This window comes from Pelodiscus sinensis, chromosome 1 (genome assembly GCF_052426305.1).
Source record: "Pelodiscus sinensis isolate ZL-2025 chromosome 1, ASM5242630v1, whole genome shotgun sequence".
Classification (NCBI taxonomy): Eukaryota; Metazoa; Chordata; order Testudines; family Trionychidae; genus Pelodiscus; species Pelodiscus sinensis.
Window position 1 is genome coordinate 137,101,470 of NC_143052.1, and position 144,179 is coordinate 137,245,648.

Consider the following 144,179-nt stretch of genomic DNA (forward strand, 5'->3'; position numbering starts at 1 on the left):
TGAAACTCATTGGATACTCTCTCAAGCTTCTGCATATACTGGGATTCCAGTGTGTGATGTTTCTTTTGTATGCAGATAGTTTAATTCTAATGTTCTTGGATAATATTCATCCATGTTCCTGCAACTTTAACTTCACCTTAAAGTTCTTGTGTGAGAGTGACTATACTTTGGTTACCCTCAACACTTTCTAAAAGGATGTTGAAGACTAAGCAACTAAAACACTCTGGGTATGTCTACACTACAAAGTTAGTTCGAACTAACGTCCGTTAGTTCGAACTAACTTTAATAGGTGCTACACTAGCGCTCCGCTAGTTCGAATTTGAATCGAACTAGCGGAGCGCTTAGTTCGAACTAGGTAAACCTCATTTTACGAGGACTAACGCCTAGTTCGAACTAGCTAGTTCGAACTAAGGGCTGTGTAGCCCTTTAGTTCGAACTAGTGGGAGGCTAGCCCTCCCCAGGTTTCCCTGGTGGCCACTCTGGCCAACACCAGGGAAACTCTATGCCCCCCTCCCGGCCCCGGACCCCTTAAAGGGGCACGGGCTGGCTACGGTGCCCGTGCCAGGTGCAAGCCTGCCAGCACCCAGCTAGCAGACCCTGCACCTGGCACGGCACAGAGCCACCCACCCGATGCCCCCCAGCCCACCCCCTCTTGCCGGGACCAGGCTGGCGGCTCCCGGGAGCTTGCCCTGGACCGCAAGAGGCGGGCACCTTCCTGGGCTAGTGCGGACATCGTGGACCTCGTCCACGATCTCCGCACTAGGCACAGGAAAGTGGCCGTCTAGGGCAGGAGAGCTGCCAGCCTGGCCACCCAGGACCAGGTGTGCATGAAAATCAAGGTGGTCCACTGAGACCCCCGACACTGAGCCCTGAGCTTACAATGGCCGTACTGGGTCAGACCAAAGGTCCATCTAGCCCAGTAGCCTGTCTGCCAACAGCGGCCAACCCTAGGGACCCTGGAGGGGATGGACCGAAGACAATGACCAAGCCATTTGTCTCGTGCCATCCCTCTCCAGCCTTCCACAAACTTTGGGCAGGGACACCACTCCTACCCTCTGGCTAATAGGACTCCATGGACCCAACCTCCATGACTTGATCTCACTTCCCTTTAAACTCTGTTCTAGTTGTAGCCTTCACAGCCTCCTGCAGCAAGGAGTTCCACAGGTTAACTATTTGCTTTGTCAAGAAGAACAACTTTCTCTTACTAGTTTCAAGCCTGCTACCCATTCCTTTCCTTTGGTGTCCTCTAGTCCTTCTTTATGGGAACTCAGGAAGAACTTTTCTGAATGCACCCTCTCCACCCAACCCCTGCTTTTAGAGACCTCTATCCTGTCCCCCCTCCATCTCCTCTTTTCTAAGCTGAACAGTCCCAGTCTCTGTAGCCTTTCTTCATCTGGGACCTGTTCCCAACCCCTGATCATGTTAGTTGCCCTCCCCTCTCCCAGCCTTTCTCTTCCCCTCTCCCACCTCCTTTTCCCAGTCTCCCCCAGTTTTTTTTCAATAAAGACAGAGTCAATGTTGGAAGAAATGTTATCTTTATTTTGTACATCAATAAGAAGGGGGGCTAAGGAAGGGTAAGTGGAAGGAGGTGAGGGAGGAATGGGGTACGAGCCCCCGATGGGGAGGACTGGGCTGGCTCTGCGGGCTTCTGGGGGTGGAAGCTCTCCTGCAGCCCCCCAATTACTCCCTCTCCCCAGATGGCAGCCTGCGGCAAGTGCAGCCGGGCTGATGGCCGAGTGGTGTGATGTGCCCAGTGTGGGCACTCAGGGCACTCCAAGCCAGAACTTCTTTGCAAGCGGGGCACCCCTTAGAACTGTGTGTCCGGGGTGGGGGTCGGGACCCTTTAAGCGCAGCCCTCGGCTAGCCTGAGACAGCATCTCCATGCTCTAAGTCCTCCTTTTATGCCCTGCCGGCACTGCTTCCGGCCATCCTTAAGCCCTGTTCAGAGTCCACTCAATGTGGACTTGCTAGTTCGAACTAGCAAAACGCTAGTTCGAACTAGTTTTTAGTTCTAGATGCGTTAGTTCGAACTAGCTTAGTTCGAATTAACTAAATCGAACTAAGTTAGTTCGAACTAGCGCTGTAGTGTAGACGTACCCTCTCTTATTTTTATTGAAAAAGGCAAATGAAATGTTTTAATTCTCATATTTTGCTCTACAAATCTTTGTCTATCTTTATGGAATGTTAGAGAAACCACTTATAATTTGACTTATATCAGAAGAAGCCAATAAGAGACTGTTACAAAGTTATGAAGATACTACTAATGCTACTTATAATTGTAGGCTAGGCTTCCGGCACTTGAAAAATTCTGAGTCTTCTCCTTAAAATACTTTATGTAAATTTTGAGGTCCTCTAAAATCATGAATAGGAATGAAAGGAAAGGAAATTCAGAGAAAAACCAACAAAATACAGTACATCTATTATCTAATCAAACGTTGGTTGATGTAGCTAAAGTATTTAATTTTCCATCATGGTGCTATGGTTAAGGGGTGAAAGAATTGACAGATGAGGAAAGATTAAGGGCTTGATGTAGGAACTGCATAAAAACCCTAATTCTTGTAGAAGTAGTGTGTGCTTTAACAATAACTAAGGATCTGTCGTGGAGAAAAGAACCGAAATAATTCCCTAGATGTAGCATGATTGCTACTTAAACAACAATAGAGTCTCAGAGAATGTACATACTGTTAACTTTAAAAAGAACCAGAAGGATCAGAGGTAATGTTATTCAAGCCAAAGGAGTTAATTCAAAAATTGAAAATCTGACCTTACTGAAGACAATAAACAGGATCATAAATTACAGCCAGCAATAAGTAAAAAGAAAAATAGAAGAATCAAAATGCATTTGGGAAAACATGCAAGAGAGCCTTAAAGCCAGCAGAAATAGGAAATCTGTAAAAGAACCTGTGGGTCTGGAGTTATAAGGAGTGATTAACAATGAGAAGTTGCTGAGAAGTTAAATGATTTATTTACATTAGTCTTCACATCAGAGGTTTTTGGGGAGATTTCTATCCTGGCCTGCCATTTACTGGTAACAGAGAAGTGGTCACAGAGATTGAACTGTTGGAAGAAGACATGCTGGAGCCACCTAACTATTTAAAAATCAGTAAATCACCAGGGCCAGAGTTCTGAATGAGCTCAAGTATGTATTAGCTGAGCAGCTGCAAATTAAAATATGCCACCTGCCATTAAAAACAACAATCCAAGGGTAGTAAATATTATTCCTGAATTTGAAAAAGTCTTTTGCGGAATCCAGGAAAATATAGATCAGCAAGCCTTGTGGTAAAATGGTTGTAAAGATATTTAAAGCAATAGCAAAACACCTGGAAGATCATGATTTGATAGTAACCAGCACAAATTCTGCAAAGGAAATCATGTCTAATAAAAATTTTAGAATTCTTTAAACATGCCAGACTAGGTACCTTTGGAAAAATGTTGCCTCTAGTCCATTCCTTTAGCCAATATAATATTGTCTCTGTAATATGAGAGATAGGGTTAAATAAAATTAATATAAAGAAAGAAAATGAAAAAAATGAACTGTGAGGGCAAAAAAAATTAGTTAATAAGGAAGAAGAAAAGAGCAAATAGAGGAAACTAGACAAAATGTCAAGGTTTACAAACACAACAAAAACACAGAGACAAACAGGGAAATCTTAGAAAGAACCCAATATTATGGAAGAAAGAAATGCAGGAAAAGAAAATGCTATTTGAATGCTTTTTCTTTCTCTCTGCTGTAATTAGGTTACTTGAGCTACAGGGCAGGGAATTCTCTTTTTTTCTCTGGAATCTTTCCTGCGCATTGATGGTGTTATGTAAATAATAAATAGTGATTCATTAGCACTGATCTACACTTCTCATATTTTGACAATAAAACATTTTTCAAAATTAAATTATTTTTTAATTTTTTTCATATTTCCCCTCTTGTATTTCAATCATTTGTAAAGAATTTTTGTGCATAACAAAAAGCTTTTCACAAAACTATTTGTGTCCATCTAGTACCTATATCCTACAACATACAATGCATCGATGGATAGATACGCTTTCATGGAGCTCCAGTAAATGCAGCTGGGTTGTGCAAGGGCGCCTCAGTCAACCCATGCATTAGCCATTGCCATAGCATAGCTACAGAGTCCAATTCTGCAACATGCTAAGAACACTCAGCTCCCACTGGCTTCATCGCCGCCTCATATTTCCATGTGCTTTGTCCCAGGCTGCTTGATACTGTTTAGCCTCAGTCAATAAAGGGGGGAAACGTCAGATATTAAATGAATACGAGACAACAATTGCAAGTTTTATTAAACTCTGTCTAAGATTGTATTAAACTTATCCAAGGAGAAAAACTATAATGTGTACACGCACACCACACACACATAGACTTCTTCCATTATGTTCACTTCTATTCCTCTCCTGAATTACAAGATAGATAAGGGAGGCAATCTATAGGAGTTACCCAAGTAAAAAGGAAAGTAGACAGAGAAAAGCTGGCATTACCTCTGTTTGCGTTGTAGGGTTTGCAAGCCGAGCTTTAAATCTTGTACTTGCCTTGTCTTTGCCCGCTGGGAGAGAGATGGGCAGTGTGATATCACCATCCGCGTGTCCTGTTATAAGTGTAGCAGCACCAGCCAAGAGAGGGATAATTATTTGTTCTGCAATGTTCCAGATGAAACCGCACAGGAAGTGCTCATATTTCTGAATAAATGGTCTCTGCCCTTGTCCAAGAGCACTGAGAACAAAGGGACTTTCCTCTTCAGCTGACTGAGCCAGAACTGACAACACTTGTTGTTTTAACCTCAAGGGCTATTTGGTGTTACTTAAATTCTGAAGTTCAATAACTTTTAGGAAAAAATACTTTTAGGAAAGTCCACTTACATGCTACCCTGGCTTCCACTCTTGGGGGAATCTTTCATGGTCACTCTCCAGAGAAGATACATGTCAACAGAAGGATTCACACAGACTTCAGTGGTCTTTGGTTTGGGGTATAAAAAGGGGTCACCAATATTAACATCAGGACTCCTGGGGCTGCAGCATCTTCCCCCCTGCAAGCAGCTTCCTATTTGGCAGTCAAGCATGGAATGTGAGCAGATGCAGGCAACATTCATCTTGGCAGACTCTGCAGATTCTGGAATATGATGCCTATTGTAACATCAGATCAGGAATCCAGCCTTCTCCTTATCCCACCCTTCGAATGGGAAAGACAGAGGAAGAGCTTCGGAGGAAACCTTTCATTGATGGCATCATTGGGTCTGGAACAGTATGGACTGTGGCCTCTCCTACATCTCTCAGCTCTGAGCGTGTGCAAGAAAATGCAAAACAGCTATTCACATCTGAAAAGGGGCAAAGATAGATGATGATCATGTCAATTTAATAAGTGCTAGCAGGTCACAGCCCTGTACAAGACACAGACATAGAAGCAAACCCTTCCCTGAGGCTAACTCCACTCAGACATAGAGCACACAGGGAAGCTTAGGGGAAGCCATTATTCTGGAGGTTTGGAGATACTTTCTGTGGGGAAAAGGCATGAGCCAAATTCCACCCTCATTTATACTCATGCAAATGAGAATTATCACCACCCATGACAGTGATCTTTGGCTCAGTCCTCCAGGGAAGACCATACGAGCTGGCTAGCTCATTATGCAATGCACACAGCATAGTCATAGCCGCAAGAAAAAGTAGCAGATACAAACACAATGGAACTTGACATTTTAGGCTCTTCTCATTTATTTTCTGTTTGGCAAAGAATCTAAACTTTGGTTTATTAGAACATGCTAGAAAATGGAAGCTTGAACCTTGATGTTGGTAGCTGTTTTCATTGCATGTAGCTTTAACAATGAAACGGAAGCTACTAATCTCTACCCTATGCTTTGCAGAAAACCAACTGCTGTGGAAAACAGCAACCACAGCTCAGCTCAGCTACCTCAAGGTGTGAACTTCAACAATTAGCTGGACTATTTTAAGGCTGAAATATTAAGAAATAAAATCTTTAAAGTGAACATTTTGAACATGTCCAAGCACATTTGATACAACTAAATATGGATTCAATCCAACTCAAAGGGCCAAATCCATCTTTAGTGGAGGAGTCAAAAAAGGGTGAGACTTAGATTCCCAATTATTTTTTATTGCCTATATATATTTTATAAAGGGTATAAATCATCATGCTTCAGGGCAGAAGCCTGCATTACCTGACAGGGGTTAGGAAGTAATTTTCCCTATAGGCAGGTTTTTCTGGTAAGGAGCTCTTGTATTTATCTCTGAAGCATCTGGACCTGGTCACTGCCATAGACAAGACACTAAATTAGCTGAACAAATTTTGAACCAAGTTACAAAATAAGAAATACCTTGTCCTCCTACCCACTTCCTCTTTGTACTGTGAGCTGAGTCCTGCAGTGTGCATAATGCCCATGGTACTTGCTGAAAACGCATACAGCCCTGCCAGGAGAACACACGCAGCCCAAAGGAGAGCGAGTGGCGGGATGGTTCATTTGGATGTTGAGGGAGGGAAGCAACTTTAATTTCCAGAAGGGAAAGCTAGCCCCCAGCCAGCATCAGCCACTTTTCGGTCTGTCCTGGAGACCTGCTGGTGCCCTAGTATAGAGGAGGTTGCTGATTCTTTGCCCCACTGCAGTCTCTCCCCCATGGGTTTTCCCTTGATGGTGCTGTAGGTGCCCACATACTTTATCCTCTAGGATCTTGTAGTTGCAGTTTATGTGACACGCTTAACAGAAGAGTCCAGCAAATGCCTTTGATCAGGCACTACTAAAAGCTAATTATCAGTGGGTCCAATTGGGGCTCTGGGGGAGCCAGGGGAACAGATTTCAAGATATAACCAATCCAGTTATTGAAGTTAGGAAATCAGTAGTATCCATTCAAAATTTGGTATTTCTAGCTCTTATCATTTCGGAGATCTTCCGTTTTGGAGATCTTTCAGAATTATCAGTGGGCCCAATTGGGGTTCTGGGGGAACCAATTTTGAGATATAACCAATCCAGTTATTTAAATTAGGAAATCAGTAGTATCTGTGCAAAATTTGGTGTTTCTAGCTTTTACTGTTTCAGAGATCTTTAGGGACAAACAAACACCCTCTTCCCCTCCCCCACACACAAACAAATTTTCAAAAATATGAATAAGATAACCAAGTAAGGAAAGCAAAACCCAAGGCCCATGAGTGAGGGGGGCTGATAGCCCGAGTCCTGCCACTGAGTGGGCTCCAGCTCCTACAATGAGGGCTAACAGCAACAGCTCCATTCCCTACTGCAGATGTGACAGCTGACAGTTCCCGCCCCTGCCACAGCAACAGGGTCTGCAGCTGAAGAGGTCATGGATATTCATTAAAGTCACAGAATATGTGATCTCTCTGGCTACATCTACACTGCATGGCTATTTTAAAAAAAAGCTATTCCAGAGTAGTTATTCTGATATAGATTATTTCAAAATAGCACGTCTACGCTGCAGGGAAGTCTCAAAATTAGTCCGAGGCAGGCTTCCCTAATGTAGATGTGCTATCTCAATTTAGAGCCCCAGGAGGCACTGGGGAAGAATAACTTAGCATGACTGGTGAGGGGCTATTTTGAAATAGCAGCAGTGCAGCATCTTCACACGCCTTATTTTGAAATAGTTATTTTGGAATAGGCAGTATTCCTCATAGAATGAGGTTTACAGATTTTGGAATAAGCTGTCTAATATTTTGAAATTATTTTGAAATAACAGGATGGCTGTGTAGACACTCACATTGTTATTTTGAAATAACGCTAGTTATCTTGAAATAATGATGCAGTGTAGATGTGTCCATTGACTAAATTCTATCTTTAATAATCAAGAGAATAAATAATTACAAATAGGTATAAAAATGGATTGCTGTGTGTCTGAGTTAATTACAATTCAAGATTGTGAAATAGCAAGATCAGTTACAATTATATACTCAAAGATTATTAATTAGAATAATAGAATCATAGAATCCTAGGGCTGGAAGAGACCTCTGGAGGTCATCGAGTCCAGCCCCCTGCCCAAAGCAGGACCAACTCGAACTAAATCATCCCAGCCATGGCTCTGTCAAGCCAGGACTTAAAAACCTCTAGGGATGGATAGATTCCACCACCTCCCTAGGTAACACATTCCAGTGCTTCACCACCCTCCTAGGGAAATAGCTTTTCCTATTGTTTGCTAAAAAACAAACAAAAAACCTTTTTGCCAAAAGAAGCTTACATTATGGTATTATTTCTATAAATTCTCAGTTACCTGATTTATGTGTGAAGCCATAGTTATTTACAACTCATATGATTAACAAGATCATATATTTTAGTGGGCCTTTCTTCCCCTGTCATTTCTGTGACAATTAGTCCTCCTAGGTTTCCTAGGTTTTTATGTACAAAATGGACAGTTTTCCAGACTATCTAGATTCTAGATTTCTGTGGACATAGAGGCACTGAGAATTATTAAATAAATTCTAACACATAGAATTCCTGAATGGGGTTACTTAGTGATCAAGAACCAGTGATCTGAGCTTAAGAACTGAACAGACTCTTTGTTAACATTTGAAAGATCCTAAAAATAGTTAATATAAAAATAAATCAAATATATAAACAGTAAAGTATTACAGTAGTAGGTTAATATTAAACAGTTACTACAAACGAATAACTACAAATACATCTAGGCTGGAAATTTGGTTTCTAGCCATCAGAAATGTGAGGTTCTAGAACAGCCTTCCCATAGGAGCTGAAGGAGCAAAAAAGTTACCTGCTTTTAAGATACTTTTAAAAATAGAATTATATAAATGTGGAGAATGGGGTTGACATAGCAATAATGGAAAAATTATGAATCCTTGAGACTCCAAAACAGTTAAAACTAACTGAAATTTTGTGGTTGGTTTTATTTGAAGGCAGTGGTTTTTTTTGAGGGGGGGAGGGTTGACTGATCACTTTTTGTCATTATTTTCATAACTGACAATTCTTGTTGTACTTCAGGAAATTCCACAGTGACCTTCCCTCTTTCAGAATGGCTGCTGTCTCCTAGGGTACATCTAGACTACATCCCTCTTTCGACAGAGGAATGTAAATTAGACACTTTGAAATGGCAAATGAAGCTGGGATTTGAATTTCCTGCACTTCATTTGCATATTCACGTCATGGCGCTCTTTTGAAAAAGCTCTATTTCAAAAGTGAAACCGCAGTCTAGATGCGGTTCTTTCAAAAATATAATCCTTTTTTGAAAGATCCTATAAGCCTCAAACGCAAGAAACCCCTATGGGAAAAAGCACAGGTGCTCTGATGGCCATTCTGTGACTGGGCCATCAGAACTTTTTTGTGCAAGAGCGTCTATGGCAGTGTGGATGCTCTCTTGCACAAAAGCACAACTGCAAGGTCAAGGTTTGGTTGTTCCAGAAAATGGGAAATGCCAGGAATGGAACAGTTTTCCATAACATGCAAAGAGAGGGGCTACTGTTCTGAGGAACACAATATAAGAGTGGCCACTGAGGGCAGCGAATGCACATGGGAGAGCTATCCTGCAGAGAGACCACTCAGAGCAATCACACCAACAAGAGAGTGGTCAGCAGGGCTGGGGCTCCACCATTCTGCCAGCCACCAGACTGGGTAAGTAGTCCCCCTGCCCCAAAAATTCCCCCTATCCCAGCTCTTGGTCACAGCGCCAGAGGAGGGGAAAGAAAAGGCTCCCTGGTGGCCAGTATGGGAGCTTGGGGAAGACAAAAGGCCCCTTACAGCTGGGCAGACTGGGGCAGGTGTGGAGACAGAAAGCCCTTGGTGGCTAGGAGGTTGGAGGGGAGGGAGACAGCCCATGCTGGCAGATGGGGCTGTGGGGGGAAGAAAAGGCTTATGCCGGACGGGGGGCTGGAGAGGAAGAAAAGGCCCTGTTGGCCAGGTTGGGGAGAGAAAGCCCCACCGGATGGACCCCCCTGTCCTGAACGTCTCCTCACCTCCTAACCCTCACTCTCACCCCCAGCATCCTGCCCTGCCCCCCATATCCTCAAGGTAGTGCCCTGACTCCTGCACTCCCCACAACACCAATCTTCTGCCCTGAAGGACTCAGGCAATGCCAGATAAGTCTTCTAGTCCAACAGATATCTAGGAAGTTTAAGTCTCCCATAATCACACAATTCGCAGTAGTGTGTATTTGATTAAAAATATTAAAGAGGTCTCTCTTCATATCCCAATGACTTTGGGGGTCTGTAGCCCCAAGCTCTAGCCCAGAGGAGATTCTTATAACTTTCTTCCCTAAAGGTATTTTGTCCCAAACAGCCTCCGTCTAATCCATTCCATCACTTTTTGTTTCTTTACAGTCTACCACATGATTAATGTACAATGCTATTCCACCAGATTTACCTTTATATCTCTCTTTCCTGAACAGCACATACCATTCAATACCTATATTCCAGTCATGAATACTTTTCCACTGTGGTTCTGTTATGCCTATCTTACCTGGTTTCACTTCCTGCACTAACAGAGCTACTTCCTCTATTTATTTACTCAGATTCCCTGCACTGGTATATGCAAACATGTTAAGTTGTTTTTTCTTGGCTTCACCCATATTCCTCACCTGACTAAGTACAGTCATTCTACTGTGAGTATCACCTATCTGACTGATAGCTTCATTGTTACTAGCACGATATTTCCTCTAAATGTCATTCTTCTACCTACTGCTGTTTCTTTCTCTATTGCTGTATTATCTCTTTCTTGATTTTCCTCCAAGTCAATATTAGAATTGGATCTGGAGACTACCTGACCATCTCCCAACCATTTTCCCCAAATTTGTAGTTTCAACTTTTTTTAATCAGCTGTGCCAACTTCTGTCCCAGAAGTCTATTTCCCTCCCTTCTCAGGTAGAGTCCATCCCATTGGAACAATTCCCTTTCCATTAATGCCTTTCCTCCCAGTGGTCAAACATCCTAAAACTCTCTTCAAAATACCACTCCCTGAGCCATCTGTTAATCATCATAATCTTGTAATGCCTTTATTCTCCTCTAGGGACTGGTAGAATCCCACAGAAGAGCATCTGAGTCTCCATTTCGTTAAGCTTCTTTCCCAGCATAACATCTTCTCTTTTGGTACATCCCAGGTAGGCTCTAGCGGTATCATTTGTTCCCACATGATGAACAATCAGCAGATTCTCTCCTACTCCCATTAGGCTCTTCTTCAGACTCAGGTTCTCGTAGACAACACCCTTCTGTTCTCCAAATCAGCTGTAGTGACAGATTTGCCTGTTCTTCTTAGTAAGACATCACATAGGGTACGTCTACACTAGCCCCCTAGTTCGAACTAGGGAGGCTAATGAGGGTGACTGAAATTGCTAATGAAGTGCGGGATTTAAATATCCCGTGCTTGATTAGCATATTCCCGGCCGGTCACCATTTTGGAAACTGACTAGCCCGAAGTAACTGCCCACGTCTACGTGTGGAAGAAAAGCGGAATTCTAAGATAAACCCCTTAGTTCAAATTAATAGTTAAACCTCGTGGAATGAATTAGTTTGAATTAGTGCTGTAGTGTAGACATACCCTAAGGCTGTGTCTACACTGGACCCCTTTTCCGGAAAAGGGATGCAGATGAGACAAGTCGGAATTGCAAATGAAGCGGGGATTTAAATTTTCCCTGCTCCATTTGCATGAACATGGCTGCCGCTTTTTTCTGGCTCGGGGCTTTGCCGGAAAAAAGCACCAGTCTAGACGGGGATCTTTCAGAAACTAAAGCCTTTTCACAAAGGTCCCTTATTCCTGATTTTAAGAGGAATAAGGGACCTTTCGGAAAAGGCTTTATTTTCCGAAAGATCCCCGTCTAGACTGGCGCTTTTTTCTGGCAAAGCCCTGAGCCGGAAAAAAGCGACAGCCATGTTCATGCAAATGGAGCGGGGAAAATTTAAATCCCCGCTTCATTTGCAATTCCGACTTGTCTCATCTGCATCCCTTTTCTGGAAAAGGGGTCCAGTGTAGACACAGCCTAAGAGATTACAAACACACAGAGTACGTGTCCATCTTGCCCTGAGACTGTTGCCTCCAGAGGCGTGGCTAATAGGGGCCAGGGGTGTGGCTAATGGGGGTCAAAGAGTACATTTAAAAAAAATTCTTTGGGTGCACACCCTAATGAAATGGGCTGCGCACGCCTATGACGAGAAGCAGTGGAGCATGTAACAGCAGGGCTGGGTCCTAGAGAGCCGAATGCACTGCCTGCAGCACAGTCTGAGGGAAGGGGAGAGGGTAGGGGGTGGAAGAGCAAGTCAGGCATCGGGGCACCAGTTTAATAATCCCGCCTAGGGCACCATAATCCTAAGGACGGCCCTGATTATCCACAATGACTCCAAGCTCTCTCTCTTGAGTAGCTGTGGCCAAATTAATCCCCATCATATTACATGTATAGTTGGGATTATGTATTCCAATGGGCATTACTTTACATTTATCAACATTAAATTTCATTTGCCATTTTGTTACCCAATCACTTAGTTTGGTGAGATCTTTTTTGAAGCTCTTCACACTCTGCTTCAGTCTTAACTATCTTGAGAAGTTTAGTATCATCTGCAAATTTTGCCACCTCACTGTTTATCCCTTTCTCTAGATCATTTATAAATAAGTTGAGTAGGACTGGTCCCAGGATAGACCCATGGGGGACTGTACTAGTTATCGCTTTCCACTCAGAAAACTTACCGTTTATTCCTACCCTTTGTTTCCTGTCTTTTAACCAATTATCAATCCACGAAAGGACCTTTCCTCTTATCCCATAACAACTTACTTTACTTAAGAGCCTTTGGTGAGGGACCTTGTCAAGGGCTTTCTTGAAATCTAAGTACACTATATCCACTGAATCCCCCTTGTCCACATATAAGCTGGCCCCCTCAAAGAACTCTAGGGGTACGTCTAGACTACAGGCTTTTGTCGACAGAAGTTTTGTCGACGGATACTGTCGACAAAGCTTCTGTCGACAAAGAGCGTCTAGACTACATTCAGTTCTGTTGACAAAGCAGGCAGGGAAAAATGAGGAGTAACATTAGTTCGGACTAAGGACTTTAGTCCAAACTAACGCGTCCCGGCGCGCACTTCCTGTTTCGAATCAGCTGTGATTCAAACTAGCGCGCCAGCGAGATCATGTTAATGGAGTGTGTGATATTTAAATCCCCGCTTCATTAACTACTTCGGTTGTCTCCATTTGCATCTCTAGTTCGAACTAGGGATGCAGTGTAGACGTACCCCCCCAGCTTTCCCTGGTGGCCACTCTGGCCAACACCAGGGAAACTTGTCTGCCCCCCTCCTGGCCCCGGACCCCTTACAGGGGCACGGGCTGGCTACGGTGCCTGTGCCAGGTGCAAGCCTGCCAACACCCAGCCAGCAGACCCTGCACCTGGCACGGATCGAGCCACCCACCCGATGCCAGGCTGGCGGCTCCCGGGAGTTGCCCGGGACCGCAAGAGGCGGGCATCCGCATGGGCTAGTGCGGACATCGTGGACTTCGTCCATGACCTCCATACTAGGCACAGGAAAGTGGCCGTCTAGGGCAGGATAGCTGCCAGTCTGGCCACCCAGGAGCAGGTTTGCATGAAAATCAAGGTGGTCCACTGAGACCCCCGACCCTGATCCCTGAGCTTACAATGGCCGTACTGGGTCAGACCAAAGGTCCATCTAGCCCAGTAGCCTGTCTGCCGACAGCGGCCAACCCTAGGGACCCTGGAGGGGATGGACCGAAGACAGTGACCAAGCCATTTGTCTCGTGCCATCCCTCTCCAGCCTGCCACAAACCTTGGTCAGGGACACGACTCCTACCCCCTGGCTAATAGCACTCCATGGACCCAACCTCCATGACTTGATCTCACTTCCCTTTAAACTCTGTTCTAGTTGTAGCCTTCACAGCCTCCTGCAGCAAGGAGTTCCACAGGTTGACTCTTTGCTTTGTGAAGAAGAACTTTCTGTTACTAGTTTGAAGCCTGCTACCCATTCCTTTCCTTTGGTGTCCTCTAGTCCTTCTATTACGGAAACTAATGAAGAACTTTTCTGTATGCACCCTCTCCACCCAACTCCTGCTTTTAGAGACCTCTATCCTGTCCCCCCTCAGTCTCCTCTTTTCTAAGCTGAAAAGTCCCAGTCTCTTTAGCCTCTCTTCATATGGGACCTGTTCCCAACCCCTCATCATTGTAGTTGCCCTCCCCTCTCCCACCCTCTCTCTTCCCCTCTCCCACCTCCTTTTCCCAGTCTCCGCCAGTTTTGTTCAATAAAGACAGATTCCATTTTTGAACACAATTGTCCTTTATTTTGTACATCAAGAAGAGGGGCTAGGGAAGGGTAAGTGGAAGGAGGTGAGGGAGGAATGGGGTACGCGCCCTCGATGGGGAGGACTGGACTGGCTCTGTGGGCTTCTGGGGGTGGAAGCTCTCCTGCAGCCCCCCAATTGCCCCCTCTCCCCAGATGGCAGCCTGTGGCAAGTGCAGCTGGTCTGATGGCCGAGTGCTGTGATGTGCCCAGTGTGGGTACTCCAGGCACTCCAAGCCAGGACTGCTTTGCAAGTGGGGCACCCCTGAGAACTGTCTGTCTGGGGTGGGGGTCGGGTCCCTTTAAGCACAGCCCTCGGCTATCCTGAGACAGCATCTCCACACTCTAAGTCCTCCTCTTATGCCCTGCCGGCACTGCTTCCGGCCATCCTTAACCCCGGTTCAGGGTCCACTTAATGTGGACATGCTAGTTCGAATTAGCAAAACGCTAATTCGAACTAGTTTTTTAGTCTGGATCCGTTAGTTCGTATTAGCTTAGTTCGAATTAACTAATTCAAACTAAGTTAGTTCGAATTAACATTGCAGTGTAGACGTACCCTCTCTGATTAGCACTGTTCCTTTTGCTTTCCTTCTGACCCTGGTGTTCAGCTGCTCAAACTCCCTGGCCAGGCATTTTGCCTCAGCCCCCCACCTTGCCAGAAAAATCTCCCCCTTATTCTTGCACATGTTGTGGAGCACACAACAGGCCGCCACCACAAAATGGATGTTGCATTCACTAGGTCTAGGCGGGTCAGAAGATTCCTGAATCTCCCCCTTAAACATCCGAACACACATTCCACCACCATTCTGTGCCTGCTTAACCTGTTACTGAGTTTCTCCTTGCTGGGGTCTAGGCTGCCCGTGTAGGATTTCATGAGCCAGGGGAGCAAGGAGTAGGTTGGGTCACCCAGGGATGACGACAGGCATGTTTACTTTTCTGACTCTGATTGTGCTGTCTGGAAAAAAGTGCAGGCGTGCATCTTTCAGAGGAGCCAGGAATTCTGAAAGGTATGGACGTCATGCACCTGTCCTGACCAGCCCATGTTGATGTCTGTGCAGCTGCCCATGTGATCTACATGTGCCTGCAGCACATGGAGAAGTACTCCATGTACGAGCATGGTGGTTGGGTGCCCAGACGGGGAGTGTATTCCATCTATGGCACCCTTACAGTTAGGAAAGCCCATGACAGCAAAGCCCTCCACGCTGATGTCCACGTTCCCCAGAGTCACGACCCTCCATAGCAACACATGGTTGAAGGCTGTGATGTAGTGGGGGTGCTGTCTATGTTTGTAATCCTGTGTTCACTGTATTGTGTTGTGTGTAATTCCTGATGACTCCTTCCAGGTGTGTATTGGGCCCAGACACCAGAGGGCCAGACACAGGAGATCACAACCCCTGCTCCGGAAGGGAGATAGGATAGGTGGGGCTGCACCAGGGTGCGGGGGTAGGGCCAGTGAGAAGGGTCAGTCTCGTCTGGGCTACGAAGAGAGAGGAGGCTTCGAGCAGAAAGGGGGGTGGAAGACCTGGGGGCTTTTCCTCCCCAGAGGAATAATGCTGCCTGCTCTCAGGCCTGTGCTAGCATCAATCCTATACTATGCTGTGTCCCCATGAACCAATACAACTTTCTGTTCTACCTGCCGGCTGAGAATCACATCTGGCTGTGGATGTGAGTGCAGGGTTGGGGATCCCCTGACACTCCATGACAGTGGTAGCAGAGGATGGTTGGCCTGCACCCCATGGATGGAGCATCCAGCAGTAAGTGACTGGAGCTCAGTAGAAGGAAGGGGGCTTCCAAGAGCCAGGTGAGCTGGAGTCAGTGAGAAATGGTTCCAGGAAGTGGAGGGGCAGGCAGCTTAACCGAAGTGGGGCCTTGGAGGAGTGTTCCCCAGGATGGGGAGTGGTGCTCAAGGAGGTTGGCACACTGAAGGGTTCTTCCTGGGACTTGTGAGGAGCTGCAGCATCGGCCGGTGAGTGTGCACCCCAGGGAACAGCGGGAAGATGACCTACAACTCATTCCTTAAGGCAGGCATTGTGAAATTGTCCAAGGAGAGAAATTGTCCATGGGGAAATTCACCAAGGCCCAGCTAGTTGCCCGGCTGGAAGAGAATGATCGTTCCAGGGGGGAGGGGGATTCTGTCCCGGTTGGGAGCAGCCAGACACCCCTTGAGAGCATTTCAGGCTCTGAGTCAGGCGAGAGGGCTGGAGTCCTCTAGACAGAAACAGTGCCCACCAGGCCGCACTTGGCCAGCAGCAGGGGCAGGGTCCCCCTTGGCAGATCTGTGATGGCTGGAAATTGAGCGATGGGTAAAGGAATTGGAGGCACAAGATAAAGAGCAGCAGGACTGGGAGAAAGAGCGGCAGGAATGGGCGAAGGAGTGTGAGGGCCCTAGGAAACTGCGGCAGCATGAGCAGGCCATGGTGGAGCTGAGAAAGTGCAGGTCATTTTGAGAGGTTCATGTTGTTCCAGTGTAAGGACATGGGAGACCTGGATGGATTCCTTAATTCCTTTGAGCGAGCTGCATCAGGTCCTCCCCAGCTGACTGGCTCCAGCAGCTTACCACCTTCCTGGATAAGAAGGCTGCAGGGGTGCTCGGCCAGCTGGAGGGGCTGCAGCAGGGGACTACAAATGGGTCGAACAAGCCCTGCTGCACAAGTTCGGGCTGACCCCTGAAGTGTACAGGAAAAAGTTCCAGGGGGTGCAGAAGGGCCCTGAGGAGACCAACATAGCTCTGGCCTCCCACCTGCCTAATACAATGCTTCCACAAGTGGGTGTTCGGGGCTCAGGCCTGCCCTCAGAGGCCTGGTTAAGATGAGGTCCTGGAACGGTTCTATGACATGTGCTCAGCCAACCTGAGGCTGTGGCTGAAGGACAGGAAGCTGGAGGACCCACACAGTGCAGGGAAGCTGGCTGATGAGTTCACAGACAGCTAGTCCGGGTGTGAAAGGGAATCACGGAGAGACCAGTTCTTGGCTGTGTAACTGGGGGGAAGTGCTTACAGGGCGGGTCCAGAATGGGGGTGCCAGCAATCTTCCTCCCAGAGGACTAGGCAGTTCCTAGGCAGACCAGGTGGCCCGAGGGGATCCACGGGACCTGACCTGCCATTACTCTAGGTAAAAGGGCCACAAGCGGGCTCAATGCCCCAAAACTCCGGACAGCCTTCAAAACCTGAGACTTTCCAGCGTTAACTGGGTGGCGTTAACTGGGTGGGGCTGGAGGAGGAACAGGCTACCCCAGGAGCAGCGGCAGACTTCAGCTTAGGTGTGGGAGGCTGCTCAGGCCCCTTCCTCCAGGAGACCTGACTCTCCAGAGGCAGGTTCCTCCATGTACCAGGTAGTGGCAGGGCGGCCCCTTAGGCGCAAGTGCCTTATGGCCCTGGAGGTGGATGGCAGGAAGGTCATGGGCTCCTAGGACACTGGGGTGGAGGTGATGCTGGCTTGTGGCTCAGACCAATATGGTGCCCAGCGCCCAGCTGACCCTGAGGGGTCAGGAGAAGGAGGAGGGGGACCCCTGGGCTTGCTGAGAGAGTTATGGGAGGGAGAAGCCTCCCCAGATGGAGAGTCGGGGGTAGAGGACGTCCTGGCTTTCCGGAAAAGGCTCGCTGAGATCATGGGCCGGGCCAAGGGAAGTGGAAGGGCTGGTACGACCCCAGTGCACGGGCCCGTGACTGTGCCACTGGAGGCTGGGGATAGTTCTTGTCCCCGTGCAGAAGAACAAGCAGTGAGCAGCCAGGGATGCCCCCCTCAAAGTCGTCCAGCAGCTGAACAAAGTGGAGACTGCTCCTGCAGGACGCCACCATGGCAGGCCCAACCTAAGAGGAGCACCAATGTCGCAGCTGATGCTTTATCCTGGCAGTGGGGATCCCAGGCCACTGGAGAAGTGACCCTGCTCAGTTCGGTCTCGAAGAGAGGAGAGATGTGATGTAATGGGGGTGCTGCCTTCTTTTGTAATTCTGTGTTCGCTCTTTGAATCATAGAATCATAGGGTTGAAGAGACCTCAGGAGGTCATCAAGTCCAGCCCCCCTGTCCTAGGCAGGACCAATCCTAACTAAATCATCCCGGCCAGGGCTTTGTCAAGCTGGGACTTAAAAACCTCTAGGGATGGAGATTCCACCACCTCCCTAGTAACCCATTCCAGTGCTTCACCACTCTCCTAGGGAAATAGTTTCTCCTAATATCCAACCTAGACCTCCCCCACTGTAACTTGAGCCCATTGCTCCTTGTTCTGCCATCTGTAACTACAGTGAACAGTCTCTATCTTCTTTGGAACCTCCCTTCAGGAAGTTGAAGGCTGCTATCAAATCCCCCCTGACTCTTCGCTTCTGCAGACTAAACAGACCCAAATCCCTCAGTCTCTCCTCATAGGTCATATGCTCCAGCCCCCTAATCATTTTGGTTGCTCTCCACTGGACTCTCTGTTGTATTGTGTTGTGTGTAATTCCTTCTTACTCACTTCAGATGTGTATTGGACCCAGACACATGCAGGCCAGACACAAGAGATCAAAACCCCTGGTCTGGAAGGGAGACAGAATAGGTGGGGCTGCACCAGGCTGGGTGGTAGGGCTGATGAGAAAAGTCAGTCTCGGCTAGGCTAGGAAGAGAGAGGAGGCTTGGAGCAGAAAGGGGGGTGAAGGACATGGGGGCCCTTCCCTCCCGAGTGGAATAATGGTGCCTGCTCTTGGTCTCTGTGTCAACACTGATTCTATGCTATGCTGTGTCCCTGTGAACCAATAAAATCTTTTGTTCTACCTGCCAGCTGTGAGTCACATCTGACTGCGGATGGGGGTGCAGGGTCAGGGAACCCCTGACGTGCCGTGACAATGGCCTTGGCTACTTGCACAAGCACAGCCCCAACTGTGGATTTCCCCACCCCGAACTGGTTCCTGACAGAGCGGTAGCTGTCTGGAGTAGTGAGATGCCAGAGGGAAATGGCCATGCACTCCTGCACATTGAAAGCGGGTCTCATGCAGGTGTCCTGTTGCCTCCGGGCAAGAGAGAGCCATGTGCAGAGCTTCAGGAAGGTAGCTTTGTGCATGTGGAAGTTCTGAAGTCTCTGCTAATCATTCCATCTCTGCATGACGATGCGGTCTCACCAGTCCAAGCTTGTCTCCCTCCGCCAGGAGCAGCATTTCACTGTGTCCAGGGGACTGAGTGGTGGGCATAGTAGCATGAGCACCAGGACTTGCCTGAGCAGGGCCTGTGGGCCACGCTGAGATTCATCCTCCTCGTCCTCCTGCTCCAAGTCCTCTTCCTGGTGGAGCAACATGCAGGCACTCTCAAAGTTCTGTACCATGAGGTGCAGCACAAGAGCCATGAGCATGGCAATGCTTTGCAGCACCTCTGGCTCCATGGTGGTAATGCTGTGGCATCCGCACAAAAAGACATGTGCCAACTGAGGGTTCTTTTAGTTCACACAACAGCCGTGAGTATAGGGGAGCGCCTCAGGGACGCAGCTGACAGGAGCCCCTGTAAGCACCTGCTGTGGATTTTGGGACCCAGAAGACAGCAGAAGCATAGGCTAGATTGCCACGCTTCCCATGGTGCTGCCTTATTCTCTGCGTACAGGGTAGGCTCCGTAAATGTGGATGCGCTGCCTCAGACAACATTCGATTCATGCCGGTAATGGGGACACAGCCCCTCGCCTTCTCCACTTCAGGTGCCCAGAATTCACCCATAGTAGATTCAAGCTTATCTCGTGGAGTAGACATTCCCTGGCAGATAACCCCAGAGGTGCAGGAACCAAATCCCCAAGCAGATCAAATCTCCCAACCACTGAAAAGATCTGAGACCCATCCTTGCTTTCCCTCTTTCTTGCCAGCACGTCCCCGCTCCGTCTGCCCCCGCTTCCTTCTGTCCACTCCTGTCTCTCCCCAGGCTCCCACTGTGCAACTCATTGTCCTCCCCAACCAAGTGTCCCCTGCCATGCCCATCAACAGAATTTGAACAAGTAAAAAACAAACAAATTGCCCCAGCTCAGGCCACTGCTCACCTGTGGGAACGTTCAGAAGGGCTCTGGCCTCCCTTATGCCTCCCGCAAGGAGGTTTACAGGATCTGTCGAGAAAGGCTTTCTTTCTCGACAGTTCCCCCTCTAAACTGCCACTTTTTGCTGACAACGTGCTGAGTCGGCAAAACGCGGTGGCCATTTTTATGCAAATTAGGCACGGGATATTTAAATCCCTGCCTCATTTGCAATGTCGACCTGCCTAATCTGCATCTCTCTGCCGACAGAAGGATGCAGTCTAGACAGACCCATGGCGAACTGCTCAAATGCAGGGCTTCTTACAGCCCCTGACTGGAGACCTTTCCTAAATAGACCACAAACCAGTCACTCCGAGCGCTTCAGCCGTCAATCTGGCCAGCAGGAAATCTCATGAGCAAAACCCCTCCGACACCTCAGCTCTCCCTGTGCCACAATCAGCCCTGGGCCTAACACACAGGTGAGGGGTTATAGAAGCCAATCTCAACTCCCCACAATGGGTTCTCCTGGTTCCAAAAGACCAGCCATGGTTCCCAGTCAATTTACACTTTGGATCTTACCCACAAGATCACGCTGGGCCAATCCTTTAGAATCTAAAATCTAAAGGTTTATTAATAAAAGAAAGAAAAAGTGGAGTGTAAGATTATTAAGAAGAATACATTACATACACCAATCACCAAGTTCTTGATGCAGGCTCTCAGCAGAACGGTTAAAAACTGCTAGCTTAAAAGTCTCTGGTGTACATCCTATGTCAAGACAGATCAACCATCCTTTCCAGCTCTCTGTCCCTCGCAAAGCTGCATCTGGGATCAGTGGCAGAACTGAAGACCAAATGGAGTCTGCCTCATGGCACTTTATTTCCATTCCTGGTATCTTCCAAGCTGGAGCAGGTCACATGGCCAAGTGACCTATTCCTGTGTCCCATGCCAGCAGCCATTAGATACTGACTGGTTTGCAGAATTCCAGATGCATTCCTCAGGTGTGTATTGGTCACCTTGAGAGCCATTGTCTTTAGGGATGTGCTTGTTAGCATAATCATTCACAGGACATTCCTGGCCCATTGATCTGTTTCAGACAGAGAACCTTCCAGCATAAGTACAGAGTACATATTTATAACTCCACATACAGTACATGAGTAGCATATTCAGAATCAGTAGAACATAATCTTTTATTTGACACCTCACATGTCCCCCTTTGTATAGTCTTTGGGGCAAACGCCCCCCTTCAGTGCAATGGTGACCTGTCTGATCCCCTTAAAATCCAGTAACATGACAGCAGGTAAGTATTATTATTTTCCCTTTTTTGGATGGAGAAACTGAGGCACAGGATAATTAAGTTCCTTATCTGCTTTTTTTTTAACATCAGTGGAAAAACTCCCTTTGAGACCAAGCCTTAAATGATGGGTCCAATGTCACACTAGAAGTCTGTGACAGGAAGACCATTAAGAAAACCCCAGATCTTCACATTTCTAGCAATGGGGAGCACAGGCCACTGGCTGCATTGAGGAAGGGAGATCACCCTGAAACCACCAATCACCTAGTACAGGAACTCAGCAGTGAGGCTGCACCTGAGCCTGACATAGTGCAAGGGCTGGCCCTGCCCCTCTGTACCAGGTGTGGCTGGGCAGGCTCACCCCTGCATGAGTGCCTCAGGGATCAGTTTTGGGGCCAATTTTATTTCATCTTTTTATTGCTGACCTTGGCACCAAAAGTGGAAGTGTTCTGATAAAATGTGTGCATGACACGAAGTTGGGAGCTATTGCCAATTCAGAAAAGGATCGGGATATCATACAGGAAGATCTGGATGATCTTCTAAATTGGAGTGATAGCAATAGGATGAAATTTAATAGTGAGATTAAATTCACTATTAGGGATTAATAACAAGAATTTTAGTTATAAGCTGGGGACACATCAGTTGGAAGTAACGGAGGAGGAGAAGGACCTCGGAGTCCTGGTTGATTATAGGATGACTATGAGCCGCCATTGTGATATGGCCGTGAAAAAGGCTAATACGGTCTTGGGATGCATTAGGTGAGGTATTTCCAGTAGGGATAAGGAGGTGTTAGTGCCGTTATACAAGACATTGGTGAGACCCCATTTGGAATACTGTGTGCAGTTCTGGTCTCCCATGTTTAAGAAGGATGAATTCAAACTGGAACAGGTACAAAGAAGAGCCACTAGGATGATCCGAGGAATGGAAAACCTGTCTTATGAAAGGAGACTCAAGGAGCTTGGCTTGTTTAACTTAACCAAAAGAAGGCTGAGGGTGAACATGATTGCACTCTTTAAATATATTAGAGGGATAAATACCAGGGAGGGAGAGGAATTATTTAAACTTAATACCAATGTGGACACAAGAACAAATGGATATAAGCTGGCTAGTAGGAAGTTTAGACTTGAGATTAGACGAAGGTTTCTAACCATTAGAGGAGTGAGGTTCTGGAACGGCCTTCCAAGGGAAGTAGCAGGGGCAAAAGATTTATCTGGCTTCAAGATTAAACTAGATGGGTTTATGAAGGGGATGGTTTGAGATAACATGATCTTGGTAACTAATTGACCATTCATTATCAGTGGGAAATAGGTCAATGGAGGGATGATAGGAGTTACTATAGAGAACTTTCTGGGTGTCTGGCTGGTGAGTCTTGCTCACATGCTCAGGGTTTAGCTGATCGCCATATTTGGGGTCGGGAAGGAATTTTCCTCCAGTGTAGATTGGCAGAGGCCCTGGAGGTTTTTCGCCTTCCTCTGTAGCATGGGGTACAGATCACAGCTGGAGGATTCTCTGCATCTTGGGGTCTTCAAACTATTTGAAGGCTTCAATATCTGAGATACTGGTGAGAGGATTATTCTAGGAGGGGTGGGTGAGATTCTGTGGCCTGCACTGTGCAGGGGGTCAGATTAGATGATCATCACGATCCCTTCTGACCTTGGAGTCTATGAGCCAAGTGTGGAGGATTAGTGTGGGGGTATCCAAATTAGGGCAATCTGAGTGTGGGTGGCTCAATGGAGATCTGGATGCACAGGGGCCCATGGGTCTGGGGGGGGGGGTCCTAGGTATAGGGGCAATGGGACTCTAGTTGAGTGCAGTAGAGGAGTTGGAGGGAGGTGGGGCTTGGTGAGGGCTCCAAGTGTAGGGAAGCAGGGCTTGTCAGGGTGAGGGTTAGATGGGCCCACTTAACAGGGAGCTTCAGCTGCTGCTGAGGGGACACTGCCTGCTGGATTCCAGTTCCCCCTCTTCCTCTATCCCCTTTTCTTCTCCATTCCCTTCCTCTCATTCCCCATTCCTTCCCCACTGTCTCTTCCTTACACGTCCTCACCCCCCTTCGCTCATTTCCCCTACGCCCCCCCCCCCCACACACACACACTCAACTCCTGTGCCTGCACAGAACACAAGAAGCATGGGGGAAGAGGACAAGAAGTGGAGGGGACTGAGCAGCTATCTCTGCAGGGCTTAGTGGGCTAGCCAACACCCCCTCCCCATCACTACTCCACACACTGGCAACAGGGAGGGAGACTATGAGGAGTGTGTATGGGGAAAGGGCAAGGGGAGAGGAGACCCCAGCAGTGGGCCCAGTAGCAACTGGGCTGGGAAAGTGAAACCAAACCCACCCCCTCTCCACACACTAGCAAGAGAGTGGTGGGAGGATCGAACCAAGCAGGGAGAGTGCAAAGAAGAAGGGGGGCAGCCAGGAAGAAGCCCAGTTTGCCCACCTTGGGCCAAGCTGCAGGGAGGGGACTGGATAGGGTGAGGAACCAAGCAAGGAGGGGGCTGAGGAGGGGAAGAAACTGGCAAGCAGCAGCAATGCAGCAAGCTGGGGGGGGGTCTCAGCAGAGCAGGGCTGGCACTTCTCTTGGAGACATGCTGTAGTTCAAGCCTTGTGTCTGTGCCAGGCAGGTTTTGGGGCGGGCTGCTGAGGAGGCTCCCTGCTAACTCACCCTCCCAGCCACCCTGAACCGGCTAAACACTCCGCAGCAACCCTATGTGCAAGTAGGAGGCATGGAGAGGAGGGAGGGGCCAGCACAGCCCCAGTGTTGGGAGGGCACAGCCTCCCTTTGCCTTGCAGACCCGCTGCCCATGCCAGTATGGCCACTCTGGTGAATTAGTGGAACAAAATTCCTGTAACTATGGAGAATGAGGATGGATATGTGATGGGTCCTCCCCATTTGTCACCTGGAACCCTCCCCTCCCCTGAGCCAATGACCCACCAGCCTGGGCTTCCTCTCACACTGCATTGTTGTGACTAGCTGCAAAGCCCTCCAGCCTTTCCTTGCACCAGCATTCATACAGCTAGTGACACATCCAGATGCACCTACAAGCAGGCTCTCTGATTCACCCCCACATGGGAAAGCTACTCCCAGCTCCTCAGGCATTCAAACACCCCTAGCGTATAAACCCAAAATTATACTATCTTTCACTGCCCTGCAGAAACGCTGCGTACAGCATAAAATTCACCCCCTTTCTCAATGTGGAGAGGAATATGCAATCACCTTTTCTTCCTGAGCTGGGATTCCCATACAGCAATTGGTGCATCCAAGTAGTTTCCCAGTGTGCCCCTTTGCCTCTAGCCTCTGCACAGTGCTACCTTTCCCCAACCCCTGCCATTCCTGCCTGTGTCCCCAACCCCGCCCCTCCAATCTGTGCATCCAAAACTGCATTTTGCCCTATCCATCTTTAATCCCTGCACCCACTACCCTCCTGCACCCATACTGGGAAACTACTTGGATGCACCAAGGGCTGTGTGAGAATCACAACTCAGGAGGAAAAGGCTATTGCATATTCCTCTCCACATTGAGGAAGGGAGTGAATTTTAAATAAAAATAAAATAAAGATAAAGCAAAACCAAGTTTGTTAACATCTATCTTTTGTAGTTAAGCAGGGCCGGACTGAGGCATGGGCAAGCCGGGCAGCTGCCCACGGTGCCACCAATAGGGGGCATCTGATGGCAGCTGTAAGGTGTGCTGTGCCCGCAACACCAGCCAGCAGCGCCCTTCCCCTCACGGCCACGGGGCCCTGCACGTCCTGGTGCGCGCGCCAGCAGCAGTGGCTGGGCTGGGCATGCGCCGTGCGCCCCGGGGATGGGCCCATGCATGCGCCATGCGCCCGGGACTGGGCACCAAAAGGGCTCGGGCCAGCCCTGATGTTAAGTGATGATTACTGATAGCAAACAGATCAAAGCAGATTACCTATCAAATAAAATGCAAACTAAACTTGATATACAAAATGATGATGATGGAGACATTGATCAATGGATCTCATCCTCTGTCATGCCATTGGTAAGCAGCTAAGCCAGTCCTTGATCTGCAAATGCATAAAAATCTGACAACTACGGGTCACTCTTTTTAAACCTACGCTTTTTCTTGTATGTACTGACTCTTGAAGCATTTGTTCAATAGTTTCCCATCAGAACAATCGGTCTTGGTCTATCACTTCCAGATCACTGAAAAATGTGCCACATGACTTCAGATTGGCCTTTGAAATATCTTTATAACACTTACACAGACTGCCAACAGAATGTTTCCCACAAACCATCTTCAGAATCTGAGTCTCATCTGTGCTCATAACATAACCAACCCAGTGAAACTGCTTGTTCATAAGCATTTCTTCCATGCTTTATAATGCCACTCAGCTTACGGGCTGTGTTTGGAATTTTGTCCCATCAATTCATATGTGCAATCTTCCAGAGGCAGCATATGTGGAACTGATCAGATTTTGAAACTTGACATCAGAATAAGGCCCATAACTCCAAACCATACAGCAGGATAGTCAAGATAGCAGTTTACCAAGTGGTTATCTTCATATGACTGTAATCATTCCATATGCATTTGGCCAATCTTGCATCCTCAACTGAATAAGCCAATAACACAGAGTCATCAGAAAACAGGAGGTCACAAATAATTGTAGTGAACACTTTGGTGCAAGCTACTGGCAACTGCCAAGAACTGTTTGCAATGATATACTGATTTTGCTTTTTCCACTCCAAACTAAATACAAATAAATTCCATGCAATTGTCTTTTTTGTCAGTGTTTGTTGTTTATCAAATTTTCCATTCTGGCTGATAGTTTTTATCTTTTTAATTTTCCAAGATTTTCTTAATTTTAGCTGATCAAAGTCTCTGCTGCCCCTGGAATTTTCAGGCATCTTAAACACCTCTACCTCCCTTGCTATATTTTAGCCAAGTGAACTCATGCACTGGGCAACTTAAACTCTCTCTTGCAAAGGTATATGTGTCTATCCCAACAAAGTTCTGGTGGTGGTGACTGGTCTGCAGGGGTGCATCTACACTACACCTGTAGGTCGAAATACGATACACAATTTGAGCTATGCTAATTTTGAAATAAAGCGCTATTCTGACAAGTCCCTCGACCCTCATGGAACAAAAGTTACAGGCAGGGCTGGCCTTAGGTGGATTTGCCCAATTCCCCCGAAAGGGGCCTTGCGCCTAAAGGGTTCCCACGCCCTGAACCCAGAAGTGTGCCAGGCACCATGGGTGGCGAGTTAATATTCAGAACTGGGGGTCCTGCTCCAGCAATATTTGGAGCTCAGTCTCTCCCCTGGCTCTGCCTGGAGCAGTCCCTGACCCCCACCTGCCGGCCCCCCGCGAGTCCTCCCACCCCGGCCCGAGAGTGTTCCCCTTGGACCCATCCCTGCCATGCACGGCTCTCAGTGCAGTTCCCCCTCGCCAGCTGCTGCTGCCATGCACGGTGTTTGCAGGTGAGTGGAGAAGGATGCCCGGGCGTGACGTGACATTACGGCCCAGGACTTTACAACTACTCGGTGCTGCATGGTGCCCCTCAGCATAGCTCCGGGCTCGGAGTCCAGGGCCCCGCAAAGTGGAAGTCAGAAGGTAGGGGAAGGGGAAAACTGGGGGGAAGGGGAAGGAAAGGAAGGGGCTTGGGGAGAGGGGCGTGAGAGGAAGGGGCTTGGGGAGAAGGTGTGAGAGGAAGGGGTTTGTGTGGGGACAAGGGGGACAAGGAGGGGAGAGGAAGGGACTTGTGTGGAGGGGGGGATGGGCGGAAGAGGAAGGGGCTTGTGCAGGGAGAGGGGAGGGAGAAGAAAGGGGAAGGCACCAAGGCACAGCCTGGAGGAGAGACAAATGGCAGGAGGCCAAGTACAGACAATGAGGAAAAGGGCAGGAGGGGAGGTGTCAGTGGGAGGTGGGACAGGGTGATGCTGGGAGAGGAGAGGGTAAGGGCATTGGGGGCTAGAGGGGAAAGGGGGAGGTGCTGGGAGAAGGCTTGAAAGAAGGGGTGGGCATGAGAAAGATGGGCATGGAGAAAGTCATGTGTGAGGGGACAGGGGCATGAGGATGGTGAGGGGGTGGGCGTCAGGGAAAAAGAGGGCAAAGGGGGCAGGAGCAGTAAGGGAAGGGGGAGGCACCAGGAGGGTGCAGGGCTAAGGGAAGGTGCAGGTACCAGGGGATTCTGGGGTGAAGCAGAAGGGCAGACACCTGCAGGGGTGGGACCACCACCAGAGGAGAGAGGCAGGGCAGGTGTGTAGAGGGAGGTGCTAGAAGAGAGGATGAGGAGGGGTAGCTCACATGATCAGAGTGGGGCTATTGGAGGAGTGGGCACAGGGGGAAGAGAAGGGCTGGTGGAGGGGGCAGGTCGCAGGAGGGCTGAGGGCAGTGAGAAGGGCAGGAGTCAGAACAGCAGAGGAGGGTGAGGGGTTGGGGGGCAGCAGGCATCAGGAGAGCTGATGGAGAAAGGGGAGGAGACATGGCAGCAGAGAGAAAAGGTAAAGGTTTATAAAATATTTATTAATAACTTGGGTGCCAAAGTGGAACATCCAAACAAGCAACATGAACTCAGTATAGGTGCACAACACAAAATCCATTCTGCTCATGGGAGGAAACTCTTAGGCTATGTCTACACTGGCAGCATCTTGCACAAGAACATATTGCACAAGAACACATCCACACTGCTATGTGCAAGCTGTGCTTTTGCGCAAGAGCATCCATGGCAGTGTGGACACTCTTGCGCAAGAAAGCTCCGATGGCCATTTTAGCCATAGGGGTTTCTTGTGCAAGATATCCCTGCCGAGGATCCACACTGCCCTCTTGCGCAAGAGAGCTTACGACTGTTAGAAAAGCGCTCTTGCGCAAGACACCCTCTTACCACTCTGTACTGTAAATTTCCTTGCACAAGAGCAGGTGGGCAGTGTGGCTTCTCTGTGGGTTCTTGAGCAAGAACGGTTGTACTTGCGCAAAAAGCTGCAAGTGTAGACATAGCCTTAGAGGGAACACTTCCCCCAGTCTCCCTGCCCCTGAGTTAATGTCATACACATTGGGTTAATGCAATTGCAGGATAGTTGCATGGGGGGGGGGGGTTGGTGGGGGCCAAACTAATCCTTGTTGGTAGGAGGATGGTGAGAAAAGTCCTTCGAAAGGGGTGACATGACACCTTTTACTTCTGGTCATGTGTCCATCTTGCCCCGAGCATGTCACCTCCAGAGGCCTGGTTAATAGGGGTCAGGGAGTGTGGCTAATGGGGGTCGGGGTGTAGCTAACAGGGGTCAAGGGGTGTGGCTAATGGTGCACCACCAAAAATTATACAAATCTGCTGCCCCTGCTGGCCCCGGAGGAGTGTGTCAGCTGCCTCTGCCAAAAGCCGGCCCTGGTTATAGGGACACTGGAATAGCCCACCTGTAATTTCAAAATACATTTTGAAATAACGGACATGTTTAAAGACACAGAATAGCTATTTCTGGATACTACAGTAACCCAAAATAGCTCTGCTGTCTAGACGTAGCCCAGCTGTGCTATACTTCTTCCTGTGTGGTGTCCTCTAGTCCTTCTATTATGGGAACTAATGAAGAACTTTTCTTTATGCACCCTCTCCACCCCACTCATGCTTTTATAGATCTCTATCATATCCCCCCTCAGTCTCCTCTTTTCTAAGCTGAGAAGTCCCAGTCTCTTTAGCCTCTCTTCATATGGGACCTGTTCCAAACCTCTGATCATGTTAGTTGCCCTCCCCTCTCCCACCCTCTCTCTTCCCCTCTCTCACCTCCTTTTCCCAGTCTCCCCTAGTTTTGTTCAATAAAGAGAAATTCTATTTTTGGCCACACGTTGTCTTTATTTTGTACATCAGGAAGGGGGCTAGAGAGGGGTAAGTGGAAGGAGGTGAGGGAGGAATGGGGCACGAGCCCCCGATGGGGAGGACTGGGCTGGCTCTGTGGGTTTCTGGGGGTGGAAGCTCTCCTGCAGCCCCCCAATTGCCCTCTTTCCCCAGATGGCAGCCTGCGGCAAGTGCAGCCGGTCTGATGTCCGACTGCTGTGATGTGCCGAGTGTGGGCACTCAGGGCAATCCAAGTGAGGACTGCTTTGCAAGCGGGGCACCCTGAGAACTGTCTGTCCGGGGTGGGGGTCAGGTCCCTTTAAGCACAGCCCTCGGCTAGCCTGAGACAGCATCTTCACGCTCTAAGTCCTCCTGTGATGCCCTGCCGGCACTGCTTCCGGCCAGCCTTAACCCCGGTTCAGGGTCCACTTAATGTGGACATGCTAGTTCGAATTAGGAAAACACTAATTTGAACTAGTTTTTTAGTCTGGATGCGTTAGTTCGAATTAGCTTAGTTCGAATTAGCGCTGTAGTGTAGACATACCCTTAGAGTGAGAAATACAACCTGCACCACTCAAACACTGCTCTTGATTGGTTGCACTGAAGGGGACCAACCAAACAGAAGAAGGTAGTGCTCAGTTGGGTGGAGAGGGTGCATACAGAAAAGTTCTTCATTAGTTCCCATAAAGAAGGACTAGAGGACACCAAAGGAAAGGAATGGGTAGCAGGCTTCAAACTAGTAACAGAAAGTTGTTCTTCACAAAGCAAAGAGTCAACCTGTGGAACTCCTTGCTGCAGGAGGCTGTGAAGGCTACAACTAGAACAGAGTTTAAAGAGAAGTGAGATCAAGTCACGGAGGTTGGGTCCATGGAGTGGTATTATCCAGGGGGTAGAAGTGGTGTCCCTGCCCAAAGTTTGTGGAAGGCTGGAGAGGGATGGCACGAGACAAATGGCTTGGTCACTGTCTTCGGTCCATCCTCTCCAGGGCCCCTAGGGTTGGCCGCTGTCGGCAGACAGGCTACTGGGCTAGATGGACCTTTGGTCTGACCCAGGACGGCCATTGTAAGCTCAGGGCTCAGAGTCGGGGGTCTCAGTGAACCACCTTGATTTTCATGCACTCTTGCTCCCGGGTGGCCAGGCTGGCAGCTCTCCTGCCCTAGACGGCCACCTTCCTGTGCCTAGTGCGGAGATCGTGGATGAGGTCCACGATGTCCGCACTAGACCAGGCGGGTGCCCGCCTCTTGCGGTCCTGGGCAAGCTCCCGGGAGCTGCCAGCCTGGTCCCGGAAAGAGGGGGATGGTTAGGGGGCATCGGGTGGCTGGCTTGAGCCGTGCCAGGTGCAGGGTCTGCTGGCTGAGTGCTGGCAGGTTTGCACCTGGCACAGGCATCACAGCCCTTTAAGGGGTCCGGGGCCGGGAGGGGGGCAATAGAGTTTCCCTGGTGTTGGCCAGAGTGGCCACCAGGGAAAGCTGGGGAGGGCTAGCCTCCCACTACTTCGAATTAAGGGGCTACACACCCCTTAATTCAAACTAGTAAGTTCTAACTAGGCTTAGTCCTCGTAGAATGAGGATTACCTAGTTCGAAGTAAGCGCTCTGCTAGTTCAAATTAAGTTCGAACTAGCGGAGCACTAGTGTAGCGCCTATCAAAGTTAATTCGAAATAACGTCCGTTAGTTCGAATTAACTTTGTAGTGTAGACATACCCATGGGTATCCAGTAGGCTAGGCAGGGGAAGCTTTGCCTTCCTAAATCTCCAGGCATGGCCCAGCCCACACTCTTCCCCCAGAACACCTGCTCTGGGTGGGGAGACCAGAGCCGTGCACCCTTCTCCCTCCCCCGGTGCTCTAGGGCTGGGGCTGTGCCATGCAGCCTCCTCCCTCCCCTGGTGCTGGGAGGTTAGGCCTCGCCATGTGTCCTCTTCCCACTACAGGATCAGGGAGGCTGGGCTGAACATGTGCCCACCCACTCCCCTTCCCATGGCTGGAGGTGGGCATGTATGCAGCAGAAGGGGCAGGGCTGGAGGTGGAGCTGGGGGCTTGCCTCCTCCAGTCCTATCTTCACCAACTGCCCATGTTTATTCTGCAGTTTAAAAAGTGACGAGGAACCTCTCCCAATACACGCCCATTCTGAGCTCCAGAAGGGTCAGTCCATGGTATCTCCAAAGAGGGGCAAAGTTAGAGGTACAGTCCTTCCCAGTACTCAGAAGCATAATTCAGAGTATAGTGTAGTTCCTGGCAAGACTCCCCAAATCAACACCAGCTACATCAGCATAGAGTTCAGGCACTACCAGCTCAGGCACCTGGAGCACCACTTGGTCATTGCTGCTCTTGGCTGCTATTTGCAGGCGATGGAGCAATTCCGCAGGTGACGGCCGCTCTGTCGCACCCCACCGCCAGCAGGACTTCATGATACTATACCTGTAAGACAGGGGAGGGGTGAGACGCCAGAAATGAGGCACAAGATCCAAGTTATACTACAAAGGAATCCCCATCACACTCTGAAGACTCTGGAGACGGCACCTCGGGTTCACATATATACAGGCAGTCCCTGAGTTATGCGGATCCGACTTATGTCGGATCTGCAGTTACGAATGGGGCCTTCCCACTCCCTGGTCTACAGTAGACCAGGGAGAGGAAGCAAAGCGGCGGAACACGCGGGCAGCGGACAGCCCAGTCATGTCTGGGCTCTCCGCTGGCCGCGTGCTCCGCGGCTTTGCTCTGCTTTGCTCCCCGTGCCCCTGGGATGTCCGCTGCTCGCGTGTTCCGCCGCATTGCTCCCCGTCCCCCTGGTTTGCAGACCAGGGGGACGGGGAGCAAAGCAGAGCAAAGCTGCGGAGCACGCGGCCAGCGGACAGCCCAGACGCGTCTGGGCTGTCCGCTGCCCGCGTGTTCCGCCGCTTTGCTCCCCGTCCCCCTGGTCTGCAGACCAGGGAGACGGGGAGCAAAGGAGAGCAAAGCCGCGGAGCCCGAGGGCAGCAGGACAGCCACGGCGCGTCAGGACAACCCGGCAGCACCCCAGCTGCTCTGCCCCAGGCGTCCTGATTCAGCCACTACTGGTCAGTTTCAACAGCGGCTGAATCAGGACGCCTGGGGCAGAGCAGCTTGGGTGCTGCTGGGTTGGTCCAGTAGCGCCAAGGAGCGGCAGCGCTACTGGACCAACCCAGCAGCACCCCAGCTGCTCTGCCCCAGGCGTCCCCAAGTCAGCCGCTGCTGAAACTGACCAGTGGCTGACTACAGGAAGCCCCTGCCCCGGGCTTCCTGGAATCAGCCGCTGATCAGTTTCAGCAGCAGCTGACTTGGGGATGCCTGGGGTTCTTAAGCTGAATCTGTATGTAAGTCAGAACTGGCATCCAGATTCAGCCACTGTTGAAACTGATCAGTTTCAGTAGCGGCTGAATCTGGACGCCAGTTCCGACTTACATACTGATTCAACTTAAGAACAAACCTACAGTCCCTATCTTGTACGTAACCCGGGGACTGCCTGTACACAGCTAATGTAAGGGCTCTTTGAAAGTTGCACACTTGCTAGTGTAAGAATTCATCTTGGAGAATGGAATGGGATGGGGGAGGAGGGCTGGCCCTACCACGAGGCAAACTGAGGCAGCCACCTCAGGTGCCAGAATGTGGGGGGGCACCACTAGGACCCAGAGTGTAGAGAATTGTGTCTGCTGTTGGTGCATATGTAGGTAGCAGAGCAGTACTATGAGTGGAGTAGAACAGGAAGAAGGCAGAATTGAGACTTTGCAAAGTTTTGGCCTAAGCGAGAGGGCATAGAGGCATCGTTTCAGCTCCCCGCCTCAGGTGCCAAAATGTTGTGGGCCGGCCCTGTGGGGGAGGATAGGTCAAGATTTTTAAGCCATACCATGGCCTTCCTTACTGAGGCTACGGCTACACTGCGTTTTTTTTGCAGAAGAGGATATGCAAATCATGCTCGTATTTGCATATCTTCTTCCAATTCTTTTTGCAGAAGAGGTTTTGCAGATAAAAAGCCTTGTGTAGACGGGGCCATTTGTCGGGAAAAAAACCTCTTTCACACGATCCCTTATTCCTCAAAAATCGAGGGTTTCCAGGACTGAAGGGACAAGTTATTACCAAAGAGACTCCTGTACCATTTGAAAGACCTGATCACTGCTAGGATGTTTCCTCTAATTTCTGAGACTAAAAAAAGAAACAGGTTCAAATTGGGGTAGACAAATGAAATGACAACTCAGCACGACAGATGGAAGATGCAAGTGAAAAGAAATGATTGCAGGAGAAGGAAAGAGACTTTTGGGCAAAGTTTCATAAAGTAGAGTTCCAAAGAGATTAAAAGGTACTGTTAGAACACATCTTCTCTGTCCTGCCAGAACTCTATGGCCAATAAATGACTGCTGCCTTGTCAATTCTCCGTGCTTTTTTTCTGAGTCTTATTTTAAGTGTCCAAAGTAACTGGCTTCCTCAGTTTCCTTCCTTCCTACAGTCTGATAGGCCTTGGGCCTAATTTTAAAGATATTTAGGCCCCTACCTCCTATTGACTTTGTGGGAGTTAGGTGCCCACATAGCTTCTTTAAAAAATCTGTCCCGTTGTCCCTCAATGTTAAGTCCACCATATCTAGCCTCAATTTTCCTTTATAAACAACAAGAAGTCCCGTGGCACCTTTAAGACTAACAGATTTATTGGAGTATAAGCTTTCGTGGGCAAAGATTCACTTCATCAGATGCATGTGTAAGGGGACTTAGCCTCTTACTAAAACTCTGTGGGAGTTTTTGGTTCGCCAGCTCTCAGTATCAAAAGGGGAAGGGTCCATGAGAAATCAGGGCCCTGAGACTGACAGACCCCAGAGACAATGGAAAGCAGCCAACACTCCAGCTCGGCCTGATTGACAGGTTGGACAGGCCAGTGAGAAAAGTAAGAGGCCAGGTCCCGTCCTCTGTGTGAGCTGGGATTTTCTGGGTCTCTCTGAGCAAGGAGAGAGAGCTAAGAAGAGCAAGCTGTGCTAAGGGGCAGTCCTGCAGAAACAGAGCCAGGCACACACAGCCCAAGAAGCGCAGACCCTGTGTTGAGCAGCAGACTGGCAGTGACCAGAGAGCCAAAGGGGGCAGAGAACAACACAAGGAGCTGGAGGCTGGCAAAGCAGCACAGCCTGCAGCTGGGTATGGTGAGCAGCTGGGACCAGCAAAGTGGGAGGAGAGGCTCTGGGCAGGGAGACACCGCCAGCCAAGATGCCCTGCAGGCCAGACTGGGAGAGGGGTCCTGCCACCTAGTCTGGCCGCTCCGTGGTCAATATCAAAGGCATTTGTCGACCGCCCCGGTAAATCTCATCCCATGAGGCATAGTGGGGTGGTTGACAAATGCCTTTGATGTCGACCGTGGAGCGTCCAGACTAGCATGCTGAGCTGACAAACAGCTGATCGGCTCAGCTCAGCAGCCATTTTAATTTAAATGAAGCAGCGATTATTTAAATCGCTGCTTCATTTGGGTATGTCTAGTAAACTAATCTACATGGCTCTGGCGACAGAGCCATGTAGTCTACACATACTCCTAGAGCCTGAGGCCGTGTGGTCACTGCCAGAGCAAGCATGTCCAACCTGCAGCCCCCCTGCAGCACAGCCAGGGTTTGAGAGAGCCCTGGGACCTATAAGGAACAGACTGTGAACTGTCCTTACACTCTGCAGACTGCTGTTTGTGATGTCCCCGTGCTACAGAGAAGGACTGCGTGTTCTCATTTAACCTTTCTCATTTTTTCTTATTCTTTTCTCTTTAATCAGTTGATGTTTAATAAATTGTATTTGCTTTGAACTGTATGAAATGATCACTGGGCCAAGAAAGCATCCAGTGTGAAGAGAGCACCCCGGAGTGGGGACACCCTATCCCCTGCCCCAAGTGACTACAAGGTTGGGGATTAAGCCCCAGGAAACCTGGGCCCAGCTTTGTTGGGGTTTTGAGGACTCTGCTACTCAGGAGAGTGGAAGGGGAGCCCTCAGGATCAGAGAGGCCATTAGGTAAAGGAAGTGGGAGTGGGGACTCAGATCCTTTCGTTGGTCCATTTCACCGGGGTGGTATAGAAGCCAGGAAAGTTCCCCACAATAGTGGGACCATTCCCCTGCTTACACATGTAGTTGAAATTCCAGGGCTACGTCTAGACTGGCATGATTTTCCACAAATGCTTTTAACGGAATAGTTTTCTATTAAAAGCATATGCGGAAAAGAGTGTCTAGATTGGCACGGATGCTTTTCCGCAAAATCACTTTTTGCGGAAAAGCGTCCGTGCCAATATAGACATGCTTTTGCGCAAAAAAGCCCCGATCGCCATTTTCGCCATCGGGGCTTTTTTGCGCAAAACAAAAGACTTTTGCCCGAATGGGAGCAGCATAGCATTTCCGCAAGAAGCACTGATTTCTTACATGAGATCGTCAGTGTTCTTGAGGAAATTCAAGCAGCCAGTGTAGACAGCTGACAAGTTTTTCTGCAAAAGCAACTGCTTTTGCGGAAAAACTTGCCAGTCTAGACACAGCCCAGAGGTATAAATATACAGAGACATGAAAAGAGTACCAACCAAGAGTAAGGCTAGAGCTAACAAGGTCAATTCAGTCAGAGAGGATGAGGCCCACTTCTAGCAGCTGATGTGAAGGTGTGAACACCTAGTGCCACCCAAACTGCAATGCTTCCCCCAGTGTTCCCTGGAGAGTGCCACATACCACCTACCCCTCCCAAGCAGCTCTAAGAGCTGCTTGGACCATGTCACATGGCACCTCAGCCACCATGTAAAGGACTCAGGGCTCCAGACAATGCTGCTGCCACAGCAGTAGCAGCTGGAGCCTCATGCCCCTTTGAATCACTAAGCCCTGGAGCAGTTGCCCCTTTGTCCCCCATGTTAGGAAGCCTGTCTCTACCCATCCTGACTAATAGCTATGGATGGAACTGTCCTCCATGAACTTGTCTAATTGTTTAATCCAATTATATTTTTGACTTTCACAACATCCCCTGGCAATGAGCTCCACAGGTTGACTGTTAATTGTAAGAGGAAATACTTCACTGTGCTTGTTCTGCCTATTGATTTCATTGGGTGACCCCTGGTTCCTGTGTTTTATGAAGATGTAAATAACACTTCTTTATTGGCCTACTCCACACCACTCATGATTTTATACCTCTATGACATTCCTCCCAGCCATTGTTTTCCAAACTGAACTGTCCCAGGGTTTTTAATCTCTCCTCATATGGAAGCCGTCCCAGATCCCCAAGCATTTCTGTGGTCTTTTTCTGTACTTTTCCCAGTTCTAATAATACAGCTTTTCTGAGAAGTAGAGATGACCAGAATTGTACACAGAACATATGATGTGAACATACCAAGAATGTATATAGTAGAATTATATTTTCTGTTTTATATATACACCTTTCCTAATAGTTCACAAGCTCTCTATTTAAATCTTTCAGCTCCAGGCTATCAGCATCTTCTTGGTAGCAAAGTTCTCAGGGGTGTATACTAAATTACAGATATAGACTGAGACTGAAAAAAAAGAAGAAAACCCTCAGTAAGCAGTAGTGAGGAGAGTGAGAGATCTAAGAGTAGGTGTAAATGCTGGAAGAGTGGTGTACAAACTATGGGTGAGGAGGAGGGTATCACCCACTGAGAAGAAGAGGTTCTCTGGAAGGAGCACATAGAAACTAGCATCCCACAGAACATGCTGCCTTAATAGTGGGAGCAGAATGGGTATTGTGGAGTTGGCGCAGAATGAATAAAATAGTTCTCCCATGTCACAAACAACATGAATGCCCTGGCCAGCAGTTGCCACTCTCTAGCATCCAACTCTAAAAGCAGTACTGTCACCAATACCGGCACAGAAGTAAGGGATTACTTCAGATTATGTGTAATGGAGGTATGGAGGGGGGAGGCGTGGAGTGAGGCAACAAATTCCATATATGGTAAGTTTCTCTGTAAAGATCTGAGCTGGGAACAGAGTTGGGAACCACTAGAACAAGAGGAAGCCTCTTACATAGCTGGTTGGCAGGTTGAGGGCCTCTTCATGATCTTCCATTTCTGAAGGTGTTGTAGGATATCAGAAGGTGGCACCTCAGGAAATGGTGGAGCCCCTGGAAGAGAAAAATTAAACACAGCAAGTTAAAACTATCAGGGACAATGCTCTCCAGGTTCCAGAACCTACATGAGACCGACCAGAAAATGTACAAAGCCAACTTTCCTTTTCCCTCAGAGAAGTGCGAGGTGATAAGTCACGAAAGATTCACATCTGGTGGTTGGAGCAGGTAATAGTAACATCAGTAGCTAGATTAGGGTAGCCATTTGTCCAGAATCATTCTTTTAAGATCGCTATCCCAAACAAAATTATTTTTGGGGGAAGTCAGTGGATGTGCTATCCCTTGACTTTAGCTAGGCTTTTGATACGGTCTCCCACAATATTCTTGCCAGCAAGTTAAGGAAATGTGGATTGGATAAATGGACGATAAGATGGATAGAAAGCTGGCTGGAAGGTCGGGCCCAGTGGGTAGTGATCAACGGCTCGATGTCAGGATGGTGGTCGGTTTCTAGCGGAGTGCCCCAAGGTTCAGTTCTGGGACCGGTTTTGTTCAACATCTTTATTAATAACCTGGATGAGGGGATGGATTGCACCCTCAGCAAGTTTGCAGATGGCACTAAGCTAGGGGGAGAGGTAGATACGCTGGAGGGCAGGTATAGAGTCCAGAGTGACTTAGACAAATTGGAGGACTGGGCCACAAGAAATCTGATGAGGTTCAACAAGGACAAGGATAGAGTCCTGCACGTGGGAGAGAAGACTCCTAAGCATTATTACAGGCTGGGGACCACTGGCTAAGTAGCAGTTCTGTAAAAAAGGATCTGGGGATTACAGTGGATGAGAAGCTGGACATGAGTCAACAGTGTATCCTTGTAGTCAAGAATGCTAAGAGGAGCATTTCCAGCCGATCCAGAGATGTGATTATTCCTCTTTATTCGGCTCTGGTGAGGCCACATCGGGAGTATTGTGTCCAGTTCTGGGCCCCCAATTACAGGAAGGATGTGGATGCATTGGAGAAGGTCCAGCAGAGGGCAACCAAAATGATTAGGGGGCTGGAGCATATGACTGAGGAGAGGCTGAGGGAGTTGGGTCTATTTAATATGCAGAAGAGAAGCGTGAGGGGGGATTTGATAGCAGCCTTCAACTTCCTGAAGGGAGGTTCCAAAGAGGCTGGAGAAAGGCTGTTCACGGTAGTGACAGATGGCAGAACAAGGAAAAATGCTCTCAAGTTGTGGTGGGAGACGTCCAGGTTAAACTAGTTTCCGCTTGACAAAGCCCTGGCTGGGCTGATTTAATTGGGATTGGTTCTGCCTTGGGCAGGGGGCTGAACTTGATGGCCTTCTAAGGTCTCTTCCAGCTCTATGATTCTTTGTAACCACCCTAAGCCACAGCATGGCACTGTGCAGCATAAAAGGCCAGATGGAATGGGGGGAAAAGGTGAAGAATAAGGGTGACATACTGTGGTCATACACAAGAACTGCAACCTTTTAACACCACAAATTCTTTATTCTTTTTTGGCTTTTCTTATCTCACTAGCCAATTAGCCCGTCATAAGACGGGATTTTCAGGTCTCTCCTCCGTCGGTCTTCTCTCCTGAGCCTCCGGTCTCTCGCTCCGTCTCTCTCAGCTCTCCTCCTCCTACTGCCTCTCTCTCTCTGTCTCTCTTTTTCTCTTCTCCACCGCCTCCTGCCTCTTACTTGGGGGACCGCGGAGTCCAAACGGTCGCTTGCGCCATGTGCTCCCCCGTGGCGGCCTGGCTGAGCAGCGCAGAAGTCAGCAGAGCGCCACTGTGGAAGGTGAAAGGGGGCGGGGCAGTGACATACATGGCCAGGGGGCGGGGCTGTGTATGTCACTGACCCACCCCCCCTTTCCCTTCCGCCGCGGGGGAGTCCAAATGGCCCCTTGCGCTGCTAGCTCCCCCGGCAGCCCAGCTGAGTGACCCAGCAGGAGGGGAAGGGGGGGCGGTGACTTACATGGCCCCACCCCCTGGCTGTGTACGTCATCGCCCTGCCCCCTTCCCCTCCCTCTGTGGTGGCTCGGCTGAGTGTTGTGTGCTCAGCCGGGCCGTCATGGGGGAGGAGGGGTGGGGCTATGATGTACACGGCCAGGGGGCGTGGCTGTGTACGTCAGCATTACGGACTCACAGACACTGAGCTACTATATATATATGATATATCTACTCTACAGAGTTCCCCCCCCCCCAAAAAAAACCTTCAAATACATCCACATTGCAATCACGTTCTTTCAAAAGAAAATCAAAAGACCAGAGGGGTTTTTCCAGCATTGGCAATCCTAATTCCATGAGGAAGAAGCCTTTTTCCAAAAGAGCTCTTTCAAAAAAAGGCTTGTGTGGATGGGGAAGAAGGAGTTCTTTTGAAAAAAGAGGAAAGAGAAAAAAGCACAGGTGCCCTGGTAGCATCAGTGTGGATGCTATCTTTCAAAAAAGCAGATGGCTTTTTCAATGCGCTTTGGCAATGTGGATGCTCTCTTTCAGAAGTAGTTTTTTTGGAAGATCTCTTCTAGAAAAGCTTCTTCTGAAAGAAGCCTGCAGTCTACACATAGCCTCTTTCTTCCCATGTTTGTCAGGCCAGAAAAAGAGCCATGTTTTTTGATTTGCCATAAATTGCATCCTTATCTGGGGAATAAGAAGATAACTGTTTGAAAAGCCCTGCTAAAATGTGCTTATTATCAGAAATGGAAAATGTACGGATAGGATATCACAGAGTTAAAAGAACCTTTAATTTCTAGGACAATGTTTCTAGACTAAATAGTGGGGCTGGATTGCTCAGGAGTATTCAGGAATAGATACAGAGAGTAGCTGCAGAAAGATATTCTCATTTGAAGGCTATTCTGTTGTCTCTGTGAAGTGAGTTGTAGAGGTCTCAGAACAGTCCCTTAGCCAAGATAGGTGACCACATGACAATAAGACTTCATGGCCATTTCCCACACATGCTCGATGCTGACGTTGCATGTGATATCAACAGAATGTAGCCATACTACCAATGTAATTCAGGATCATAAGTCAAAATCTCCAACCTTGGGTACCTAAGGTCAGGCACCTGAATCCACATATATGTTCCTAAATAAGGGCATGTCTTCACTACAGGCTGGATCAAGGTGCAGTGATCGATCCAGCAGGGATTGATTTATCGTGTCTGGTATAGATGTGATAAATCAACCATCAAATGCTCTCCTGTCAACACCAAAACTAGACAAGTAAGTGCAGTTTACAGGAAACCCTAACCCTACGTCTCGGCTTGACATAGCCTGGCTGGGTTGTTTTAGATGGGATTGGTCCTGCCTAGAGCGGGGGGCTGGACTTGATGACCTTCTGGGGATTCTTCCAGTTCTATGATGAAGAGGTTACTCACCTTCGGTGCAGTAACGATGGTTCTTCGAGGTGTGTCCCCGTGGGTGCTCCACGTCTGGTGTTGGGCTGGTCCCGGCGCCGCGAATTGGAGCTTGCCATAGCTGTGATCGATCGGGTCACGCATGCGCGAGCAGTCTTCGCGCCGTTGAACAGCCACGCGCGACCCGGTCCCCGCCAGTTCCTCTCACCGCCATCTGAAAAAGATAATAGAACAAGATTCCGTAGCGGGGAGGAGGGCGGGTCGTGGAGCACCCACAGGGACACACCTCGAAGAACCATCGTTACTGCACCAAAGGTGAGTAACCTCTTCTTCTTCTTCGGGTAGTCCCCGTGGGTGCTCCACATCTGGTGACTCCGGAGCAGTAACCCACTAAACGTGGGCTACGGAATCACTAGTGTTGTGGTTTGGCAGCACTGCTGAGGCTAGTGCCGAATCAGAAGCCAAGCGCTGCACTATTGCGTAATGCTTTGAGAAAGTCGTGTTGGAAGACCATGTAGCAGCACGACATATGTCGCGTAATGGGACTCCTCTGACAAAGGCCGTTGACGTAGCCATTGCTCGCGTAGAATGGGCTCTAGGCTGTGATAAAAGCGGTTTCTTAGACCTGCTGTAGCAAGTAGTAATACAAGAGACGATGATCTTCGAGATACGTTGAGCAGATAGGGCTTGACCCTTCAAGTGTGGAAACAATCAGACGGTCCGTTTTCCTAAAACCACGGGTTCTATCTATGTAGAAAGCTAGTGCCCTACGGACTTCCAGCGTGTGCAAGAGAGCGTCCTGTCTTGACATGTGAGGTTTTGGGTAAAAGCATGGCAGAACTATCGGTTCATTGATGTGAAACTCAGTACAGACCTTCGGTAGAAAAGCTGGGTGTGATCTCAATGTTACAGCATCCTTAGAAAAAACTGTATATGGGGGTGATGACATCAGTGCTGCGAGCTCACTCACCCTACGTGCCGACGATATCGCAAGGAGAAAAAGTACTTTCATTGTGAGGTCTGGCAACAGAGCGGTTGCTAGAGGTTCAAACGGGGTTCTTGTTAGAACATCTAGGACCAAGTCAAGACTCCACGCAGGTGGCGGGGGCCTAACTGGTGGATTGAGGTTAATGAGGCCTTTAAAGAATCTTGCCACCATAGGGTGGGAAAAGACTGACTTCCCTTCGATGGGCCGATGGAAGGCCGCAATTGCCGCTGCATGAACTCTAAGCGATGATATGGATAGACCATTCGTCTGCAGCTGGAGAATATAATCCAGTATGACATTCAGTGGTGAAATAAAGGGGTCGAGGTCCTTAGGAGCGCACCAGCGGGTGAATCTCGACCATTTTGAGAGATAGGTCTTTCTAGTCGATTCTTTCCTGCTATAGAGCAAGATGCGCTTTACCTGGTCTGAGCAAAGCATCTCGGATGTGCTGAACCATCTATCATCCAGGCTGTCAGGTGAAGGGTGTCCAGCCTCGGATGGAGAAGGGAGCCGTTCTGTTGCGACAGTAGATCCGGTAGATGAGGGAATCGGTACAGTATCCGAGTCGAGAGCTGCAGGAGGGTCGAATACCACGGTTGTCTGGGCCAAGCTGGGGCTATGAGCAGTAGTCGTGCCTTGTCCATGACAACCTTCTCTAGTACCCTGGGAATGAGCACAACAGGAGGGAATGCATATAACCGTGATGTTCCCCAGTGAAGAAGAAACGCATCTCCCAGGGAGTGCGCGCCCACTCCCGCTCTGGAGCAGTAAGCTCTGCATTTCGCATTGGTCTTTGTGGCAAAGAGATCTATGTCCGGTTGACCCCAGCGGTGAAAAAGGGGCCGGAGGACATCCGTACGAATTACCCACTCGTGGTCCTGATAAAAATGTCTGCTTAGTGCATCCGCGATAGTGTTTTCTGCACCGGGTAAGTATGCAGCGACAAGAAAAATGTCGTTTCGAATGCACCAGTTCCACAGTCGAACTGCCTCTGCACAAAGGGATCTGGAGCGAGCACCGCCTTGTCTGTTCACATAATACATCGCTACGATGTTGTCTGTTAGAATCCTTGTCGTTGTGCCTTTTATGTGCCGCTTGAACCACCTGCATGCATGAAATACTGCCCGCAGCTCTAGGAGGTTGATGTGCAACAACATCTCTGCTGGGGACCAGCGGCCTTGAGCCTTTTCGGTACCCATGTGAGCGCCCCAGCCCATGAGAGACGCGTCCGTGGTTATCTCTCTTACGGGTTGCGGAGCGTGAAACGGAACCCCTAATAACATGTTGCTGGGGTTGACCCACCAGTGCAGGGACTGTTTGACCTGCATGGGGATCCCCACGGTTTTGCGAATGCTGTGTCTGAGGGGATTGTACATGGTGGCCAGCCAATGTTGTAGGCACCTTAAGTTTAATCTTGCGTGCCGCACGATGATCGTAGTAGCCGCCATATGACCCAGGAGCTGCAGGTATACGCGGACTGGTAGCATAGGGGACTGCAAAGTCGTTGTCACCAGGTCTTTTATGACCTGGAAACGCTCTACCGGCAAATGCACTCGCTCCTCGAGTGAGTTTAGCCAAGCTCCTATGAAGGTAAGGATCTGCGTCGGTTGCAGTCGGGATTTTTCTGTGTTTACAACGAGGCCGAGAGATTTGAATAGGACTAGAGTGACCGTCACCATGTGAGAGGTCTCCGCCTGAGTGCGACCCTTGAGCAGGCAATCGTCTAGGTAAGGAAAAATTGCGACTCCTATTCTGCGTAGGTGGGCCGCTACTACCGCTAGAGTCTTGGAGAACACCCTCGGTGCCGATATAAGGCCAAACGGAAGTACTTTGAATTGGAAGTGGTTGTTGCCTACCACAAAGCGGAGGAATCGTCTGTGTGCCACATGGATTGAGATGTGAAAATAAGCGTCCTGCAGATCTAGGACTGCGAACCAATCTCCTTTGTTTAGTGCCGGCATGATCTTGACCAGCGTGGTCATTTTGAAGCGCTGTTTGCGAATGAAGCAATTTAGACCTCTTAGGTCGAGGATTGGCCTCCAACCCCCTGACTTTTTGGGGACCAGGAAGTACCTGGAGTAGAACCCTTTTCCGCGAAACTCCTTCAGGACCTGTTCTATGGCACCTATGCTTAGAAGGTGAAGGATTTCTTCTCGAAGAACGGTCTCGTGGGATGGGTTCACGGTAAGAGCTAAGGTTGGGGGGGGAGTGGGGGGAACTGAAATGAATGGGATCGAGAGGCCTGATGTTATCAATTCTAGGACCCATCGGTCCGACGTGATGCTGGCCCGCTGATGTATGTATGGCTTCAGTCGATGGTTGAATGTGTTGGGAACACGCTTCTGTGTAATGACCACTGGAGGCATGTTCGAGTCCTTGGCATGGGAGTCAAACCTGCTGCCTAGGAGCAGGTCTGGGTGGTGGACGATTTTGTTGTTGTTGTTGGCATTTGCGTTGCGGGCGCTGTCGAAATTTAGGCTGTTCAGGTCCACGCTGCTGTTGCTTATATGAGGAATAGTCGTACCTCCTTTGAAATGGATAGTATCTCCTTTGTCTGAAGGGTGGCGTGTACATACCCAAAGTTCTGAGGGTAGTACGTGAGTCCTTCCCCGAGTGTAGAATTTCGTCGGTTGTGGAAGCGAACAGCTTTTGCTTATCGAAGGGCAAGTCCTCGACTTTGGTCTGTAACTCCCTAGGAGCTCCTGCCGACAACAACCATGAGGCTCTACGCATAGCGATGCCTGAAGCCATGGCTCGCGCTGCGGTGTCCGCTACGTCCGCGGCGATTTGAAGGGATGTTCTGCATGCCGCGAACCCTTCCTGAACTATCGCTTTCAGAAGAGGTTTCTTACTGTCTGGAAGGTGTTGCATGAGTTCAGGAAGCTTGGAATAGTTATCAAAATTATGGTTTGATAGGAGCGCAGCGTAATTAGCAATGCGGAGGAGTAAGGTTGAGGAAGAATAGACCTTACGTCCGAATGAATCCAACTTTTTAGAGTCCTTGTCCGGAAGGGAATTTCTAAATTGCGGAGTCTTTGCCTTATGGCGGACTGCATCGATGATCAACGAATTAGACTGGGGGTGATTAAAAAGAAAGTCCAGACCTTTTGATGGAACGAAATACTTTTTGTCCACTCTTTTGTTAGTAGGTGGCACTGATGTTGGCGTTTGCCAGATATCTTCGGCCACCTCCATAATGGCTTCATCTATCGGTAGGGCAATCCTCCGCTGTTGTTTCGGGTGCAAATTTTTGAACAGTTTATGCTGTTTTCCTTGGGTCTCAGTAATCTGCACCTCTTGGGATTGTGCTACCCGTCTAAAAAGATCTTGGAACTCTTTTAGATCATCAGGGGGTGACGTCTCGTCCGGAGTTATAGCTTTGACAGGCGAATATACTGAAGAATTAGCATTAGGAGACTTGTCTGGTTCTGACTCAGAAAGTTGTCCCTCCTCCAGGTCTGACTGCTGTGACCTGGGGGTCGGGGATCGTGGGGGTAATGCAGGCCTCCGCAAGGGCTGTTCCTGATGTCTAGAATGTGTGGAACATGGACTTATTGAACGACAGGAGCATGGTGACCTACAGCGAGATCGCGACCGACTACAGTGAGAAATTTCGTCATAATAACGGCTACGGTAATGCGAGGCATGACGAACAGAGTGTGAAGGTGACGAGTGTTTCGAGGATCTAGCGCTTCCGTGCCTGTCATAGTACGAATGCCGTGACGAGTATCTGGAAGGAGACCGAGACCTGGAGCGCCTATGGTGCGAACAACTACGTTCCCTATGGTAGTGATGATGAGAAGACGCACTGCGGTTATAATGCTTCCTATGACCCATATTGTGATCAGCATGAGTAGAGAGGTGAGGGGATGTCACCGGAGAGGGTGAGAGAGAGAACACCTGAACATCTGCCTTGAATGGTACCGTAGAAGCCTGAGGTGGTAGCTGATCCTGACAAGAGGTCTGCAGGGTTGCAGACTCAATGGAGTGTGATGAAGGAGGCATTTGATCCGTAGGCTGCACTCCCGGTGCGCACGGTGCTGAGGACAGCTCCCTGTGAGGAGAGCTGAGTGAGGAGGCTGGCGGGGTCGGCACCGGGAGCGTGGGTGCCGACAGAGCTGGCCCTTTAAGGGGCTCCTGCGGTGCCAGCTGTGGCCGCGGCTTTAACGTGCCGGGCGGCTTTTTTGCTGCCGGTGCGCGGGCTACCCTGGAACCAGAGGCACCCGGCTTTCCTCCTGCGCTGCCCCGCAGCTGCAGGGCTATTGGCAGGGACTTAGAAGGAGAGGCTCTCTTCCTCTTTGGGGAAGGTGCACTCGGGGAAGGAGCCCTCCGCTTTTGCAGAGTGGGGTCTGAGGCAGAGGATCCTGCCGAAGTAGAAGGCATCAATGCCTTGTCAAACAAAATTTCTTTTAGCCGCCTTTCCCGCTCCTTGCGGGCTCTAGAGGTAAGCTTGGCACAGTGCATGCACTTTTGGGGAATATGTGCCTCCCCAAGGCAGCGGACACATGCAGAGTGGCCATCCGAGAGCGGCATAGACTCTCTGCACACGGAGCATTTCTTGAAACCGGGGGAGCCCGGCATTTTAAAAGGCTGAGAGGGCTTGTCTTACGCCCCTCTCTGTGGCAGGTTGTTCTTCTGCTCCCGTTTCCTTATAGGTTTCAGTTTATTTTGTATTTCTATATTGTTTCAATTTATTATTTCTTCTTCTTTTTTTTTTTTTTTTTTTAAGTGAGCCAACGGGCTAAGGCTGCGACGAAAATGACCGGAGTCGCGGTCTAAACCGCCGGTTTAAGATTAATCATGCCCGGGTTATTTAATTTCTCGTTTCTTTAAAAAGCCAAGCAGTAATTACACTTTATTTTATATTCTTTCTTAGACTTCGCTGAGGTAAAGAGGAGATGAACAGAACTCCATCCGCGACCAGGGGCGGATGAGAGGAACTGGCGGGGACCGGGTCGCGCGCGGCTGTTCAAAGGCGCGAAGACTGCTCGCGCATGTGCGACCTGATCGATCACAGCTATGGCAAGCTCCGATTCGCGGCGCCGGGACCAGCCCGACACCAGACGTGGAGCACCCACGGGGACTACCCGAAGAAGAATCTATGATAAGGGGATGGTTGGATGAAATAACATGAACTTGGTAACTAATTGACCATTCATTATCAGTGGGAAATAGGTCAATGGAGGGATGATAGGAGTTACTATAGAGAACTTTCTACGTGTCTGGCTGGTGAGTCTTGCCCACATGCTCAGGGGTTAGCTGATAGTCATATTTGGGGTCGGGAAGGAATTTTCCTCCAGGGTAGACTGGCAGAGGCCCTGGAGGTTTTTCACCTTCCTCTGTAGCATGGGGCACAGATCACAGCTGGAGGATTCTCTGCATCTTGGGGCCTTCAAACTATTTGAAGGCTTCAATATCTGAGATATAGATGAGAGGATTATTCTAAGAGGGGTGGGTGAGATTCTGTGACCTGCATTGTGCAGGGGGTCAGACTAGATGATCATAATGGTCCCTTCTGACCTTAAAGTCTATGAGTCTATGAGTGAAGATACCTTGGTAAGCAGACATAAGTACACTGACTTCAGCTATGTTATTCACATAGTTAAATTTGTGTAACTTAAATCGACAGTCCACAGGTGTGTAGACAAGGACTGAGTGCAGAGGCGTAGTGAGGATATTCTGTGCCCAGGGACAAAGGCAAAATTTGCGTCCCATCCCGTCCTCCCCCCGATGCTGCTGCTGTCACTGCAGAGCGGGGTCCCAAACCTGGCGCATGGCTGAGCCCGACCGGGGAGCTTGTACTGTGTCTTCCCCTGCTCCCTCCAATTTGGGGCCAGGCCCCAACACACACAAACCCGCTGGCAGAGATGGAGGGTCAGACTGGGGGTGGAGAGGCACGGAAGAGGCTCCAGCCAGTGGTGGCATGCGGAGGAGGAGCAGGCGAACCAAAGAATGACAGGGGGTGGAGGAGGACTAAATTGGCGCACCCCTAACATAGCGCTGGGGGGCATCTGCCCCATCCCCTCTCGCTACACCACTGCCTGAGTGTCCTGATTTACCAAGGTAAATCCTAGTGAAAGAAAGTCCAAAAGGAGTAGTGAATGATGTACATCTTTGAAAAAAATCAAGCTGTTTATTTAAATGCCTACCTGTACACATTCACGTTTGAGGCTGTTAGCCTGAGCTATCCCTCAACATTCCCTCCTCTCCCTAGGATTGAGTTTTTTCTCCTTACCTAAGGTGATCATCTCATAGAGTAAGATTCCAAAGGACCATCTGCAAGAAAACATAATGTCAGTTTCACTGGCAGTTCTTATTCCCATTTTCAGCTTGAAAGCAATTGAAAAAAGCAAAATAGCAATTTGAACATATGATAAGCATGTGAGTGAGAACTGGGAAGTGAGCAAAGGGAGGAAAGGGTGAGCTACCAGGGGGGGCTCCATGCTGGAGGTGAAGGTGAGCCCTACAGTGGAGTTTGGATCTGGGGAACAGAACACAGTGTTCTCTGAGGAACAAAAAAGGGACAGGCATGGCTTGAAAGCCAGGTATTGTTTCACCCCAGAACAAACCGTACATGTCTCCCTTGATGCTGTGAGGTTTCATTCGTAGCCGCTCTGGTGCCTGCCACTTGAGTGGCACAGTCTTTGTGACACTGGTGCCATAGGTGTGGATTTCATAAGCTAGGCCCAGCCCACAGAGTTTGGCAGTGAAGTCAGACTGGATCAGGACATTTCTGGCTGCCACGTCACCATGTAACAGCTTCTTCTGCTGGAGAAAATCCTGACAAGTTGGAAAAAGAAGCAGCATTTCTGTAACTGAAATAAATTAACTGAATTTTTTGGTCCTTTGACCTCACCAATGATGTGTGTACCTCTGGCTATGTCTAGACAGCATTTCTGTTTCAGATATCAGAGGAAAAGCAAAATCCACATTTAAAAAAAAAAAGTCGAAAAAGCGGACACACTCTTTTACCATCCCTGTAAACCACATTTTATGAGAAATAAGGGATGTGTCAAAAGAGCACTTTTGACATTTGACGCCATGTAGACACACCAAATTTCGAAAAAGCCTCTTTCGAAAGTAAATTGGAAAAAGATACAAATTGTATACTACAAATTGCGTTTCTTTTTCCTATTTAACATTGCAGTGTAGACCTAGCCACAGTGATAGAATCATACAGTTGGAAGAGACCTCAGGAGTCATTGAATCCAACCATCTGCCAAAGCAGGACCAACCCCAACTAAATCATCCCAGCCAGGGCTTTACCAAGCCAGGACTTAAAAACCTCTAGGGATGGAGATTCTGCCACTTTCCTAGTTACCCATTCCAGTGCCTCACCACCCTCCTAGAGAAATAGTTTTTCCTAATGTCCAAACTAGGTCTCCCCCACTGTAACTTGAGACCATTGCTCCTTGTTCCGTTACTACTGAGAACAACCTCTATCCATCCTCTTTGGAACCCCCCTTCAGGAAGTTGAAGGCTGCTATCAAATTCCCCCTCACTCATCTCTTCTGCATAAATAAGCCCAAATCCCTCAGGGTATGTCTACACTACCCTCCTAATTCGAAATAGGAGGGTAATGTAGTCATACCGCAATTGCAAATGAAGCGCGGGATTTGAATTTCCCGGGCTTCATTTGCATAAAGCCGGCCGGCGCCATTTTTAAATGCCGGCAGTTCGAACCCTGTGCCGCGCGGCTACACGCGGCACGGAGTAGCTAGTTCGGATTAGGCTTCCTAATCCGAACTAGCTGTACTCCTCATTCCACGAGGAATGGTCCTGGTTAGCCTGATTGACAGGGCAGGCAGGCCAATGAGGGAGTGAGGAGGCTGGAGAGAGTACTGTCCTCTGTGTGAGCTGACCAATTTTCTTGGTCTCACTAAGTGGGGTCAAACTAAGAAGAGAGCATGTGCCTGAGCTGAGCTGGGAAGAGAGCCATGCTAGCCAGAGAGAGCTAGAGACACAGCTAGAGTAGATCCATACTGGGAGCAAAGCTGCAGTCAGAGCCAGAGCCACAGCACAGAGAGCAAATCCCAAGACACAGCTCAAAAGTAGATCCATGCTGGGAGGAGAGAGGGAGCCACAGAGCCAGAGGGCTCCAGAGAAGCAGCCCTGGAGCTGGAGGCAGCACAGCAGAGAGAAGAGCTGGGGCTGAATGGGGTGTGCAGCTGGGGAGATCGGGGAGACTCAGGGTACAAGGTCAATGGAGGGAGACTCCACCAGCCAAGAGGCCTTGCAGGCCACACTGGGGAGAAGGATCCTGCCATCCAGAGCAAGTGTCTGACCTGCAGCATCCCTCCAACATAATCAGGGCTTGGGACATACAAAAGACAGACTGAACTGTCCTGCCATTCCACGCCCATGTAGTGATCTGCTGGTTCTGTTTATCTTACTCTGTTGTATGTATCATTTGTGTGTGGAAAATTAGACACGTGGAGTGGGGAATACTTGGTGGCTACGTCTACACTGGCCCCTTTTCCGGAAGGGGCATGTAAATTTCACCAGTCGTAGTAGGGAAATGCGCGGGGGATTTAAATATCCCCCGCGGCATTTAAATAAAAATGTCCGCCGCTTTTTTCCGGCTTTTAAAAAAGCCGGAAAAGAGCGTCTACACTGGCCCCGATCCTCCGGAAAAAGCGCCCTTTTCCGGAGACTCTTATTCTAAGAGCCTCCGGAAAAGGGCGCTTTTTCCGGAGGATCGGGGCCAGTGTAGACGCTCTTTTCCGGCTTTTTTAAAAGCCGGAAAAAAGCGGCGGACATTTTTATTTAAATGCCGCGGGGGATATTTAAATCCCCCGCGCATTTCCCTACTACGACTCGTGAAATTTACATGCCCCTTCCGGAAAAGGGGCCAGTGTAGACGTAGCCCCCGAGTTTCAAATGTATGCATGGGAGACATGGAGGGTGTTACCTGCAACTTCTAGATGAGCCACTGTTAAACAATCTTTTGTCCTTAAGTCTGAGCAGTGGTAGGTAGGGAGTGGCCTCAACTCTTTAACAAAAGGAATAGGAAAAGAGAGGCCTGGGTCTTTTTGGCTGGGCTGCACCTGAAGGAAGGAACCAGGAACCCCAGGGGGGGAAGACAGCCCTGGTTTAGAGTGGCAGCTGGAAAAGAGGATTTAGGGTGAGTTTGATTAAGTTTGTACTGAGGTTTCAATGTAGAATTAGTCAAGCGGTTTTGTTTCTTTTGATTAGTAACCTACTAGGCTCTGCCTACTTTCACTTATTACTACTTAAATCCTACTGCTTCAACTTAATAAAACCATTTTTATTTTCTATCAAACCCAGTGTAAGCGATTATCAGAGGGGTAGCAGTGTTAGTCTGAATCTGAAAAAGTGGCGAGGAATCCTGTGGCACATTAGGGTATATCTACACTACAAAGTTAATTCGAACTAACGGATGTTAGTTCGAATTAACTTTCATAGGCGCTACACTAGCGCTCCGCTAGTTTGAACTTAATTCGAACTAGCGGAGCGCTTAGTTCGAACTAGGTAAACCTCATTTTACGAGGATTAAGCCTAGTTCGAACTAGCTAGTTCGAATTAAGGGGTGTGTAGCCCCTTAATTCGATCTAGTGGGAGGCTAGCTCTCCCCAGGTTTCCCTGGTGGCCACTCTAGCCAACACCAGGGAAACTCATCTGCCCCCCTCCCGGCCCCGGACCCCTTAAAGGGGCACGGGCTGGCTACGGTGCCCGTGCCAGGTGCAAGCCTGCCAGCACCCAGCCAGCAGACCCTGTACCTGGCACGGATCGAGCCACCCACCCGATGCCCCCCAGCCCTCCCCCTCTTCCCAGGACCAGGCTAGCGGCTCCCGGGAGCTTGCCCGGGAGCGCAAGAGGCGGGCACCCGCCTGGGCTAGTGCAGACATCGTGGACCTCGTCCGCAATCTCCGCACTAGGCACAGGAAAGCGGCCGGCTAGGGCAGGAGAGCTGCCAGCCTGGCCACCAAGGAGCAGGTGTGCAAGAGAATCAAGGAGGTCCACTGAGACCCCCGACCCTGAGCCCTGAGCTTACAATGGCCGTACTGGGTCAGACCAAAGGTGCATCTAGCCCAGTAGCCTGTCTGCCGACAGCGGCCGACCCTAGGGACCCTGGAGGGGATGGACCGAAGACAGTGACCAAGCCATTTGTCTCGTTCCATCTCTCTCCAGCCTTCCACAAACCTTGGGCAGGGACACCACTCCTACCCCCTGGCTAATACCACTCCATGGACCCAACCTCCATGACTTGATCTCACTTCTCTTTAAACTCTATTCTAGTTCTAGCCTTCACAGCCTCCTGCAGCAAGGAGTTCCACAGGTTGATTCTTTGCATTGTGAAGAAGAACTTTCTGTTACTAGTTTGAAGCCTGCTACCCATTCCTTTCCTTTGGTGTCCCCTAGTCCTTCTTTATGGGAACTAATGAAGAACTTTTCTGTATGCACCCTCTCCGCCCAACTCCTGCTTTTAGAGACCTCTATCCTGTCCCCCCTCCATCTCCTCTTTTCTAAGCTGAAAAGTACCAGTCTCTTTAGCCTCTCTTCATATGGGACCTGTTCCCAATCCCTGATCATTTTAGTTGCCCTCCCCTCTCCTAGCCTCTCTCTTCCCCTCTCTCACCTCCTTTTCCCAGTCTCCCCCAGTTTTGTTCAATAAAGACAGATTCCATTTTGGAAGACACGTTATCTTTATTTTGTACATCAAGAAGAGGGGCTAGGGAAGGGTAAGTGGAAGGAGGTGAGGGAGGAATGGGGCACAAGCCCCCGATAGGGAGGACTGGGCTGGCTCTGCGGGCTTCTGGGGGTGGAAGCTCTCCTGCAGCCCCCCAAGTGCCCCCTCTCCCCAGATGGCAGCCTGCGGCAAGTGCAGCCGGGCTGATGGCCAAGTGGTGTGATGTGCTCAGTGTGGGTAGTCCGGGCAATCCAAGCCAGGACTGCTTTGCAAGCGGGGCACCCCTGAGAACTGTCTGTCCTGGGTGGGGGTCGGGACCCTTTAAGCACAGCCCTCGGCTAGCCTGAGACAGCATCTTCACGCTCTAAGTCCTCCTGTGATGCCCTGCCGGCACTGCTTCCGGCCATCCTTAACCCCGGTTCAGGGTCCACTTAATGTGGACATGATAGTTCGAATTAGCAAAACGCTAATTCGAACTAGTTTTTTAGTCTGGATCCGTTAGTTCGAATTAGCTTAGTTCGAATTAACTAATTCGAACTAAGTCAGTTCGAATTAATGTTGTAGTGTAGACGTACCCTTATAGACTAACTGAAGTGTAGGAGCATAAGCTTTCGTGAGCAAAGACCCACTTCGTCAGATGCAGGTAAGCAATTGTTACCTGGGGGCAAGCAGCGTGCACATTCCCCCTTTCATTGCTAAAGAGGGTTTACCTAATTCCTCGGGGTTTGATCCCATATGGGGAGTGCTATACCCAGGAGGCTGGGCTCTAAACTGCACTCTCCTTAGACCTGAGGAGGTTCAGTGTCTGTGCTGCTTCTCAGTGGGGGCAGGGATCTTAGCTTGGGGCCTTGGCTGGAGGAGACCAGGGAGCTGGCCCAGCAGGACTGGGCGGTGAGGAGTCCCAGAGAGCAGGAAGGCGAGTGGCAGTGGCCAGGTCAGCACCCCGAGAGGCACCCCCAAGAGGTCATTTGTGACCTCACCCCGTCACAGTAATTGTTGTTTAATAAATTGTATTTGCTTTGAACGAGATGTAATCATCAGTGGATCGGGGGAGGGGGGATTCCATGTGAAGAGAGCACCCCAGAATGGGGACACCCAGCCCCTTCCTTACATGACCATAACAAGGTTAGGGATCAACCCTTCCAGAATCCTAGCCTCAACCTTGCTGGGTTTACAAGGACTCTGCCACAGAGGAGGGTGGAAGGGGAGCCCTCGGGATCAAGGAAGTCTCTGGGTAAAGGAAGTGGGAGCAGAGACTTAAATCCTTTCACTAGCACATTTTACCAGGGTAGTGTAGAAGCCAGAAAAGTTCCCCACAATAGCAGGACCATTCCCCCGCTTACATAATTGGTGTCACAAACAGGATCCTATCCACAGGGTCCATCCTGTTGTTTTACTGGTTGAGTTCCTGTAGCACTGTCCAGGCCTGGTCCAGAACCCTACCAAGGTTAGAAATGAAGGACTATGGACTCAGCTTGCTGATTTGCAGTGCAGATTATCAGTCCAAGCTGAGACATTGCAACAAGCTAGAGCTGAACAGAGAGAAGTCTTATCACTGGCCACGGCAGTGATAGACCAACAGGCAGCAGAAGCTAAGAAACCTCCTGCTATTTATGTCCCTCAGGAGCAGAAGATCACAGAGTTTGGTGGATTTCCGGTTAAGCCAGGAGACATTATGGTACATGAGTGGGTGAAGTCTGTGTGTGCTAAGAGTATGTGAAGAAGATCATGTAGACTTCAGAGAAGAGCACCTCAAGGGCCAAGCCAAGCCACAGTAACGTTCATGGCAACGACAGATAGGAAAGACATAGACAAGATATTTGAAGTCCTCCTACAAGTTTGTGGAGATTAGGTACCTATTGGAATCCAATGAAAGGAGTTCTTTGTGTGAAAGCAGGAGGCAGAGCAGGGGAAGCTCTGGACAGGCAATCTCCTAGGCTCAGAACCAAGGTTAGGAAGGCTGAAGAGAGGCAGTCAGGGTAGGCCCTCCTTACCAATGATAAGTGGCCACTGCAGACCAGGTGAAACTGTACAGGCAGATGGCTGTTCACCAGTGCAGCTCAGGCACATGCTCTCTCCTTAGCTCTGCCCCACTCAGCCAGGAAATTTCAGCTCATATGGAGGACAAGACTCTCCCCAGCTTCCTCACTCCTTCATTGGCCTGCCTTCCCTGTCAATCAGGCTAACTGGCTAAGCCAGCAACCTGCCTCGTGTGTGACCTACCTTTCCTACCTCCCTGTAGCATGACTGGTGAAACAAGGTACCAGGCAATTGAAGTCAGGACCTCTAGCCTGGATACCCCACCAGCCAGTGTGTGGAAAGGGGGGGGCAGCTCGGCTCTTCTTTAAAAAGAGAGTGGGGGAGTATTGGGATATGTAAAAATTAATAGCGGTCTGGGATGGCGGTAAGGGGTCCAGCCACAGCAGGCATTGCTCTTTAAGCATATTTCTCCCCTTTGACCTTGTAGCCTAGAAAAATAGTTACACAGAACACTGTCTTGTTTTGACTTATTACTTGCTCTGTAAAAACGTTTTCAGGGTCAGAGTTCTTTCCTCTTCCTGTAAGCTGGGGCGCATCTACACAGCAGGCCTTAACTGGAAATAAGCTACACAAATTGAGCTACGTCAACTGTGTAGCTTATTTCGAAATAGCTTATTTTGAAATTGGGAGCATCTACACAGCACTTATTTCGAAATAGAGGACTCTTCATCCAACTTCCCTTACTCCCTTGTTCAACGAGGGTTACAGGAGTCGGAGTAAGAAGCCCTCCAGCTTTACAGTATTTCAACATTATTTCAACATAACTGCCTGCTGTATAGACGCAGAATAAGTTATTTCAAAATAATGGTGCTGTGTAGACATACCCCAGCTGATTAAGACAGTATGTAATGCTGATTCAACTAAAAACCAGTAAACAACAAACAGGGGCCGATATCATTGTATTCATCACCTGACTGTTAATATTCACTGTATGGGAGTTAACATTACTAAATAAGGTTAGGGAAAGTCAAAATAACCATGTGAATTAACATACTAAAATGATTAAAAGGGTGTAAATGGTGCCAAATTGTTGCCACTCGGAATGTTGTGTTAATTATCTGAGATAAATGTTCATGAGCAATAAAGCAGTCCATTACTCCATTGGCCCCTGGGTCGCCTGTTTCTTCTCTAACAATAGCAGAAGACACCTCTGCTCAAAAGAACTTAGTGTAAATAAGAAAGTATGACAGTATTATCTGCATGTTATAGACACAGGACTGAGACATACCTAAGTGACTTGCCTAAATTGGTGACAAAGCTGACCATTAAACACTGATGTTTGAGTATTAGTCCAGTACCTTAACCACAATACCACCCTTCTTCCATTTTTATCTCTGCTATTTCTTGGGAACTCCTATTTTTAAATTACCATTTTTCTAATGAAAGGTCAGCTGGTGCTACTACAGCAGGTAAACAACAGAGATTCTTGAATGAATGTAATTCTTTGTCTGTTTCAAGGATTAATAGAACCAGCAGTAACAGTCTTATCAGATTTAGGAAAATCTAAAACCTTTTGCTTCCTGTTTAAATTTAGCACATGATTTTTAACGGATCTAAATTTAAAAGAATAAAGTTTCCCCAGATTGACCCCTGATGTTAGAAGGGGGTGGGGGTTCTCTTTCATGGTCTCTCCTACCAGGATAAATAAATAAAAATGAAAATATATAAATACAGCTATCAGACTTACCAAAGCAGCTGCAACCTGCTGTCCGATCTTGTATACCTGTCTCTCTGTGAGGTCATATGGGATATTATCCATGGTCATTACATCCTAGAGAAAAAAAAGTAGAAAGTACATCAAACAAATGCTACAGGAGAGGAAAAAAGGCAGAAAGCTGTTTCATATGAATGAAATTCTAGTTTTAGCAAATGGCACAATATACATCTAACCCTTCCATCCTACTACAAGCATCACTCTCCTTATGCACCCCACATGGCAAATCATCATTACTGGCCCCGCTTGAGATTGTTATTCTTCATAATCATTGATAATGCTCAAATGCAAACCTGGAAGAGGTAAAGAAGTGAGTAGTTAAGCAGTTGATGAGTAGATGCAGATATATCAGAGGTGCTGAGTCAGAGAAGTGGATGACTGGTAGGGTAGGTAAGTAATGTGGTGGGGATAGCAGAGGTAAGTGGGAAGGAGGGAAATGTGACAGGAAGGGAATGACTAGATTGAAATATACATACAAAAGCAAGAGTGATATTGGGAATTGACAGATAATTAGAGAAGCCTGGATTAGAGAAGCCTGAATTAAAAGAAACACAAATGATGTAGCTATCTTCTTAAATAGATGTATGTAAGAGACACGGGCAGAGGTGGAGGATAGACACGATAACTGGTCTAGCACTCACTTCCTCAGACTTACCTTGCGGCAGGTCCACAAGAAGTTCAGAAGGTCTCCTTGGGACACATCTTCCAGGATCATATAAAGGGGGAGCTGGGCTATACAACATCCCGTAAGTTCAATCACAGTATCATGATGGCCAAGGGACTGATGAAACTTTATCATTCCCAGGAAACCCTTCACCTCACTGGGCCCAGCATTGTCTGAAAGTACCAGAGAAAATTATAGTATACCAGGGAGCAAAGAAGAGCAAAGACCCTATTCAACTTTCTCAACATAGAATTACAGAACTAGAAGGGACCTTAAAAGGTTATCTACTCCAGTCCCCTGCACTCATGGCAAGACTAAGCTTTATTTAGAACATGTAGTGCAACCTCCTTTAACGTGCATATACTGCTTGCAACTAAACCCTGCTAAGAACAAATTTACCCATGGCTAGCTGACATGGCAATGAACACGTGCTTGTCTAGAGTGAATGCAAAATCATGGTCAAAATTTTGTCATCTCACATTTTTCCAGACATGCTCAAATGTGATCAAATTTTGAAGTGAAGACAAGACCTTAGAGAGAGACTGAGACATACAAACCTAGAGATAAATCACTGAGGGGACACATTCAAAAGAGAAGTGCAGCTCAGAGCAGAGAAAGGGGCAACCCCTTGTGCAACTGACAGGAAAGAAAACAGGGACTCAGCTAGAGAATGGGGAAGGAATGTCTAGTAGATACACACAAGTGGGTAACAGAAGTGTACATAAATGGGCACTCCTGCCTCCTGTGTTACCCTGTAAGGCTTTCAGAATGACTGTCTTAGTCTTCCCAGGGTTCCCAGTCTTCATTTCTGCTCTGTAGATGCCCCCAAAACTGCCATTGTGTATCAGCTCCAAAGACCCTGGTGTGAGTCTGTCCCGTGGTATCTCCAGCTCCTTCAGAGTCAAGGCTGCAGATCTTAGTAGACTTTCCACAGTTGTGTCACTAAGTTGGATGTAGGGGTTCCCTGATTCACTCAGTTCCTGCTGATTCTTGTCCTTTGCTGGCAGTGGGGCAACAGCTGCTTACAAAAATAAAAGTCACATATTTGCATGGGGGGGCGGGGTGTAAATTTTCCTCTTTTACATTTTGCCACTGGCCATGAACTGTTCTCTTTGCTCTATTTCAGTTTTCAGAATCATGTCTGGGAAATTTTATTTAGTGTCTGCTAAGCCAGTCTCCAAGGAAGCAAAGGACTTTGCTTTCCCAAGATTCCCAACCTCATGTGACAGAGCCAGGAGAAACAAGGCTTCAAATCTATGATGTACAGTATGTAACAACAAAACTTTAGTTTTCTGGCTACTGCATCTTTACATGTCTAAGAAGTTTGCTTTTGTGTAGATACATCAGCCATTTTGTTTTCAGAATTGCTGTAGATTGTTAGAGAGAAGGGACATTCACAGTGTCCTTACAGACTTTCCTTTTGTTCTTTCTTAATTCCCCTCAATATATACCAATTAATAAATACTGATTCAATTTAGACCAGAAGTACTTGGTCTGCTCTTGTTCTGAGGTTTTTGCTTCAGCCATTTTGCAATGCATCCCAAACCCTCCTGGGAATTGGCTATTATAAATCTGGGGATCAATTCTGTGAGATTCACAGTATGTATGTGACAACCAAGCCAGGCTCACAGTGTTCCTAGCTATAGGACACCATGACTGGGAACTGAACCTAGGTCCACTGCAGTGCAGAGCATTAACCTCCAGATGTCACTGTGCCCAGCCTACATTTGCCCTGCGGGAAGTGAGACTGCAGCTTGAAACCAGTACCATGCAGGTCAATATAAAGAGATAACTAATAGGCTCTGGTCCAGGGTTGCCAACTGTCTGTAAATTCATAGACAGGCCATAAAATGAGGAGCTAAAATTAGACCTGTCTGTAAAATCCATGAAAACATTTAGGCTACGTATAGACTACTTCCTTTTTTCGATAAAAGAATGTAAATTAGGGACGTTGATATTGCAAATGAAGCCAGGATTTGAATTTCCCGCACTTCATTTGCATAATGGCAGCTGCTGCTTTTTTTCTGAAATGGGGCTTTTTCGAAAAAAAATTAGCAGTTTAGACGAGACATTTTAGGCAGAAATGGCCCATTTTGAAAGATCCTTTACTCCTCAAAAAAGTCTCAGGGGGTAGCCATATTTGTAATTTTAAAAACAATGAGTAGTCCTTTGGCACCATAGAGACTAACAAAAATATATATAGTATATATGGTATCATGAGCTTTTGTGGGCAAAACCCACTTCTTCAGATTTGAAGTGAAGGATATAGTGTAGACAGGTCTCAAGTGATTTACCACTATGCCATCTAATTTTACTCAGAGCATGATTAGGTGACATGGTGGTCTAAGTACCTGAGTCCCCTCTATAACCTGCACCACTGATGGAACTATACCAGTGGTGAACTAGAGTTCCCAATTTTCCTAATGTAAACTAGGCCACTGAATACTAGACTCAGACTTTTCAATTCTTCTAATCTCTGACAGCTCTTGGGGTGGTATTAAGAGATTTGCAATTGAACCCAGCTCTCACCCCTTTGTTACCTTGGGATCTGGGCAGCTGTTGTTGCTTTGACCTCCAGCTTTGATAGCGAAGCCAAAGGATCACACCTAACAAGATAACAAAGACACCCACTAGGAAGACAGGGATGATGATCACTTCAGTCTGGTGTTCACGCACAACTGTCCATGGAAAGAGAAAATGGGAAACAAAGAGTAACTAATTGTTCAGTGAAATCACAGTGTGTACAACACTCCCATACTGAGCAGTCTGTACAGCACCATAGCAATAATCCATTCTAGTAACTTTCAACACAAAGGATCCATCTATCTATGCTGTGCTCACTGCAGTAGTCTCTAAGCACTTTATCAACTATCAGCCTGATTTTCAGAGGCACTGACTATTTAAGACTCCCACTGAAGTCAATAGGAATTCTTCACCTCTGAATATCAGGCTACTTCTTTAGGTGCCTTCTTTAGGTATCCTGGAGTCTCCCCACCCCATACCACAGTTTGGGTTTCTTGCTTCCTCTGACACCCCAATTCCTTCTGCTACTTGGGGCATACAAGAGTCTCTCTCAAAAACCAACAATATGCACATATGTACACCTTTCCCCCTCTCCAGGGGCAGGGAAGACCAAAATAAAAAAGGGAAATACAAGAAATTCAGTCTCATGGGCAGATCTTGGTCCCAGCTTGCCTGCAGGCACTTTAGTGTCATGATCAGGGTTAGAGTCCTTCCCTACATCACCCCTTCTTGCTTTTTTGGTAGACACCCACTCTGTACCTGGTACAGAGATAGTTGGGATAGCAGGGTCAATAAATGCCTTCCTCTTCACTATCCTTGTAATCTTAGTGCTGTCTTAGGCAAAATAATCTTCCCCAGTTACCAACCCTTGGACTAGAATTCCCTTCTAAAGCTTTCTCCTCCAGGCAGAGCAAATCTTGCTGATGTGTGGATGAGTTCAGAAGAGTTTATTATCATCTTCCTCACCAGAGTGAAGTCATGACCCCCTCCCACTACCACATATTGTATATGAAGACTGAAAGTGTAAGGCAGTGCCTACAATTGGGGATCATTTAGCTGCCTCAGAGGTGGACCCTGGCAGTCATTCTATGTCAAAAATGCTGCACAATAAGGTAATTAAGATGAATTGAATAATTTCTCCCATTAGCATACTAGGGGTGTCTATTATGGAGGAAGTGTAAATTAAATGGTTTGGAACTTAGCTAGATTGGGTCTTGGGTCACAACCCTATGGGATCCTGCCATTCTCATATAAGATGATAAGTACCTTCAACTCCAAATAAAATTAAGAGAGACTGATGAGGCTTGGCACATGTTAAGGCTGTTCCCCATTCTGACACTCCAAGTGCAGAGGCCCATGAGAGACCTTAAAATACCCTGCCTCTATTGGCTTCTGTTTTAAAAACTCCAAGGTCACAGATTCCCTGACCTTGGGAGATGACTTGGTGATAGCAGCCTTAAAAAAAAAAAAAAAAAGTCTTTCTTCTTGAATTCAGGAAGAAAGCACTTGGGAACTGCTTCCAGGGGGGTATCCCAAGCTCTTTTACTGCCAGAGAGCTTGAAAAAAAGAAAACAAATTGTGATCTTCAATAGCTGACCTCTCAGTCTTAGGCATGCACACACAGATCTCCTATTACATTCCAGAACAGAAGAATCAGATCATAGCCTTAAAAAGGTGATTTTATTAACAAAACAAAGAGATATACTTGGTAAACATTTGCTTGCTAGCTGTTATAGAGCAACTGAGAAAACAGATTAAAGCACAGAGAATTGTTTCCCTGGGATTCAGCTTAGTTACAATGTAAAGGGAGGCATATGGACTGAGCACAGAAAAGCTTAACCAAACAACAAAACAAAGAAAATAACCTGACTGTATCTAACTAAACATTTCCTATCTACTCGCATATTTGTACTTCAAGGTTCAGTTCATTTCTATGCCCGGATATTTCTTTTTTTAGATGTGGTATTTCTGCCTGGTTCAATTTATGTTTCCACTCCCAGATCCTTTTTTAAACTCACACAAAGGAAACCAGCAAGCAAGGTTAATTTCAATTCAAATCTCAACATCTGCTTCCATTGGCTCTCCTGGTCCCCTGCCAACACCTCAGAGCTACCTGAGTTTAATCCTTTAGTCACCAGATGCTGGGATGCCCAGAAAAGGACAACACTTCTATCTATCATAACACGTAACAATCTTGGTCCCTTTAGAAGTACCATAGGATCTTTAAAGACCACATGTGGTCTTGACCAAGAGATAATTTCCCCTAACCTCCTGCAAACGCATTGAGTTCAGTAGTATTCAGAAGGAAGAGACTCCCCTAATAAGTCACAAACAGCATTTCTTGCAGCATCTGGATTTCTGTTGGTAGTCTATGTCTGCCTATCTACCGTACCTCCAAAAAATCCTTCCCCATTTTTTCTAGGTACTGATCTACCTAACTGTTCCATCAAAGGCTGTCCTAAGCCCAACCCTGCTTAAAGCAGAACAGATAAGACTACAGCAGCAGGGGCATCAGAGTGAGAATGCTTGTGTGTTGCTTATTGCTAATACTCTAGTAGCACTGGTATGAGTATACTGATTTGGGCTGACTCAGAGCTCTGATGACAATAATTTCAGCCCCTATTGGAATTAACATACCAGTCTCTTAACCCTGATCAGAGTGTTTTATCGTTTTTCCTGTTTAACAGGAAATCTTAATCCATCTTTCTCCTATCCTTCCTACCTAGTCATATGCACCAGTGCTGGAAACACGTTCTTTGTTCTCGATACTGCATGACAATGCTAGGTGAAAAACCTAATACACTCAGCTAAAAAGGCAAAATAGATGGGGGCAGGCGTGAAGAAGTCATGCACTGGAACTTACTTCAGGGGAAGCCCAATCAAATCCCTCTGGAGCTGAGGGTTGACTCACAGTTAACTGAGCAGGTCCTGCTGCTCAGCGTATGAGACCTGAACACATACAAGTAACAGGGAAAAAAGACACTTGCCTTGAAACTTACCACATAACTTGTCACTGCTGTTGCATTCCAGTAACATGCGTCTGAGTCTCTTTATATCCCCTGCCATGATCAGCTCAGTGTCAGCATGTCCTTCCCCACTGGTATTTCCACTGCACAGACATGAAGAGCATTACCGTAAATACATTGGCAGGACTGGCTGGTTGCTGGCAGAGTGGATGAGAAGCTACACTATACACCCTCTTTGTCAATTGAGCTCTAAATCCAGTCTCAGATGAGTGGGAGGAAACAGCTCAGAAAAATCAGAAGTTTGGAGAACTATGGGCATGTGGAGGTTAATGGTCTAACACAGGAGAGTCAGAATTCATTTCTGGTGATGATATCTCAGCCCAGGAGCAGAGGGAGGTTTGTTCTGTAGTACTGTATGGGAGATTTTGGTATCTCATTTTTTGGACAGGCACATGTACACAAACAAAAAGACATTTGTTTATGTATATTTTAAATTATCTGTGTAAATCACACTTTAGATGGCAGAATAACTCAAGTCTTAACTTCAGAGCTATAAAACATCAGGCACGTATGTATAAGACACTGGCTGTGTCTAGACTGCATCCCCTTTCCGTAAAAGGGATGCAAATTAGACATATCGCAATTGCAAATGAAGTGGGGATTTAAATCTCCCCCGCTTCATTAGCATAAAAATGGCTGCCGCTTTTTTCTGGCTCGGAGCTCTGCCGGAAAAAAGCGCCAGTCTAGACGCGGATCTTTCGGAAAATAAAGCCTTTAAAAGGAGGGATAAGGGATGATACCAAGCTTGGAGGGGTTGCAACTGCTTTGGAGGATAGGATCATAATTCAAAATGATCTGGACAAATTGGAGAAATGGTCTGAGGTAAACAGGATGAAGTTTAATAAGGACAAATGCAAAGTGCTCCACTTAGGAAGGAACAATCAGTTTCACACTTAGGGTGCGTCTAGACTACATGGCTCCATCGACGGAGCCATGTAAAGTAGTTTACTAGACATAGTCAAAAAGTGGGGATTTAAATAATCCCCACTTCATTAAATTAAAAATGGCCGCTGTGCTGTGCCAACAATCAGCTAATCCAGCACAGCATGGCAGTCTAGACGCGACGCGGTCGACAAGAGAAGCCTTTGTCGACTACTCCGGTATGCCCAGTTGCTGTCACCTCCAATGAATTTTCAAAAATCTACAATCTATCCTGGAAAATGACCTCTCACTCTCAGAGGCCTTGGGGGGAAAGGCCAATTCTCACTTACAGACAACCCCCTAACCTGAAACAAATTTTTTCCAGTAACCACGCAGCACAGCTACATCATAAGCATCCAGGAACCCACCCCTGCAATCAGGTCAGGTGCCAACTCTGCCCATGCATCTACTCAAGTGTTTTCATCACTGGACCCAACCACATCAGCCACCAAATCAGAGACTCATTTAACTGCACATCCGCTAATGTGATCTATGTCATCAAATGCCAGCAATGCCCCAACTGCAATGTACAGTAATCCCTCATTTAACACGTGCCTGCTTAACACATTTTCGTGATAGCATGATTTTTCTGAGGGTACGTTTTTTGAATTACACGACAGAGGGTTCGCCGCTCGCCATGCTGTTCCCGGCAACCTCCCCTCGCTGGATGCAGTCCGGGTCCTGGCAGACCTGTCACAGGAGCATACTCCCAACCCAATTCCCTTCCCCTCTCCTGCCCTTCCCTTCCTCAGAGCCAAACACCTCCCCTCCCTGCTGTAACCCAGTCTCCTTTCTCCCCCAACCTTATGTCCCAGTTCCAACAGACACCACCGCTTGAAACGCAACCCCGACCTTTTCCATTATTTTCAAAGGGAAAATTGACCCCGCATAACACGTTTTCACTTAACATGATCATTTTCTGAAACATATCTATAGTGTTAAATGAGGAATTACTGTATATCAGCCAAACTGGACAGTCTCTATGGGAAAGAATTAATGGACACAAATCAGATATCTGAAAAGGCACAAAAACCTGTTGGAGAACTCTTTAATCTTCCTGGACACTCATTAATGGATCTCCAAGTCGCTGTTTTGTTTTAGACCAACTCCACAAGCCAATTACACAGAGAAGGATTGGAGCTTCACAAGTTTAATTCTTATATTAATGGTTTGAATCATGATATCGGATGTTTTGCACATTATCAACCAACCAAATAATGAAGGTGCTAATGGTTCTTGAAGTCTGTGTAGTATCTGGTGTTGGTCATCTTCCTTTCCAAGTGCTAACTATGGTTTTTATCAGCCTCTTGTAACTATTTAGTCTTTGAGTTGGTACTGGACTAATTGTTGTTTTTTAAGCTTTTCCTGTTACAGACTCACTCAACTATCCCTCTAAAGCTTCTCTACTCACTGTCCTTTTTTTCTTCCTCCCCTTCCATTTTTTTTCCCTTCTCCGCCTCCCCTTTTTTATTCTTGGATCTGGACTTCCAACACTCCAGTCATCTGAAGAAGTGGGTTGTGCCACGAAAGCTCATGATTCCATCTATGGCTACGTCTAACTGGCCCCTTCTCCGGAAGAGGCATGCTAATTTCTAACTTTGGAATAGGGAAATCCACGGGGGATTTAAATATCCCCCGCGGGATTTAAATAAACATGTCCGCCGCTTTTTTTCCGGCTTGGGGAAAAGCCGGAAAAAAGCGTCTAGACTGGCGCTATCCTCCGGAATAAAGCCCTTTTCCGGAGGATCTCTTATTCCTACTTTAATTCCAATGGCTTTGCCATTGACTCCGGGACCCAGGGTGCCCTGTAAGGTGTGCACCTGCATAGGTACACAACAAAAATTTCATTCCCACCCACACCCTCACCAGAGTCACACGGCTGCAGTCCCAGCTGCTTCAGGGGTTGCGGCCGCGGGGTGGGTCATTGACCACCCCAGGAGCAGCTGGGCACCCACCATGCAGCCTGTGTGGTGGCACCTGGAACCTGAACCACGGTACTAAAAATAGCACCATAAACTGGCTCCAGTCCTGGAACATGGTGCAGCCACCTGCTGCATGGCCCAGTCCCTGGGAGCAGCTGGGGCCACAACTACATGGTGGCTGTTGGGGTCAGGACTGCAGTATTAAACATAGCACCTGGCTCGAGTCCCAGCAGAGGGACTGAAGAGGAGTTGAAAGGAAGGGTAGACATTAGGAAGGCAGGGGCTGGAGCAAGTCATATGTTAGGGCACAAAGGGGTGTGAGGAGAACTGGGGCAGAGGGTGGTGAGGGCGTGGGCACCAGGGAGAAAGAGGGCAAGGGAGGCAGGTGTTGGGAGAGCAGAGGCCATGAGGGAAGGGGAGGCACCAGGAGGGTGCAGGGAGTAAGGGAAGGAGCAGGTGCCAGGGGAATTGTGGGGGTGCAGCAGAAGGGCAGACATGGGGAGGGAAGTGGAGAGGAGGGACAGGCACCAGAGAGCAGAGGAGAGAGAGAAAGACAGGGCAAGTGGGTAGAGGGAGGTGTTAGAAGAGAGGTGTGGGGAGGGGAGCTAGAAGAGCAGTGGGCACAGCAGACAAAGGAGGGCAGGTGCAGGGGTCAGAGAGGAAGGAGAGAGGGGCAGGTCCTACGAGGGCTGAGGGGAGTGAGAAGGGCAGGAGCCAGGACAGGAGAGGAGCGTGAAGGGTGTGTGAGGCATGGAAGTGGGAAGCAAAAAGGGGAGGTTTATAACTTCGGTGTGTTACCTATCAGCCCAGTGCTCTTGGGAAGCCAGGGAGTGACATTCATGGAAAACCATCTCCCCCTTCCTCTAGGCCTCTGCTAGAATCAGACAAAGCAGGGAAAAGGCCAGGGCAGACACACCTAAACTAATTAAGGAAATACCCCAGCCTCATCTGCATGGAAGTTAGAACAGAGGGACATCTCATTAGCATACAGAATGGAGATCAGCTCTTCCAAAGCAGGAACCGCACTGAACTATGGGATACTGAAAGCAGAGAAGCACTGCCTGATGGGAAATCTCTGCTCCAGATACCAATGAACCCAGGCCTGCTCACACCCAAATTAGTCATTATCAGACCAATTCTAGTAAGGGAGCCTATTGACATCCAAAATACTGAAACTGCCTAGTTGCAGTGTGAGCTTGTTCAAAGAACATCACCCATAACCAGGCGTGATCAGTCTCTATTGTGTCGCCTCTTTCTCTTTGAACTATTGTCCTATCCCTATAAAAACTCCTACCTTTGCCCAAGAAAAATTGTTCTGATACCTGGATTTAAGCTGCATCAGTTCCATTGAGACTTCTTCATCTCCTGTCTGATCGTGCTGGGGGCTCTGCTCTGCTTGTCTCCTGCCTTCCGGACTCCCAGCTCCCATCACCATCTGGGAACCCCGATCAGCACAAGCTCCACGGAGTGGTGAGGTCTCTCTTCCCCCCCCCCCTCCCGCTACCTCTCTCTAAGCCTAGCCTCCTGACTCTGCCCTATGTAAACTGTTATATGGTTAGCTAGCCCTAACATTTGCAATCAGTTTAATTTAGATTTAATATTGTAACTGTTATGTGTGTTTGGCTTCCTGTCACTACTCAGAAATAAATAACTTTCATTGTTAAGCTGGTTGCTTCTCTCTTTCTTTCTCTTTCGCTCACTCTTCCTTAAGGGGTGTTGTTTTGGCTTCCCCATTCGCTCTGCAACAACGCTTCTTGTACCCAAGCTAAAGATCCCTGTATTGCCCAAAATCCAGTGGGGTTTGCTCATCGTGTGGTTTACCAGTGAATGATTGTGATGTGAAAGCAGGGATTAGGAGGTGCTGAATCTGTGGGTTTATGAGGATGGCAGCTTAAAGTGCTGTTTAATCCAGCCCACTGAGTCCAAAGGTTCATGAGGGTGCAGCGTGGCATTGCTGTTAAACCCAGACTGCTGAATCCAGGGACATATGAGGGGGTCAGCTTGTGAGTGCTGATTACCCAGTCATTTCAGGAGTGCTCTGGTAGTGGGTGTGAGTGTCTGTGTGTGTTGCTAAGGTGGGAAGAACCCCATCCTGCAGAATCTAGTTCCTGTAAGAGAGCTCCGGTGGGAGGGGGAAATTGGCAGCAGGGAAAATCCAGCTCCATATGAGAGCACAAGTAAGCACAAGCAACACAGTGATAGAATTGTTAACTTCCCCCGTCCTATAAGAGAAACTCTAATAAATGAGCATACCCCAGAGTATTGGGAAAATCTGGTAATAGGTGCCAAAGTGGCACATATCAAACAAGCACACATGACCTCAATATTGGTGCACAAGACAAAACTCATTCCGCTCATGGATGGAAGATCTTAAAAGCAACACTGCCAGCAACCCAGCTAGGCTATTCTGGTAGCCAGGACCACGGGCGAAGACCCAAACTACTGAGCAACATGATATTGAGCCCAACCACAGGGCCATAGAATACTCAGCCTCCACCCCAAGAAAGTTATATCAACTCCTCAACAACTGGTGGTGAATGTAGATATTGATCAGAACCTCAGAGAAAGCTTTTGAAATGGCTATTAGCCAACCAGCAGCAGGAAGCTGCACAACAGCAACAGCAGCAGGCACAGCTGCTCCAACAACTGGCCCCACAGCAACAACAGCAAGCAGCACAGCAACGGGAGCAGCATCAACAGTCACTGTGCAAGCTGGCCACCCAGCAACAGTCCCAACAGGAATGACTGGTCCAGCAGATGGCATTGCTGTGGAGACTTGCTCTGTCCCCTTGCCCTAGGCCGGTCAGAGATGAGGCCGGGGATAATCTAGTGGGGTTACCAGTAGGCCTTACAAAGAAGGGAACCAGTGACAACCCGAAGGCCAACCTTGTTACCTTTGAACGGTTTGCCACTTCTGCCAGGTGACCATCAAAATACTGGGCCACACTCCTGGCCCCTGAATTGGTGGATCCAGGGTAGAGAGTGCACTAGAACGTCGTCTCATGGGAAGTTGCTGGAATATCCAAAGGTCAAAGTGGCCATCCTGGATCAAGTGGGTATCAATTCTGCGATATGTCATCAGCAACTCTACTGAGACTAGTATCTGCCAGGAGCCAAGCCCAAGGTGATGGCCCAGCGAGTCTGGGATTATTGTTAGTGATAGCTGAAGCAGAACACCAGAATGGAGTCCAACCATGCAAAGCAGTAGCTTTGGAACAATTTCTCCAGATCCTACCGGCTGGGAGGAAGGAGTGGGTGCAATGGCACCACCTAGTATCCCTCATAGAGGCGGTTTCACTGACTGAAGACTACATGAGGGGTTGGAGAGACCATACCATAAACTAGAGAGCCCAGGTGATCAAAACCAGCTATCTAGCTGGGGCTATGTCTAGACTGCAGGCTTCCTTCGGAAGAAGCTTTTCCAGAAGAGATCTTCCAAAAAAACTTCTTCCAAAGAGAGCGTCCACACTGCCAAAGTGCTTCAAAAAAAGCGATCTGCTTTTTTGACAGGTAACGAGCACAGTGCATGTAAGCTGTGATTGCTATGAGTGGAATGGCCACCAGGGCACCTATGCTTTTTCCTCTTTTCTCTTATTGCGAAAGAACTCCCTCTGCCCTCTCCACACACGCCTTTTTCTGAAAGAGCTCTTTTGGAAAAAGGTTTCTTCCTTGTAGAAAGAGGTTTACCAATGTCAGAAAAACTCCTCTGTTCTTTCAATTTTTTTGAAAGAAGGTGATTGCAGTGTGAATGTAATTTAAGTTTTTCAGAAAAACGGCCATTTTTCCATAAAACCTCTGTGGTGTAGACATACTCTGGGGTCCCCATAAACCTCAACAGGGAAATCCCCACAATTGTACCTGGCTTCCCGTCCCACAAGGGTAGCCTGTGCAAAGGCCCTAACCAGAGCCACCTCTGTCCTGGAGAGAGAAGGAAAACAATGTGGACAGGAAATACGCCGCCTACAGGACCAGTCAGGACTGCTTCTTCAACTGCAGCCAAGAGGGGCATTTCTGGAGAGAGTGCCCTTTTATGGACTGAGGGCACTTCTATCCAGAGGTCATTGTTCATCCATCCCACATCAGATGACCCTGAGGAGGAACCCCCAGATGACTTTGGGACACCAGAGCCAGCTCGCTTCCTGCAGAAGCCCCGATTGGGCCAGAAGAAGGATGGCTGGATGTCAACAAGGACTTCCTCAGAGACAAAGTGAAGACCCAAACCTCAGCCAGGCCTGGAAGTAGATGGCATGATCTACCCCAACAGAAAGCCTCCCCTAGTGTTTACCCCAAGAACCGCAGTTTGAGATTTGAAAGGACCTCCTCTGTCTGTGGGTCCTTAGACTATTTATAAAGGTAGGCCTACACGAACTGCTAATCCCATGGTAGTTTTGCGAAGATTTGCTCCACTTGGCCCATGTGGTGCCCTGAGCTGGGCACCTGATGAAGGAGAAGATGCTACAGAGGGAAGCCCAGCAATTTTTCTGGCTAGGGATACACCAAGAAGCATGGGACTAATATGCTTGTTGCTCTGAATGCCAGAGAGTCAGCCCAAAGGGGATCCTGCAAGCCTACTGATGCCCTTACCCCTTGTTGGGACTCCCTTCAAGGTTACAAGGCAGGTAGGAATCATTTATTATGAGATACTGCTGTCTGGATGTCAGAGGGACACACTGATCTATCATGTGAATCTCCTTAAGGCTTAGAAGGAATGGGAGGCCCTCATGATTGCCCCGTATACCTCAAAGCCTGAACTGGGGCTACTGGCCAATGAACCCTCTGAGTCAGGGCCAGTGGCATTTGGCCAAGAACTTGACCCCAAACAGCAAGACAAGCTATAACAGCTGGTATCGGTCTTCCCCCATGTCTTGTCTGCCAAGACGGGAAGAACAAGTGTGATAAATCATCACATTGCTCCCATTCCCAGCTAGACAGTGAGGGTGTGTCTAGACTAAAGGGTTTTGTCGACAAAAGTGGACTTTTGTCGACAAAACTATACCAGCGTCTACATTACTGCCGAGTTGTGTCGACAGTAAATCGACAGAATGCGGCAGTTTTGTCAACAGTGGTAAACCTCATTCTACGAGGAATAACGCCTTTTGTCAACAGAGTTCTGTCGCCAAAAGGTGCTATTGCATCCACATTGTGCTTTTTCAAAAGAGAGCATCTAGACTGTCGAAAAAGTGGCTTGCTTTGTCGACAGAACTGGCTGTAGTCTAGACGCTCTTCGTCGACAGAGGCCTGTAGTCTAGATGTACCCTGAGAGACCACCAAGAAAATGTGGGATGTCATGCAGAAGGAACTAAATATGATGTTCACCTGGAAGTCCATGAGTCCAAAACCGAATGGCAGAGCCCTACAATACTAGCCCCCAACCTGAAGCCAGGCAGGGCTGTCAGGTTCTGCAATGACTCTAGAAAAAGGAATGCCATCTCACAGCTTGAAGCCTGCACCATGCCCAGGGTGGATTACCTACTCAAGCACCTGGGCCATGCAGAATCTATCTCCATCTTAGACATAGTACTGGCAGAGCCCTTTGATTCTAGCCTCAAGGGAGAAGACAGCACCCTTGGCCTCTAACATTTCACAATGATGTCTTTTGGTTTGCATGGAGTCAGAGCCACCTTTCAATAGCTCATAAACCACATATTGAGTCCATAGTGCATATGCAGCCACATATATTGACAATATCATCTATAGTGCCAGCTGAGTAGAACATCTTCAACACCTCACGAGCATGCTACAGGCGTGAGGAGATGCAGGTCTCAGCCCAAACCCAGCCAAGTATTACTTAGATCAGCTGGAGGTGACTCACCTAGGTTATACCATGGACAATGTGCAGGCCATTCGGAACTACCCCACCTCTCTGATAAAGGGGTAAGTATGGAAATTCAAGGGACTGCCAAATATTATCTCTGGTTTGTACCCAATGTTCATAGAATCATAGAACTATAGAATCCTAGAGCCGGAAGGGACCTCAGGAGGTCATTGATTCCAGCCCCCTGCCCAAGGCAGGACCAACCTCAACCCCAACCCCAACCAAATCATCCCAGTAAGGGCTTTGTCAAGCCAGGACTTAAAAACCTCTAGGGATGGAGATTCCACCACCTGCCTAGGGAACCCATTCCAGTACTTCACCGCCCTCCTAGGGAAATAGTTTTTCCTAATATCAAACCTAGACCTCCCCCACTGTCACCTGAGACCACTGTCCCTTGCTCTGCCATCTGTCACTATTGTGAAAAGCCTCTCTCCATCCTCTTTAGAAACCCCGTCAGGAAGTTGAAGGCTGCTATCAAATCACCCCTCACTCTTCTCTTCTGCAGACTAAATAAGCCCGAATCCCTCAGGGTACGTCTACGCTACAGCGCTAATTCGAACTAACTTAGTTCGAATTAGTTAATTCGAACTAAGCTAATTCGAACTAACGCATCTAGAACTAAAAACTAGTTCGAATTAGCATTTTGCTAATTCGAACTAGCGCGTCCACACTGATTGGACGCAGGGGTGCATTTAAGGGCGGCTGAAACCGGTTCTGGCAGGGCATCAGGTCAGTAGTTGCTTTGTATGGCTGCTGTCTGAGGCTATCTGAGGCTCGTGCTTAAAGGGACCCCCCCGGACAGCCGGTTCTCAGCTTTTCCTGCTTGCTTGCCTACCTCGCCGAGGGACAGCAAAGCGTTGGTCTCTGCGCCCGTGTGTGTCGGTGCTTCCCTTCTGGGACGCCGCCGCAGGTGGTAACATGGAGCCAGAGCTTGCCCTGCACCTTCTGGTGCACTTTCTGGACTTGCTGCTGCAAGCCTGCCAGCAATGGCTCGAGGCTGCCTTGCACCTCCTGGTGCACGTCAGCCCCTTGCCTCTCCACCTGGCCCCCCTGGGGGCCGTGGAGGAGCCGCGGCGGCGCCCCGGCACTGGCATGCCCCGCCGCATCTGGCGTCTGGACACCAGCAGCGACTGGTGGGACCACATCATCCTGGAGCGCTGGGAAGACCGACAGTGGACCCAGAACTTCAGGATGAGGAGGGACACCTTCCTGGAACTCTGCGAGTGGCTCGCCCCTGCTCTGCGCAGAAGGGACACTCTCATGAGGCCCGCCATCCCCCTCCAGAAGCAGGTGGCCATTGCCCTCTGGAAGCTCTCCACGCCGGACAGCTACCGATCCATCGGGAACCAGTTCGGCGTGGGGAGATCCACCGTCGGAGCGGTGCTCATGCAGGTATGGCACTCGTCGGCCACTGCGCCAGAGGAGGAGGGGGGCTGCAAGGAGGGGATGGGCTGCCCCAGGGACAAAGGTGGGGCGGGAGGAAGCGAAAGCGCCCCGCACCGGAGGGGTCGGTCTGTCCCAGCTGTACTACATGCCGCCAGGAGGGTTGCTTCCGGGAGTGGGGCGCAGGGCACTGCCAGGGCACGAATGCTCCCAGCCACTCGGGCGCCCCACTGATTGGTGCTTTGCTGTGTCTCTCTCCGCAGGTGGTCAAGGCCATCAACCGGGTGCTGCTCCGCAGGGTGGTCCGCCTCGCCAACCTGCACGCCGTCATCCGGGGATTCGGCGCCCTCGGCTTCCCCAACTGCGGGGGGGCCATCGACGGGACGCACATCCCCATCCGTGCCCCGGAACACCACGCGTCCTGTTACGTGAACCGCAAGGGGTACTTCTCCATGATCCTGCAGGCTGTGTGTGACCACCAGGGACAGTTCACGGGCTGGTCTGGCAAAGCACATGACACCCGGGTGTACCGCAACTCCTCCATGTGCCAGCGGCTGCAGGACGGGACCTTTTTCCCTGACCGTCACATCAGGGTCGGGGACGTGGACATGCCCGTGTGCCTGGTGGGGGATGCCGCCTACCCACTGCAGCCGTGGCTGATGAAGCCCTACACGGGGCACCTCAATCCCTCCCGCCAGGCTTTCAATGCCAGGCTGACCAGGGCCTGCATTGTGGTGGAGGGGGCCTTCAGGCGACTGAAAGCCCGCTTTCGATGCCTCCTCACCCGTCTGGACCTGGCCGAGCACAACCCGTGGTGGCAGCATGTTGTGTGCTCCACAATTTATGTGAGAGAAAGGGGGAGGCTTTCCTGCCAGCCTGGATGGCTGAGGCTGACCGCATGGCTGGCCACTACGGTCAGCCCCGCACCGCCGCCATCCGGGAAGCCCAGCAGGGGGCCGTCCGGATCCGGGAAGCCCTGCGGGAGAGCTTCCTGGTGGAGGAGAAGGACTGACCTCTCCTTGCATGCCCCACTGGGGCCTTCTTCCACCCTACCCCCTTCCGCTTTCCCCTCCCTACCTACTGTCAAATAAAGACACCTGTTTTTCAAACAAAAACATCTTTTTATTTAACGTAACTGGGGTGGGGGGAGGGAGGAAGGAGGGTGGGAGAGGGGAGGGGGAAACCTGGGACAAAGGAGCTGGAAGGGGAGGGAAGGGAGGAAGGAAAAGGAAAGCTCAGGAGTGGGGGTCCGACTGCCTCTCCTGTCTCGCAACACTGCGGGTCTGGGGGTGTCGGTGGGGAATGGTTGTGGAGGGTGGAGCAGGAGGGACGGGGGGTGTGGAGGAAGCAGGAGCGGGAGCAGGGGGAGCAGGGGGAGCGGGAGGGGGAGCAGGAGCAGGGGGAGCAGGAGTAATTGGGAAGCGGTCGAGCAGGCTCTAGAGGTGGCCTCACAGGGCACAGCCCTGCTCCTCCAGTGCCTCCAAGCTCCTCCGGTGCAGCCTCAGGTCCTCCTGGACCCAGTGCTCCTGGATGTGGAGCTGTTGCTCCAGGAACCGGAGGTGCCGCCTCTGGTACTCCTCCTGGTTCCTGGCTCTCCTGCTGGCCTGGGCGCGGGTGGCTGCTGCAGGCGGGATGGTGCGCCCTACAGTCCCAGGTGCTGCGGCTGTGGTGAAACAAGAACAGCGGTCAATTACCCCAGGGGCCCAGGTGTGTGAAACCCAGCTCCCCTCTGCAAGGCTAGGGCCCCTGCAGGATCCCCAGCTGCTGCTCCATGGTGGGCAAGGCCCAGGTGCATGGTCCCTGGGCTCCCTCTCGCCCCAGCCCCCCGTACACATAAGGGGAGCACGATGGTACTCACATGTGGACGCCTCCCCGGCCTCGGATGACACAGGCGAGCGGCTCTGTGGGGTGCCTCGGAGGTCCTGGGTCTTGGGCAGGCTGCCGGCAGGCTCCTGGCTCTCGGAGCCCTCCTCCTCCTCCGTCTCTGGGAGCGGTCCCTCTGCCCCGGGATCTATCACATCCCGGGAGGCAGGGACGGCATGAGCCCCCAGGAGGCGGTCCAGAGCCTGGAAGTGGGGGCACGCCTCCGGGTCGGCCCCTGGCAGGCAGGCCTGGGAGTAGGACTGCCACAGGTCCTTGATTTTCCAGCGCACCTGCTCCTGGCTGCGCTGGTGGCCCCTGGCGGCCAGGCTGGCAGCCATGCGGCTGTAGACTGCCGCGTTCCTGTGGCTAGTGCGGATATCGTGGATATTGGAGGCTTTCCCCCAAACCTCGATGAGGTCCACGATGAGGTCGCACTAGACCACGCGGGCGCCCACCTCTTGCAGCCCCGGGCAGGGTCCTGGGAGCCACCAGGCTGGTTCCGGGAAGAGGGAGAGGGCTGGGTGTCATCGGGTGGCTAGCTCATGGGGTGTCAGCTGCTGGGTGTGCTGGCACGGGTGCTGGCAGGCTTGCAACTGGCACAAACTGTGTAGCCAGCCCGTGGCCCTTTAAGGGCTCCGGGGCCGGGAGGGGGGCAGTAGAGTTTCCCTGGTGCTGGCCAGAGTGGCCACCAGGGCAAGCTGGGAAGGGCTAGCCTCCCACTAGTTCGAATTAAGGGTCTACACAGCCCTTAATTCGAACTAGTAAATTCGAACTAGGCTTAATCCTCGTGGAATGAGGATTACCTAGTTCAAACTAAGCACTCCATTAGTTCGAATTAAATTCGAACTAATTGAGTGCTAGTGTAGCGCCTATGAAATTTAGTTCAAACTAATGTCCGTTAGTTCAAACTAACTTTGTAGTGTAGACATACCCTCAGCCTTTCCTCATAGGTCATGTGCTCCAGCTCCCTAATCATTTTGGTCGCCCTCTGCTGGACCCTCCCTAATGCATCCACATCCTTTCTATAGTGTGGGGCCTAGAACTGGACACAATACTCCAGATGTGGCCTCTCCAGTGCCGAACAAAGGGGAATAATCATTTCTGTAGATCTGCTGGCAATGCCCTTCCTAATGTACCCTAATATGCCATTAGCCCTCTTGGCTACAAGGGCACACTGTTGACTCATATCCAACTTCTCATTCACTGTAATCCCCAGGTCCTTTTCTGCTGAACTGCGACTTTGCCATGTTTTCCACCCCACTGGCAGATCTAATGAAAAACAACAAGCCATGGAAGGTCAAATTGTCAAAGGACAGTAAAAGGGCTTTCCAGACTCTCCAGGGAATAGCTGACCCAAGAGCATGTACTGTCCCAACCATATTTCACAAAACCCTTCACCTTCCAGACAGACACCCTGAAGGTAGGACTGAGAGGAATGTGGTCCTAAGAACTCAGAAGAAAGGAACTTCCCATCCTGTACCTAAGCCATAAGATGTTCCTCTCGGAGACCAGCTATTCCACCTTAGAATGGGAGGCCTTTGCAGTGAAATGGGTTGTTGACATGCTAAGGTATTATCATAAAATCATAAACTCACATGACTGGAAGAGACCTCAGGAGGTCAAGTCCAGCCCCCGGCCCAAAGCAGGACCAACCCCAACTATATCATCCCAGCCAGGGATTTGTCAAGCCAGGACTTAAAAACCTCTAGGGATGGAGATTCCACCACCTCTCTAGGGTTATGTCTATACTGCAGTGTTTCCCAATTGGTGCTCCGGGGAACCCTGGAGTTCCACGAAGCAAAACAAGGGGTTCCGTGAGGAGCTGGCACTCCCCCGCCCCCTCAGAGAGAGAGAGCCGGTTAGCCAGCAGAGGCATGGACGGCGAGTTGTATGGGTTCGTGGTGCCCATGCTCCACCAATATCTGGAACTGGAGTGGGCCTCAGCTCCCCCTGCGCATCCTCCCACCCCGGCCCCAGAGTGTCTCTCCCCTGTCCCCATCCCCGTCCTGTCCCTGCTGTGCGCAACCTTCACTGAGCTCCCCCTTGCTGGCTGCTGCTGCCCTGCGCGGTGTGCTCAAACCGGTGAGTGGGGAGATGCCCAGGTATGACCTAACGTCACAGCCCGGGATTTTAAAACTGCTGGATGCTGTGTTGCTCTGCGTGGCTGAGTTGTGGGTTCAGAGTCCGGGGATGGAGGGCAGACTCCAGCCCCACAAAGTAGAAGGCAGAGGGTAGGGGAAGGGGAAGGGCTGGGAGAGGAAGGAGCTTGTGTGGAGGGGGAGAGGAGAGGAGGGAAGGCACCAAAAGGACAGGGTAGCAGAGAGACAAATGCCAGGGGGCCAAGTGCAGACAATGAGGAAAAGGGAAGGAGGGGAGGTGTCAGTGGGAGAGGGACAGGGTGATGCTGGGAGGGGAGAGGGTAATGGCATTGCGGGCTAGAGGGTGCAGGAAAATTGAGCTCAGCTCAATTGCAGAGTGGGGCGGTCCAGGGAGCTGGGCTGTGGGGTGAGGGTATGTATGTGGAGCTCAGAGCTCGGTTTGGCTGCAGGAGGAGGGAGGTGCTGGGAACTGGGACTAGACTCAAGGGGAGGGCAGGGAATTGGCACTTGGCTCAGCAGTTTTGTGGGGCTTGGGGGAGGTGCAGGGAAACGGGGCTCAGCAGTCCTGTGGGGGAGGCATGCAGGGAACCAGTGCAGGGCTCAGCTGGGCTGAGGTGGATGGGGGAGGGCATATGGAACAGAAGGACAGCTCAGCTTGGCTGTGAGGGGCTGCAGGGAACTGGTGCTGCTCTCCCTTGGATAATGGGGGATGGTTTTGGGGGAGGTGCAGGGAACCAGCAGGGGTGGGCAGCTCAGTTGGGTTGCAGGGGATAGAGGTGCAAAGAAGCCTAGTTGGGGGGAGGGGAACCAGGAGCCCTGAAATGACCTCCCCTGGTCCAAAAATCCCTCATCTGGGACCAGTTAGGTCCAGCGGGTGCCAGATCAGGGAGGTCCAACTCCTACCCAAGTCTTCTCCTTGCACTCTTCCTTGTAGCCCAGACACCCTACCCCCAATCTGCTCCTGCTCCCTCCCCCGGCCAGACACCCTACATCCAGCCTGCTTCTGCACCCTACCTACCACCCAGACCTTGCCCCCTTTGGCCCCCCCACCTCCCTCCCAGATCCTGCACCCCATCCCTATCCCGCTCCTTGGCAGCCCTGCCATCCACCCTAGCACTTAGCACCACCCTGTCACTGGCCCCAGAACCCTGCCTCACACCCCATGACTCAGCACCACCCTGGCCCTGGCCCCAGCATCCTGCCATCCATGCTAACACCCAGCAGCACCTTGTTCCTTGTCCCAGCACCCTGCCAGTCACCCTAGTGCCCAGCAGGACCATGTCTCTGACCCCAGCATCCCACCACCTGCCTGCCCCAGCACCCTGCCACCTGAGCCAGCATACTTCCACCCAGCCGCAGTGGGTCAGTGACCCTTAACTCAAAACAGGTTCCTCACCCCTCTCATATATAAAGACAATGCTAAAACCTTTTGGCTGTGTCTACACTGGGCCACTTATTCCGGAAAATCAGCCGCTTTTCTGGAATAAGCTGCTAGCTGTCTACACTGGCCCCTTGAATTTCCGGAAAAGCAACGACGCTGAACTGTACAAAATCAGCTGCTTTTCCGGAAAAGCTACGCTGCTCCCGCTTGGGCAAAAGTCCTTTTTCCGGAACACTGTTCCGGAAAAGGGCCAGTGTAGACAGCCCAGTAGTCTTTTCTGGAAAAAAGCCCCGATCGCTAAAATGACGATCGGGGCTTTTTTCCGGAAAAGCGTGTCTACATTGGCCACAGACGCTTTTCTGGAAAAAGGGCTTTTCAGGAAAAGCAGCCTGCCAGTGTAGACGTTCTTTTTCCGGAAATGCTTATAAAGGAAAACTGTTCCGTTTTAAGCATTTCCGGAAATTCATGCCAGTGTAGACGTAGCCTTTGAGTTTGACATAATATTTTATTTAAAAATGAAGCCTGGCCAACAAGCCCCCAATTGGGGCCAAATCCCCATCTCACTGCAGCATCGTAACACGCATGCACCACCTGACCCCAAATCTGAGCCTATCATACACTGGAACCCCCTGTCCTGAGCCTCTTACATCCCCGAACTCCTGCATCCCCACATCCTCAGTCTTCTGCCACAACACTCCTGCACCACCCACACATCACAAATCTGTGTCCTGAGCCCATCGTATTCATAACCGTCTTTTCCTGAGTCCCTCACATATCCAGCCCAAACTCCTGCACCCTCACATCCACAAGCCCTGGCTTGCTTAGCACCCCAACCTTCCACCTGACCCCAACGCTCCCGAGCCTGGAGCCCCTTCCCTGAGCCAACATCCCCTTCTTCTGCATCCAAATTCCCTCCCAGAGCTTGTACTTCTCACCCCTTCCCACACCCAAGTCCCTCATTCCCACCCCACACCTCCTGTCTCAACCTAATGAGAGTGTATAAGGGCTGGGGATAGCAAGTGATGGAGAGGAGGGGAACAGAGCAGATAAGGCCTCAAGGAAGGGAGGTGGGGGAGAGGGATCTTGGGAAAGGAATGTGATTTTCATGCATTGGTGGAGATTTTCATGAATTGGTGGGTCCCTCTCCCCACCCCTTTTTTTCTTTTTCTGCTTGACAAACCTAGGGGTTCCTTGAAATTCTGAAAAGCTGAAAAGGGTTCCTTGACCAAATAAAATTGGGAAACACTGCTATACTGCGCATGTGCTGTGGCAAAGGGGGGGCCCCGCGGCATTATGCTGCCCAGGGCCCCGCAAAACGGTCATCTGCTCCTGCTTACTGACATCAGGCCAGAGTCCCAGAGAACAGATTTAGGTCCCTTCTGCTTTTCACACCTTTATAAGCAGAATCTCATTCACTTTCCTCTTTGGTGAACACTTTAAAGCAGGGGAAGAAGCAAGGTCTGTTTACTGTCTGCTTCATCCTTCGTTCTACACCAGCCTAGTAAACAAACTCCATTCAACAGGCATGTCCAAAGTCCGGCCCGCGGGCCAATTGTGGCCCGTGTTCCGGTTTAATACGGCCCCACAGGTAATTTGGCAATATCTATCTTTTATGGCCCCCAACGAATCCATATGTATTGAGATGAATACATTATAAAATCTCAGTTAATGTCAGTTGGTCTAAATCAGTTATAAATATATTTGGACACAACATATATACTTGGTGTTATGTTCCTGTTCATATTTTTTGAACTTAAAAGTTGACAGACAACCTTTATTACCAATAATATGTAATGTACTTTACAATGTTCCTGACATATATTTCAGCTTCCTGGATTTTTTTTTCCCATCTGGCCTTCAGATTTGAAAGGCAGAGTGATTTAACACCTGTTTAGATTTGTCATCCATGTGACGAAATGAAAAGTATGCCGTTTGCCATAAATTTTGCATAAAATAGTTAATTTGCATTTAATTTTAATGGTTCAAAGAATGTCAGGCAAAATGGTCGGCCCTCACGCATGTTCACTTCATCAAATCTGGCCCTCTTTGAGAAAAGTTTGGACACCCCGCTGTACAATATGCAAGACTGCAGTTTCATGCCAATAATTCTATTATCATAGTTGTTTGCACATTTCACACTTTTCATAAACTACTTTATAAATTTGAACCATCAAACATATGACAGCATACCTATAACTTTTCAGTATCATCACCCAAAATAGCTATCCCGCATCTTTTGAACGTGCTTGCTATTTTGAGACAGGTCAGATGTGCTATTTCAGCATCCCTGTAACCCTTGTTCCATAAGATTGTTCTCATTAGTAAACTAAAGAAGTGTCAAACAAAGTTCTACAGGAAACTTTGCAAAGTCAGGTTAGCAAAGATAAAGAACTGTTAGCAAGCATATTTTATATTGCGTATAAAGCAGAAAATATATCAAGGTTATAAACTTTTTTCAGGAGATTACATTTTTTATACTTTATGATTAGGTGTGCTTTGCAAAAACATGTTTGTGTTTAACTGATTATAAATTAAACAAAAAATGTTTTATAGGAACAAAGTACATCTCACAGGTGCATAGGAAATATTAGTTTATAAAGGTGACAATGTTTAATTTAAAACTCATTTTAAACCTATGCCAAACTGCACAGAGAAAAAGCTACACTTTTGTGATACTTTGTTATGTTGGAAATGTAGAACAGAAAATATAATGTAGTATATTAGACATTGGCAACAAGACTGATCTTTGTCAATGATTAAACGGTATCAGTTGTGTTACTTGCCACAAACTGTAATATAGGATGAAAATCCTGTCTATAAAAGTCCACTGAAACTGCTGTAATCTATGTCAGTGTGGATGGGCAGGCCTGATACTCTAGAACTGATAAGCTAACCTTTTCTGTTTGTGACATTTGATTTTAGCTGTCTAGTTTTTTTATTAGTAAAACATATTTGGATTTGACCAGTTGATGTCCCTATCAATAAATAATCAAAAGGACCCATTATTTACAATAGAATCATCTTTCATTTTCACCCCACTCTATGTGTAGGAATTACAGACATTCTCTTGCAAGGTTCATAACATCTTATGTCAACTGACTCATACCTGTATGTTTCATGGTTTTTCTAATAAGCTGATACATACCTGAAAATATTTACTAAAATTGCACTGCAGCTGTTTCAAGTTTGCCAGTAAGAATTACTGCCACAGTAAATAGTCATCTGCCTCTATTTCACAAATGCCTGTCATTGGAATTCAGATGAGACAATTTAAAGACAGAACATGAGAACAACCTTATGAAGATTCTGTTCAATTCTAATGTAAGTTCAATTTGACCATGTTTGTGTCATATTCATTCTTATTTGTTTACCAATAACACTTGTGCAAGCATTTGTTGTACCATTGTTCAGGGTTAACTCATGACCATTAAAATGTTTTTACAGGAATATATGTGTTTTCCTGCACGCTCATGGGAGAATGCATATGTGCATTGGAAGGCCTCTTGTGTCCTGTTGCCATCCTAAATTTTCTTTCTTTGAGACTAAAGCTAGAAGGAGGCAGAAGAGAGAGAAAGTAGATCTAGACAATGATTGTAATGAATTAAAAAAAATTGAGACGGGTAATTTAATTACAGGTTGATACTTAAATAGGAAAACAAATGGGAAGAGACAAAGGGGGATACAACTATAGCCTACAATGCGCTGGAATTGTGACTAGACTATCACAATGATCCCTTCTTCCCCAGAGTATATAAGCAGCAGTTTGGAAATCCCAAACCAGAGCTGTATTTCACTTTTTATTCTCTTTCTATTCAGTACCACAACACATTCACCTGTTTTCAGGGAGTGGCTCTCAAGTGAGCAAATCACTGAAACTAGAATCAACCAGAAGGACAATTGTTACTGAAAAGTCAATAAGATCAACCCAAACCTTTCAGCCCTACCTTGTAAGCAATCAGACTAAGTAAACCTCACTCAGAAATAACATACACACAATGACATGGACAAATACATGGACACAATCACTAACAGACACATTTTTAGGTACTTGAAATCCCAGTTACACACAAGCACTCACACAAATACGTGCATTTGGTTTCCCATTCAGACATACACGTAGATTCATGCAGAAAACTGCACAGTCACACTTGCACACATACATGCACTGCAAGACATTCAGATGTGCTTGTCTGATAACAACGCTACTCCACATCAAACAAATGCACACAAGTATGCTGTAGAGCAGGGACAAACAGTAATTTTTGATGGGAGGTCATTTCAAGATTGTGGTAAGTGGTCAAGGCCTGCACTTTTCTATCGGGGGGGGGGGTACGGTGTTTGGGACAAAGGCTGGGTGCAGGAGAGTGTGGGGTCTGAGAGGGAGTTTGGGTGAAGGAGGGGGTTGTGACCTGGGGCAGGAGTTTGGGGACAGGGCCGAGGAGAGGGTATAGGTGTCCCAGATCACAACCCCCTCCTGCAACCAACCTTCATCCCTGACACCGCACCCCCTCCATAGAAAAGTGCAGCCCTTGACCACTTGCCACAATCTTGAAGTGGCCCCACACCAAAAATGATTATCCACCCCTGCTCCGCATCAACCCTTTGTCTTGAAAATTCCTGGTGTTGCCAACTCTGGTGCATGCCGTCAGTGATACTGTGGTGGTAGCATTAATACAGGAAGCTGTAGTATTAATTGCTATGTTGTCAACCCATGATCTGGCCAGGTCTACGCAAGCTGGTGATAAAATAGCCTGCAGCAAACTGTGCTTTATTTGTACTGGCACTCCCACTGTTGTTTCTTTTCTTGGAACTGAACTGCTGTTAGCAATGGAAGGAATTTTTTTTAGTAAAAACTAGTTGAGACAAGTCTATTCACACCTGTCCAGCAAAACTGAACAAAGGGGACAGGGGTGTCCAAAATCCAGGACACCGTTCCATTTAAAACAAAATTATAATAATATATAAAATACCTTTCAGCATTATTCTCAATGTTAAGCACAAATATACTCAAGTAACACCTGGCATTTTATATGGGCCACTTCTGACCTTGCAATATAGCAATTCCTGTTTGCAATGATCCCAGCTTTGAAGCTCAGTATGAATATTAAGTGATTGATCACAAAGCCCATTGTGTGGTAGATAAGTATTATTATCCCATTAGCATCAATGAGAACAGAGAAGGTTATATGGAATTTAACATTTCACAATTCCCAGTCCCATTCTCAATAAACTCTTTGCTAATTAATTGTGTAATGAGGTGTAGTAAGATTAGGGTCTGAAACATAAGCCCACATATCACAGATTGGGTATGAGGCCTAGACAGCAATGGTCAAGACTTTGCTAATACAGGCAGTCCCCGGGTTACGTACAAGATAGGGACTGTAGGTTTGTTCTTAAGTTGAATCTGTATGTAAGTCGGAACTGGCGTCCAGATTCAGCCGCTGCTGAAACTGATCAGTTTCAACAGTGGCTGAATCTGGACACCAGTTCTAACTTACATACAGATTCAACTTAAGAACCCCAGGCAGCTGCTGCTGAAACTGATCAGCGGCTGATTCCAGGAAGCCCGGGGCAGGGGCTTTCTGTAGTCAGCCACTGGTCATTTTCAGCAGCTGCTGACTTGGGGACACCTGGGGCAGAGCAGCTGGGGTGCTGCTGGGTTGGTCCAGGGGCGCCCAGAGCGGCGCTATGGGACCAACCGGCAGCACCCCAGCTGCTGTACCACAGGCGTCCGGAGCAAAGCCGCGGAGCACGGGGGCAGCGGGACAGCCCAGACGCGCCGTGGCTATCCTGCTGCCCTCGGGCTCCGTGGTTTTGCTCCCCGTCCCCCTGGTCTGCAGACCAGGGGGACGGGGAGCAAAGCGGCGGAACACGCGGGCAGCGGGACAGTCCAGACACGCCGTGGCTATCCTGCTGCCCTCGGGCTCCGCGGCTTTGCTCTGCTCTGCTCCCCCTCCCCCTGGTCTGCAGACCAGGGGGAGGGGGAGCAGAGCAGAGCAGAGCGGCAGAACGCGCGGCCAGCTGACAGCCCAGACGTGTCTGGGCTGTCAGCTGGCCGCGCGTTCCGCCGCTTTGCTTCCTCTCCCTGATCTGCTGGAGACCAGGGAGAGGAAGGGCCCCGTTCGTAACTGCGGATCCGACGTAAGTTGGGGACTGCCTGTAATGACTGAAAGTTGTCACTATCAAGTAGTTTTGGGGTGGTTTGTCTTGAAATAAATTGGTAGGTCTCAGTTCAGTTCCTGTTATTTTACAACACAAACAAATCTGTCTCTTGCTGACAGTCTCAGCAGTGAGACCAAACAAGGAACAGATCCATATGTTTGCAGACCTGCAGGTGTGTGCATCTTAGGACTAACCTACCCTCCACCTTAAAAATGGTCCCTCCATGGTCAGGGTTAAGGCACATTAATGGAAGCAGAACAAGGAATTTCATATTGCCACTGCCTATGCAATATCTTCTCTGACTAAACACAGCACTTGCCAGGAACAAGCACCATAGTCTCACAAATGTTTTAAAAGACAAATTAAATAAGACACACCTCTCTAATAATAATAGAGGGGTACTTCTTGAACTATAATTTTATTCCAGATAGTATGTATAGATATATAAATGTGAATGTATATAGAGAGTTACATATACATATGAGAAAAAATCAGTTTGTGATTACCCGTAAAAACATTCTTAATTCCATGGAAACACCAAGATTCACAGGTTATTGGTGCTACTAAATACAGGCTGACCCTCTCTAGTCCAGGAACATCCATGGTCCAGCATCCTCAGGGCTGTGTCTACACTGGGCCACTTATTCTGGAAAATCAGCCGCTTTTCCGGAATAAGCTGCGAGCTGTCTACACTGGCCCTTGAATTTCCGGAAAAGCAACGAAGCTGTACTGTACAAAATCAGCCGCTATTCCAGAAAAACTATTCTGCTCCCGCTCGGGCATAAGTCCTTATTCTGGATCACTGTTCCGGAAAAGGGCCAGTGTAGACAGCCCAGTAGTCTTTTCCGGAAAAAAGCCCCAATCGCGGAAATGACGATCGGGGCTCTTTTCCGGAAAAGCGCGTCTACATTGGCCATGGACACTTTTCCGGAAAAGCAGCCTGCCAATGTAGACGCTCCTTTTCCGGAAAAACTGAAAATGGAATAGTATTCCGTTTTAAGCATTTCCGGAAATTCATGCCAGTGTAGACACAGCCCAGGGTTTGAGCACTCAGGGGAGAAAACCATGGCAGCAGAACCATAGATATTGCCGGCCAGAGAGCTGCAGTAGCAAGGAGCCTGGAGCCCAGTGGCAGGGTACCCAAGGGCCAGGCGCAGAGATAGACTAGCAGCAGGGGGGCCAGTTGGTGGCTGGAAGCAAAGCCAGGCCAGAAGCCAGGAGCCCACCTGGGACAGAGAGCAGAGCCTGGATGGGGCAGACAGCCAAGATGGGAGTCCAGGGGCTGGGAGCCAGTAGCTCTCCAGGAGTGAAGTCCTGAAGCCAACAGCAAAGGGGCCTTCATTGACCTCATCTGGTCTGGCAGACTCCATAGTTAGGGAATGGTCAGGTCCCAAGGGTGCTGGACTAGGGAGGTCCAACCTGTAGACCTTTCCTCCAAAACAGAGACTAGAATGACTTCATTTTATTTGTTGTTTTTTAAGTTTTTCCTCTTACCAACTGGCTCGGCTATCCCTTTGAAACTTATCTACCCAATGTCCTCTTCCCCTCGCTCCAATTTTTTTCCTGCCCCCACCCCTTTCCCTTATTTATTCTTGGTTCTGGACTTCCAACACTCCAGTCATCTGAAGAAGTGGGCTGTACCCATGAAACCTCACGATGCCATCTATATGTTTGTTAGTCTTTAAAGTGCTACCCGACTATTTTGTTATTATTTATTATCTATATTTGTTATTTTTTAAGTTTTTCCTGTAACAAACTAACTTGGCTACCCCTCAAACGTCATTTCTCTTGTTCAGTAAGAAAGATGACTGCAGACACTTATAAAAAGCAGCTATTAAGCCCCTGTGTCGGCAAAGGATTTTCTGGCACTATCTGAGAACAATGATAGATACAAGCCAACAATTGAAGGGTTCTCTCAATCTATTTATTATTTGCAAACAAGCGTTCAATATCAAACCTGTTTAGCAAATTTACACAAGCATAGGTAACAGGTAATGCAGTGTTTCTCACTGAGCTTTTCCCATCAGAGTATGTACTCCACCTTATCACAGAATCATAGAGCTGGAAGAGACCTCAAGAGGTCATCAAGTCCGACCCCTACCCAAAGCAGGACCAATCCCAACTAAATCAACCCAGCCAGGGCTTTGTCAAGCTAGGATTTAAAAACCTCTAGGGATGGAGATTCCACCACCTCCATAGGGAACTCCTTCCAGTGCTTCCCCACCCTCCTAGGGAAATAGTTTTTCCTAATATCAAACCTAGACCTCCCCCACCGTAACTTGAGGCCGCTGCTTCTTCTTCTGCCATCCATCATTACTGTGAATAGTCTTTGTCCATCCTCTTTGGAACCTCCCTTCAGGTAGTTGAAGGCTGCTCTCAAATCTCCCCTCACTTTTCTCTTCTGCAGACTAAATAAGCCCAAATCCTTCAGCCTCTCCTCATAGGTCATGTGCTCTAGCCCCCTAAACATTTTGGTTACCCTCTGCTGGACCCTCTACAATGTATCCACATTCTTTCTGGACACAGAATTAGATGCTCCAAATGTGGCCTCACCAGAGACGAATAAAGGGGAAATCGCTTCTCTAGAGCTCCTGCCAATGCTCCTCCTAATGCACCCTAATATGCCATTGGCCCTCTTAGCTACAAGGGCGCACTCTTGACTCATATCCAGGTTTCTCATCTACTGAAATCCCCAGGTCCTTTTCTGCCGATCTACTACTTAGCCATTTGGTCCCGAGCCTGTAAGAGTACTTGGGATTCTTCCGTCCTGTGACAGACCGGGCCGTGTCTGGGCACAGCTTAGGGCGTCCGCTCAGGGCAAATTGCTCAAATCCGGGGCTCTTTACAGTCCCCCTGACTGGCGACCTCTCCACACAGGCCACAAACCAGTCTCACAGAGCGCTTCAGCTGCCTGCCTGAAGCCTCCCGAGCAAAACCCCTCCGACGCCCCAGCAATATCCGTGCCCCAGATGGCCCCGGGCCTATACACAGGTGGGGGGTCCTAGCACCCAATCCCACCTACCCCGAACAAGTTCTGTCCGGTTCCAAGAAACCAGCCACAGATCCCTGGTCAATTTACCCTCTGGACCTTACCCACAAATCACGCTGGGCCAATCCTTTAGAATCTATATCTAAAGGTTTATTATTACAAGAAAGAAAAGCATGAGAGTAAGGTTATTAAAGTACAGTACGTTACATGCACCGAATCTCCCAGTTCTCGATGCAGGCTCTAGCAGAGATGTTGCAGCTGCTGGTTTAAAAGTTCTTATTGCACATCCTACGATCAGGATGGGTTCACAGGTCTTCCGGGCTCTTCAGTCCCTGCAGTGCTGCCTCTGGGATGAAGTGCTGAGCTGAAAACAAAATGGCATCGACCGCATGGCCTCTTTATACTCCTTCCTGGCCTCTTCTTGTATGCAGCAAGTCACCTGGTCAGAGGCCAATCTCTATGTTTCCTGCTGGCTGCCCTCAGGTGACAAATCCCATTCTTAGGCTATGGACACACCCAATTGAGAGTCATTGTTCCACAGGGCTTTGCTACTCAGCCTGTCCATAGCCATGCTTAACCACATTCACAGAAATATTCAGCTTCCGCACAGATTACAGATTCCTACCTACACACACATTATACACTCACATAAATAGAGTACATAAGATCAACAAACAATAATCTCCCATTCAATACCCCACATGGCTCCCCCCACACCAATTTCTGGGGCCAACACCCCCACCTAGGGGTGCAGCAGCGATCTGGCTGCTTCCCTCCAATTCAGCAACGTGACACGTCCCAAGTGCAGGACTCTACACTTGTCCTTGTAGAGCCTCATCTGGCGGGACAGTTGCTATGTTGGTGGCAGAAGCCAGGAGTTCCATTTGTAATATTGTTCTGTGATTTAAGTGTTGCACTGGCAAAAAGTGCAGTGGGTAAATTGTTGGGCCAGCTGTTCTGTCATCTCTTCTTGAATCTTTTAGTACACAATAAAAACTGCACTTTGGAGCTGTCTATCCTCTAGTCTCATTTTCCTCTATTTTCAGAAGCAAGCCTGCTTCAGTTCCTTGCCCTCCTGCCTGCACCTATCCTGTGTGTCATAGGTGACTCTTGTTCTCTTCAACCTGGAATATTTGTTTTGAGTCTCTAATCATGTGTCTATATACTGTAAAATCTCGAGTATAATGCGCACTTTTTTCCCATTTTTGTTAGCATCAAAGTCGGGGTGTGCAATATCTATAGGAGGTTTTTTTAAAAGTTTTAAACTCACCCTCGGCAGGCACAAGCTGGGCAGGGGTGGGCGAGTAGGCACGAGCTGGGCGGAGAGGGAGGCCCCCCCCAGCAGGTGCCAGCTTGACACGCAGGCAGCTGGGAGGGGGGCAGGTTTCCTTCCCGTTCCTTCCCTCCCGTTCTTCGTATAATGGATGCGCATTAGACATAGGAGTTCGGGTTTTTCATGATTTTAAGAGTCTAAACTCAGTGTGCGCGCTATACATAGGTGTGCATTATACTCGAGATTTTACAGTATATCCATTAATAGGCCTTTCTGTTTTTCATATCCCAAAAACTGAGGTTTCTCATTCATTCCACCCTTGTGAATTCCATTCACTTCCCAGAGCAGGTGTGTGGGTATCTCCAAAGCCCAATAATAGGTAGCATAATAGAAAATAAGAAATTTAGTTACTAACCAGAGCATTCTTCCATCAGAATGCCAAATGTAATAGGGATAGAGATGCAGCCGTGTTAGTCTGGTCTACCCATGGCCAAGAAACACTGCATGAATTCCACAGAGACTTTAACAACCTACACCCCACCATCAATCTCAGCCTGGACCATTCTACACGAGAGATCCATTTCCTGGACACCACAGTACAAATCACCCATGGTAAATTAGACACCACTCTCTACAGAAAACCCACTGACTACAGTTACCTACATGCCTCCAGCTCCTATCCAGGACACACCATACGATCCATCGTCTATAGCCAAACCCTTAGGTACAATCGCATCTGCTCTAATCCCAGTGACAGAGACCAGAAACTTCAGGATCTCTACCAAGCATTTATAAACCTCAATTACCCACCCAGAGAAATAAAAAAAACAAATTGAAAGAGCCAGGTGATTACCCAGAAACGATCTACTTCAAGATAGACCCAAGAAAACCAACAATAGAACACCACTCGTCAAGTAGGAATAAGGGATCTTGCAGAAAAGGGTTTATTTTCCGCAAGATACTGTCTAGACTGGCGCTTTTCTCCAGCAAAACCCCGAGCCGGAAAAAAGCAGCAGCCATGTTCATGCAAATGCCACGGGGAAAATTTAAATCCCCGCGGAATTTGCAATTCCGAAGTGTCTCATTAGCATCCCTTTTCCGGAAAAGGGTGCCAATGTAGACACAGCCAATAGGGTGTGACTCACTGCCACAGCGCCTTCTGCAAGTCACTTGGGAATTAGCTCAGTTCAGTGTGGAAGCATCTCCTTTTGTCCAGTGTCTTGCCTACTGTGACATGTTATTCTCCACCATCTAGTGTTAGGGCCTATGTCCCTCCCAGACCACCCTTATCTCCAGGTACTACCGCACACACAGCAGTGCTCCCATACTCACTGGTCTTCCCCCTCAGAGATCCCCCAACCCCCTATATCCACCTTGCCTCAGTGATCCTACTGCTGTTCATCATCTTGCCCCTTACCTCAGGAGCAAACTGCAGTCTGACAGGGCCACTCATCATGGGCCAGTGGGTGTGCACCTGCTGCCTTTGCCTGCCCTGGCTTCTTCCATGTATCCTAATAATATCGTCTTGATAGCAAGGCCTCAGCTTGGGAGTTTAACTGCCCTGCCCTACCCCAGTAAATCTCTAGCTTCCCTAGCAACTAGGTCCATCCTGCTTCTCAGCCGGAGCAAGAATGAATGTGTCTACTCTTGTCAGAAGCCCTTATTTATACAGCCCTCAGCTGGGCCCTAATTGGCTGCTATCTGCTGCAGCTGCTTGCTCCACAGCCCCTGCCCTCTCCCAGGGTTGGATTTAACCCTTCTTAGGCCAGTGCAGGGCAGATGCCCCATCACATCAAGAAATGAAATAAAAGTGGTACTTCAGTTTCAAATGTCACTGCTTACTTACAAATCACTTTCTCACTGAACTAGCAGTGGTAAGAATAAAAAATTAGGATTCATACCTAACATTCCTCATAATAAATTAATAGATGGCGGTAGCTTATTGTGAAAGTAATTAGGGAAGGGAAGAGGAGTTGTGGAGTCACCGGATTTTTAAAAGATTACATTTAGATTTTTTAAAAGATAACTACAAAATAGGAAGGAAACAGAGCTCTCAGGCTATGCCTACACTATGGATTTTGCCAGAACAGCAAATGAAGAGCTGATTAGCATTTTCTCACACTTCATTTGCATAATCTCTTCCTATCCGTTTTTGCAAAAGAGGTTTTTGTGCAAAAACATGCAGTGTGGATATTTCCTTTTTGCGCAAAAGCCCCCTTTTGCGCAAGATCCTTATGCCTCAAAAAAGAAGGTATAAGGCTCTTGCACAAAAAGGTTTTTTTGCACAAAAAGGAAATGTCCACACTGCATGTTTTTGCACAAAAACCTCTTGCGCAAAAACAGATCAGAAGAGATTATGCAAATGAAGTGCAAGAAAATGCTAATCAGCACTTTATTTGCATTGCCTCTTCCAACAAAACCTGTAGTATAGACGTAGCTTCAGAAAAACTCTGTGCTGGGGGCCCAAGAGAAAAATAGAAGTGTTCTAGTGAAAGAGGGGAAATGCAGCTAGGCCTGCACCAGAGATATTCGTACAGATGACACTGGAGAAAAAAGTCTGAATGAAGAGGCTGTTGGAGGTTCTGTGATGGTACAAAGAGATATGTATGCATTGTCCCTAAATTTCACAGTCATGCTTAATCATTTATTTTCTGAACAACTTGTTATGCCATCAAGATGTTCTTTAATAATCATAGATCTGGCTAACACTGATTTTTGTGCTAAGCACTTTTTCCTTCAGCCGAAATGGAAGGAACCATTAATCACCTTTTATGCAGTGACAACAATAGAAGCCACCATCCAAAGGGACTGGGCCTCATGTAGAAGGAGAATTAGACTATATATACACACTACTACTGTACTGTGTTGGTATAATTTATGTCTTTCAGAAGTGTGGAAAAAATGTCTACTGAGGACAAGTCTCAGAGAGGTAACCTGATTAGTCTGTATCTGAATAAAGAATGAGGAGTCCTGGTGCACCTTAAAGAGTAACACATTTATTTGGGCATAAGCTTTTGTGAGTAAAAACCACTTATCAGATGCATGGAGCGCATGGCCCCTTGCTGATTCTATGTATCTGACAAAGTGGTTTCCAACCACAACGTTTAAGCCCAAGTAAATCAGTTAAGGCATGTCTACACAACAGCATTATTTTGAATTAACAAAATGTGCATCCACACAACAAGCCATTATTTTGAAATAATGTCAGGCTGTAGGACTTCATACTTCGACTCCTGTTACCTCAGGCTGTGTCTAGACTGGCAAGTTTTTCCACAAAAGCAGCCGCTTTTGCGGAAAAACTTGCCAGCTGTCTACACTGGCTGCTTGAATTTCCGGAAGAACACTGATGATCTCATATAAGATTGTCAGTGTTCTTGCGGAAATACTATGCTGCTCCCGTTCGGGCAAAAGCCCTCTTGTGCAAATGCTTTTGCTCAAAAGGGCCAGTGTAGACAACACGGTATTGTTTTGCGCAAAAAAGCCCCGATCGCAAAAATGGCGATCGGGGCTTTCTTGCGCAAAACCGCGTCTAGATTGGCACGGAAAACTTTTCCATTAAAAGCATTTGTGGAAAATCATACCAGTCTAAACATAGCCTCACTGTACAAGGAGCAGAGGAAGTCAGAGGAACAGTGTTCTCCCTTCCACTTCCTGCTGTGTAGATTGCACCAAAAGCCGAGTTAAGCTATTTTGACCTCAGCTACACAATTGACGTAGCTGAAGCTGTGTACCTTAATTTGACTTTTGCCCTACAATGTAGACGTGCCCTTAGTCTTTAGGTGCCATCATTGTTTCTACTGAGGATGTAAGTTACACTAAATGCTGGTATAGAGAGCTTCTCCAATTAACATAGCTGGGAGTGGTTTAATTACATCAAATGAGCTCTCTCCCATTAGCATAGAGCAGCTACACAAGAAATCTTACAGTGACACAGTTACATCAGTACAAGCTCTCTAATGCAGACATAGCCTAGAGGATTTCTGTTGGGGCTGGTTGCAAATAGAGGGACAAAATTATTGTTTTGCAAGAAACAGTGTGCATGAGAGTCAGGCAGCCAGCAAAGCCAGAGAAGCAATCATGAGCCAGTAGCCCTGAAAGCCTAGGAAAAGCCTACACTAGGGAGATATTTCAAATAATAAGTGGAGCAACAACACTACTAAGCCCATTATTTCAAAATAAGGGGCTGGTTATTGTGATCTCTGTACTCCTGCTTTTCAGGGTGAATAATGCTTATTTTGAAATTGTTATTTTGAAATAGTGTTAGTGTGGAAGTTCAGCTGCTGCTAATTCAAAATAACTGGCCTCCAGAGGCCTCTCACAACTGCACTTGGGATGTTCTGGCCACCTTGCCATCTTCACTGGTCCCCTTCTCCTGTGGAGCCTTTAAAGCAACAGGCTACAGGAAAAGGGCTTGCGGCACACTGCAGCAGCACAGGAGCCATGGCCAAGCCCAGCGCTCCCTCTGAGCCCCCCATGGCTGCCAGCACTCCCACAGCAGCCAGGGACACAGGAGACTACCAGCCTGGACTGATGCAGAGATCCTGGATCTCATCGAGGTTTATGGTGAGAAGAACTCCAGGATCTCTGCACCAGAGGGTGCCACACGGATGTCTATGGTAGGATGGCCACCAGCCTGGCCAAGAAGGGACACACGTGGACCCTCAACCAGATCTGCATGAAAATTAAGGAGCTCAGGCAGGCCCAAGAAGCAGAGTGGACACTCTGGGGAGGCAAACAGTACTACAAACAGTACTACAAACAGCTCAATGCCATCCTGAGAAGGGGGCCAGTCACCTGCTCCCCCATTAACTCTGGCCAGGACACTCCTGGCGTCAGCCTCCACAAAGGGAGGATTGTGGAGGAGGAGGAGGAGGAGCAGGCCAGGTAGTTGACCATGTCCTCTTCATTCCTATTATTGCAAATTGCTTCCGTTCTAGTATGCAGTTCCTCAAGCTGCACTGAAGGGTGAGGTCTGAGGATTCAGTCCAGCTTGTCATAAAATGGACATGCTTTCTACCCTGAACCAGAATGTTATGTAAAGCTATTGTAAATTAGATCAGACTCAGATCCATAAGTATGTATCACACATACGTAACACAGAACTTATATACAAGATGTACAGCACTAGAGTTTAATTCCCTTGTTTCCGATGGACAGATTTTAATTTTGTGCAAAAATCTTCCTCTTCACCCAAAAAGTCCCCTAGAAGTCATTTTTATTAAAAAGAACTGAGATGTGTGTCCTCTGCACAGTTCCTTTCTTCTCTCCCTCTTCCCCCATACCCCGCTGCCCCAACATCACCATTAGCTCTGGAATTTACAAAGACAAGTATTCTCTGCACAAACATCTGAACAACAAAGAGCCATATCAGAGTTTCAGTAGATGACACAAGTAAAGTTTTTTTCAAAGATTTAAACATACATCTATAATCTTCCAGCAGTGTTTTCTCTTGCCTACCTGAATTACACCCTTTCTATTGACACTGTAGCCTTTTCCTAAAGCTCCAATCTTCTGCTTCCTTCGTAGATTTCTCACAACAGGCTGATGGCTATGTTGTTTCCCAGGACTAATTCTTCCTGATGTATTTTCATACCCTGAACCTGCCCACCTTCTCTTCTTTATTCCTCAAAGTCTTCTCAACTGTCTCCCTGGGGAGATCATGTGATTGTATTTCTAACATTGGTACACACACACACACTTGTAAAACGGGTCTGCCTGGCTCTTCCACATACCCCCTGCAGCTTTCATAGCAAAGGCCAGAGAGACTGAAGGGACAGGAACCTCAGAACAGAGAGCAAAAAAAAAAAAAAAAAAAAAAAAAAGAGAAAGAAAGGCAGACACAGATAAACAGATGCACAAAAAGAAAGAGAACAAAACTAGGAAACAAGAGAATACCAAAGTTGCATACTTCTGTATTTTTGTGATTTGATGCATACAATAAATAAACTGTACAAAACCCCCCAAAAACAAAAGGCTCCATTAACACCAAAGAACCTCTCTTAGGCAGAACAGATCCTGAGAGACAATATGCAGACATTTTTTTCAAATATTTATTCTACTTTTTTCCTCCCTAGTGGGTGAATCAGAGAGGGAGACAAAGACTGAGAGCAGTGAGCAGGCTAGCCATACAGACAGAGGCAGTGCAAGCTTTCATCACATATAACCAGAGGTAAAAGTAAAGGGGTGCACCCTGGTGCACAGCTCTGGCAAGAGCTGGCTGAGCTGTGGCAAAAGCCATCAGGGAGCTATTTAAAGAGCTGGCAGGGACCCAGGTTACAATAGGACAGTACTTGTAAGACATTTTAAGTTACTTTCACTGTGGCATTTAGCCCTGCCAGATCACCTCAGTTCTACCATGCAGCCACTCTGCTATTGCAAGCCCCTGGCTCACACACACCTCTGTCAATGCCTCTCACCCCAACCTACCACAACTCTTCATCTTGATCCAGCTTTTTCAGTATTTCACAAAGTTCTGCCAATGTGTCTCATTCCTGATTCCTGACTAGCAGCACCGCCTGCTATTCGAGTCCTATGTCACACACCCAGCTCAGTCAGTGCACCCAAATCCTGATCTGTAGCACCCACTGCAATTCCTGTCCCAGAAGTCACCTCAGCTGTCACTGTAAACCATTTCATTAGAGTTTCATATTACTGCTATCAAGTTATGTCAGTGGGTACAGGATTATTTGCTCAGCTATTTAATAAAAGTGGGTGGTGGTTATATTATAGCAGGAAATTACATCTCACCTGATGTTGAGACAGAATCCATTTACCAGGAAATGACATGCTGCAGGTGGCTCTGGAGATGTGTGCATGCTGATATGATCACAACCAACCATTTGGGGTAGAAAAAACCTTTCTTTTGGGTAGATTTCAGTGGCGATAAAAGATGGTGGTTTGACCATGCTGGAGAATGAAGGGGTTGCTTTGCCCACAGAACAGAAATAGCACAGATGGTAACAGTGCTCCCTGCACTCTCCCCCATCCCCACCCCCGATCATTGTGCTCCAGCACTTCAGAGCCGGTCTTAGGGGCGGGCAAACCAGGTGGTTGCCCAAAGCTGCCATTTTCAGGGGGCCACCAACAGAGCCAGCCTTAGGGGTGGGCTGCGACCACATTTCAGCCTGACCTCCCGAATCCTCCCCCCAGGTTTCCCTGGTTACTCCCCAACTCTTTTGTTTGGTTGGTTGGTGTTTTTGCTTGACACATTTTTGTTCGGTATTTTTTTTTAAACCATCTGGCAACCCTATAGGCGAGCCAGGCGGTCGCCAGGGGCCACCAGTTGGTTAGGACTGGCCCTGCAGCACTTCACTGTGCTATCTGCCGGTGAGAAGTAGAAAAGACAGTTTTATTTCTCTGGTACATCATTGCTTAATTTTTCTGGTGAGACTGGCAACAAGAGCAAATTATCTGAAGTGAAAGGGTTGAGGTTTTTTTTTCCTCTGGGGCCTTTTTCTCTCTGGCCTTATCTGCACTGAAGATTTGTTCAAGTTACAGAGACTGATATAAATGTACCAGTGCAAATAACAGACATTATTTCTTATTTTCATTGGTGCAAGAGCTGAATAATTAAAAATCTGAGGGCTGTCTCTTCTCTGAAAACAGTAGCAACAGCATCGTACACTCTAGGCACGTCTAAATTAAGGAGTTATTTCAGAATAACTCCCCATTCATCAGGGCAAGAGATCACACCCCTTCGTACACTTCCGGGGTGCTTTGGATCAGGGGAAAATTAGCCCAGTGTGAATGGACCAGGCTTGTAGTCAGGCCGAGCAACAGGAGGAAGTCTGTTTGCTTGGTGCCCTCAGTCAGGACAGGACAGCAATCAATTAGGGGCTCTGGCCTACAGGCAGAGCTGTAGTAATCTAGGGGAGCTCAGCTCTCCGAGAGGGGGTGTGGGAGCAGAGACAGGACAAGCATTTGGCATCCAAATTCATGCAGGTGCCAGACTCATAGGGTATGTCCACACTGCAAAGTCTGGAATAACAGCCAATATTCTGAAATACCTACCTACACAGAAGTGGCGTTATTTCAAAATAATTTCAAAGTAACAGGCGGCTTATTTTGGCGTTGGTAAACGTCACTGTACAAGTAATAACGCCTCTTCCAAAACAGCTATTTTGAAATAGGGCCTGTGTAGGGCAGCTGCAATTATTTCGAAATGAGGGGCCTCCAGCCCTTCCCAAGGTGCCCTGCTGGCTGCTCTGTCCACACACAGCCAAACTCTGTAGTCCCCACTTCCCCTGGAGCCCCTAAAGCTGCAGCCTCAGGAAAAAGGGCTTGTGGCAGGCACAAGGCCTTGACAGCCCTGAGCCACCTGTAGCTGCCACTGCCTCAATTTTTACAAAAATGAGCCAGTCTGCTGCTTTCAGACAGCCCTCCACTGCTCCCAGGGTATAGTCAAGCAGCTCCCAGGAGCCTGCCCAGGCCCGAAAGAGGTGTGCACCTTCCTGGCCTGGTGCAGAGATCCTGGACTTCACTGAGGTCTGGGGTAAGGAGGCAAATCTCCAGGATCTCCACACCAGATGCAGGCATGCTGATATCTATGGCCACATGGCCAAGAGCCTGGCCACCAAAGAATACACCCACACCCAGAAGCAGGTGCAGATGAAAGTGAAGTTGCTCTGCCAGGTATACACCAGGGCCCAAGAGCACAACTCCTGCAAGAGCACAACTCCTCCTCCAGGGCAGAAACCCACATCTGTCCCTATTATATGGACCTGGATCACATCCTGCAGAGATGGGGCAGTCTCCCCGCAGTGGTAGACTCAGGGTTCGAGAATCCTGTTGTTGCCCTTCCAGGAGACAGAGATGAAAAGGAGGAGGAAGAAGGGGAAACAGACTAGGCAAGCTCTGTCACCCTCCTGACCCTGGAGCTGGTACCTGTCCCACTGGAAGTGTCCCAGGCATCGTCTGAGGCCGGGGAATCCACATCAGGTGAGTGCCATTGTGTTCTGTACACACATAGAGTGCAGGGGGTGGAAGGCAAGGGGTATGGGGCATGCTCCTAACTTGGCCTTTGTGGCCTGGGGATCGAGCAGCAGCCTGTGCATGTGGGAGCACATGCAGCAACAGTCCAGGGCACCCAGGTCCAGTAGGCTGCACCAGAGAACCTTAGTGCTATTGGCGGCAGGGTGTCTGGAGAGTCCTGCCATACTCATGACACCAGGTACACCCTCCCTCTACCAACCACCAATGGAAGGAGGCTGGGGCCACGGACGGAAGGAGGGACACACACACACACACACACACTCTCTCTCTCTCTCTCTCAGCAGTCCTGCACACGGCACATGGGCATGCCTGCACTCTTAGGGCAGCATCCATTCCCAAGGAAAGCGTGGCAAGGTGCAGGAGGATCAGCTGCTCACACACACCTACCCCTACACCCTGTCCCCCTCTCTTCCAGTGGGCAGGAATACAAGTCCTCTCCCTGAGGGGTGCCACCACTGCTGGACCCAGCAGACACATGGCATGGAGGATCTCTTCCCCACCTTTTTTTCCTTCAACAGAATTTTCCCAGGGTTTTTTTTTTTGGGGGGGGGGGGTCAGTATTTTTGTTTCAACCATCTGGCAACCCACCTTCTCGCCTGGAAGTGTTTTGGGGGGTGCTGGGCTCTCGCCCGTCAGAGCCAGCTCGGTAGCAATTCAATAGCAATTAAGCCTTTAGTTTAATTAACGTGGCGCAGAGCATCAAGCCAGCGCAAACCTTCGTGCCCTGCCCTGCGCCTCAACACGGAGGAGCCCAGCGCCCCAGTAGCTGCCCTCCCGCTGCTGTTTTTCATTCCCTCTAATCCGAGAAACGGGCATTTTATTGTGCGACGAGCCCGTGAGGCGGCCAAGGAGACCGGCGTAGGCTGGGAAGGGGGCATCAGGTTTTGGTTTCCAGCTCCGCGCGCTGGTTTTATTTCCCCACAGTTCGAGAGGCAGCAGACACGTGCGACCACGGGAAGCGCGCGGGGCGGAGACAGTTGGTTTGGGCGGGAAAGCGGGCGGCTGAGGCGCTGGCCGCGAGGGGCCTGGCGGGAGCCTCGTTTCCGGGTTCACTGGCTCGCGAGAGGCGCGTGGGCCGGGTCTGGCTCGGGGCGGGGCCAGTTTCCGTTCGCTGGGTGCGGGAGTCGGGGGCTCGCGGGCGCTCCGGAGCGGCAGGGGCCGAGCAGAGTCTGCGCGCGCTGCTCGGGCGCCTGCCCCTGCCGGCTGGGGGTGACGCCCGACGCCCGCCTCTGCCTCTGCGCGGGGGGACGCTGCGAACAGGCGCCGGCGGCCTGTGGCGGGAGGGCGTGTTCTGGTGAAACGCGCAGGTGCCGCCCGGCCTCACACTTCCTTGAAGGACCCTGGGGAAGGTGCGTTTGCGCCGCCCTGCTAGGAGCCCGCGTGACGGGCCTGGCGCCCTTGAGCATCAGAGGCTTTCGGCTGGAAATCTTAACTTCCTTAAAACACCTTTACCTCTAGTCAGAAAATCAACATCCCTACGGACAATATTCATTCAAAATAAGAGCTGGAGAAAGGTGCCCGCCAAGTGTACTGAGAAATTACCAGACAAAAAACACCAACAAAACGAACAAGGCAGAATCAGAGCAACTACATTAATTTAGTATTTAGTCCCCCTAGAACTTTCCCCCAAAGTCCCAGGGTCTTAATGGGCCAGTACCAGCATTCCGAAAGGTGATTGCCCGAAATTAGCACCTACAGAAGAGGGCTGATTTTCAGGTATTGAGCTCCTGCTATTTCTGCTGAAGTTAGTGAATTGTGGAGGTTCCGCATCTCTACAAATCAAGTATTTATGTGGGTGCCCAGATATGGTACATAAGTGCCTAACTTTTGACGCTCAACTTTGTCTTTCGTGTATTGGGGAGATCTCACAAGCGTCAGGTATTGGCAACTGCCAGAGCAGGCAGATGAAGAATCCAATCGAGGAAAGTAGAAGGTTAGAAAGGATCTGCTAATGTCCTGGTCTATTACAGTGACTTATAAAGTTCACAAAGAACACAGGCTTGATGCTGCAGGCAACTGACCTTTGTGTCCAAAACTAGATTTCAGAGTGAATTTAAAGTGCTAGGCAACACACAAGAGCCTCATAGCATTGTCCAAAAGCTAACTAGTCTCAGAGGAGTAGCCATGTTAGTCTGTAAAACCATAAGTAATCCTGTGGCACGTTAGAGACTAACAAAAATACATATAGTATCATGAGTTTTCGTGGGCAAAACCCACTTCATCAGATAAGCGGGAGTGTTAGTTTACAAGGTGCCACAGAACTACTTGTTTTTCAAGAGCTAAATGAATTTAGCAAGTGAATCTAGGACATTAATATATTCATTTTTACTTTTAAAGATACAATTTAAAATGTTATTTTCCCCTTTGTATGAAAAAGCTTTATTTCCTTACTCCCCCAAACTGCTCCATTCTTGCTTTTCTTGTAGATGGCCAAATCTGAACCTCAGGAAAGAAACTATGACAACATGGTAAAAATGCTGGAGGACCTGAACAGGGACTTAGAAAAACTGCTAGAAGAAATGGAAAAACTATCAGGTGTGGGTTAGATTTTTTGTTTATTTGTTTGTTTGTTTGTTTGTTTGTTTTTTTTGAAGGATAGATTTTGCATTTGCTGCTAGAGCATGCAGGTATAACCTATGCATCTATTGGGTGAGGTTCATTGCCCCATGCAGGGGCAGATGAGGATTTTGCGGGGCCCATGGCAGCACAATTTCGCGGGGCCCCCCCTTTGACACGGCACATGCGTGGGGCGTCTTGAAGGGCAGGGCCTGGGGGGGCCACCCCGCTCGCCCTGCCCTATATCTGCCACTGATCTCATGTAGTAACATGTACACCACTTGCAGAGAGAAAGAATGAGTTTCCTCTACTGCTTTAGATGAGAGCCAGCTGGCTTTATAATTCAAGATATAGAGAGGTTCCATTCTGTTCCGTTACACGAGCATTATAGCAGTGCATAGAAATAATAGCGGTAAACATGTAAGGGTAAAGGAGAGTGGACTTCAAACTTCTCTGTATAGCAGAAACATATAAGAGGAGAAAGAGATCTGTACCAAAATCTATTAATGAGATTGAGATCTAAGAATGCCCACAGTGTATTAAATTGAAGAATACATCTTGTAGAGCACATCTGACAGACTGTGACAACAAATGTTATTTAACATAAAAAGTTAACTGGGAGGTGTTTATAGCTCAGGTCATAAATGAAATTCAAATTATAGTGGGAGAAGTTGGTAATGAGAACAAAAAAAATGCAAAAGGAATTTACAGAGCTTTAAAACATAATTAGAACATAAACACAAAGAGATTCAGTTTGCAAAAATCTAGGAAGAACTGGTGCCTCCAAAATCAGAGAATGACAAGCATTAACGACCAAGATATGTGAACAATGTCAGGGAGCTAGGACATGCATTGTTACAGAGAGTCCATTGTTAACATTAGACATAGCACTGTTCCAACCCCTTTGAAACACTTGCATTGTTCATATACCTTGCACTGCCTGACTGTCCCGGAGTGAGCATACATAAAATACAGGAACCCCACAATGGTGAATTCACCACCAGGGTGGTAGGTAAAACCTTTGGTGCAGCTGGGCAGGGGAAACCTTTGCTGCAGTAGCAGAAGGAAATCCCTTGGTGCAGCTGGGCAGAGGAAACCTTTGCTGTGGTAGCAAAGGGAAATCCCTTCATGCAGCTGGGTAGGGATTTTTATTCATGCCGGAAAGCACAAGTTTTCATTTGCGCATGGCTGTGCTGAACTTTGGCCAGAGCACTTGGAGAGGGGGAGGGACTGAAAGTTACTAATGGACGCTCATTTCCACAGAATATTCATCCTGGAAGACATTTCACTGCTTATGACGAGCAAGGAAGCAAACGAGTGTCTTTTACTCAACTGCAAGTTCCGTCCTAGACTGTATGCGGCTTGTCTTTGTGCAGTGATGGCACATTGGCAAGGGAACATTGGCCGTCAGGGGTCAAAGACCACGTTTGCTTTGCCAGCTAATTTGTGGAGACAGGTGGCACAGCAGCTGCATGGCATTTTCTGAGATCTGTGTGGCAGATTACTATTATATAAGTGATTGCATCAATGGTCTGTTCACCATCTGACCAATCCTGTGCTGGTGGCAGCATCACACAGAACCAAAAAGCCTCCTTTATGTAACACTCCTGCTCCCGACAAGTCACTTGAGTGCTTCTAGAGACCCAACCCACTTACCATGTGCATCATCCGCAGCCTCTGAGACCTGCGAGTGGCTTACCTTATGAGGAGTACAAAACAGCTCCTGACTGCAAGCCTTTGTCGATGCCAATTCCTCCTCTGGCTCTGGTTCCCATTTCTTCTCAGCACACTTGGACACAACTTCCTCCTCCTGTCTTGGCCCACTCTGGCCCCAGAGCCCCTGAAGTATTCCTGGGGAGTTTTGGAGTGGAGGTGGGATCACCTCAAAGTATATCATCCAGCTCTTTGTAGAGTCTGCAGGTTGTGAGTGCAGCACTGGGGTGGTGGTTTACTTCCTGTGCCTTGTGGTAGGCATTTTGCTGCTCCTTCACTTTGACCCTGCCCTGCAGTACATCTCGGTCATGGCCCCTTTCTGTCATGCATCTTAAGATGTGTCTGTAGGTATCATAATTCCTACAGCTGGAGCACAGCTAGGACTAGACTGTCTCTTCTTCCCAAATACAGATGAGGTCCAGCACGTTAGCCTGGTTCCAAGCAGGGGATCTCCTGGTGCATGGAACAGGCATGGCCAGCTGAAAGAACACACGTGTCACTGAGCCAACAGAAAGGGGACTTTCAAATTTCAAAGAGAAAGCAAGGGAGAATCTGAGGGTCACCTGAGTTCAGGAGAGTTCAAACAGATTACCAGAGAGGCAAGAACAGGCATTGTGGGAATGGTGCTGTAAGCCATTCATGATGCAGTACTACACAGTAGTTTCAACACTTGCATCCCAGAGCTGTATACAGTGTGCATCAAGCTCTGTGCTTCGCACTAAGATGGTTTAGAGTGCACTAACTCTGGAGCTAATGTGCACTAAGTACCTTGCTAGCTGTGGACAACCAGAAAGTTACAGCTCCGGGGGCTGATTTACTGTGCAATAACTTGCCAGTGTAGACTTGGCCTTCATCAAGGCTGCTCAGACATTTGGAGCTGTTCACAATGTTTTGGTATTATAGAATTGATAAGGAAAGATGTGCACTCTTATTTGTCACTGTAGGGTTATGGATGACGGGAGGGATCATGTGAGGATTACCTGTTGTGTTCACTCCCTCTGAGGCATCTGACATTGACCACTGTTGGCGGACAGGATACTGGGCTCGATAGACTTTTGGTTTGACCCAGTATGGCAGTTCTTATGTTCTAATTTGTGAGCACTGAGCTTGAGTGTGCTCTTTGGTTATTATTATAGCTCATTCAAATTTTATGACCAAACTTTTTTCATCATAAGCAAAATGTTTGTAGAAATTGTCAATTTCAATGAAATTTTGTGTTTTATAAAAGAAAACTTGAAAAACTGTTTTGGTACGGTTGAAACATTCCATTTCAGCTTTCTTGGAACAGAATGTTTTGATTTTCCATTTTGAAATGACATTTTGTTTCAATATTTTAAATTTGATGTAATGTAAAATAAAAAAATCAAAACTAAAACAAACATTTTGATTGACTCAAAAATATAATTGCATTTCATGAGAAATTTCATTTTTTATTTAATTTTCACTCTATTTTGTAATTGTGAAACATTCAAAATTGCATATTTTTCTGTGAACTTACTACATTATAGGATCACTCAGCCAATGATTACAACAGGTAGCCATTCATTCCCACTACTGTTCCCCTGAGTATCAGTTGTTTCTCTGCCATCCCAATATTGCTGAAATCTAATATCTATTGGTTGGGTTGTTGCAGTGCAGGCAACCTGGATGGCATATGATATGGTAGTTATGCGTACCAACCCAGATTTAGCAAACTCTATGAGGCAACTGGAAGATGCATTCTTGAATTGCAAAGAAGAGATGGAGAAGAATTGGAAAGAGATGCTGAAGGAAACGAAAGGCAATGAACAAAAACAAGAATAAACAGCCTTCAACTCTGTTAATGAAATTGCAACAGATAAATCATTCCAGACTCATTATTTCAGTCATGAAATATCTGCAGATGTCATACAAATTGTTGATTAACTGTTATTGATGTGGCTATACAAATGTATTCTGCCAAATACATGTATTATTGAAACCAAAAGTAATGATGCCTCTGTTTTTATCTATCCTTTTCCTATAATTTAGGCACAGTTATAATTATATAATGATATTGATAAATAAAGCTATTCCATTTTCCCAAAGGATCCTAATCTGATTTATAGATTGTGGGGGATGTCTAAGTTTGATATTAGGAACAACTATTTTACTAGGAGGGTGGTGAGGCACTGGAAGGGCTTCCCTAGGAAGATGATAGAATTTCCATCCCTAGAGGTTTTTAAGACTCTGCTTGACAGAGCCCTGGCTGGGATGATTTACTTGGGGTTGGTCCTACCTTGGGGAGGAGGTTGGACTAGATGACCTACTGAGGTCTCTTCTAACCCTATGAGTGAGTCTCTTTGCATTCTCCTGAAAATGAGATGCTTCTGCGGTGGAATACAGCAGTTATTTTGCATTAGCAGCAGTCCTCAGGAAGGAAAACAAAGATTAATTTCTCCAGTTGAAGGAACAGATAAAACTCCAGATTGAGCCAATGTGGGATTGCAGAATAGACTGACTAATAGTTTGTGGTGAAAAGTTGCATTATTTAAGTTCACACGTCAATAGTTATTTCAAAGAGTTTCTTTGACTTTTTCAATTTTCTATGGACTTTTTTCTCAACATTGTCTCAGAAAGCTATTTTAATCCTCTCTCATAAAGAAGTTGTATGTGTACACAGAATTGTATAGTGCTTCATGGAGCCTGTGTTGAATTATTTCAGTTTTATTACCATAGGGGAAAGTGTTCTGTCACGGGTAAAGAATAAAACCAAGGAGTCACCTGCACCTCTGTAAGGTGTAGCCTGTGTTGTAGTTTATCCGATGCAGATCTTTGAAGCAGAGAAACCAAATAAGCGATATTAAAGGCATTGATTTCCATGCTGTAATGGGATCCTGCAGTAGAGGAGGTCATTTCTCTCTCACACACACACACACACACACACGCCCCGCCTTGGGCGGAAGGGGTGGGACCAGGGGACTTCTTGTACTTCCCCACCTCACCCCCTAGAGAGATGCCGTGCCAGTTGTTTTAAAGCAGTTGGCAGTTCCCTCTAGGTAGCTAGTGGGAGGAGACCTCGCAAGCTCTCTCTGACCCCAGGCCAATCAGTGCCAGTGGGCGGGGGAGCATGCAAAACAGCCGGTGTGTCTCTCTAGCTGCTGCGCGCCCCTGGCATGGCAGAGATAGGACATGAGAGTCTTTGTGTGCTCCCCATGCCCAGGCCAGTCAGGGCCTGGGGATAGGGGAGCGGTAGGATGGCCAAGGGCTGGATCCAGCCCATGGAGGGCACTTTGCCCACCCCTGTATTAGCAAGTGAGGCCCATAGTTGTTCAGGCAAAGTCATTTTGCATAGATTATACTTATAGGAAAGTTCAAGAAATGAAATATATGTAATAGATTTTTATTAATATGCTTGCAAAAGGGAAGCAAAAGAACAGCTTTAAATTTTTAGGATTTCATCTTCCAACATTATTCATTTTATTGAATAATTACCATACAAAATAAATTTGAATCAGAAACTCATAAAGCTTCCATCACTCTTTCCATAACTAATTTGAATTAGTTTGTGATTTGTAATAGTACACATTTCCTTTTCACTAAAATGACAGTTGAATAGGCGATTCAATTTTAATTTTGTAAGCAAATATTTTTATGAATTCTAATAAAAGTGAAAAAGTGCTTCTGGGGGTCCTTCAATGTGATTCATCCTCCAATCAGTGTGGACAATCTATTTCAAAACAGCTATGTGCTGTTTCGATGGGCATTTGTAGAGTGAATGTGCTATTTTGAAATAGCTATTTTGGGAGTTATTATTCTGAAATAGCTTATTTCTAAATAAACACATAGTTTAGACATAACCTTAGGCTACATCTACACTTCAGGCTTGAATTTCATAACTGAGGTCTGCTTAAACCTTAAAGAAGTGGTCCCCAACCTTTCAAGGCTGCCAGGTGCCCGGGGACGGGGCCACTTATGTGCCAGGCATCCGGGGGTGGGGCCGCTCACATGCCACACGCACGGGGGCGGGGCCGCCAATGTGCTGCGCGCCTGGGGCATAGGCTGCCCGGGGCAGGAGCCGCCCATGCGCCGCGTGCCTGGGGCCAACACCGCTCATGTGCCACGTGCCCTGGGCCAGCACTGTGCATGTGCCTTGCGCCCGGGATAGGGGCCGTCCATGCGCTGCGCGCCCAGGTCCGGCATTGCACATGTGCCATGTGCCCGGGGGCGGGGCCGGCCTAGATCATTCCGCAGGCGCACATAAATGCCCCAGTGGGCACCGCGTTGGGGACCACTGCCTTAAAGCATATTGCCCTAGCTCCAGATGCAGCCCTTAACAGAGTTTGTGCTGCTCCTAGCTTTGCCTTTGGGGCAGGGAGTTTGTTTATAAAAAAGGGGGGGGCAGGATTATCAAGATAACAAAAGACTTGTCATTCATATAATTAAAGGATCATTTGATGATCCTGAAACCATTGTCAGGTATTCCACTTGAAAGAAAGGAAATAAAGAGAATAAATGGTGAGAATGGAGAAAGTTAAATAGTGGTGTGCTCCAGAGATCTGTACTAGGACCAGGGTTGTTCAACTTATTCATAAATGATCTTGAAAAGGCATGAACGGTGATCTGCACATGATAGAATATATTCAAAATATTTAAATCCAAAGCAGACAGTAGGGAGTTACAAAGGGATCTCACAAAATTGGGTGACTGGGCAACACAAAGGCAGATGGTATTCAGTGTTGATAAATGCAAAGTAATACATATGGAAAAATATAATCCCAAATATAAATACAAAAATGATGGGATCTAAATTAGCTGTGACCATTCAAGAAAGAGATCTTGGAAATTATTGTGGATAGTTACCTGAAAACAACTGCTTGATGGGCAGTGAAAATCTTTAAAGTTAACAGAATATTCCTTGCAGAATGAGGTTTACAGATTTTGGAATAAGACACCCATTATTTTGAAATGGCTGTGTAGACACTTGCATTGTTATCTTGAAATAACAGTACAGTGTAGACGCACTGACAGACTAACATGGATACCCCTCTGAAACATTTTGTGTTCTGCTAGTGAAGGAGTAAATAACATTTCCTTATACTATTTTTCCATACCTTTCATGATTTTCAAGACCTCTAACATATCCCCCCCACCTTTTAATAATTTCTTTTCCAAGCTGAAAAGTCTGTTTTTTAATCTCTCATCATGTCTGAGATATTCTGAAATAGCTAATTCGAAATACGGCGTGTGTAGATGCTGCACTGCTGCTATTTCAAAATAGCCCCTTACCAGGGCCATTCTAAGTTATTCCTCCCCAGTGCCTCCTGGGGTTCTAAATCAAGATAGTCTACATTAGAGAAGCCTGTCTTAGAGTAATTTTGAGGCTTCCCTACAGTATAGACGTGCTTTTTTGAAATAAGCTATTTTGGAATAACAATTCAGGAATAGCTTATTTCAAAATAAGCATAAAGTGTAGATGTACCCTAACTGGAAAAACTTAAAAAACAATGAATAGTCTTACAGCACCTTAGAGACTAACAAAAAATGTAGATGATATCATGAGCTTTTGTGGGCACAACCCACTTCTTCAGATGAATGGCGTTTAAGGGGTCCAGTTTGCAAACAAATAGCAAACTGGATGGGGGGAAGAGGAGGAAAAAGAAGGGTTAAAAAGGAGGAAAGAAATTGTCAATTTGAGGCTATGTCTAGACTGCAGGCTTCTTTCAGAAGAAGCTTTTCTGGAACAGATCATCCGGAAAAACTTCTTTAGAAAGAGAACGTCTACACAGCAAAAGTGCAATGAAAAAGCATTGTGCTTTTTCAAAAGATAGCGACCACATTGATTGGACACTATCTTTCATTTCATTTGTGATTACTGTGGACCGAGTGGCCACCAGGGCACCTGTGCTTTTTCCTGGAGGCCTCTTCTTTCAAAAAAACACTTTTTTCCGCTTCTTCCTCAAAGAATGAGGTTTACAGCCGGCAGGAAACCCCCTCAGTTTTTTTGACTTTCTGTCAAAAGAACACAATAGCCGTATGGATGTAAGTATTGTTTTTCCAGAAAAACGGGTGTTTTTCCGGAAAAACTCTCCAGCATAGACATACCCAGAGTGTCCATAATACAAGGTCACCAAATGAAATTTATAGGCAGCAGATTTAAAACAAACAAAACAAATTATTTCTTTATAGTCAGCCTATGGAACTCTGCCAGGGGATGGTGGAAAGGCCCAAACTATAGCAGAACAAAATAAGTTCAAGGAGGATATGTCCATCAATGGCTACTATCCAGGACAAGAAGGAATGGTGTCCTAGCCTCTGTTTGCCAGAAATTGAAACTGGGCAATAGGATGGATCACTTGATGATTGCTTCTTCTGCTTACTACTTATGAAGCACTCAACATTGGCTGCTGTTGGAAGACAGGATACTGGGCTAGATGTCTGACCTAGTATGGCCATTCTGATGTTCTTATATAGAACACAAATGTATCTGCCCCTGTTCTAACCCATTAAACCCCTTTCCCCTCGCAGAGTGGAGAGAACCCAGAGTACTGACAATGTCTTTCTCTCTCTCTCTGCAGAGTTTGCAATAAAATAAGAATGTACATTACAATTTTAAGCCTAACAATTTTAAGTCACTGACATGTTTCAGCGTATAGCTCATGAAACCTTGGGATATATATGTGAGGATCAGAATGTACAAGAAAAGAATGAATGTTTCCATGTAAAAGACAAAGGAACCCAAAGATGTATTTTTGATAGACAAGGCCTGTACATTTCAAGTCCCTTAAATGACTTGCCACAAGATGTCAGAATCTGTTATTATTAAAGCTGAGTGGATTCATTTATTTTTCTTTCTTTTGTATAGGAAGTAGAAGACCAGGCCCATATGCAGGAATTTCTGTGTGTGTAGGGGGGGTGCTTTTTTTGTAAATGTGGCCCACAAGGGTGCAACCCCCGCCCTCCTCTGTCCCTCCTAGTAAGTGTGCTCTGGCCGACAGGGGCTAATTTCCCTCCCTCCATCAAGAGCAAGGCCCAGCCCTGGCCTCACTCCTGAGAGAATGAGGGAAACAGCCCCAGCCTTCTCACAGCCAGCGGAGCATGGGGGAGGGAAGCTTGGGCAGCACACTGCTTCTGCCTTCCCCGACCGGCTGGAGCACCTTACCTGGGAAACCATATCAGGGAGCGAGGGGGAATGCATTCACACTCTTCACACCTCCCGCCACGTACAGGCCTTGTCTATCAAAAATACATCTTTGGGTTCCTTTGTCTTTTACATGGAAACATTCATTCTTTTCTTGTACATTCTGATCCTCACACACATATCCCAAGGTTTCATGAGCTATAAGTTGAAACATGTCAGTGGTTTTCCATTGTCGGTTTTCTTTATATGCCCAGGAACAATGATCAGTGGAATACATAATTCATTTTTTGTTAGCTGGATTCCCATAGGTGCCACTGGATTGATATCAACAGTTAGGATAGGCCAGGGGTGGGAAACATTAGGCCCGAAGGCAGGATGTGGCCCCCAGATTGCCTGGTTCTGACCCCTGAGGCTCAGGGCCCTCCAGCATTGGGAAGCCTGTGCTGACATGCCACTCCATCCCCTCCCCTGCTGCTCCACTACGCAGCTGGATCACACAATATCTATTAGGCTGGACCCCTATATGCTCTGGGGTGCAAGGGGAATGTGGGGAGTGTCTTTCTCTTTCTCGATCAGGGGTCATGTCAGTGAGGGATGTATGGTCACTGGGAGGCATTTATGGACAGAGGACTGTTCTCTCGGGATGGACCTCACCTAAGTAGGGAGGGAAATAGACTTCTAGGATGGAGGCTGGCTCAACTGATTAAGAGAGCTTTAAACTAGGAATTTGGGGGAGACGGTTGGGAGATGTCCAGGTAATCTCTACGCCGGATTTTAACACTGAGAGGGAGGAAAACGAAGTAAGAAAGGATATAGCTGGGGGTAGGAGAATGTACATGAGGAAGGGTATGGTGTATACTAGTCTAATAGGTCATATTGGAGGTACAATGTCCGTGCCAAATTGGGTAAAGAATGTGAATGAGGCCAAACAGCAAAAATTAAGATGTTTGTACACCAATGCAAGGAGCCTAGGTAACAAAAAGGAGGAACTAGAGCTATTGGTCCAGGAAGTGAAACCAGATATTATAGGAATAACAGAAACATGGTGGAATACTAGGCATGACTGGAGTACAGGTATTGAAGGGTATGTGCTGTTTAGGAGTCGCATTGTATATCAAAGGTGAGGTAGATTGTAGGGGTATGTCTACACTACCCTCCTAGTTCGAACTAGGAGGGTAATGTATGCATACCGCACTTGCTAATGAAGCCCGGGATTTGAATTTCCCGGGCTTCATTAGCATAAGCGGGGAGCCGCCATTTTTAAATCCCCGCTGCTTCGAACCCCGTGCAGCGCGGCTACACGGGGCTCGAACTAGGTAGTTCGGACTAGGGTGCCTATTCCGAACTACCGGTACACCTCGTTTCACGTTTCTGTTTGGGCAAAAATCACATTGGGAAAGAAAACTATCAGATCCTCCCCTGGGATAGTGCTTGGGGTGTGCTATAGACCACCAGGATCCAATCTGGATATGGATAGAGACCTCTTTAATGTTTTTAATAAAGTAAATACTCATGGAAACTGCGTGATCATGGGAGATTTGAACTTTCCAGATATAGACTGGAGAACAAGTGCTAGTAATAATAATAGGGCTCAGATTTTCCTAGATGTGATAGCTGATGAATTCCTTCATCAAGTAGTTGCTGAACCAACAAGGGGAGATGCTATTTTAGATTTGGTTTTGGTGAGTAGCGAGGACCTCATAGATGAAATGGTTGTAGGGGACAACCTTGGCTCGAGTGATCATGAGCTAATTCAGTTCAAATTAAATACAAGGATAAACAAAAATAAATCTGAGACTAGGGTTTTTTATTTCAAAAGGGCTAACTTTAATAAATTAAGGAAATTAGTTAGGGAAGTTGATTGGACTAAAGAAATTATGGATCTTGAGGTGGAAGAGGCCTGGAATTATTTTAAGTTAAAGTTGCAGAAGCTGTCAGAAGCCTGTATCCCAAGAAAAGGGAAAAAATTATAGGCAGGTGTGTTAGACCAAGCTGGATGAGCAAGCATCTCAGAGAGGTGATTAAGAAAAAGCAGAAAGCATATAAGGAGTGGAAAATGGGAGGGATCAGTAAAGAAAGCTACCTTATTGAGGTTAGAGCATGTAGGGACAAAGTGAGAAAGGCTAAAAGTCAGGTAGAGTTGGACCTTGCAAAGGGAATTAAAACCAATAGTAAAAGGTTGTATAGTCATATAAATAGGAAAAAAACAAAAAAAGAAGAAGTAGGACCGCTAATTACTAAGGATGGAGTGGAGGTTAAGGATAATCTAGGAATGGCCCAATATCTAAACAAATACTTTGCTTCAGTTTTTAATGAGGCTAATGAAGAGCTTAGGGATAATGGTAACATAACAAATGGGACCAAGGATGTGGAGGTAGATATTACCATATCTGAGGTAAAAGCCAAACTTGAACAGCTTAATGGGAGTAAATCAGGGGGCCCAAATAATCTTCATCCAAGAATATTAAAGAAACTGGCACATGAACTTGCAAGTCCATTAGCAAAATTTTTTAATAAAACTCCAAACTCAGGGGTTGTACCATTTGACTGGAGAATTGCTAATATAGTTCCTATTTTTAAGAAAGGGAAAAAAGCGACCCGGGTAACTATAGGCCTGTTAGTTTGACATCTGTAGTATGCAAGATCTTGGAAAAAATTTTGAAGGAGAAAGTAGTTAGAGACATTGAGGCTAATGGCAATTAGGACAAATTACAACATGGTTTTACAAAAGGTAGATCGTGCCAAACCAACCTGATCTCCTTTTTTGAGAAAGTAACAGATTTTTTAGATAAAGGAAATGCAGTGGATCTAATCTACCTCGACTTTAGTAAGGCATTTGATACAGTACCACAGGGGGAATTATTGGTTACATTGGAAAATATAGGGATTAATATGAAAGTTGAGAGGTAGATAAGCAACTGGTTAAAGGGGAGACCACAGCGGGTTATATTGAAAGGTGAACTGTCAGGTTGGAGGAAGGTTACTAGCGGAGTTCCTCAGGGATCAGTTTTGGGGCCAATTTCATTTAATCTGTTTATCGCTGACCTTGGCACCAAAAGTGGAAGTGTCCTGATAAAATTTGTGGATGACACAAAGTTGGGAGCTATTGCCAATTCAGAAAAGGATCGGGATATCATACAGGAAGATCTGGATGATCTTCTAAATTGGAGTGATAGCAATAGGATGAAATTTAATAGTGAGAAATGTAAGGTTATGCATTTAGGGATTAATAACAAGAATTTTAGTTATAAGCTGGGGACACATCAGTTGGAAGTAACGGAGGAGGAGAAGGACCTTGGAGTCCTGGTTGATTATAGGATGACTATGAGCCGCCATTGTGATATGGCTGTGAAAAAGGCTAATACGGTCTTGGGATGTATTAGGCGAGGTATTTCCAGTACAGATAAGGAGGTGTTAGTGCCATTATACAAGGCATTGGTGAGACCCCATTTGGAATACTGTGTGCAGTTCTGGTCTCCCATGTTTAAGAAGGATGAATTCAAACTGGAACAGGTACAAAGAAGGGCCACTAGGATGATCCGAGAAATGGAAAATCTGTCTTATGAAAGGAGACTTAAGGAGCTTGGTTTGTTTAACTTAACCAAAAGAAGGCTGAGGGGGGACATGATTGCACTCTTTAAATATATTAGAGGGATAAATACCAGGGAGGGAGAGGAATTATTTAAGCTTAATACCAATGTGGACACAAGAACAAATGGATATAAGCTGGCTAGTAGGAAGTTTAGACTTGAGATTAGACGAAGGTTTTAACCATTAGAGGAGTGAAGTTCTGGAACTGCCTTCCAAGGGAAGTAGTGGGGGCAAAAGATCTATCTGGTTTCAAGATTAAACTAGATGGGTTTATGAAGGGGATGGTTTGAGATAACATGATCTTGGTAACTAATTGACCATTCATTATCAGTGGGAAATAGGTCAATGGAGGGATGATAGGAATTACTATAGAGAATTTTCTGGGTGTCTGGCTTGTGAGTCTTGCCCACATGCTCAGGGTTTAGCTAATCGCCATATTTGGGGTTGGGAAGGAATTTTCCTCCAGAGTAGATTGGCAGAGACCCTGGAGGTTTTTCGCCTTCCTCTGTAGCATGGAGTACAGATCACAGCTGGAGGATTCGCTGCATCTTGTGGTCTTCAAAGTATTTGAAGGCTTCAGTATCTGAGATACAAGTAAAAGGATTATTCTAAGAGGGGTGGGTGAGATTCTGTGGCCTATACTGTGCAGGGGGTCAGACTAGATGATCATAGTGGTCCCTTCTGACCTTAAAGTCTATGAGTCTATGAGGTTTTTTGTTTTGTTTTTGCTTTTCACTTGTGTTCAATCCTCTTATCAGGTATTTAAGTCGACTACTTGCATATTAGAAGCAGCGGGGGTGGGGAGCAGGAGCTGGTACTGGGGGAGCAGGCTTAAAAGCTGGTTCCCCCCAGCACCGTCTCTGCCGGGGGCAAGGGAGGTAGAGGTGCAGCAGGGAACCTCTTACTACATTTAAAAAGCAGAGGTGCAGGAGTCCCAGAGCCAGTGTGAGTCAGGACTGCTCAGTCCCGATTCGCACTGCCCTGGAAGCTAACCCCCTTATTGACTAATCGAGTAGTCGATGGAATTTCCATTGACTACTCGATTAGTTTACTAACTGCAATTTAACATCCTTAACCTTTAAGGGAACCGTCAGGAAGCAGCCCTGTAGTCCCGCAATAGTATGTTTCGCCCTGAGAGGGGAAATAAAACCCCTTTCCCCCCCCCCCCGCCACCCCTGCCTTTGCACACTTGGCAGGTGGCTCAGCCCCCTGGATAACTGTTACCCTCTTTGTTCCTCCCTGTGTGGGGGCAAAACCCCTGCACAAGGGCTGGCAGCATCACCCCCGGAGCCAAACCCCAGCTCCTGCTGCCCCACTCCCCCACACAGGGGCTGGCAGCATCTCCCCCCTGAGCCTAACCCCAGCTCCTACTCCCTCCCCCATCTAATTTTTCCCCTCCAACCTCTCTTCTGTAGGGTTGCCAGGTGTCCGGTTTTGAACCGGATAGTCCAGTATTTGAGCTTTCTGTTCGGGAAACAAATTGAGAAAATATAAATGAGAAAATACAAAATGTCCGGTATTTTCTAAATAAGATGTTGTCACATTACTGGATTTTACGGGAAGCAGCCAAATCAGTGCTGCACCCGGGGGAGAGGGGCGGGGGGAGGGTGTTTGCCCCAAAAGTTGGCACAAAGAGGGCCATGTGAGATGTTAAAGAAAAGCTTACTTTCTAGTGATTCTGTATATGCTCTTCATATATCTGTATAATGTTTAGGTGTGGAGTTATGAATATGTACTCTGTATGGAAACTGGAAGTTTCTCTGTATGCGGTTGAGCAATGGGCTCAGCCTATGGACATGCTAATTAACAAGTCTCCTGGGACAATAGATCTCTTAAGTACCAGAGACCCACCTATGGAGAAATCTAGGTGCCTGGTCAGAGACCATGTGACTCTCTCCAGCTTGGAAGAAGGGGGGGATATAAATATGCCATGTGGCCTACTCCATATTAGTGCTCAGCTCAGCTCAGCTCTTCATCTCAAAGGCATCTTTTCGATCCAGAAAGAACTGTGGACCCATCCTGACATAGGATGTACACCAAAGACTTTTAAGCCAGCAGTTATAACATCTCTGCTGCGAGCCTGCATCGAGAACTGGGAGATTCGATGCATGTAATGTATGATACTTTAACAACCTTACTCTCGTGCTTTTTTTTCTCTTAGTAATAAACCTTTAGATTTTAGATTCTAAAGGATTGGCTTAGCATGATTTGTGGGCAAGATCCAGAGTGTAAATTGACCTGGGAACTGTGGCTAGTTTCTTGGAACCGGACAGAACTTGTTCAGGGAAGGTGAGATTGGGTTCTAAAACCCATCACCTGTGTATGAGGCCTGGGGCCATCTGGGGCACAGATATTGCTGGGGTGTCGGAGGGGTTTTGTTTGTGAAGCTTCCGTCTGGCCAGGCAAGCAGCTGAAGCGCTCTGTGGGACTGGTTTGTGACCTGTTTGGGAAGGTCTCCATTCTGGGAGCTGTAAGGAGCCCCGAATTTGAGCAATTTACCCTGAGTGGACACCCTCAGCGATGCTCAGACCCGGCCCAGTCTGTCACAGTGGCATAGTTAGCAGGATCCACAGTTCCTCTTCGAGTGGTCCCCGTGCGTTCTCCACTCGGGCTCGTCCCGCACCGCAGCTTGGATGCTTTCTATAGCTGTTTTCAGCTGGGTGCGCGTGCGCAGGATACAGCTCGCGCTATTCGCGCTCTTTGATCTTCGCGCGCACCCGGCTTCCCTGTCAGTTCCTCTTAACCGTCACTAAACGCAGACGGAGCTCTGATCTTCTCCTCACAGCAGTTTTCCTTCCCTCAGGGAATCTGTAGTTAAATAGTTAATTGTATATAGTTAGATTACCTTTATTGTTCTTTGATCTTGTTTACCTAACTTAAGAAAAAGAAAAAGAAAAACCAAAGAAAAAGGTATCAGAGGGGTAGCCGTGTTAGTCTGAATCTGCAAAAGCGACGAGGAGTCCTGTGGCACCTTATAGACTAACTGAAGTGTAGGAGCCTAAGCTTTCGTGGGCAAAGACCCACTTCGTCAGATGCATCTGACGAAGTGGGTCTTTGCCCACGAAAGCTTAGGCTCCTACACTTCAGTTAGTCTATAAGGTGCCACAGGACTCCTCATCGCTTTCAAAGAAAAAGGAAACCTCTTTATTTAAACTGCGGCTTACAGCTGTTAACAGCCGCGGATCAGCTAAAAAAAAAAAACCTTGTCTCAGGAAGAAACTGATCAACAATCATGCCTGGGTCTCCAGGCTTCAAGAAATGTGGCCATTGTAGTGAGTCAATGCCTGTCTCAGACAGGCATTCACTTTGTGTGCATTGCCTGGGGAAAAGCCACACTCCCCACAAGTGCGAGCAGTGTGCAAAAATGACAGCCCGAACTCGGGGAGATAGAGAGATGAGGCTGAAGATGTTTCTACTTGATAAAGTGCTGGACCCCAGGGCAGAAAATGTTGAACAGAGGGGGAGAACCCCTAAATGGAGGATCTCTTCCCCAGATCTGAGGGAGAAGAGGCAAAAATCTCCCCCAGACAGATCCCTACCACCCAATATATTGGTGGTAGGTGACTGTGACCCATCTGCCCTTGCCCCTTGATCCTTCTCATCAGGTTCAAGGACGAACGGGAGTAGGGCTGCAGCGCCAGAGAGAGCACTTTTGGCAGCAGCCTCGATGCCGGCAAGCGCAGCCTCTACCAAGAAGACGCCAGCACCTCACCACTCTTCTTCAACGGTGCGGGAAAAAGCTGCGTGGACAGCGGTGCCGCTTCACAAGGCTCTCCCGGCACCGGCATCTCAGGGAGCAAAGTTGCCGGCGCCAAAATCAACTACGGTGCGGGCAAGTGGTGTGCATGCTCAGAATGCGCCGGCACTGCTCTATTCACCCCAATGGACAGCTGCTGACCAGCATACATCCGCAGCTGTGCCGCTAGCACCGGGAAAAACCCCTCCACACCGTCACCTCTCCAGCCACTGATGCAGGTGTCGCATGGGGCTTATGAGCTGCAAACAGCCTCGGCACTGGTAGATGCGGCACTGCAGCAACAGCTGATCACCGTATTGGCACCGGAACGGGAGCCAGAATTACAGAGGCACCCCCAATCAGAGGCACCATTAACAATACGGGGACAGGACTTGCACTTCTCTCCTTCCCCAAAATTTTCGCCTGGCTCCTCTCCTCCAATGGAGTATGGCTCACCATACCATCATGGTTACTGACAACACAGCCCCAGGCACCATACTTATTACAGACAACAGTCCCCTTATGGTCGCCCCCATTACAGGAGTTACTATAGAGGTCCATTCTATTCTCCACCATATGAACATCTTTACTACTACGTTCCACATAGCAAGCACGAGAGACAGCATACTAGCAACAGATCATCTAGGTGCTCATCTCCTCATCTATCAAATCATTATTATGAATACCCTTGCTCTTCTTTGTGCTCAACATGTTCAAGTTCCCATCATTATGACTTCCAACGCTCCTTGCGTTATAATCTACCGTCAATGAGACATTCTCCGTCACATCAGGACTGTGAGTGTAACCTGGCTTCTCTGCCATGCAGCCGGGAGGCCACATCGCAGCACTCAGACCTAGAGAATGGTCAGTTATCTGAGCGGGACGATCATCAATCTGAATACCTGGTTCCTGATGGTTCACCTTCATCATCATGTGCTGCGGTCTTCTACCAGACTTGTCCCCACCGGACGATTTTAAGCAGTTTCAGGATCTATTCAAGCGGGTGGCTCAATCCCAGGAAATACAGATAGCGCAGTCTCAAATGAAACAACACCGGCTGCTGAAAAACTTGCACCCTAGGCAGAATGCAAGGGTCGCCATCCCTACCGACGAAGCCATTATGGAGGTAGCCGACGCTATTTGGCAGACACCAGCTACGGTGGCCCCAACCTGCCAGAGAGCCAATAGATGATATTTTGTTCCGTCCAAGAATTTAGAATTTCTCTTCAATCATCCACAGCCGAATTCCCTAGTGGTGGATGGGCCAAGGCACCACAGTATGAGACTACGCTGGATACCAAAAAGTTGGACACATTTGGCAGAAAAGTTTACTCCTTGGCAACCCTTCTCTTGCATATCTCTAATTATGCAGCGCTATTGTCAAATCATAATTTTGATAATTATGAGAAAATATCTCAGCTTCTCCAGTACCTCCCAGAGAGCAAGCGCCCCCTCTTAAAACCCCTGTTGCAGGAGGGTTTTACAGCATCCAGGGCGAGTCTGCAGATCTCCTTGGATATGGCAGACATGGCAGCTCGAACCATGGTGACTGCAATAACAATGAGGCGCTCCTCTTGGTTGGCTTCCGCGGCAGTCCCAAAGGAGCTCCACACAAAAGTCAAGGATCTCCCTTTTGATAAAAACAAATTATTCTCAGAAAAGATGGATGAGATCCTTCATTCCGGAAAAGATTCCAGGTCTACGCTCCATACCTTGGGAGTGTATACACCCCCATTGAGGTGCAAAAAATAATACCCGTACCAGAAGAGGTACAATTACCCTTATCAAAGGCAACAACACCAACAGCGAGTCATGGATCAGTCACGCCAAAGACAGCACCCTCAACGCAAATGATCTCAACAATTTCGCTCAAACAACCAACAAAATCCCAAGCAGCAAGTTTGATGGTTCGATCGAGGGCTTGCAACAACTCCCTACTGTGAAAGAACACCAACAACAGCACAACATTCCTCTTTTTCACCATCGACTTCGACCTTTTCGAGACCAATGGACGGCAATTACATTGGACCGTTGGGTATTACAACTGGTGGTATCTGGGCTCACCATCCCCTTCACTACCGTACCACCCACAAATCCACCAACCCTGTCCCTTTTCAGGGACCCCTTTCAAGAGAGCCGCTTAAAAGAAGAGGCACAGCATTTGCTCTCCATAGGAGCCATAGAGCCCACACCTCCCCAGTTCAGAGGATGGGGCTTCTATTCGAGGTATTTTCTCACAGAGAAGAAGACTGGAGGATGGAGGCCGATCTTCGACCTCAGGAAACTGAACAAATACCTTCCCCGTCAAAGGTTCAAGATGGTGACCCTTTCCAAGATATTACCATCACTAAAGAAGGACGATTGGTTTGCGGCCCTTGATCTGCAAGACGCCTATTTTCATATAGCCATACATCCTGCTCACAGGCGTTTTCTCCGTTTCACTATCGGCAACGACCATTTCCAGTACCGAGTGCTACCGTTTGGACTTGCATCTGCCCCCAGGGTGTTTTCAAAAACCCTGGCGGTAGTAACAGATCACTTGCGGCGCAGAGATGTAATCATATTTCCGTATTTGGACAACTGCCTCATGAAGGGCAGGTCCAGTCAAGAAGTCCAACACATGGTGACACTGGTCAGACAGACATTTCTCTCGCTTGGCCTCATAATCAACGAGAAGAAGTCTCCGTCGGATCCAACGCAGGCTATACATTTCATAGGTGCACGCCTCGATTCCATCACCGCCCGTGCATACTTACCTCTGGAGCGCTTTCAACTTTTACACGATCTGGCCACAGTAGTCATCCAGGCACCTACGGTCACGGTACTTACCTGTCTCCGCCTTCTGGGCCATATGGCTGTTACCACCTTTGTGGTTCAACACGCCAGACTTCATTTCCATTGTCTACAGCATTGCTTGACTTCCGTGTACATTCTGGAAATGCATTCCATGCACAAAGTAATAACTCCTACTCCTCTAGTTCGCAGATCTCTGGGTTGGTGGTTGTGCCCGGGAAATCTGCTACCAGGAGTTCCATTCAAATGTCAACAACCATTGATCCAGTTGACTATGGATGCTTCCCTCTTGGGATGGGGAGCGCACATCGAGGGTCTGTTCGTGCAGGGCAGATGGTCCGCATTGGAGGCCCTTTCACATATCAGCCTCCTAGAGCTGAAGGCCGTATTTCTCGCCTGCAAACATTTCCATTCACTTATAGCTGGTACAACCGTCCGAGTACTTATGGACAACATAGCAGCTATGTATTATATTAATTGGCAGGGAGGAGCACGATCACGTCGACTATGTGCACAAGCAGTCCACCTATGGAACAGGTGTATAAGGAACCGTACCACTCTGGTAGCATCATACTTACCGGGTATGAGCAATGTCACGACGGATGCTCTGAGCAGAATTTTTCCTCAGGACCACGAGTGGGAGATTCATCCTGACATCTTGGAAGACATCTTCCGATCCTGGGGGATACCACAAATAGTACTTTTTGCGACCTACAAAAACAAAAAATGTCACCTTTATTGCTCCAGAGGGGGCATGGGCAAGGACTCTCTGGGGCTATGTCTAGACTGCAGGCTTCTTTCGAAAGAGGCTCTTTCGAAAGAGCCTCTTTCGAAAGATCGCGTCTAGACTGCAGGCGGATCTTTCGAAAGAGCAATCCGCTTTTTCGAAAGAGAGCACCCAGCGAGTCTGGATGCTCTCTTTTGAAGAAGCCCTATTTACATTGAAGAACGCCTTCTTTCGAAAGAGGAACTTTCGAAAGAAGGCGTTCTTCCTCGTGAAACGAGGTTTACCGCCATCGAAAGAAAAGCCGCGTTCTTTCGAAATAATTTCGAAAGAACGCGGCTTGAGTCTGGATGCAGGGGAAGTTTTTTCGGGAAAAGGCTACTTTTCCCGAAAAAACCCCTGAGTCTGGACACGGCCTGGGTGATGCATTACTAGTCCATTGGACGGCACCTCTACACTATGCATTCCCACCAATGGTGCTTATCCCGAGAGTAATTCAGAAAATCAGGGAAGAGTCAGCCTACATCATACTTCTAGCACCAGCCTGGGTGAGACAATTGTGGTACCTGTTCCTCCACAGAATGTCCCGATTACTACCACGGCGCTAACCCCTCCTTCCAGACCTCCTTTCCCAGAATCAGGGATTGTTGCTTCACCCCAAACCAGAGAACCTTCACCTGACAGCATGGCTTATAAGTGGTTCGGGGTAGACGAGCAGCTCTGCTCGGAAGCAGTAAAGACTGTATTGTTGAACAGCAGGAGGCAAACCACAAGGAACTCCTATTTGGCAAAATGGAAGAGATTTGTGGTTTGGTGTGGCAGAATTAACATTCAACCGCGTTCTGCACCAATGCATAGGATCCTTGATTATATCCTGTCTTTGCACCAGGCCGGTCTTTCGATGTCCACACTACGGGTTCACCTCTCTGCAATTACAGCTTTCCATACCACCATCAAAAGTCATTCAGTATTTACTCACCCCATGACCAAAAGGCTGCTTAAGGGGATAGCTAATCTTAAACCTCCGCGAAGACCCATTCCCCCTGCTTGGAACTTGGATCTGGTACTTGATGCATTAATGTACCCGCCTTTTGAGCCTCTAGCCACCACTTCACTATCAATGATCAATACCAAGGTAGTGTTCTTGTTGGCCATTACATCTGCCCACAGGGTCAGTGAACTGGCAGCGTTAATGGCAACGCCACCTTTCACAGTTTTTACCAAGGACTCAGTTACGCTATGTACTCACCCAGCCTTTATCCCTAAGGACACTATGCAATTTCATATTAATGAACCAGTCGTTTTGCCTGTTTTTTATCCTAAGCCTCAGACTTCAAATCGGGACTCCCTACTTCATACCCTGGATGTACGTCGAGCATTGGCATTCTATATAGACAGAACACAAACCTGATGTAAGACTGATCGTTTAATAGTGTCCATAGCAGATCGCTCCAAGGGCAATGAATTGTCTTCCCAACGTCTGTCTAATATCATAGTTTCCTGTATTACCATGTGCCATACGATGCATAACAAGCCCCTCCAGACTGTACCTAGAGCGCATTCAGCTAGGCGGTAGCAACTTCCACTGCTTTTGCCAGAGGAGTTTCTCTGCCGGAAATCTGAAGAACGGCCACATGGTCTTCCAGTTTGACTTTTATAAACCAATACGGAATAGTGTGCAGATGGATACCTGAATCTTCAGCGTCTTCAGCAGTGCTTTCAGTCATTGATAAACCGGAACTCCGGGAACGCAGCGAGAGCATTGCTATGAAGTCACCATGAGTGGAGCACCCACGGCAACTACTTGAAAAGGAACAAGAAGTTACTCACCTTGTGCAGTAACAAAGGTTCCTTGAGATGTGTCCCCATAGGTGCTCCATGTCCCACCCTTCCTCCCCGTTCCAGAGTTGGTTCTGTTTTTGTATCCTTACAGATACGGAACGGTGAGAAAAACTGACAGGGAAGCTGGGTGCGCGCGAAGATCAAAGAGCGCGAACAGCGCGAGCTATATCCTGCACATGCACACCCGGCTGAAAACAGCTATAGAAAGCATCCGAGCTGCGGTTCGGGACGAGCCTGACACCATGAGCCCGACACCACTACCAAAACCACCAGCTTTCATATTAACTTTCTCCCAAGTTGTCAGTATTGGTCAAGAGGTCACAAAAATTAACTGTCTTCACTCCATGTCTAAGTGGAAACATAATGACCCAGCAGCATGGGGAAGTTAGCACTACCACACTTCTCCTATGAATAAACAGAGGGTTTTAGAGTTGTTGGTCTGAATTTTTCACCAGCATTAGTTCATTTATGTATTAATTCAATGTTAAAAAAATCCTCAAACCCTCTAACTTTAGGTACAAGTTTAGGAATGTATTGGATTCTGTGTCATTTCTGTCTCCTGTCTGATCTAATGACCAGTCTTTAAGGGTGTGTCTAGACTACAGGGTTTTTTCAAAAAAAGGTGCCCTTTTTTTGAAAAACCTTCCCCTGCATCTAGACTGCTGCTGCATTCTTTTTAAAGTAAATCAAAGGAATGTGGCAGTTTTTTGACCATAGAAAACCTCATGTTATGAGGAAGAATGCCTTTTTTCAAAATGGCTCTTTCGAAAAAAGGCGCTATGTAAGACAAATTGTGCTTTTTCAAAAGAGAGCATCCAGACTGCCTGGGTGCTCTCTTTCAAAAAAGCGGCTTACTTTTTCGAAAGTACTGATTGTAGTCTCGATACTTTTTTTCGAAAGAGGCTTTTTTGAATGTATCTTTTGAAAAAGTCTCTTTCGAAAGAGTCTTGCAGTCTAGACGTAGCCAAAGTATTAAGCATCCACAATTGAGTACAGATTTTCAAAATAGTTCAATTTCTACATAAGCACCTAAACAATGTGGCCAGTTTTCACAAAAGTGTTTAGCCCCAGTAGATGGTTCCCATAATAAATTTGGCTCAATTCATTTCAGGCTTCTCTGTGAGATTCAGTGGGGATCACATGTGGCACTCACCATTATACCAGCTTGCCAGGTGGAGTTCAGCATAAGAGAGTCAGATTGAATAAAAGAGCCCCTGGTAGTTATGTGTCCTCTTAATGTGAAGAAATTAGGGAATATAAAAGGAGTGGGGTGTCTGGTAGCATTTTTCAGTCCTTAAATCTTGGGATTTTATTACTGCTATTTGCAAGATTTTTGTGACCAGCGTGTGAGAAATGGGAGCATGCATACTTTTTAAAGTTCCACTTTCTTCCCTGACTAGCAGTGCCAAGTTCATCTCCAGATACTAGAGACAAGAGCCGCAGTGTCCCTTCCAGCACCACAAGTTAGGTTCATTCCTGTCAGCACAGGACTCCAGCTTCCATTTTCACACCTGCACAGGCCCTAGGTGCCCCACCCAGGGGCAGGGCCAGAATGCTTTGGGCTTCCCCACCCCCAGACCATGATTGGTCTGGGGGTGGGGAAGCCCCTTTGCCCTCCCTTCCTACTAAGCACCATGCCCCGGCAGTGTAACAATATGGCTTTTCTGTAGCCATGTTGGAAGGCTTGTGGTAGGCCAGAACCAAACCCTTCTTCTGCAGCCAGACTGAAGAGCAGCACCCATTAGCTGTAAGGCCTGAAGTCACATACTCACATTTTGTATTAAAATAATATTACACCAAACTGAGAAGGGGACTGTCCGATAGCTCCCCACTGTCACCAGATAAAGAAACAGATATCAAGATGGTGATAGAGATGTAGCCGTGCTAGTCTGGGGTAACTGAAGCAAAATGCAGGACAATGTAGCACTTTAAAGACTAACAAGATGGTTTATTAGATGATGAGCTTTCGTGGCCCAGACCCACTGGAAGTGGGTCTGGCCCACGAAAGCTCATCATCTAATAAACCATCTTGTTAGTCTTTAAAGTGCTACATTGTCCTGCATTTTGCTTCAGATATCAAGATGGGTAAAGAAAACTTAAGTAACACCATTCTGTCTGGCAAGAAATTGCTTATCAATAGCAAATGTTGTGGAATCCTCATTCTATGATCATTGTCATTACACTTTCCAGTTGTTTGACTGTGTGATCTCTGTCCGGTTTGTAACTGTTTCTGTCTGCCGTATAATTAATTTTGCTAGGTGTATATCAATTGAGGTGGTGGGGTATGATTGATTAGGTAATTTTCTTATGATTGGTTAGTAAAATTATACTAAAATCATTGGTTAAGGTATAGCTAAGCAAGACTCAGGTTTCATTATATAAACTGGGGTCCAAGAAGGAGACCAGGAAGAAGATCAGAAATAACAGAAGCAGAAGGAAAAAATCAAAAGTCTGGAAGAAGACTAAGGGTATGTCTACACTACAGAGTTAGTTCGAACTAACGGACGTTAGTTCAAACTAACTTTAATAGGCGCTACACTAGCGCTCCGCTAGTTCGAATTTAATTCGAACTAGCGGAGCGCTTAGTTCGAACTAGGTAAACCTCATTTTACGAGGATTAAGCCTAGTTCGAACTAGCTAGTTCGAATTAAGGGCTGTGTAGACCCTTAATTCGAACTAGTGGGAGGCTAAGGCTTCCCAGGTTACCCTGGTGGCCACTCTGGCCAACACCAGGGAAACTCTATGCCCCCCTCACGGCCCCGGACCCCTTAAAGGGGCACGGGCTGGCTACGGTGCCCATGCCAGGTGCAAGCCTGCCAGCACCCAGCCAGCAGACCCTGCACCTGGCACGGATTGAGCCAGCCACCCGATGCCCCCCAGCCCTCCCCCTCTTCCCGGGACAAGGCTGGCGGCTCCCGGGAGCTTGCCCGGGACCGCAAAAGGTGGGCACCCGCCTGGGCTAGTGTGGACATCATGGACCTCGTCCACGATCTCCGCACTAGGCACAGGAAGGTGGCCGTCTAGGGCAGGAGAGCTGCCAGCCTGGCCACCCAGGAGCAGGAGTGCATGAAAATCAAGGGGGTCCACTGAGACCCCCGACTCTGAGCCCTGAGCTTACAATGGCCGTACTGGATCAGACCAAAGGTCCATCTAGCCCAGTAGCCTGTCTGCTGACAGTGGCCAACCCTAGGGACCCTGGAGGGGATGGACCGAAGACAGTGACCAAGCCATTTGTCTCGTGCCATCGCTCTCCAGCCTGCCACAAACCTTGGGCAGGGACACCACTCCTACCCCCTGGCTAATAGCACTCCATGGACCCAACCTCCATGACTTGATCTCACTTCCCTTTAAACTCTGTTCTAGTTGTAGCCTTCACAGCCTCCTGCAGCAAGGAGTTCCACAGGTTGACTCTTTGCTTTGTGAAGAACAACTTTCTGTTACTAGTTTGAAGCCTGCTACCCATTCCTTTCCTTTGGTGTCCTCTAGTCCTTCTTTATGGGAACTAATGAAGAACTTTTCTGTATGCACCCTCTCCACCCAACTCCTGCTTTTAGAGACCTCTATCCTGTCCCCCCTCCGTCTCCTCTTTTCTAAGCTGAGAAGTCCCAGTCTCTTTAGCCTCTCTTCATATGGGACCTGTTCCCAACCCCTGATCATTGTAGTTGCCCTCCCCTCTCCCAGCCTCTCTCTTCCCCTCTCCCACCTCCTTTTCCCAGTCTCCCCCAGTTTTGTTCAATAAAGACAGATTCCATTTTTGAACACAATTGGCCTTTATTTTGTACATCAAGAAAAGGGGCTAGGGAAGGGTAAGTGGAAGGAGGTGAGGGAGGAATGGGGTACGAGCCCCCGATGGGGAGGACTGGGCTGGCTCTGTGGGCTTCTAGGGGTGGAAGCTCTCCTGCAGCCCCCCAATTGCCCCCTCTCCCCAGATGGCAGCCTGCGGCAAGTGCAGCCGGGCTGATGGCCGAGTGGTGTGATGTGTCCAGTGTGGGCACTCTGGGCACTCCAAGCCAGGACTGGTTTTCAAGCGGGGCACCCTTGAGAACTGTCTGTCCGGGGTGGGGGTCGGGTCCCTTTAAGCACAGCCCTCGGCTAGCCTGAGACAGCATCTCCACGCTCTAAGTCCTCCTCTGATGTCCTGCCGGCACTGCTTCCGGCCATCCTTAAGCCCTGTTCAGGGTCCACTTAATGTGGACATGCTAGTTCGAATTAGCAAAACGCTCATTCGAACTAGTTTTTAGTTCTAGACGCATTAGTTCGAATTAGCTTAGTTCGAATTAACTAATTCGAACTAAGTTAGTTCGAACTAACTCTGTAGAGTAGACATACCCTAAAGGAAGACCAGGAATACAGGGGAAGTTTGCCTGTACCAGGATTGGTGAGCATAATACTGCGCTTAACATGTGTATTGTCCTTGTTTGGGAATTGTCAATAAATAGAGGATAAGGATATTACTGTGTAAGGTTCTTTCAGTGGCTAAAGATCCTGCCAACCTTCAGAAAGATGCACCCTGGACCCTAGGAATTGGGTAAGGGTGGATGTGTAAATTCACAGGGTTGCATCTTGAGCCCTAGGAACTGGGTAAAGGCGTGTGTCCCTACAGTGTGGAAGGGATAGAGAAATTTGTGCACGTAACAGCAGTGGGAGGAGACTTGGCAGGTGAGCCCACAAAGCCCTGCTCCTGACAGGGGGACACACAAAGCCTCCTCCTGCCCTGCCAGGAGCGTGCGGCATTTCTAAGTGCCATGTGCTCCTTGCAGGATGGGGGTAGGACGGAGGAAACTTTGCACACTCCTCCCGCTCTGAGGCCAATCAGAGCTTGGGGGCAGGGGAGCATGAAGTCTCCTCCTGCTGTGCCAGGAGTACGCAGCACTTCAAAGCCCCACGTGCTCTTGGCAGGGATGAGGAAACTTTGTGTGCCTTTCCCTACCCCCAGGCTCTAATTGGCCCGGGGTCAGGGGAGTGGCAGGGCCTCTGTGGGCTGGATCAACCCACTTGGTGGGCCAGATCCAGCCTGCAGAGGCCCTTTCGCCCACCCCTGAGCTACAGCAAGAACAAGAATAAGGGGGAGGGCAATTGATCCCCATCTTCAGTGAGGCAGGGGATGGGGGCAAGAGCTCAGTGGAGTGGGAGCCAGAATCAGTCTCTGGAGTGAGGGAGAGTGTGGGGTAAGCATAGCAGGGTCCCCCATGCCCACAAATGGGATCCCCCAACCACCCACAAACAGCTGATACCCGACAGGTGAGAAAAGTAGGTAAATGGAAAAAACACTTACTTGCAGTAGGGATCTGCCTCCCTGACTTGAGATCCTTACTACAGAAGACTGACAAGAGGTTACAGTAGCCCCTCCATGGCTTCCCCTGTCTATCAGAGCTTATAAAACAAAACACAGTGAACACACAAATATACTGTAAAACAAGACCTTTATTAATTAAGGGTAGGGAAGCTTCAGAGGGGTAGCTGAGTTAGTCTATAAGGGTATGTCTACACTACCCCGCTAGTTCTAACTAGCGGGGTAGTGTAGACATACCCTAACTGAAAACACTTACAAAACAATGAATAGTCTTGAAGCACCTTAGAGCAGGGCTACTCAACACACAGCCCACAGGCTGCAGCTGGGATCCTTTGAACATAGCCTCCACTGGGAACACGCTCCACAACGGCAAGGTGTCTCCCAGGCAGGGTGAGCATTGAAAGACGCAAGCGGACAGGCTGGCTGGAACAGATGGGTACAGAGCGCTGGAATTTCTAGTCCCCAGGGAGGAGGTGCTGGGAGTCTGGAGCATGGTGGGAAGTGCTGGCTGCTTAGTCTTGTGGGCAGAGCCTGAGAGGTGCTGTCTGGCTCACACTGGCCACAACTGGGGTCTGGCACCACGGCCGGGCAGCCCTATCTCCGTCCCGCACAGAAGCAGTGGACTCCTGCAGAGGGAGATAGCCCTGCGGGGAATCCAGGATGGGGCTCCTGCCACCTGTCCTTTTTTGCCTCTTGTGCCCAGCTCTCTGCCCGCTGCAGATTGGAGCGCTCTGGCTTGGAAACTTTTTTGTTTACAGTAAAATCAATCCAAGAAATGCACAACCTGAAGCTTCAAGCTAAACACCCAAAACACTGGTATACAAGTGCTAGCTTGCTTTGGATCTACATATGTCTGTAAAAGTTCATTCTCCTTCATGGGAATCATCAAGTCAAAACTGAGCACCTCTCTTTGTGGATAAAACCCTGTAATATTATCACTCTCATATAACTTTGTATTAAGATCTTGTCCTTTTAGATATATCTTTGTTAAGTGTTCTTATAGAATCTCTGTAACATTTCTCCTAGAGCTTTGTATTAAGAGAAACTTTCTTTTTTTATATATATAGATCTTGTAAGAAAAACTGTCTTTTGAGCTCTCCCCTTTCCTTGATTGTCCTGTTAAAATTAATGAGGTGTGAATGGAGAATGAAAGGGGAGCACCTCCAGCAGCAGTTGCAAGGGTGGAGAAGGTCTGGGAGCCAGATCCAAGACAATACCTGTAAAGTGAGCTCATTAAGAAGCCTGGACATACAGACAAGCAGCCAAGTGCCTGCCCTTGGAAATACTCTCTTTGAAGCAGCATTAAGGCAGGCAATTGGCTGCATGAGAGAGATAATTATGAGGCATCTTGCAGAGGGACTCCGGGTTTTCATCTTGTCAACATGGGAGCATCAATCTGGATCCGCAAAAGCCTGGCTCCACACCTCCCCCATCTAACTCACCTGGCCAGTGCAGTTAGGGGGAGCAACTTCTGGTAACAACAAGACGGAGTGTGCTTGTGTGTGTGAGAGAGCGAGTGCATGAGTGTAATGTATCATATGCATATGATAAGTATTGATTGATCTATGTATGTTCAATAAATGTGGCGTGTTGCCTTATCCTCCTGAAAAAGATCCCGGGTGCTTCTTTTAAGCACATCATCTTACTGACAGACATCTGACCTACTGTCTGCATGGTGCTACAATGAAACACAAGCCTGATGTGCAACAGCTGGTGAAGAGTTTGAAACACAATCTTCACATTGATTGTACTTATACTCAAGTAAATTCCAGTACTGTATTGGCAGTTTTTGTTTGATCTGTTAAAATTGTGAAGCCAAAACAAAAAAAAATAGGCAATATAATGGTCTTCTGTTGATATGTGTTTTAGTAGTTAAATTCCTGGACTGTCATTGCTCATTAAAAGTGCTGCCATGTGGGTGGAAATTGGGTACATATTGCATTTTGTTAATATCAGCAGAACTGACTTAAATGGGGCCTGCATGTTGTATAGTCTTGCCTTAATCTTTGTATTTATGTCTGTCAGTGTGAAAGAAAATATTTGCATATATTTACATATATATGTATGTATATGCAACCACACTTAAGTTGCAGTCCTCCGCATGTGCTGTGAGTATCATTGTGGCTCCCAGGGCTTCCAAAGTTGAGTAGCCCTGCCTTAGATACCAACAAAACATGTAGATGGTATCATGAGCTTTCGTGGGCACAACCCACTTCTTCAGATGAAAAGTAGGGTAGGCAGGAAGGGAAGGGGAAAAGGAGGATTAATGTTCTTAGAGTGTAGCTGTTATACTCACAAACAACACACATTCACATAGATAAAGCAAGAAGATGATAAGTGTGGGGTCTCTACCTTTTTCCAAATGGTGTCAGGGAATCAGGATTCCACTCACAGGGACAGGATCTCTGTGTCAGAAGGAAAAGTAAAATAGAATGTACAGGTAAGTACAGTGTCCTAGCCCAATATCCAGTTTATCCTCTTTGTGTCATGCTCTCAGTATAGCTGGGGGAGGGATAGCTCAGTAGTTTGTGCGTTGGCTTGTTCAACCCAAGGTTGTGAGTTCAATCCTTGTGGAGGCTATTTGGGGCAAAAATTTGTCAGGGATGATAGTTGGTCCTGCTGTGAAGGCAGGGGACTGGACTCAATGACCTTTTAAGGTCCCTTCCAGTTCTAGGAGATAGGCAATCTCTATTTATTTAGCTAGTTGGAGGATCCACAAGAGTGCATCTAGACTGGCAAGATTTTGCGCAAAAGCGGCTACTTTTGCACAAAATCTTGCCGCCTGCCTACACTGGCCGTGAGTATTTGCGCAAGAACACTGACTTTGTACTGTACAAAATCAGTGGTTCTTGCACAAATACTCTGATGCTCCTGCTCAGGGATAAGCCCTCTTGCACAAGTATTCTTGTGCAAGAGGGCCAGTGCAGACAGCCAAGTTAATTTCTTGCGCAAGAAAGCACGATGGCTAAAATGGCCATCGGAGCTTTCTTGTGCAAGAGAGTGTCTACACTGGCACAGATGCTTTTGTGCAAAGGCACATGCCCGTATAGATGCTCTCTTACGCAAATACTTTTAACGGAAAAACTTTTCCATTAAAAGTATTTGCGCAAAATCATGCCAGTCTAGACGCAGCCCGAGTGTATGGGTTTCCCTCAGACCAATAAATCCAATACCTTTTTGGTTCTATCTGATAAGCAGTTACCTAAGTTAAGTAAGACTAGGTCTACACTAGAGTTTTTGTGCAAAAACAGCCATTTTGTGCAAAAACTTGTAGAGCGTCCACACCGCAAGCGCATTTTTGTGCAAGTAAAGCGACAGAACAGAGGGTTTTTTCTGGTGTAGATATTCCTCCTTCTAAGAGGAATAACTCCTTTTTGCACAAGAGTTCTTGTGCAAAAATGGTGTGTGTGGACTGGCAATGGGATTTTTGAGCAAAAACAGGAAAAAGGAAAAAAGCACAGGTGCCCTGTTGGCCATTCTGTTGATAGCTATCAGCGCTTGTTTCGAGAGAACATCCATGCAGTGTGGATGTTTTCTTGTGCAAAAGTGCATTGCTTTTTCAATGTGCTTTTGCAGTGTAGATGCGCTCTTGCACAAGAAGCTTTTGTGGAACATCTCTTCCACAAAAAGCTTCTTGCCTAAGAAGCCTGTAGAGTATACATAGCCTAAGTGAAGAACAATTCAGCAGGGAGTAAGCTACTGCTCCTACATCTTGCTCAGCTTAAGACCACAAGCCAGAGAGTCCCCTCTCGAGATATCATGCCTCTTATATTTGTAAGCAGGGCCTGACCCACTACTTCCAATGCAGCCAGCTGCCCTGCAAGGTATTCAACTGTTGATATATATATATATATATTGCCCTGCAAGGTATTCAACTGTTGATATATATATATATATATATATATATATATATATATATATATATATATATATATATATATACAGATCATGCTGGAATGGGAAAGGAATCTGAGGGTGCAGTTATGTAAATCCAGTTCAGTCAGTACTATAGGCCTGATGGATGGTCAGTTGTTGGAATGGAATGTTGTGTATTGTAACTAATTTGGCTGTTGTGGGGTCACAAACTATGTTAACCCTAAATGTAGGAACTGTAAAATATGACACCAGTGCTTGTAGGAGAGACGCTGTCATTGTAAAGAGTCTTGGATGGACGAGCCTCCCCCTTCCAGACTCAAGTGTTCAAGTGGATTGGTTTTTTTGAGGGGGAGAGGAGCTTGAATCAGCCAGGTACGTGCCCTCTGGGCAGGAGCTGTAAGAGTGGTTCAGCCTGTCCCGTCTCTCCCCCACCCTCTGCGTTCTAAGGATAGACTTAAACAGACTCCATAAGGAGTCTCTTCATTATTTTGAATTATTATTCTACTGGGAGCTGGAATCTTTTGGCCAGCCTAGGTGGTGGCCAAGAACTGAAATCACAGAGAAATTGTCAAAGAGCTGAAATCACTAAGTTTGGCCCAGACCCAGACCCATCATGGAAACACCAGCAGGTGGACAGCAGAGCAGCTGGCAGAAGCAAGTGGCCAGTGGCTGTCTGGTGGAAGCAGCCAGCAAGCAGCTGGTGGGAGAAGCCAGCAGGCAGCTAGTAGGAGCGGCCAGCGAGCAGCTGGTAGGAACAGCGACAAGCGGCCAGCGAGGCGACTGGTGGGAGCGGCTGGCCAGCAGGGTGGTTGATGGGAGCGGCCGGCAGGCAGTCAGTAGGAGCAGCAGCAGGTGGCCAACAGAGTGAGTGAGATGCCCCCCATTCCCACCTCCCCACAGGTGGGAGGTGAGCTCTGAATATCAACTCAGAGCTCTGGTCTGCCCTGATCAAGGGCAGCAACTGTGAGTGAAGTACGGGGAAAGTTTGGGCATGTGAATGGGACAATTACATTGCTGGATTTGTGAGCCTGACAGGTCACAATCTTCTTGAGTTGGGATGTTCACGAACTCTGTTTGTGGTGTTTTCCCAAGTTAATGCCATGTTACTTCTCTCTTTCATTAAAAGTTTCTTTTCTATGCTCAGATTCTGTGCATGCGAGTGGGGAAGCATTGCCTCCCAGAGGCACCCAGGCTACTGGGTGGGGCCTCGAGCCAGTTCTGTGTTGAATGGATGGAGAGGAACCCCTAGATATTGAACCCAGCCTGGCTGCTGCCAGCACTACCTGGCAGAAGGGTTACATATTACCGAGGTTGCTATGTGACCATGAGTGTTTTCTTGCCTTTTTACACTCTTCCCACCTTTCCGTACAGGGGGAAAGAAGCACCGCCTCCAACATGGGGGACAACTTGTTCTCACAAACCAATATGACTACTATTAATAAAAATTACTTTTAACCCAACATACTGGCTGCGTCTAGACTGGCATGATTTTGCAGAAATACTTTTAACTGAAACGTGCTTTTGCGCAAAAGCATCCGTGCCCAGTATAGACGCGCTTTTGCGCAAGAAAGCTCTGATGGCCATTTTAGCCATCAGGCTTTCTTGCACAAAAAATTAAGGTGCCTGTCTACACTGGCCCTCTTGCGCAAGTAAATCTTGCCAGTCTAGATGCACCCACAATGTTTTCTCATAATTTGACAGGGCAGCATCATAGGGTCTACACTGCACTGTAGGTCAAAATAAGAGATGCAATTTGAGGTATGCAAATTGCATAACTTATTTCAGTGTTATTTCAAAATAGCTTATTTCAAAATTTGGCACTGTCTACACAGCTCTTATTTTAAAACTAGCAAATTAGCCGGTCATAAGATGGGATTTTCAGGTCTCTTCTCCACGTCGGTCTTCTCTCCTGAGCCTCCGGTCTCTTGCTCCGTCTCTCTTTCTCTCTCTCTCTCTCTCTCCTCCTCCTACTGCCTCCTCACCCCCCCCAGCTCTCCTCCACGTCCTGCCTCTTTTTCTGTCTCTCTCTTTCTCTTCTCCTCCCCCTCCTGCGTCTCCCTCGGGGGACCGCAGTGCCCAAACGGCCGCTTGCGCCACTTGCTCCCCCGTGGTGGCCCGGCTGAGCAGCGCAGAAGTCAGCCGAGTGCCACGGTGGGAGGAGAAGGACGTGACTCAGGCAACAGCACCGCCCAGAGGGAACAGCCAGCATTTCAGCATTCCAGAGTGACAGACATTGGGCTACTATATATATGATAAATTGCTATTCCAAAAGATCCCGTACTCCTTGTGGAACGAGGTTTACAGGAATGTCAGAATAGTGAGCGTGTTATATTTAGAAATAATGGGCTCAAAAGATGCAGAATAGCTAACATAGCGCTGCAGTGTAGACATAGCCTAACAGGCCTAGTCAGTTCTCTTTGTCTCTCTCACTGAGCTGCCCCTACTCCAGCAACAGCTTCCTGCCCTCAGGGGCTAGGGAAGAGGGTAGCAGTTGACTAATGGCAGTTTATTTCTGTAACCAGACTTTTAGTTTCCAGTCAGCATTGCTAACTGGACTGGACAGTGCCAGGACCCCTTTTCTACCAGCGTTTACAATTGAAAACTGGAAACCTGACAACAAAGGGGCCAGAAAAGCCAAGGGAGGGAGGCTTTTATGGCTCTTAAGGAAGCAGGGAATGGTGGGGGGTAAGCAGGTGATAGGAAGAGGGGGGAGTCCAGGGGGTAGAGAGGAGGAATTTGTAAATAGGGCCATGTCTGCTGTGCTGCCCAGGTAGGTTGGAATCTGTGGGATCAGTTGACAGTGCCCCCAGCCCCTAGGCCACACATAGCAGCACAGGGATCCCCGTTCCCAGCACATGTGAGTGGCTCAGGGGCCCAGTGCCCACCCCATTGGCCCATCCTTTGCTGCTGTCCAAGGCTTTGGGATTCCTAACCCTAGGGGAGCCAGAAGCAACTGTCAGCCACCAGTGTGCAGCGGACTGGAGTGGCGGCGCCTGAGGGCTACTCCTCTCCGGGCCCTCTCCCCTATCCAGCAGGCTGCCTGTACCCTGGTGAGATGACAAAAGGCACGATGGAGAGAGGAGTTCTCAGCTGACCAGCTGAGAAAGAAGGAGCAAAATTATCATGGACAGAATGGGGTGGGGGAGGGAGGAGAAGAGCGCAGGGGAAGAGCTGGGGTGGGAGAGCCTGCACTGTGACTGCTGGGCTGCAGAAAGAGGAGAGCTAGGGCATGCTGGTGGGGCCCCTCCTGTGCATGGGCCCAGTGCCATCACATCTTTGGCACCATTATAAACCCAGCACCAGGTAACAGAGCTGCACTGCATTAGCTGGGGGCAAGTAATAATATCATTCAGAGCTCCACCCCTCAGGTTTCTCCAGCGTCAAAGCTGAGCAGATGTAGGAAAGAAACTAAAAGAAATGAACACCAACCAGCCTTTACAATAGCATGGCACATACTAGGCTTTGAGGTCTCCTTTCTTCTGCACCAAAGTTAGGAGAGAGTATGAATTAACATTTTCAGCTGCTGGATTATCAGTTAGGCTGAGGCAGGGTCCAATTCCGTAGATTCAGCCATGACAGCTGAACTAGGCAGACCACTGGCATGATGGAACTGATTTCTAGACTCACTGTGTTTTCAACCCTGAATAGTTGGACTGGTCCATATGTCAAATCCTATGTTTCTCGTAATCCTATATGGCAAAGTAGTCAGATTTTCTTTTTCTACTAAAAGGATTTCGGTGTCATTTTTTACATTGAGAGAGTTGTAAACTAGCTTGTTGTGGAGACTGTGGGATTTTATTACTTTCATGCATCTCACCACTTGCATAGATTTTCCGCTTTGCTGGGTATTGTGGACTTGCAGCGGAAACCAGACAACCTAAATTCAGATACATTGGTTTCCTGCCAGTATGGAAATGCAACATTTTTTCCAGTGGTCAGGATGTAAGGCAATAGTACCATCTAGTGATCATAAATTGATATATAAACTGTAAGTAGTGTAACCATGTCCATCCCAGGATACTAAGGAAATGTTGGATCAGGTAGTATCTTTTACTGGGCCAACTTCCATTGGTGAGAGAGAAGTTTTCTCTCTCTGGTACATAAGCTGGCATTTTAATTGACCAAAGTTACTGGGTCAACACCTCTTGAAACAGAAGTATTCTAAAAAGATGAAGCCAAATGCAAAACATTTGCAGATGAAAATGGGCAGTTTGACTTTATGGGCTGAGTTAATACCTAGGCTACATCTATACTGCACCCTTCTTCTGCAAAAGCTTATGCAAATGAAGTGAAGAGTAGAATATCACCATGCTTCATTTATATAATTAATTAGGGGCCATTTTTGTGCAAGAGGGGGCTTTTGCGCAAAAAGGAACTGAGTAGACAGCTCCTTTTTGCGCAAAAGCCCCCTCTTGCACAAGAGCCGTTCTTCCTCATTTTTTCAGGATGAACAGGTCTTGTGCAAGAGGAGATTTTTGCACAAAAAAGAAGCCGTCTACATAGCTCCTTTTTGCGAAAAAGCCTCTTGCACAAAAATGGCCCCTAATTAATTATGCAAATGAAGTGGGGTGATAGTCTACTCCATGATTCATTTGCCTAAATTTTTGTGGAAGAAGGGTGAAATATAGATATAGCCCAAGTTAACTCAACTGAAGCAAGGATTATACTAGGGGTACATTTAACCCTATGTGTCAATCATCCATAGATGGTAACTATTATTGTATTTGGGGAAAGTTCCCTTCTACAGAACAGTTACTGCTGCAAAGGCTGCAATGCAGCGCCTCTCTCTCCAGCAGTGACTCCAATTTGCCAAAACTCTGCCTTAGACAGGGTATGGGGCCCGGGATGGAAATGATGAATCCATCACTTCCAGGACCAACCCACCACTTCAGCCATCAATTGCACTGGCCAATCACTCCATCTTGTGGGGGCCCCAAAGCACAGGGCCCAAAGCAGGGTTGCCCCAATTCACCACCAGAGATAGCTCTGTAGAGGGTCCACTCATAGGAAGAAGATGGAGTTCAGCTTCACTAGCCACTTCACTTCACTAGCCTTTCTACTAAGACTATTGAGCAGGTCAGTCAGCTGTGATGGTGATTCATTTATTTATTTTACATGGACTCCTGCACACATATTAGGAACCAAATTAAGACCCACTCACTCATTTCAATAGACAAAGTGATAGCAGAGAGTACAGAACTTTTCACCTATCCAGTTAGGCATTGGTTCAAACCCACAGGAACAGGATGTATCTGAAGTTCAGCAGTAAGGAGATGAAGCTCCACTTTTAGGATGCCAATCCTATTTTGCAAAAGTACCTGTGATGGAGTGAGGTCACAGAAGGTCCCTCGGAGGTGCCTCCCGTGATGCTGACACGGCCACTTTCACTCACCTTGACACTCTCTGGGGTGTCTCACCACCTAGTCTTGTTGGACCAGCTCCTCGGTCTCCCCCAGCCAAGGTCCCGAGCTGAGATCAATGCCCCCCGAGAAGCGGTACAGACATTGAACCTCTTCAACTCCAAGGAGAGTGCAGTTTAGGGCCCAGCTTCCTGGGATAGCACTCCCCAAATGGGATCAAATCCTCCAATGAATTATTTGGGTAAGTGCTCTTTAGTGATGTAAGGGGGAATGTGCACACTGGTTCCCCCCCTCCCCCGCCCCCGTAATGATTGTTTACACTGGGCTTGATAGTAAGTAAAAGTGATTTTATTAAGTACAAGCAGTAGGATTTAAGTGGTGATAAGTGAGAGAACAGGCAGAGCAAAGTAGATTACAAACTCAAAAGTAACAGAAAACTAACTCTAATACTAAAATCTTCAGCGCAAACTTCTTATAAACTAACTCTACAACTGTTTCGGTTTCAGCTGCACCTTCAAAACCAGAGTCCTCTCCCTTCCTCTGGGGTCTCTGGCTTACCCCCCTCGAGTGTGTCCAGCCAGTCCAAAGACCAAAGACTCCTCCCTTCCTATTCTTTTTAAAGAATTCCCTTATTGCATGGTGTAGCCAGACATGAACCCCATCTTGGTTTCCACCCCCCTCCCCCCCCAGAGAGCAAGAGAAAGGCAGTCAGCCTTTGATGCCCTGGGAATGCAGGTGTGCTGCCTGTCCCTGACTCTACCATAAACAGAAACCAGACAGTAAATGGGCTAGCTGACGACCCGGGGCCTCCCATCATCCTGATGGCTAGTACCAGTAATTGACACGCCTGCACTGTCCCAGGAGAGGAATCTTCGCCCATCACATACCAGAGGTGCCCATTGTCTGCATTTTCCCAGGTGTGAATTATGCTTTGCACCCTTCGTGGGAAACTTGGCGTTCAAAGCTATTTTTCCTAATTGGCCACTTGAGACCAGGAAGAAGCCTATGTGACCCAAAGGGTATAAAGAGGGGTTCAGTAGCCCACCCCATTTGAGCTCCAATCATCTACACCTGCTGGCAGGTATTGATTGTCTCCCAAGGTCTGTGGGACGCCCAACCTCGCCCTACTTCTTCCCGAGGGATTGAGAGAAAGACGCTGGCCACGCCAAGTCTGGAACGCAGGGGTGAGAATATATACCTGCTAGGTGTCTATTTTGCATGCATTTAATAAGAGCTCAGAGAACCAAAAGGGTTTCATGGTACCTGTAAGTGACTTAGTGTAATTTCTGTCCTGTCCTTTGTAGTGGCTGTGTTATCTGTAACACAGTAGTAGCATTTAACAACTAAGTTTACCCTGTAACAGTAAAATAGTAACTGTTTAAGCTGTGACCTGACTCCTTCAGTTGCTGTAACAGAACCAAGCACAATTTAAAAGAACTTCAGCTGGTCATAAGCGACAGGTATAGGAAGAGCGTGGGGGTTTTGGATCGTGTCACTCCCAGGTGACAGATCCGTTGGGGCATCTCTCAGTCTTCCCTAGACTGCCTGCTGCGAAGGGATCCTGTATTCTAGCAGCTGAAATCTGAGGTGTAATAAGCTCTCCCTGTAAACTTCTTGGGGCACCCGTCAACCTTCTCCAGGTTGCCTGCTGCGAAGGGACCCCGGTCTCAGCAGTTGAAGTCTTGGGTGTATAACACACACACACACCACTCACTGCCCTGACCATCGGCTGACACATGGGGAGTCACTTGGCCACTCCCCACCAACCACTGCTAAGCCTTAAGGACAAAAGGCTATTTGCATATGATTGCCCAGACACAGAGGCTTCCCTTGATGACTTTCATTCACACATGTAAAAACCCATGAAGTATTTCCTACTCCGTATGTCTAATTTTACACACAAGAGTGATACACACACCAAAATAAGAGAAACAGATCCAGCAGATTATGATATGAAGATTGACAGGTTACATGAAGTAATTTGCTCTAAAGCACCTTTGGGTTATGTACTTTTATATCCGTAAGTCCATCTCATAAAGCATGGTCGGGAGGAGGGGGAAGGAAGATGAACCATCATAGTACCTTTCAACTCCTGATTCTCAGTTCTAATCCAGAAAGTCCAAGGAAGGTTGGAGAACACAGCTCATTATCACCGAATTGCTGGTAAGTTGCTTGGATGAAATGATTTCCTAGTCACAGTACAGTTTTCTAAAGAGGAAACCACTATCAGCACTGTCACTCTGACTAGAGGTGCTAAGAGATGGATGGATGACGAGTTGAAGAACACTCACATTTAATGAAGGGGTTTTTATTAAGGCATGAGTGAGTTACTTTGAAGATGAGAATATGTGTATGACACCAGCATTTTTGAGTATCCATTCTGTGCATAAATGAAAGGTTTAATCCTTGAGGGCTGTCATTCCATCACTGAGTCAATGCTCTGAGGTAGACGTTTTCAGGAGGCTCTGAATCATAATCCAGCATCTGGAAATTGCAAAATAACTGATTCCCACAAGGCTTGGTACTGACACCAACTTTATTTAATGTAGTAGCCAATTAGCCCGTCATAAGACAGGATTTTCGGGTCTCTTCTCCACATTGGTCTTCTCTCCTGATCCTCTGGTCTCTAGCTCCGTGTCTCTTTCTCTCTCTCTCCTCCTCCTCCTACTGCCTCCCCCTTTCTCTCTCAGCTCTGTTCCGCCTTCTGCCTCTCTCTCCATCTCTCTCTTTGTATTCTCCCCCTCCTGCCTTTTAAAGCTCTCTCTCTGCTCTCCTCTGTCTCCGTCGGGGATGCACGCTCGTCCAGGCCCCACTCCCTGGCCGCGTACGTCACCGCCCCACCTCCCTTTGCCTCCCACCGTGGCGCTTGGCTGAGTTCTGCACTGCTCAGCTGGGCCGCCGCAGGGGAGCAAGCAGAGAAAGTGGCCATTTGGGCTCCCCTGCAGCGGCTCAGCTGAGCGGCGCGGAAGTCAGCCGAGTGCCACAGTGGGAGGCAAAGGGGGGCCGGGGTGGTGACGTACATGGCGAGGCCTTGCCCCCTGGCCATGTACGTCACCGCCCCGCCCTCTTCCTCTCCCACCGTGGTGCTCGGCTGACTTCTACGCCTCTCAGCTTGGCCGCCGTGGGGGAGTAAGCGGCGCAAGCGGCCGTTTGGGCCCCGCACTCCCCATGCAGCATGGGGGTGCTGCATGGGGACCACAGTGCCCAAACAGCTGCTTGCGCCGCTTGCTCCCCCGCGGCGACCCGGCTGAGCGGCGTAGAAGTCAGCCGAGAGCTACGGCGTGAGGCGAAGGACGTGACTCAGGCAACAAAGCTGCCCAGAGGGAACAGCCAGCATTTCAGCATTTCAGAGTCACAGACATTGGGCTACTATATATATGATTTGCTAATGATCTACCATACACCATCGCCAGGCAGTTCATATTCACCAACAATATCCACTTGTCTCAAGAGACAACCTGAACAGCGATATAGCTACCACAGTGATTACTTCAAGAAATAGTAACTGAAATCAATTCCATCAAAGATCATGTCAACATGTTTCTATTTATAGCATGCTCAGAATCAACTTGAGCCATTACATCTTTCTGGATGATCAGTACAGCCGTTCCCTGACTTACGACCACCTCGACTTACGACCATCCGCACTTACAACCAACCTTGCGGCAGCACATTCTGTTTGCGTGTCTGTGGTCAGGCAGCGTGTTTATGTTTCATTCCCTCACAGTGTTTTCAGTGTTTGCATGTGGCTATCATGTCAAGTAAAAGAAAAAGGGGTGGTAATAGGGTGGTGAGAAAAGAAAGAGAAAAACTATTGATTTGGAACAGAAAATAGAGATAGTGAGACAATATGAAGGGGGTCAAACAGTGTCCTTCATGTCGCGTAAGTAAGGGCTATCAAATTCCACTATCAGCACCATTATAAAGGATAACAATCACATTCATGAAGCAGTGAAAGGGTCTGCTCCTATGAAATCAAAAATTCTAACAAAGCAAAGAGCAGGTCCCATCCTAGAAATGGAAAAACTCTTAGTGCTTTGGATGGAAGACCAAATTGAAAAACGCACGCCAGTAAGTCTCATGACGATACAAACTAAGGCTCGTAGTCTTTTTGAAGACTTAAAGAAAAAGGAGGGGTATGACTATGACCAAACTTTCACTGCCTGTCACAGTTGGTTCAACCGTTTCAAGATGCATGCAAACCTTCATAGTGTGAAATTAAGTGGGGAGGCAGCCAGTGCTGATTTGAAAGCAGCAGAACTTTTCATAGAGGAATTGGATAAGCTGATAAAAGAAGGAAATTATTTTCCAGAATAGATCTTTAATGTTGATGAGACAGGTCTCTTTTGGAAGAAAATGCCCGAACGTACCTACATACATAAAGAAGCAAAAACTATGCCTGGTTATAAGGCATTCAAAGATCATCTAACAGTCTTGTTAGACAATGTTTCTGGGTATAAATTGAAACCCCTCTTGATTTATCGCTCTGAAAACCCTAGAGCCTTCAAGAATATCAGCAAGGCTACTTTACCAGTCCATTATTGCGCTAATAAGAAAGCCTGGATGACGCTTGCAGTTTTTGAAGATTGGTTCATGAACTGCTTCATAGCTCGAGGCGGAGAGGGTAGCAGAGGAAGAGACAAACAGACCAAGAAGAAGAAGCCCCCAAAAACTTTGTGATGAAAGCAATGGCTGCAGCTTTCAGCAAAATAAACGAAGGAATGCAAATATTTGAAAAAATAGACCCTAATGTTGCGAGATTCTCAAAAGTGGATCGTTTAATTCAGGATGCCCTGGCTTGCTATAAGGAAATTTATAATGAGAAGAAAAAACAAATTGTGCAGTCCAAAATGGATATTTTTTTAAAGAAAGCCCCCAGCAGTGCTGCCTCCCATACTGAACCAATGCCTTCTACAAGCAAAGGAACTGCTGAAATAGAATCTGTTGATGATGTTCTTACTGTAGCTTTTTACTCCTCCGATTCCTCATCCAATTAATTCAATTCACATTACTGTATTTTTATTACTGCATTGTGTTTTGTATTTCATGTTCATGTTTGTTAAATAAAGTTTGCTGTTGCTGCAGTAGTGTTGGGATTTTTTTGTGTTTCTATTTTTTGTAGTTGATTGCTGTGTTGTTGGTGCTTGGTTACGATTTGAGTGCTTCGTATGGGGCATTTCTGACTTACAAACAAATCGAGTTACGACCAGCTATTCGGAACGTAACCTGTTTGTAAGTCGGGGAACGGCTGTAGTAGTCACACAATGCAAACCAAAAGGTTCGGGGTCACCCTACTGTGACAGAATCCATCCCAGTATTCACACCCTGCATGGTATTGTAATGGTATTTGTACAAAGTCTGGATTGTAAGGTATGGTTAGAAAATTCATGATTTGCTCATCAGTATTATCCTGGTAAGTTATGTGTGGTTACATTGTAGGTGAAGATACCCCCATATGATATTAGCACACATTTCACACCCTAGTAGGAAAGTAAAATCCTGTTTAACTGCTTAAACGGAATCCTGCAGGTAGGCAGCCAAGTCAGGCTGGAGCAGCCTCCTGTTTTTGGTGCAGTGGGCTACAGCTAATCTGCAAGGGCTGCCAATTAATTGATAATCGGTATGAATCCCGCAAACTAAGAAGGATTGGTCCAGTTTCTTTGACTTAGGGACAGGCCAGTTTAGGATAGCCTCTACCTTAGCCTATAGAGGGCTCATAGTTCCTTGACCCACCTGATGTCCCTGTTTAGGCCTATTTGACACTTACTAGCCTTAACAATCAACCCTGCCTCTCTTATGCATTGGAAGACAGCTTAGAGGTGTTCTAGGTGTAGTGCTCATAAATCAGAGAATACAGCCACATCATCCAGATAGGCCACTGCAAATTCATCAGATTATCTACAAGTTAGGGTTGGTTCTGCTTTGGGCAGGGGGTTGGACTTGATGACCTCCTGAGGTCTCTGCCAGCCCTAGGATTCTATGATTCTAAGTCCCTGGAAGGTTGCAGGTGCATTGCATAGTCCAAAAGGGAGAACATTACTTTCATGGGTGACAGGGGAGGATTACCTGTTTGTGATCCCTCCCTCTGGGGCATCTGGTATTGGCCACTGTCGGCAGACAGGATACGGGTCTGGATGGACCATTGGTCTGACCCAGTATGGCCGTTCTTATGTTCCTATGAAGGCAGTGTATCCAGAAGTTCACCTGGATTTTGGTTGCACAACACTCCAGTATCACTAAGCCAGAGTGGGAATCAGCCCTGACAACCCCCTTGGCCACGAGAAGGATGGAGGTCAGCATCTGCTACAGCACCTTGGTCATGGTACTGATGCACTTGATGAGGGGCAGCATTTTCTGTAATGCCTCTCAGCCATGAGGATATTCACCATGGGATCTGAATCCTCCATCACCTCCACTGCCTCCACACACTGTAGGTTCTGTCTCTCCCTGCATAGAAGGTCCTAGGGAGCCCTGAGGTCCATGGCCAAGAGGGAGATGAAGGACATTGCTGCCACCGCCTTAACCGAGGAGGAAGAAGAAGAAGCCACTGGGACAGGAACCTCTGAATCCCACACCTAACGAGGATTGCTATCAGACCACCCGTCGAGATGAGGGAGCAATGTGGCCTGGCTGAGAGCACTGTCCTGTGCCAGTGCCAGTGAAGATGACAGCGGAGGGCTCTCCTCTGTTTCTCCTGTAAGTGTACTTCCACCACTGTAGCAGAGGAAGGTCTCCTGGGCACTGACACCACAGATGCCAGTCTTTACTCTGGTGGTAGGCCCTCAGAGTCCAAAAGGGCCAGTTTACAGGCACCTGCCATTGGAAGACCAGGACTGCTGTGCAGCCACCTCCTGGCACCACCAGTGCCAGGATTGGTGTTTGGAATGGTTCAAAAAATGTGAACGGTACCGACTGCAGTAAGATGCCAGTGACTCCTCTGATGAATATTTGGTGCCGGTCCAGGGGTGCTAAGCCTAGCGATGCCAAGAAGTGGTACTGAAGAGACACCAAGTCTCTAGGTAGCGTAGTAGGTTTGTCACAGTGCTGCTGGGGCATTGACATTACTGGACCTGGCATTGTCGGCGCCATGGTCAAGGCCAGAAGTCTTGATGGCATTGGTATTGATGCCCTGGTGGTCAGTGCCATATCCAGTGGGGCTGCCTGCATGTACATACCAGAGAATGGAGCTGTGTCCAATGGTGCCAGCAGCAACAGGCCCAGCACTACCAGTGCCATCAGCACCTGGGGCATATTCAAGGGTCCTGACATCAAGCACATTTGTACTGAAGACAAGGTGCCCACCATTGGTCCTGTTTTTTGTGGCATACACATTTCCAGGGCCGCACCCGGTGGTACAGCATGGGTGTGTTCTGGTGGCGATGACAAATGGGCCATCATCTTGATGAGCCCCCCGGCAACCTCAAAAACATCTCCTGCATAGGTGGAGAATTGATGTCTTCTTCCAGACAGTCTTTATCTGAGAAGATCACGACAATGCCAGAGCACTACGCACCCCAATGCTGGGCATGGCTCTGGTGCCCAGAGCCCCAGTACCACCTCCATTAAGAGGAGCTTCAGCCAGTGGTCCCTCTTCTTTTTGGTCTGGGGATAGTGAGGACCCCAACCCCATAGAACTGACTTAGGGTATGTCTACACTACAGAGTTAATTCGAAATAAGAGCCCTTATTTCAAATTAATTGTAATAGCTGTCTACACATACAAACCGCTATTTCGAAATTAATTTGAAATAGCAGCGCATTTATTTTGAATTATGTAAACCTCATTCTACGAGGAATAACGCCTAATTTGAAATAGCTAATTCGAAATAAGTGCTGTGTAGACACTTATTTCGAATTAGCTGGCCTCCAGCCCTTCCCAGGGAGCCCTGGTGGCCACTCTGGGCACAACCAGGAAAACTCATCTGCTCCCCACCCAGCCCCGGAGCCCTTAAAGGGGCAGACTCTGGCCACAGTGCCTGTGCCAGTTGCCAGCCTGCCAGCACCCAGCCAGCAGACCCTGCACCTGGCACAGGATGAGCCAGCCACCTGCTGCCACCCAGCCTGCTGCCACCCAGCTCTCCCCAGGACCAGGCTGGTGGCTCCCAGGAGCCTGCCAGGGGCCTTCCTGGTCAAGTGTGGAGATTGTGGGCCTCATTGAGATTTGATGGGAGGCCTCCAATGCCCACGATCTCCACACTAGGCACAGGAATGTGGCCATTTACAGCCGCATGTCTGCCAGCTTGGCCACCAGAGGCCACATGTGGACCCAAGAGCAGGTGCGCAGCAAAATTCAAGAGCTGTGGCAGGCCTATACCAGGGCCTCCATCCAGGGGCTGACCCGGAGGCCTGCCCTCACTTTGAGGCCTTGGACCACATCCTGGGGGGTCAGACGGTCCATACCCCCTTGGTCATCATTGACCCCAGGGCAGAGGGCCCTGCCCCTGACACAGGGGAAGAGGAGGAGGAGGATGACGGCATCCAGGAGCCTGCAGGGAGCCTGCCCTGCATCCAGGAACCCCGAGCCATCCCTGAGAGCCCATCAGCAGCCTCATCCAAGGCCGGGGAGGCCTC

The 144,179-nt window shown here is 47.8% G+C and overlaps 2 protein-coding genes across 3 annotated transcripts; one reads left to right on the forward strand and one right to left on the reverse strand.

Moving 5' to 3' along the window:
* Positions 1-23,556: 23,556 nt before the first annotated feature.
* On the reverse strand, positions 23,557-93,709 carry STYK1 (STY kinase 1). Its single transcript, XM_075902842.2, has 10 exons — positions 93,493-93,709; positions 62,201-62,310; positions 59,219-59,356; positions 57,430-57,696; positions 56,670-56,851; positions 55,988-56,071; positions 48,184-48,389; positions 47,845-47,885; positions 37,236-37,332; positions 23,557-31,679 (listed from the first exon to the last, which is right to left on the reverse strand). Exons 2-10 carry the CDS (start codon positions 62,265-62,267, stop codon positions 31,475-31,477), a joined length of 1,287 nt encoding a protein of 428 aa, XP_075758957.1. The 5' UTR covers positions 62,268-62,310; positions 93,493-93,709; the 3' UTR covers positions 23,557-31,474.
* Positions 93,710-97,854: 4,145 nt separating this feature from the next.
* LOC102460481 (synaptonemal complex central element protein 3) lies at positions 97,855-103,355 on the forward strand. 2 transcript variants are annotated; one of them, XM_006112530.5, is made up of 3 exons: positions 97,855-98,375; positions 99,453-99,561; positions 102,929-103,355. In XM_006112530.5, exons 2-3 carry the CDS (start codon positions 99,453-99,455, stop codon positions 103,096-103,098), a joined length of 279 nt encoding a protein of 92 aa, XP_006112592.1. In that variant the 5' UTR covers positions 97,855-98,375; the 3' UTR covers positions 103,099-103,355. The 2 variants fall into 2 exon arrangements, with proteins under 2 accessions (XP_006112592.1, XP_075758987.1); XM_075902872.2 differs by lacking the exon at positions 97,855-98,375 and adding an exon at positions 98,382-98,742.
* Positions 103,356-144,179: the final 40,824 nt, after the last annotated feature.

Bases quoted from the DNA above. Each gene is read 5' to 3' on its own strand.
- STYK1 (XM_075902842.2), bottom strand. From the start codon at position 62,267: ATGGCAGGGGATATAAAGAGACTCAGACGCATGTTACTGGAATGCAAC. The intron at 56,852-57,429 runs GTAACACAGGAG...TGGTACTTTCAG, and splicing joins CATTCTGAAAGCCTTACAGG to ACAATGCTGGGCCCAGTGAG. The intron at 37,333-47,844 runs GTAAGGAGAAAA...TTTCTCTTCCAG, and splicing joins CTATGAGATGATCACCTTAG to GGGCTCCACCATTTCCTGAG.
- LOC102460481 (XM_006112530.5), top strand. From the start codon at position 99,453: ATGGCCAAATCTGAACCTCAGGAAAGAAACTATGACAACATGGTAAAA. The intron at 99,562-102,928 runs GTGTGGGTTAGA...GGGTTGTTGCAG, and splicing joins AGAAATGGAAAAACTATCAG to TGCAGGCAACCTGGATGGCA.